The 122,529-nt window shown below is 42.4% G+C and overlaps 2 protein-coding genes across 8 annotated transcripts; one reads left to right on the top strand and one right to left on the bottom strand.

Moving 5' to 3' along the window:
- Positions 1-8,013: 8,013 nt before the first annotated feature.
- Positions 8,014-84,043, bottom strand: ANAPC10 (anaphase promoting complex subunit 10). 6 transcript variants are annotated; one of them, XM_074950940.1, is made up of 6 exons: positions 83,650-83,789; positions 77,020-77,140; positions 69,243-69,333; positions 67,917-68,037; positions 43,417-43,530; positions 9,437-9,575 (listed from the first exon to the last, which is right to left on the bottom strand). In XM_074950940.1, the coding sequence occupies exons 2-5, from the start codon at positions 77,132-77,134 to the stop codon at positions 43,453-43,455; spliced, it is 405 nt and encodes a 134-aa protein (XP_074807041.1). In that variant the 5' UTR covers positions 77,135-77,140; positions 83,650-83,789; the 3' UTR covers positions 9,437-9,575; positions 43,417-43,452. The 6 variants fall into 6 exon arrangements, with proteins under 6 accessions (XP_074807039.1, XP_074807038.1, XP_074807037.1 ...); XM_074950939.1 differs by lacking the exon at positions 43,417-43,530 and adding an exon at positions 11,433-11,590 and having other exon boundaries at positions 9,449-9,575; XM_074950938.1 differs by lacking the exons at positions 43,417-43,530; positions 83,650-83,789 and adding an exon at positions 83,903-84,043 and having other exon boundaries at positions 8,014-9,575.
- Positions 83,960-116,001, top strand: ABCE1 (ATP binding cassette subfamily E member 1). 2 transcript variants are annotated; one of them, XM_074950934.1, is made up of 18 exons: positions 83,960-84,070; positions 96,614-96,783; positions 97,138-97,223; positions 98,200-98,297; positions 99,270-99,387; positions 100,412-100,549; positions 100,722-100,791; positions 102,448-102,544; positions 104,865-104,954; positions 105,664-105,785; positions 107,924-108,145; positions 110,272-110,331; positions 110,417-110,475; positions 110,671-110,781; positions 110,874-111,016; positions 111,112-111,234; positions 115,114-115,225; positions 115,495-116,001. In XM_074950934.1, exons 2-18 carry the CDS (start codon positions 96,681-96,683, stop codon positions 115,540-115,542), a joined length of 1,800 nt encoding a protein of 599 aa, XP_074807035.1. In that variant the 5' UTR covers positions 83,960-84,070; positions 96,614-96,680; the 3' UTR covers positions 115,543-116,001. The 2 variants fall into 2 exon arrangements, with proteins under 2 accessions (XP_074807035.1, XP_074807034.1); XM_074950933.1 differs by lacking the exon at positions 83,960-84,070 and adding an exon at positions 84,111-84,258.
- The last annotated feature ends 6,528 nt before the right edge of the window (positions 116,002-122,529 follow it).

Consider the following 122,529-nt stretch of genomic DNA (forward strand, 5'->3'; position numbering starts at 1 on the left):
AGGTCAGGCTTGACAAAGCCCTGACTGGGATGATTTAGGTGGGGATTGGTCCTGCTCTGAGCAGGGAGTTGGACGAGATGACCTCCTGAGGTCCCTTCCAACCCTGATATTCTATGATGCTATGAAGTGCTAAATCAGGCATCCTCCTGTGAGAATTGACTGATGGTGAGTCTTTAGCTTATTTAGTCTCAAGTCCCACACCTCAGTGGCATGTGCACAAAAATGAGGTCACTTTTTAGTTAAATTAAAGGCTTTTTTTACTCTGTCCTGCTGGCAGGAAATGTTTTAACAAGAGCTGGTCAGAAAATGCTGATTTGTCAAACCCGAACTGTTTTGTGAAAACAGATTGCGGTTACCAATTTTTCATCGATTCACCTGCAAGGTTCCTGGAATCTTGTCTGACAGACATGTTTTTGTCAGAAACAAAACGTTCTTGTGAGTTACCTACTAACTCTCTGGCAGGCTTCTGGGAGCCCAGGCTTTCAGAGTCTATGGTGCATGGTGGGGCTGCTCCATCACTCCACGTCCAAGGTTTCCAGATCTGGTTTACCAGATTTGCAGTCCGGCTGGCTCTCTGGGCTACCCAACTACCGAGTGGGTAACCCTGGAAGCCTGCTGGATTGGAAGTCCTTGTGTCATAGTGCTGCCCTAGAGAAGTATACCCTGGGGGTCTGAGTAGCTGCTAAGTGAAATAAACATTCTTTTTCAGTTTCACACCTTCATCTGCATAACAGCGGTGAAACTGACAGGAATGTCAGTCAGCTGTTGCCATGGTCCTGGGGAACTGATTTCCATGTGTCTGTGTTTCCAAAACAATTTTTATTTTAAAAAATTTGGTTTAATTCCAAATTGGAATGAAAAAGCTTGAATTATTAAAATTCCCACCAACTGGAAATCACTAGTTTTGGCCAGCTCTAGTTTTAACTTCTGGGATATTTCACAACAGGCATTAAATTAATTAAGGGCTCCTTTTCATTTGAATTCAAGAGATTCTTAGGACTTCCGATAATGATTTCTTAGGACAGCTGAAGCTTAAGTCTTTCCTTCCAGTGTTACCTTAAATTTCCAATCTTACAATAGCACCCAAAATGTATTCACTTCTTTCCCGATACAATATCTATCCTGACCAATATAAATTTTGAGATGATGAAAGATAAGCGAAGGGTGAAGGAAAGGAGTAACAGATACAGGAACAGTGGTCAAGGTGATGACTGGCATATGTCTTGTTAGTTTAATTTATTAGAGTATATGTAAATTACCCCCTACTGCTCCCTATGGTTTTTCCTTTTGCTTTGTCAACTGCTATTATTTTTGTTATGACTTTGTTTTTATTTTTTAACTGTTGCCTGCTTTCAATAAGAAATAAAATACAAGACTCCAGCTAAAATTACAAAAAAGCCATATGTTGTTACACAGTTTAGTCTGAAGAATGGCATCATCAAAAAACATAACTCCCACCAACACTCCTTAGCAATTCTGTAAATTGCTTAGAATACCGTAACCTAACCTCAATTTCAGGATTTGTTTTTGATACCTTGCCTCAGATCAAAAATTTCCAGCCATAATGGAATCTCTGATCACTCTCTCATTGTACATGAAGACAGTGCACTAGCACAAAATAACACCTTTTTAAAAATCATTATTTCCTTAGATGTGGAGCATCAATCTAATTTTGTATGGTCAACATGAAATTTACAGCAGAACTATGAGGCCTACTTAATGTATCTAAAACTACATTTCCCAGCCAGGAATGCAACCATATTTGAAAACACAGACTTAAAGGTTATGGCAAAAAAATGAATGAAACACAAATAAAAATGAACGTTCACTCTATGAAGCTGAGAGGCCTGATCCAAAGCCCAATGAACCTAATGAGTTTTTCCATTGATTTCAGTGGGCTCTAATCAGGTCCACATGCAGCAAATTACTAGACAGTATTTTTTAAAAAGCAAAACAGGTTTATAGATAAGGTTTCATCTTGTTTGACGTCACCATTTTTTCTATATTGTTTCATTAACAAATCAACAAAATAAAGAGCAGTTTGTTCACCTTTTACAAATACAGTACAGATCCTTCCCTCCACTTTCTACTCATATATATTAATTGCTAGGGACAATAGAGTATCAGCTGCTCTGACTGGGCTGCAATAGATCACCATGCAACACAGGTGGCCCCCTGGCTCCACCTCCTGTCCCTGACAGTACTACTCTGGGCATCTACTTAAAATACGATTCTTTAAAATGTTATAACACTTGAAAAACAAACAGCTGGCTGCACTCCTTGCTTCAGTTTCTTGGACAGCATGCTGCTTGGTAAGTGATCAGATTTTGATACTGCTACAGTAATAACAGGAAATCATCTGTTAAAATGTTGGTTTCCAGTTGGAGAGGAGTGCCAGTGTACAGAGGATATCTGGCTTTATAGCAAAGGCCTGTAAAAACAGTTTGAGGTTATTTATGGGCCTACAGGGAAGGCTTTGTGATTGAAGCTAAATATAAGTAACCTAAATATGGAGGTACAATGCATTTGTGCAAACCCCTCACAATGACAGTTGTGAGACAGGCAGTCAGACTACTAAATGATCATCTGTGTAGAAAGAAATGTTTATTTAGACCAAGATGTCTGCTCCCTAATCAAAATTACTGAATATAGGAAAGCAACCAAAGCTTGAGATATGGGGATACACCTATAAAATATTGCTTGAAACATCTTTTAGAGAAAAGCATAAATTAGTCAAGAATGACAGTGTAGAATATTAGCCCATTATTGAACGTTAGCTGTAATATTTAGCACAATTCATTGTTAGACATCACTTTTATAAAGATGCTATCAATATTTGAGTAGTCTCACTTCGTAAAATTGGCTCTCTATAAACCTATAAAACAGTGGTCCCGAAACTGAGGGATGAGCCACCTTACCAGGGCACAGAGGAACGTTTGGGGGGACATGGATGGGCCTGGGCCAGCCACCACAAGAGGCAGGGATGGAGCACCACCCAGCCCCACTCCACCCCCAGCTGCATCCCCACTCCGCCTCCAGCTTCGGCCCTGTGGCTCCACGCCGAGCTTCAGACCTGCTCCCAGCCGCGCATTGCCTCAGCTCCAGCCCCAGGGCCCCATTCCCAGCAGTGGCTCCTGAGATAGGCGATGGGGGAGAAGGCACAGACAGGATGTGGGGGGCACAACTTGAAAAGTTTAGGGACCACTGCTATCCAACAATGCAGAGATTATATTCTAACAAATGTGAGTGTTCTGCACTGTTCTTTCTAGGATACGCATTTGTGAGTGTTTTGGTTTTTTCGGTCTTTTTATAACCCTCTCTCTATCTCCCATGTACCAAAGTTATTTAAGTCCAACAATCACTATATTTCATCATCTGAACTTTTGGGCATGCTGTTTGTTTTGGAGGTTTTTCAGATATAGTAAGCCAAATACTGATCTAACAATATTGTGGTTTACAGTGTAGTGTCCTTACTCCCAGAACGCATCACACTAAGTTCTGCAAATGTTTGTTACTTTAAAATGACCAAACAAACACCACACAGGAAGAGAAGCGGCTTATTGACCAGCCTGTTGGTGAAGTATGTTTGTCCACAAAATTAAAGAAGAAATAATATTTTGAGCTAGCAAATTATCTCCCATTATCAACTCTTCCAAATTTTCAATATCGCCTTGTAAAGGTAAACACAGCCAGTTATTGACTTTCTCCCTTTGTTGGTGGAATTCTGTATTTTTCTATGAAAGGTCACAGAAGACAACTAAGAGGCTTGATGGTTATGCCTAGGGCACAGATTAGTGTCTGGAGTAAAAAAGTGTTATCCCTGTTATTAGTTTTTACCCAGTTATACAAATTCAAATTCATTAGTAATCAACATAAAAAACTGTAGAAACAATTTCTAATATTGTTCAATACCTATTGTGTGCTCCTAACATCCTAATTAGGTTTGTCCTAGAACATGAAAATGTTGATGCCTTTTTGGATGGTTGGTTATGAAAAAAAAAAATTACACATATGGGCCCTATCAAACTTTGCCATTTTCATATCTGCAGAACAGAATGGTGGTTTGTGTTTATTTTAAAATAAATAAAGGGGCACCCGACAGGAAGGCATTTGGGTACCTAAGATAAATAAAACCAATCCAGTTCCAATCAACACACAATAACAGACCCCTCTGTTTAGAAGCCAGTTTCCTCAGAAGCCAATCTGCAGCAAGTCAGTACGCTTACATTAACTGTAATACGTTAAAGACTTTAAACCTGTACTGACCTTGTAAGAAGGGTTTAGAATGGTCATTTGCATTTGTTTGCTTTGATGCTGCATATCAAAGAGCAAGAAAAAAAATTTGTAATGTATAATCACAATATTCTTGCATCTATACAAGGGCTTTCAGCCTATAGATCCCAGATCACCTCAAACTTTTACTAAAGTATTGTATAAACTTTACACAAAGAATTATGTAAACCACCACCATGTAAACCACCATGCATGTAAGTGCAGCCACGGCAAGGAGTGAAATTTAACATTACTGTTTAGCACTGGTATAAAAGGTTATTACATCCATTTGGACCTGCAAAAGGTACAGAGGGTGGCAGGTAGGGTAGATCAATAAAAAAATCATTTTTTTTTAATTTAAATCGGGTTTTTTTGATAGGTTTTTTTCCCTCAAAAAGCATTTTATCTAAAGATAGTTTTAATTAAGATACATTATAGCTCAAAGCTATCTCATCATGGAATAGGGATTATAAATTCTAATTCTACAGTATGAGACAATATAGTCATGTAACGTTTAAGAAAAGTTTTGTAAATGAGTTCCAATGGTTCATGGATTAGGGACCCAATCTTATAGGGTTCCAGGGGGTTCTGTATAGATTATTTAGGTTAATCTATCTACCCAATGGGACTCAGTGCTCAGTCTAGAAGATACCATCAGAGACGCTTAGTTTTGTAGTTCTCAAACTATGGATTTGTGGCTCCAGAGATAACATGATTGTTAACAGCAAAAATGTTTAGAAAGAAAAAGAAAGAAAGAATAAAGGTGAGACATAACAGACCTCAACCCTACTGTCCCTCTGCAAATTTGTGTACACAGAGTCAATCCCTTACCTCTCTCTAAAAGTGCAAAGTTGCAAAAAGTTCAATGAATAGAAGATTGTTGGGAGTGGAATAGATCTGGATAAAGAAGGAATCTGGAGATCATAGACCCATAGAATATCAGGGTTGGAAGGGACCTCAGGAGGTCATCTAGTCCAACCCCCTGCTCAAACCAGGGCCAATCCCCAACTAAATCATGATAAATGTGAAAAGGGAGGGACAGACAGTAGAAACAAAAGTGAAACTGTTTGAGCAGCATATTCCAGAAGTCTTGAGGTCTTTCTAATTGTAGCCTTCATTGATTTGAGATCTACTTTACCATTCTCTCACTAGAAGAGAAAACCAATAATCGCAGCAGGCCATAAGAGAGACCCAGTTTGGGAATATTTTAATGAAGTTCCTCTACCTGGAGGTAAGACAGGCATGTGTGAAAAATGCAAACAGTGCAACAAATAAATGCAAGGCCTGATCGCCCAAATGAAACAACATCAGGAGAAGTGATCCTTCTCAGGAGGAAGCTACGTTGAAAAGATGATGAAAGGAACATGTCTGAACATGCAGGATCTTCAGGTTGGTAAACTTTTTTCTTTCATACGTCTTTCTTTTAGTTAAATAAAACAATTTAATGTCTGTCTGGTGATGTTCCCCTTCTAATACAGCATGGCAAGAAAATCCTCCAAATATTAAAGATTAATTTGTTGAATTGGAGATAGTTCACCTCCCAATGACTTCATAAATATCTGCTTCAATTACTTTGGTAAATGAAATAACTAACAATCATTTATTTTCTGATATAGCTGTAAAACTAATCTGAAAAGTTTTCAAAATAAATCACTGAAAAAATGTATAGCGTGTACCTTCTAAAAATGAAACCTACATCTATCTCTGAGTTGTGAAGAATATGTATTAAGGTTATAACAACCAACAAGAATGCACTTTTATGTAGAAATCCATGATTAAATCAAGTCTTCCTGACTAGTGATTTAAATCAAATCCACCCTGGTGGCAGCATACTCAACAAAGTTGGAATCTGGCTAAGACACCAAGGCTGATGCCCCATTCCACTGTTGCATGAATAAAAGTTTTCCGCTGTGGGGGCAAATCCTGCCACCTATGTGGCATGGAACCATGGCTAACCCTCTGCAGCTCCAAGGACAACGTCTGGCTGTGGCAATGCAAGAGCATATGGAACAGGACTGGGCTGTTAGATTTGATACTACAGAGTCTACTGGTCACTGCCCTCTGTTGAGCAGCAACACAAGCGTCTACAGCCTAAAGCCAGAAGGGTCTGATTTTCAAAAGTGTGCTAGTTAGGAGCACAAGTCCCATTGAGTTTCACTGGAACTTAGTTCATAGTTCACTTCGACACCTTTGAAAAATCTCACCCATATCTCATCCAGGCTCATCACAGTGTTCACTTGCAGCCACGAAGTTGCTCTACAATCCATGGGGATGATTTATACAGTCAGTGCTGATTTTCAGGATTTGTCCTTTTCGAATGGGAATTAAGAGTGGGGAAAGAGATATGTTAATGATGTACGTAATAAAACATAACTTGGTATGACTATAATACACTGCAGAATGCTGCAAAAGAAGTTTCCTGAACCTAAGGAACTGTAAGTGCTGCAGAATATGTGTTCATGATTACCTTTAAAGGAGCTGTGAGGCCAAGAAGGGTAGCTTTATAGCACATAGTAAGGATGCATTCTGCACTCTAATTTATTTTCCATAAATTTTTTTCAAGAGTTTATGAAATATTTTAAGGGCAGTGCATTTTTAATAAATATATACCTCTCTCTTGACAACTATTAATTAACTGTTCATAAAATAACTGGATAAGTTTGCCTAATCTGTGAGAGAAAAAGTAATCTGTAGAATAAGAAAATGGAAAGAAAAAAGTATGTTGCATCCCACGGTATGTTTGGCATCTTTGATATACTGAACTGAACAGGGGTGCAGAGCAAGTATTTGACACTAAATGTAATCTATGTCACTGGCTGAAACTTGGTGAATGACAATATTACCTCATTTACCTACCACTGAAATGAATGGGAGTTTTATCTTTGGCCAAATCCAGTTTTCTCCTGAAGTCAATAATAATAATTTTCTTTTCTTTGTCCATGGTTTGCATCCAATCTACTACTAAATAACTGACGGGACTTATGATTGTGAACAATAGGTGGGTTCTTTAGTAGGAATAGTAGCCTGAATTCAGGACTGGGGTAGGAACATGCCAATCTGGTGTTTCTAAATTACTGTCCATTTCATCCTTTGGGATATTAGATTCTTTTGGTTTTCAACAAGCATGCCTCTTGCCTATCATTATTTGTTGAGTAAAGAGCTATACATGTCACAGAAGAAGAAAGTATCCCTATGTAAGGGACTGCATATTTTAAAGTGGCCGTCTCCTGCAAACAAACACCTACTATGAAGCATGAAATCAAAAGGACTACCCCTAGCAGTTTGCACCAAAATCCATAGTACGTGTTTGCAGTAAGATAAAGCACATAAAAGCCCTGTTTTGAGTCCCACACTAACCTTTGGGAGTTATTGTTCTCAGAAAAGAAAATGTATTTTGTATAAGACAACGGCAAAAGGGAAAAACAGTTATCAACAAGAATACCGAGCTGCCCTCCATACAAAAGGCTATAATTTTGTCAAGATATTTTAGGAACATCAGAACCCACAAGTGGAATTATAGACCTTAGGTCTAATCCAAAACCCACTGAAATCAATGGGTATCTTTCCACTGATTTTAGTGGGCTTGGGATCAGGTCTGTAATGGGGAAAATTCATTCCTAATGTTACTGCACTAAAGGCAGCAGAGTTCAACCAGAGGTTAATTTGCACTTTTATGGTAGCACATTTAATGTAATATACAGTTACATAAAACTGATCTCAATGTTACATTTCTGATCCTCCTTTGTTTTACCTCCCTGTTCCCTTCACTCCTGTGCCTTCTTTCCTCTATTTTCTTAGTCTCATATTTTCACCCATATTTTCTTAGTCTCTTCTCCCTTGCCCATGCTTCCCAATTTAATTTTAATTTGCAGTGTGATTTTCAAATGTTTCCTAATTTTGCTCCCATTGCAATCAATAGGAATTTACCTGTGTGTTCTATTTTTTTTTTTTTTTTGGAGGGATGGATGGAGGTGGATAAATGATGACCGCTTTTAAAAATTCAACCCATATATATCGGATTTTAAAAGGAAGATTGTTAGTTTTCTGGTCTCCTTTTTTTTTAATCACAATGTAACCACCAAACAATAACAATGCAAAAAAAAATTAAAAAACAAGATTACATGCTTCTATTAGTTATAAGTAGGCCATGCACAAGTTTGTCGTTTGCCTTGTGGCGTTTTTTATTTCAAATGGCTTATCTTTTTTCTTCTAAGAAACTCCATAACTTAAGTATAACATTGCTCAGACTTATACAGATTTTTATTTGAATTCCTACTATTTTATGTGATCCATGGGACTTCAAAGGGTGCCAGGAAGCAATGCTAAGGAATGTTGCCTGTGCATTCCTGGCATGTCTATTGTTACATTAGAATGATGTAATGGTTATATCTGTAAAGACAGGACAATATAAAATACAGTTAGAAATATTTACTTTCCTTCTAGATTATCAATTCTTTTTCAGTTATACAGAAAAATGAAATCTACATCGAGACCTATTAGAATAAAAACTCAGTTAAATACATTTCTCACCAGAAACAAGACATGCACAATACCACAGTGAAGTCCTTTCAAAGACACAAAGAACCCTCTTAAAAGAATGTACATCCTGTACCCAGAGAAAAATACAGTAGTAATAATCCATTAAAAATACACCTAATTAAAAATACAGCTTTTTTGGACTGACCCAACCAAAATATGAAGTCATACAATGAAGTATTCTAACGCATTATCAACAAATGGAGAAACCACCTGGAAAAAAAGAATATACATGTTACGTGCACCATGATTATCCATTTCATAGCAAATGAAAGGAGAAAGTTCTTTAATACATCTTCTGAAAATCTAAAAACCTCCTACAGCCTTTGTAAATACAATTAACAGAAAATGTGACTATCGAAAGCAGATTAGAAATCAAAAAACAGTGCAACTCAAAACGGATTAAAGTTACACACAAAAAAGTTAAAGTATATATAAAGAATTCCACAAGAATAAGACCTGTCAATATAACCGGAAAAGATATTTGAAACAAAGCTGATGACAAAATCACTTTAATTGTTTCTTCATAAGATGATTCATCTTATAGAGCGATACATCATGAAATCAATTGTTGTACATCTAGGAAATTTACCAATAGAGCTTTCTTCCACTGGGGTGTACACTTTAATTTGTCTCATGTGAGTGTCTCTTCCATTCTGATGATTGGCTAAAACAGCAATCTGAATCATAAATGTTCGAATAGGCTTCTTATGAGAATCAGTTAAAGGAACATGAATCCAACCACTCGGTTCCACTAATTCAAGTTGCTACAAAAAAAACAAAAACAAAACACAAACCGTTTTAATCCACTTAACATGAATTACCACAAATATTTAAAAAATCTGCTCTATAGAACATGTCAGATTTATCTACATTTGAAGAAATGCAGTTTAAAAACCAATTTGAAGAAATGCAGTTTAATAGTTCAAGCTAAATTCCCTGCTGGTGTAAACAGGTGCAACTCTATTGATTTCACTGGATTTGTGTATGCATTCCCCAGCTGCAATTTGCCCTTTAGTTGATGCTTTGCTAACTTAAAAACAGAAAATATCAGTAAAAAGATGGATATAAAAAGTTAATATTAGTTAACTTAGTAAAAAATGTTAAATTAAAGCAACATGGTTCTAATTCTCACATGTAATACACGTATCGGAAAGAAATTGGGACAAAATGTCAATCTATAAAGCTTCTTTCAATTTGTTTTAAAATTTTGTTCCAGCCAATCTGAACTCTCAAAGGATGGAATGAATACCTTATTTGGATTTTTACATAAATCCACAAGAAGAAGTGAGGATTCCAAAATTCCACAGATTTTTGTGGGGAGGGAAGTATAGCAGAGACTGAGGATAGGTGGAGGATTTCATGACGACATGTAATGTGCTATCTGCCAAGTTCCATGACTGGTGTCTCGGCATTCCAGTGTAGCCAGTTAATCAGATCTTGGTATGACAACCTCCATTTTAACTTGGCATTGACAATAAATGGAGTAATGTGCAGTATAGTCGTTTTTCCTCTAATCCTACAAAAGCTGATGTCAAAATGCGCAAAGAGTTATCAGTCAAAGTCTAAACCATGTCATCTATGGTCAACATGTGGAAATGGGGCAAGATGCTATGTAAAAAGTTGGGGAACAACTTATCTTGTAGCTACCCATCCTCAACAAAGCACAACTCAAAGAACTATGGAAGAATGTTCAGTGCAAAGAAGTTCTGAAGTAATAAATACTCCAGAAGCAAGCAGAATTCACACTGCTAAGCAAATGGAGGTCTATATTACTAGCATGTTTCCACTGTGGATGATTTGTGTTTTCAGTAGCTCAAGAGTACTGGCATTCTCCTGAAAATGTTATGTGAATGTTAACCCCAATATGCATTAAAACTTATATTTTGTTCTGATAGGTTTTCCACAGACAACACATAAGAACTGTTTCACAGTAGCAGCCGTGTTAGTCTGTATTCGCAAAAAGAAAAGGAATACTTGTGGCACCTTAGAGACTAACACATTTATTTGAGCATAAGCTTTCGTGAGCTACAGCTCATAAGAGCTGCCACTTCAGAGGCACTGCTGAACAGTCTTGGGCAGGGGGAAGAACCCTAGACTGTCCTTGTAATGTTCAGAAACAACTGAACCAACATAAAAGCTTTTAGTCGTTATTTTATTTATCTAGATTTCAGATAAAACCCACTCCTGCTAATGGTTGTAGGTGCCCTAACAAAACCTTCACAATATGATAAACACAATGAAATCTTAATAGCCAGCCAGACACCTCCTTTTCACTACTGCATCTTAGTGGCAAGCATGTTTTCTGCCCTTTCTAAAAACTCTATAAAGCAAACATATTTTGCACATGTAACTTTGAATTCTTTGCACACACCAACTCAACAATATATTATTAGGACAATCCAGCATGGGGAAGCTGTTCGCGGCAACCTAGAAGTCAGTTGGGTCACACAAAGAATTCCTGCTGTCACCAGGCTGCACAACATATAAATGGTTAGTTGTTAGAAAAAAAATGAGTAAGTGTCATGTCCAGGAGGAACGCCACTCGGGCATGCTTGAGTGCCAGCTGGAAAATAAATAAATTCTCTCTGTCTTTTATGACAAAGATTTTGTTGTAAACTCACCGAGATTCCATCTCTGTGGAGTCTTTCAGAAACTGTCATTCCACTCCTGGAACTGTTTGGGGGAGCTTATCTGAGAGATCATCTCTGAAAAAGCTTGCTTTTGTGGTGATTCTCTGTTTGTGCACCCGCAGCCAAAGACTAAAGTATAAATGAAGGTGCTGAAGCCATGAAAGCAAAGATTTTAAATTTCATTTCATACTGGCCCAACACAGAGGAAAAATATATCACCGCCTGGTCTGTCTGCTGAATCCCCAATTTGAGATACATCCATTTAGTTCAGATATAATCTTCACTGTTGTGGAAGCTACCATTCTATACGCTCAGGGTCAAATCCTAATTCCACCTTCAGATCTACAAAAGGCCACAGTCAGCAGAACTGGAGAGTTTCTACAGTGCAGAGGAAGGGTGTGTGTGGGTGTACATATAAAACTGTGTAAGTGTGCACATATACTATATGCAAAACACTATGTTAGAGGAATATTATGGCTGCAAAGTCAAGCACTCATGTTAGGAAATGCCAGAATTAAGGTTGCCTGTGCAATCTTAATTCAGCCCCCTTGTGTGAATGCATTATGACAAGTCTTTGTAATTACATGATCACATACTATTTTTTCCCATAGGACCTGTGTCTCATGCAGTGCACACGAAAGACCTGCTCTAGAGATGAATCAGGGGTGTATAATGAAGATGACTGTTGTCTGTAGGATACTTACCTCATTTGTTCCAGAAGTTGGAAGGTGTGTAGGAACGAGGCAGGGGATTACAGGAACAAAATGGAGGGTCGCATGGATAAGGCAGTTGAATGCTGATTTGGGGAAGTGGATTCTGCTCCTGCCTCTGCCACAGAGATCCTGTGTGATGCCTGGCAAGTCATTTAATCCAAACTTTTCAGAGGTGGTCACTAATGATGAGTTCCTCAGTTTCTGGGTGCCAGACTTGAGATCCCGTGGTCTGATTTGCAGAAATCTGGGGCACTCACAACTGCATCTTAAATCAATGGAAGCTGGGCTTTGAACACATGAAGTGCTATATAATACGAAGTGCTTTGAAAAATAAGGTCCTAAGTATCTCAAATTGGGCCCCAAATTAGTGGTTACTTCTGACATAAATCCCTCTGTGCCTCAATTTCCAATCTGTAAAATGGATACAATAATGCCCACCCCTTCCCCCATCTCAGGGTTGTTGTTAGGATACATTGTTTATGAAACACTCTCATGCTACAGTGCTGAGCCCCATCAAAACCCATGAGGAAATCAGAAGAAAATAAAATATTGAACAGCTGTCATTAATTGAGCACAATCCATTCTGTGCACTGAACGAGACAGGAGTCCTGTGGAAAAAACAGTGCACGAGGGGGCCAAATTAAGGTTGCACAAAAAACCTTCATTCTGGCATTTCCTAACTTTTCAGTGCTTGACTTTGCAACCTTAACATTCTTTGAATGTAACTTTGTGTATAATGTTGTAAAGTTTTCTAAAACCAAAACTGACACTCAGAAATGTCAATTTCAATTCAACACTCAGAGCCAGGGAGCCTGCCAGCTCTGGGTAGCCCTGGCTGGAGCTGTGGCTCTCTAGGCTGCTAGACTCCTTGCTTGAACCCCACGGTCAGGGACTTCCATGGATTCCAGACTACTGTGCCTACAGGCTGCCCACTTGTGGGGTAGGGCCCAGACCTATGGGCCCTGGAAGCCAGTCCTAGGACTTCCAAGCTCCCAGCACTGCAGCAAGGACCCTGCAAGCCCTGAGAGCCATGGCTTGAGCTATCACTCAGAGCCCCAGGAGCCTCCCTGCTACAGACCAGAGAAACCAACAGCCTAGAGTCACAGCTCAAACCAATATGACCCAGGCTGCTTCTGTGGAGTGAGCAGATCTGACAGCCCCATGACTCCCTGCCACACAGCCTAGCAACACTGGGAGTTTCAGCTGCAGTGGAGGTTCCTAGGGCAGCTGCCACAGAGCAGGGAACCTGCCAGAATCATGGTACCTGAAACAGAGAGGTTCACCATGGAAACCTGCCTGGGTTTCAACTAAAGTTTTGTCAAATCTCTAATAGATTAGACTAAACATTTCGCTTCAGCAAACTGACATCTCATTAGTCTGAAAATTTCTCACCAACTCTACCCAGCCAGTCCCAATCTCCACTCCTCAGGCCTCTCATTCCAGTCTCAGTCTCCTTGCCCAGCAAGTCTTAGACTCCCCCTCTGGACTTCCCATCCCAATATCCTCACTGCTCCAAGTCCCAGTCTCCTTGCCTAACCATTCTCAGTTCCCACCTCACCAGCTCCTTGTCCAAATAGTCCCAGTCTAATCCCCCACCAGTTCCTAATCAGATCCATTTCCCCCCACCACTTTAGCCTCCAATCACCTTCCCTGTCCCCGACCTCTTTGTCTGTTCCCACTATGTCCCTATCTCCCTCCCCAGGCTCCCATTGAAAATCTCATTACCCCACCCCCTTGTCCCAGTCTCTTGGTCGAGCCAGTTCCAGGCTTCCCAAACACCCCAACTTCCAGTCCCAATTTCTCGCTTCCCCACCCATCAGTCTCCAGTTGCAGTCCCTTCCCTCCTCCCCCAGGGTCCTTGTCCCAGTCTCCTCTCCTCCTCCCCTTAGGTTCAGATCTTGTCCCCCCCTGCAGTCCAATTGGGCAGCTTTTTCTTCCATGCTGCCTGGGGCCCAACAGGCTCTCAGTTCAGGTGCCTGGACCCAAACTCAGCATGATGCACAGCAGCCCAGAGCTGTGATTGCAGGGAAATCCTTCTCAGTCCCACGCATGGAGCATGCCCAATGCAGACAGAATCTCCAGGGAATTTAGCTGCTAAAATCTAAGAAACCTCTACTGAATATGTGCTAACTACAATTTTTCACAGGCTCATAACTTTTCCAATTTTGGACAAATGTTCATGAGGACATGAGAAGGCTCAACCCTGCCACCAGTGCACCCTCCCTAACAAACTTCAAAGCCCTGCACCAAAGCTTGGAGGTGCTAGAACTTCTCAGTGAAGTGGCTGTAAAAATTTTGTTAACACAGGCAAAAAAAAAAAACAAACAAACAAAAAAAGCATTTCCCCCTAATCTTGTTCTTAAAAACAGTAACTATTTTAGCTGAAACTTTGTGGACAGAAAAAAAGTTCAGCCTGAGGCAAACACCTACCACAGACAACTTCAGGCCAAGCGGTTAAAGTTTGGCAAAAAAGCTATGAGAAACTGAAAACTGGCTCTTATAATGCTATATAATAAGTAATATAATGTAATAAAAAGAATAATAATATAAAAAGTGTCAGGAAACCTTAACTATAGGTGTCGCTAAAGCTCCGCCTATAATAAGAATTTATAGCTGTTAACCTGTCTCAAATGACTTCATTGTCAACTGTATTATATGTGAGCAATAAACACCTATTCATATGTTCTATTTCAAATCAATTGTGCCAAGATTATAATTCCCTGGGAACCACTGAGTCACCAGCAAAAGTCCATTGTAAATGGCATTGTTGTATATTAAGTGATTTCCTATAATTTTTTCCCCAGATGCAGGCCATTCACTAAATCAGATTTAAACAGCTTTTCATCACAAAATTAAATGCCTTTGGGCAATTTTAAAATGTCTGCCAGAATGACTAATTACATAACAGATTAAAAAGAACAAAAAAGTTAAATCTGATTTTAAATCTATTTAGGTGTGTCTCACTGAAATATAAAATGAAATAAAAACTGAAAAAAAAACAGCAGTTACAAATGTTGATTTTAAATATTTTTAATTCAGTGCATCTCCTCCATCTCTTTCTAACCTGTTCTACAGTGTACTGATTGAAAAGATATTTGAAATATTAAAATTTTTGAGATGGTTGGCAGTTGAGAAAGTATAAGAAACAAGAACTAAAATAAACACACAGTACAAGGATATAAAAATTAAATGGCAGGTCAACCTCACTGCTTTTGTCCTTTTGTATCCTGCTCTATACCCTGATCAGTCTGTCTCTTCTGTCATCTTTGCTTCCAAGCCATCTCTGATTTTTCCCATCCACCTGCTCACCTCTGCCTACACTTTAGAGACACATATGTAATAGCAAAAAATTAAATATATCAGAAGCAGGAAGCCTGCTAAACAACCAGTGGGCCACTGGACAATCGAGATGCTAAAGGAGCACTCGAGGACAATAAGGCCACTGCAGGGAAACTAAATGAATTATTTGCATCGGTCTTCATGGTTGAAGATGTGAGGGAGATTCCCAAACCAGAGCCATTCTTTTTAGGTGACAAATCTGAGGAACTGTTCCAGATTGAAATGTCATTAGAGGGTTTTGGAACAAATTGATAAACTAAACTGTAATAAGTCACCAGAACCAGATGGTATTCACCCAAGAGTTCTGGAGGAACTCAAATGTGAAATTGCAGGACTACTAACTGTAGTCTGTAAACTATCATTTAAATCAGCTTCTGAACCAAATGACTTAAGGATAGGTAATGTGACGTCAATTTTTAAAAAGAGCTCCAGAGTTGATTCTGGCAATTACAGGCTGGTAAGCCTAATTTCATGACTGGGCAAACTGGTTGAAATGCTAGTAAAGAACAAAATAGTCAGACACATAGATGAACATCATTTGTTGGGGAATAGTCAACACAGTTTTTGTAAAGGGAAATGATGCCTCACCAATCTACTAGAATTCTTTGAGGGGGTCAATAACCATGTGGACAAGGAGGACACAGTGGATATAGTGTATTTAGATTTTCAGAAAGCCTTCAACAAGGTTCCTCACCAAAGGCTATTAAGCAAAGTAAGTAGTCATGGGATAAGAGGGAAGGTCCTCTCATGGATTGGTAACTGGTTAAAACATAGGAAACAAAGGGTAGGAATAAATGGTCAATTTTCAGAATGGAGAGAAGTAAATAGTGGTGTCCCCCTGGGGTCTGTATTGGGCCCAGTCCTATTCAATATATTCATAAAAGATCTGGGAAAAGGGGTAAACAGTGAGGTGGCAAATTTGCAGATGATACAAAACTACTCAAGATAGTTAAGACACAGTCAGACTGCGAAAAGCTATAGAAGGATCTCTCAAAATTGAGTGACTGGGCAACAAATTCAATGTTGATAAATGCAAAGTAAGGCACACTGGAAAACATAATCCCATCTATACATATAAAATGATGGGGCCTAAATTAGCTGTTACCACTCAAGAAAGAGATCTTGAAGTCATTGTGGATAGTTCTCTAAAAACATCCACTCAGTGTGCAGCGGCAGTCAAAAAAGCAAACAGAACGTTGGTAATCATTAAGAAAGGGATAGATAATAAAACAGAAAATATCATACTGCCTCTAAATAAATCCATGGTATGCCCACATCTTGAATACTGCATGCAGATGTGGTTGCCCTATCTCAAAAAAGATGTATTGGAATTGGTTCAGAAAAGGTCAACAAAAATGATTAGAGATATGGAGCGTCTGCCATCTGAGGAGAGATTAATAAGACTGGAACTATTCAGTTTGGAAAAAGATAACTAAGGGTATGTCTACACTACGGAATAAGGTCGAATTTATAGAAGTCGGTTTTTTAGAAATCGGTTTTATATATTCGAGTGTGTGTGTCCCCACAGAAAATGCTCTAAGTGCATTAAGTGCATTAACTCGGCGGAGTGCTTCCACAGTACCGAGGCTAGAGTCGACTTCCAGAGCGTTGCACTGTGGGTAGCTATCCCACAGTTCCCGCAGTCTCCGCTGCCCATTGGAATTCTGGGTTGAGATCCCAATGCCTGATGGGGCTAAAACATTGTCGCGGGTGGTTCTGGGTACATATCATCAGTCCCCCCTTCCCTCCCTCCCTCCGTGAAAGCAAGGGCAGACAATCGTTTCGCGCCTTTTTTCCCCGAGTTACCTGTGCGGACGCCATACCACCGCAAGCATGGAGCCCGCTCAGGTAACCGTCACCGTATGTCTCCTGGGTGCTGGCAGACGCGGTACTGCATTGCTACACAGTAGCAGCAACCCATTGCCTTGTGGCAGCAGACGGTACAATACGACTGGTAGCCGTCATCGTCATGTCCGAGGTGCTCCTGGCCGCGTCGGCTGGGAACGCCTGGGCAGACATGGGCGCAGGGACTAAATTTGGAGTGACTTGACCAGGTCATTGTCTTTAGTCCTGCAGTCAGTCCTACTGAACCGTCTTATGGTGAGCAGGCAGGCAATATGGATTGCTAGCAGTCCTATTGTACCGTCTTCTGCCGAGCAGCCATGAGATGTGGATGGCATGCAGTCCTTCTGCACCGTCTGCTGCCAGCCAAAGATGTAAAAGATAGATGGAGTGGATCAAAACAAGAAATAGACCAGATTTGTTTTGTACTCATTTGCCTCCTCCCCCGTCTAGGGGACTCATTCCTCTAGGTCACACTGCAGTCACTCACAGAGAAGGTGCAGCGAGGTAAATCTAGCCATGTATCAATCAGAGGCCAGGCTAACCTCCTTGTTCCAATAAGAATAATAACTTAGGTGCACCATTTCTTATTGGAACCCTCCATGAAGTCCTGCCTGAAATACTCCTTGATGTAAAGCCACCCCCTTTGTTGATTTTAGCTCCCTGAAGCCAACCCTGTAAGCCGTGTCGTCAGTCGCCCCTCCCTCCGTCAGAGCAACGGCAGACAATCATTCCGCGCCTTTTTTCTGTGCGGACGCCACACCAAGGCAAGCATGGAGTCCGCTCAGCTCACTTTGGCAATTAGGAGCACATTAAACACCACACGCATTATCCAGCAGTATATGCAGCACCAGAACCTGGCAAAGCGATACCGGGCGAGGCGGCGACGTCAGCGCGGTCACGTGAGTGATCAGGACATGGACACAGATTTCTCTGAAAGCATGGGCCCTGCCAATGCATGCATTATGGTGCTAATGGGGCAGGTTCATGCTGTGGAATGCCGATTCTGGGCTCGGGAAACAAGCACAGACTGGTGGGACCGCATAGTGTTGCAGGTCTGGGACGATTCCCAGTGGCTGCGAAACTTTCGCATGCGTAAGGGCACTTTCATGGAACTTTGTGACTTGCTTTCCCTTGCCCTGAAGCGCATGAATACCAAGATGAGAGCAGCCCTCACAGTTGAGAGGCGAGTGGCGATAGCCCTGTGGAAGCCTGCAACGCCAGACAGCTACCGGTCAGTTGGGAATCAATTTGGAGTGGGCAAATCTACTGTTGGGGCTGCTGTGATGCAAGTAGCCCACGCAATCAAAGATCTGCTGATATCAAGGGTACTGACCCTGGGAAATGTGCAGGTCATAGTGGATGGCTTTGCTGCAATGGGATTCCCTAACTGTGGTGGGGCCATAGACGGAACCCATATCCCTATCTTGGCACCGGAGCACCAAGCCGCCGAGTACATAAACCGCAAGGGGTACTTTTCAATAGTGCTGCAAGCTCTGGTGGATCACAAGGGACGTTTCACCAACATCAACGTGGGATGGCCGGGAAAGGTACATGACGCTCGCATCTTCAGGAACTCTGGTCTGTTTCAAAAGCTGCAAGAAGGGACTTTATTCCCAGACCAGAAAATAACTGTTGGGGATGTTGAAATGCCTATATGAATCCTTGGGGACCCAGCCTACCCCTTAATGCCATGGCTCATGAAGCTGTACACAGGCAGCCTGGACAGTAGTCAGGAGCTGTTCAACTACAGGCTGAGCAAGTTCAGAATGGTGGTAGAATGTGCATTTGGACGTTTAAAGGCGCGCTGGCGCAGTTTACTGACTCGGTTAGACCTCAGCGAAACCAATATTCCCACTGTTATTACTGCTTGCTGTGTGCTCCACAATATCTGTGAGAGTAAGGGGGAGACGTTTATGGCGGGGTGGGAGGTTAAGGCAAATCGCCTGGCTGCTGGTTATGCGCAGCCAGACACCAGGGCGGTTAGAAGAGCACAGGAGGGCGCGGTACGCATCAGAGAAGCTTTGAAAACCAGTTTCATGACTAGCCAGGCTATGGTGTGAAAGTTCTGTTTGTTTCTCCTTGATGAAACCCCCCGCCCCTTGGTTCACTCTACTTCCCTGTAAGCTAAGCACCCTCCCCTCCTCCCTTCGATCACCGCTTGCAGAGGCAATAAAGTCATTGTTGCTTCACATTCTTCATTCATTCATCACACAAATAGGGGAATGACTACCAAGGTAGCCCAGGAGGGGTGGTGGAGGAGGGAAGGAAAATGCCACACAGCACTTTAAAAGTTTACAACTTTAAAATTTATTGAATGACAGCCTTCTTTTTTTTGGGCAATCCTCTGTGGCGGAGTGGCTGGTTGGCCGGTGGCCCCCCCCACCGCGTTCTTGGGCGTCTGGGTGTGGAGGCTATGGAACTTGGGGAGGAGGGCGGCTGATTACACAGGGGCTGTAGTGGCAGTCTGTGCTCCAGCTGCCTTTGCTGCAGCTCAACCATACACTGGAGCATACTGGTTTGATCCTCCAGCAGCCTCAGCATTGAATCCTGCCTCCTCTCATCACGCTGCCGCCACCTTTCAGCTTCAGCCCTCTCTTCAGCCCGCCACCTCTCCTCCCGGTCATTTTGTGCTTTCCTGCACTCTGACATTATTTGCCTCCACGCATTCGTCTGTGCTCTGTCAGTGTGGGAGGACAGCATGAGCTCGGAGAACATTTCATCTCGAGTGCGTTTTTTTTTCTTTCTAATCTTCACTAGCCTCTGGGAAGGAGAAGATCCTGTGATCATTGAAACACATGCAGCTGGTGGAGAAAAAAAAAGAGACAGCGGTATTTAAAAAAAGACATTTTATAAAACACTGGCTACACTCTTTCAGGGTAAACCTTGCTGTTAACATTACATACATAGCACATGTGCTTTTGTTACAAGGTCGCATTTTGCCTCCCCCCACCACGTGGCTACCCCCTCAACCCTTCCCCCTCCCTGTGGGTAACAGCGGGGAACATTTCTGTTCAGCCGCAGGCACACAGCCCAGCAGGAATGGGCTCCTCTGAGTGTCCCCTGAAGAAAAGCACCCTTTTCAACCAGGTGACCATGGATTATATCTCACTCTCCTGAGGATAACACAGAGAGATAAAGAACGGATGTTGTTTGAACGCCAGCAAACATACACTGCAATGCTTTGTTGTACAATGATTCCCGAGTACGTGTTACTGGCCTGGAGTGGTAAAGTGTCCTACCATGAAGGACGCAATAAGTCTGTCCTCCCCAGAAACCTTTTGCAAAGGCTTTGGGAGTATATCCAGGAGAGCTGCGAATGCCAGGGCAAATTAATCCTTTCACATGCTTGCTTTTAAACCATGTATAGTATTTTAAAAGGTACACTCACCGGAGGTCCCTTCTCCGCCTGCTGGGTCCAGGAGGCAGCCTTGGGTGGGTTCGGGGGGTACTGGCTCCAGGTCCAGGGTGAGAAACAGTTCCTGGCTGTCGGGAAAACCGGTTTCTCCGCTTGCTTGCTGTGAGCTGTCTACAACCTCCTCCTCCTCCTCCTCCTCTTCTTCATCCCCAAAACCTGCTTCCGTATTGCCTCCATCTCCATTGAAGGAGTCAAACAACACGGCTGGGGTAGTGGTGGCTGAACCCCCTAAAATGGCATGCAGCTCATCATAGAAGCGGCATGTTTGGGGCTCTGACCCGGAGCGGCCGTTCACCTCTCTGATTTTCTGGTAGGCTTGCCTCAGCTCCTTCAGTGTCACGCGGCACTGCTTTGGGTCCCTGTTATGGCCTCTGTCCTTCATGCCCTGGGAGATTTTGACAAAGGTTTTGGCATTTCGAAAACTGGAACGGAGTTCTGATAGCACGGATTCCTCTCCCCATACAGCAATCAGATCCCGTACCTCCCGTTCGGTCCATGCTGGAGCTCTTCTGCGATTCTGGGACTCCATCATGGTCACCTCTGCTGATGAGCTCTGCATGGTCACCTGCAGCTTGCCACGCTGGCCAAACAGGAAATGAGATTCAAAAGTTCGCGGTTCTTTTCCTGTCTACCTGGCCAGTGCATCTGAGTTGAGAGTGCTGTCCAGAGCGATCAAAATGGAGCACTCTGGGATAGCTCCCGGAGGCCAATACCGTCGAATTGTGTCCACAGTACCCCAAATTCGACCCGGCAAGGCCGATTTAAGCGCTAATCCACTTGTCAGGGGTGGAGTAAGGAAATCGATTTTAAGAGCCCTTTAAGTCGAAATAAAGGGCTTCATCGTGTGGACGGGTGCAGGTTTACATCGATTTAAAGCTGCTAAATTCGACCTAAAGTCCTAGTGTAGACCAGGGCTAAGGGGGGATATGATAGAGGGCTACACAATTATGACTGGTGTTGAGAAAAGAAATAAGGAGGTGTTATTTACTCCTCATGACAAGAACTGGGGTCACCAAATGAAATTAATAAGCAGCATGTTTAAAACAAACAAAAGGAAGTATTTTTTCACACAGTGCATAGTCAACCTGTGGAACTCCTAGCCAGACGATGTTGTGCAGGCCAAGACTATAACAGGGTTCAAAAAAGAACTAGATAAGTTCATGGACGATAGGTCCATCAATGGCTATTAGCCAGGGTGGGCAGGAATGATGTCCCTCGCCTCTGTTTGCCAGAAGCTGGGAATTGGTGACAGGGGATGGATCACTTGATGACTACCTGTTCTGTTCATTCCCTCCGGGCATTGGCCACTGTCGAACCACAGAATCCTGGGCTAGACGGACCTTTGGTCTGACCCAGTATGGCCGTTCTTATGTACTCTCACACTACACTAATGCATGTTATAATTTTATATTTGCAAATCAAAACAAACAATATAAAGGACAATGAAACTGTATTTTCCAAAACATAATTAACCTGATTCTTCACTGTCTTCCACATTTCATAGTTATTTACAATTGTATCAAGTGTTTCTGAAATGCTACCACTGTAATTTATTGCTGTTCTTCACCCACCTGGAACTGGTGTAAGTGACGATGAAAGGTGTGTAAGGCACTGCAGAATTAGGCCAAATATACTTTTAAAAGTTTTAGTTTAAAATCTACAAAGATGATGAGATGTAAGCCCAATATTCTAAGAGCAATGTGTTCTATATTGGCTTTGCTGACCTCATTCTGCGCTAAGAAATCCAGCCTATATTAATCTCTTTGATTTAAGAAGAGTATTACTACAATAATTTTCCCTCCAAAGACAACGCCACTTAATTAAACCTATTAACATTAACCTCTTAATTCCAAATTTACTTTGTATAATTGGGGAATGGAGTCAGAGAGAAAGGGGAGTCCTTAAGCAACTGGAAATTGAGGAAGAGCTGAGCAGGTGGAGTGTGAAATGGAGAGGAGATGACAGTGGAAGAGGAATTAGGGAAGGGCAAATGGAAGTTGTCAACAAGAAACAGCTTGCTAACTGGTAGGAACAAAGAGAGAGGAGTTACTCTCTGGTCAGATTTTTGGCCAAAAAAATTTCAAAGGACTGCTACAGATATTTCCATCTCAGCTGGTTCCAACACATGGGGTTAAGCTGTTTTACTGCTTTCTGTAGTGACTTATTTGATGTATTAGCTAGTTTCTGTGGGTGACAATTATCCAATTCCCAATTACTCTGATGCGTGTGACACACTAAATCAGGACAGGGGCTGAATGGAATCCTACTCCCATTCCAGTGAGAGACTTGTAGGCTACAACACAGCCCCTCCGTGGTCACTACTCCAGCACTGATACTGGAACAGCAGTCACCCCGGCAAGCACTAGTGCCACTAGATTTGCATAGTCATTGATCCCATACTTCCTTCCCACCTTGTTCCCAAACCTCCCTCCCTTTGGGTTGGCTTGTTAAAAACACTGCACAAGTCCCAACTCCATTTTCTGTAACAACTGCATCCTCGTCACAATCACAGTTCCGGGCTCAAGCAGTACAGAGCATACCTTATAACAGTAGTCTGTACCATGGGTTATTTTTATCCTATAGATCCCATCACACAGTCCTTTCTCAGGCAAAATGCCTATGAACTACAGGAGATCCTATGTAAAGTGAACCCCTTCTTTTGTTCTTGATCCCCCATTTAACTTAAACACTAGGAAAAGGGAAGAAAATTATCTCATTGCCATGCTTCATATATACTATCTATGATCACTTCAGAATGTTCCATCAATGAAATTGCTACATTTGCTTCCTCTTTTCTGGTGTACCATCTATTTGTTTACCTTATTTTGGGTAATTAATATCCTTGAACCACTGACCTATTCCTGTTCCCTCTTCCATTTTTATAAAGAGTATCAACAGCACATATAACAGCTATGGAAACCACACTTTTTAGGTACTGTGATACAGCACATCCAGAAGGCAGCAGGAGAGTGATATAGGAGAGATATGTAAGTCCCAGGATGAGGAGAAGCCTTATTCCCTGTAGAGGGAAGAAAGATTTCTATAGATTAATTAAACGCACCTGAAGCCAATTAAAGCACCTGAAGCTAGTCACCTGATAAAAAACCTCTGCTTCAATCAGCCAGGGAAGGAGTTGGAGCAGAGTACAGTTTGGAGAAGTGCCGTGGCTGGCTAGAAGACTAAGACCCTAGGTAAAGAGACACCTGGCTTGTACAGAGAGAGAGGGCAGGAAGCCCCACAAGCTGAAGAGCAGGAGAGGGAAGTAGCCCAAGGGAAGGAAGCACTAGCTCAAGTGGTTTACCACTATCCCTAGGGCCCCTGGGCTGGGACCTGGAGTAGAGGATGGGCCCGGGTCCCTCCCTCTCCACTACCCTTCTCTGGGTTACTAGTGGGACAGTAGATACCCTAGTTCAGGGGCAGGGAACTGCGCCCTAAACCCCCCCCGCCCCCCCCTCCCCCAAGAAGAGGAAGCACGAGATCCATCATAATAGTACTGGCAATTTGCCACAGTACTGAGACACAAATTGGATGCTATAAGCACACTTGAGAGTGATTTTATGCTATATCATAAAGTGACACAGACATGACACTGTGGGTACCTTAAAAACAACTTTGAAACTTTCTGAGAGACTTGATTTTGCTTTCAACAATCTGCTTCATAAAGCTGTCAAAATGGCAGCTTCCTAATTGATTCTTTATTATAGTTTGAAACTTGCACTATTTTACTGATTTACCAATCTTTAAAATTAGATGTAGCTGTTAGAGTGATCTATATTAATTGATCTTGCCTATCTATATGCTAATTATGACCAGGGAACTTTAAAAAAATCCAAGCTTTTCAAAGTAGCAGGCGTTCTCAATCAATAAAGCATTCTTCCAGAAAGAGGAAGATTAAAAATCAATCCCAGAGGGAATAAATCCTATTTTCGGAAATATAAAGGTATTTATCAACATACAGAATCTCTCAAATATGACAGTGATCAAATACGGAAAAAATTCCTTTTCTATTTAGCTGTGATTTCCTGTTACAGTGCATATAGCTCTCCATAATAGTGGCAGGAAAAAAGAAGGCCCAGTCCCAAAAAAAAAGGTGATTTCCCCCCTTCCCCCCATAACTGCCATGCACCACAATGTAGCTACCAGGATTTAGCTTCACCAGGCTTCTGCATAATTCCAGTACTGGAACTGTCAACACATGAAGTAGCAGATTCTGGGCTTCAGCCATCTCTTCACTTAGGAAGGAAGAGAACCAGTTAACAGCAATGATGCACCAGTTCCAGCAAACAGTGAAGCAGATCCAAGAGAAACTTCAGAAGTTCCAAGTGAGTCAAAGGAGGAACACCACAAGAGCAACTTAACAAGCAACACAGAATCATACTCAAAGAGCCCACTGTGAAAAGCAAGCTCCTTTTGCTCTAGTGAAGCAACGACCACCTAAGGAGGTGACTTTGTGGTCATCATCAGTCACCTCCCTTAAAATGATCAAGACATCTCACTTCAGTCCATTAGGTCAGAGGAGCTTTCTATTCACTCAGGCCGGAGTTCCTGAAGAGTTATGGGGAAGGCAGTCCTGTTCCAAAGAAGTTTCAGTAGTGGCTTTAGCAGTAATTAAAAAAGAACCTACATTAGCTGCACTAAAAACTGAAAACAAAAGTGCTAGATTTAAAAAAAAAAAAATCAAATTTGAACAACGTCAGAAGAGTAGAAGGAAAGAAGAGTTGAATAAAACAGAACATGCTGGAGAAGAAAGAGGGCTGAAAGAATGAAGAAAAAGCATGGCAGAATATTCTTGATAAAAATTTCTAATGACCGTCTCTTCCTTCAAACCACAGACTATTCAAATGCAGGTTAAAGCATAGCCAAAAAGCACCAGTGCCTATGTACCAAAAAGTTATGTCTAATTGGGATAAAAATAATGACAAAATATATAAACAGAATGACAAGTGATCAATGAAGTTGACTGATATAACATACTGTTACATATTTGGCACAAAAACAATGAACACAAGGCCAAAGAAGTATGAAGGTTAACTAGACCAAGGAGACTTTATCTTACAGTTTAAGTGGACTCAAAAATGTGCTTTATTATGGAGAAGATATTCAAAATGCCAAACAGCTTGTGCATACAGTTTCTGTAACTTTGGGCATACAAACCACATGCAGAGTTTTTGCCCCTATCACTTCCCCACACAAACAGTAATAGCTCAGAATCTCTTGCACTGCACTACATTTATTCATAGATATTAAGGTCAGAAGGGACCATTATGATCATCTAGTCTGACCTCCTGCACAACGCAGGCCACAGAATCTCACCCACCCACTCCTGCGAAAAACCAAACCTCCTTATTTAAAAGTACACAGTGTACCTGTACAGTGCATTTAAAAAAAACGCACGCACACTGACTCAGTGTCAATGTATAAGAAGTTTCTTAGCTCACCAAAACAAAGACTTCTACAACTTCTCACTCATCTCCGCTCCACGCAGAAAAAATCCCATGAAATAGACATTCCTTGTTACGTGCCCAAAAGATCAACATCTCTAGTTCAGTCAGAGCAGAGGACAAAGATCATTCCAGACTTGAGGCCTTTCACACTGAACCCTCAGCCAAGAGGCAGGCACATCTAAAGATTCTGAGCCAGATCCTCAACTGGTATAAAATGACAGTTTCCATTAAGTCAGTAATGATTTACTTCAGCTGAGGATCTGGTTCTTTAAACCACCCTCTGACTGGTTACAGGAGGACAGCAACAGTCTCTAAAGTAAACAGGACTCGAACCATACAGGGCTTTATGGATCAATATTTCATGAATGGTACAAAGAAATTGAATCAGGATAGTGTAGGCTCTGGAACAAAGATAATTATATAAGCTCCCTACAGAGGCATCACTAAGTAAGCTTCAAAGTGAATTTTGCACATGTAAGTCATACAATTTGTGTGCATAAGCTGTAATAGAGAGAAAACTGCATAAAGAACAGTTACTTACACGAAAGTAACTGTGGTTCGTGGAGATACCGTTAGGGTGGATTCCAGTATAGACATGCATGCACTTCATGCACATGAAATTGGATATTTTTGAATTGCAGTGTCTGTCAGGTTTGCACACAAGCCCTGTGGTTCCTCATGCTCTTGTCTAAGGGCATAAAAGGTGAAGCGGCTCCCTTGCTAGCTGGAGAGTCTGAAAAATAAGGATGAAGGCAGGTTGCGGGGTACATACTAACTCCCAACATCTGGGAGAATCATCTTCCTTCTTTGAGTATGTGTCATATGTACCAGTCACTGCAGTGGGGATTCACAGTACCCTTCTGAACGTGGGATGAGGAGTATCAGCTGCATCAGTCAAAGAGAGATTATAGTACTGCTCTCCCAGCTAGGGCAGATGCCAAATCCACTGTATAATGCAAATGTTAGTGGCACATTTCTGAAGCAGTCAGAGGATGTTGCTTGAGCTCTGGTACAGCAAGCCTTGATGTTCAGTGGGAGAGGTACACCAGCCAACTTGTAACAAGACACACATTGTGATGAGATGCTCTGATCTTCAGAACTCCCAGTTATAGTCAGAAATACTGGAGAGAACCTGAACAGTTTGGTTCTGTCAATAAGGTAAAGTAAGGCTCCGCAAACGTCCAGTGTACGTAACTTCTCTCCTAACATAGTGTGGGGCCTTGGGAAGACAACAGGCAGGTTAACTGATTGATTCAGATGGAACTGTGAGATCAGCTTGGGGATTAATTTAGGATGAGGTTTCAACACCCCCTTGTCCCTATGAAACATCACGTAGGGAGGGTCAACTATAAGTGCTTGGAACTCACCTCACACTCTCAGCCAAAGAGATAGCAACTAGGAAGACAGTGTTCAAAGTGAGGTGAAGTAAGGACTATTATGAAAAAGGCTCAAAGGGAGGCCACAGGATGTCCTCAAGAGGACAATGCTGAGGTCCCAGGCAGAAGCAGGTTCTCTGACTGCTGGGTAAGTATGTCAGAGACCCTTAAGGAACTTCAACACTATTAGGTGAGAGAAGATGGAGCACAACTGAACAGGTGGATGGCATACAGAGATTGCTGTGAGGTGGATCTTCATGGAGTTGAATGAAAGGCCAATGTATTTCAAATGCAGGAAGTAGTCAAGGATCTTAAATCTGCATAGGGTTCAGGTTATGCTGGACTGCCATGATAAGAACCTCTTCCATGTAGACAAATAAGTCTTTCTAGTGGATACCTTCCAGCTCTGTATCAGGATCTCCTGGACTTGTCTGGAACAGTCCCTGTCCGTGGTACTTAACCAACCAACATCCAGGCTGTCAGATGCAGAAACTTTGGATATGGAAGGAATAATCTGATTGTGGTGCTGTAAAATCAGGTTCAGGCAGTCTGGGAGCTGAGTAGGTATATGAATGGATATCTACGATAAGTGTGTCAGTCAAAATTGCCTTGGCCAATAAAGAGCTATGAGAATGATCATGGCTCTGTTTCATTTGATTTTGGATATCACCCTGGGGATCAGAAGAATTGGTTGAAATAAGAAAGGGGGTCTTGATTTCACTGCAAAAGGAAAGCGTCTGGTACCAATCCCACACTCCTGGCCCTTCTGGAACAAAAGTTCCGACATAAGGCATTGTCCTTGGTAATAAACAGGTCTATCACCCAAATCCCCCAACAATGAAATATCAACTCGATGATGAACCTCCAAAGGGACCACTCATGACTGGTCACAGATTGTCTGCTCAGGAAGTCCCTGCGGTTGTTGCTGACTCTCAGAAAATGAAGAGGCTTATCCTGTGCTGGTTACACCATGTCCAAATTTTGATGGCCTCCAGAGAGGAGAGCAATAAGCAGGTACCTCCTTGCTTGTTTATGTAGTGCATCACAGATGTTTTGTTCATCAGGGTCTGCACTGTAGAATTTCATACAGGACAGTCTGATGGCTCCGAGTTCTAGGACATTTATGTTAAATCCTGTGTCTTCCAGAGACCAGGTCCCTTGCATTTGTAGGTGGTCCCGACCCATCTCTGTGATTTAAGTTCTTGCAGGGGAAGGGCTGAGAATGGTATCTCCTTGGATGTTTTTGGGTTCTAATCACAATGTCAGTTCTGTGAGGACATGAAGTGGAACAGAGATCTTCCTGTCCTCTGGCAGCTCACCAGAGGGTAGACTGACCTGAGCCAGGGGAAGTGTTGCAAGTAACCTCATGTACGTGTATGCAGATATATGGCCTAATACTCCGAAGCAAATCTATACAGTCGTAGCCAGCTTTCATTTTAAATTGAGTAGAAGCTGTAGGTATGCTCTCTCCAACCTAGAATTTATTGTAGTTCCTATGAGCACTATTGTCTGTGATGGGATGCAAGACTATTTATGTAGTTCACTAGAGGCCCAGCTGGGTGAACAGAAAAAACATATTCCACCATCTTCTGATGGGAGCTGTATCTGATCAGTCAGTCATCCAGATAAGGATTAACTTTAGGGTCCTGTGTTCTCAGGTAAGCCACTAGCACACTGCATTTTCTGAAGACTCATTACCATAGAGAGTCTGAATGGCAGTATCTTGTACTGATAGTGAGTTGGCCCCACTGTGAATCTCAGACACTTCTTGTGGGCCATGTGGATGACTATATGGAAGTATGTATCCTGTAAGCTGAGAGCAGTGAACCAGTTTTAGGCCTGCAGAGATGGACTGATGGCAGCAAGCATTGCTGTCCTGAATCTGAGTGCTGAATGTATTTGTTCAGTTTCCTCAGGTCTAGAATCTGACACAGGGTCCCTTTCTCCTTTGGATAAGGAAGTATCGGGAGTAGAACCTCTTCTTCCCATGTACTCCGAAGGAGCCTTCTCTGTGGCTCCTGCAAAAAGCCACGAGGCCACTTTTTAAATAACAGGGTCTCATGGAAAAGGTTCCTCAAGAGGGATAGGGAAGTGGGTTGGTTAGGGGATAAGGTGTGCAAGTTCATAGGGTAAACATGGGTGATGATGTCCAACATCCATTTGTCCAGTGTGATAATGGAACAAGATCTTTGCCTCTCTGATGATGCTGGGTGAGCAATGAAGGCCAACAATGGGACTCTCTTGGGATACTGGGACCTTTTCCTTGGCAGGTACTCATGTTGTTGACCCTGATGGTAGGACAGTGTCCTCTGCGAGGACTAGTACTTACATTGCTTTCTGTAGGGCGCTGGTGCATACATCCCCAGCAACCGTAGCCTACGAATTTTTCAGGGAATGGAGCTTTTCACCCCTTCTTTTGCTAAATAGTGCTATCCCTTTGAAGGGAAGGTCCTTGATGGTGGCTTGCATTTCTTTTGGTATCCTGGGCACTAAAAGCTAAAGGGGCCCATCTCATGAGAGTCACGACCACCGACCTTGTCTTCGTGTTGGCTGCAACTATGGCTGGCTAAAATGTTATTCTAGTGACTCTCTGGCCCTTGTGACCCTTTTTGAGGAGATAAAGGCCCAGGACCTGGATTTCTCCTGCACTGCTGATACCACCAGGGACCCTGGATTTGTGTGTGTGTGTGTGTGTGTGCGCGAGCGCAGAAATGCTCAAAGCCCTGTGGGGGCACTTGATATCTTTTCCCCTATTCATTGAGATGTGGAAGAAACAGTGGTCAAAGTTTGCCAAAATTCCTTTGCCAGCTCCAATATGCCCTCACTGATGGGGGGAGCAATTCTGGCTGGACTCGTAGAACTTAGTATATAAAAAAGCTTGTGGGACATCTCCTGTATGGCTGTGGTTTCAACGTCCAGGGTCTCTACAACGTGGGACAGGAGTTCATAGAACACCCTGAAGTCATCAGCCACTGCAGATGGAGATGGTGTCACTTGCCTCATCAGACAATGAAGACTAGTCCTTCAGTGGAAACAGCAGTTGTTCCTCCACTATCTCCAGCATGTGGGAACTAATGTCAGGCTCTGGTGTTGATACCTGCCTAACAATGCCACTGGAGAGTGCGATTTCATCATCTTCCTGAATGCGCAAGAGGGACAGCTTCTCTGGGACCACCTGTGATGGTGGTCTCCAATAAGGCCAAAATGGCAAGCTGTAGGGGTACTGGTCTGGTTGAGGTAGGCTGTGCCATTTATGCCTCACTTGTTTTTAGTGAGAGCCCTCTTGTACCATTCTTGGGGTCATTCTCTGAAGCACCCCTAGTTGGTGCAGGTAAAAATGAGTAGCTTGGTAAGGGTGAAGAGGAGCAGATCTCTTCAAATAGTGGTGTAATTGAGTGACATGGCCTCTGTACTGGTTCTGGTGCTGGTTGCCACTTCAGTGAGGAGGATGTCCCCAAAGGGGACATTGATGACTCTGTGAGGACATCTCTCAGGTTCTCAATCAATTCTGCCATTTACAGCAGTACTGGTGCTGCAACTCCTTTCTCCTGTGCCAATCCCATTTTGGCAGAGGACTTGGAGGCTCTGTTTTTGGAGGAGTGATGTTTTATGTCCTTTTAGGATGATCCCGTGTGGTGTTAGGAACGATGTTTGTACTCAGTCTGGCTCTGGCTCTCAGCATCACGTTTCTGTGTCCAGAGCAGCTTCTTTGCTGCCTTCTTTTCACTGCATAATCCTAATGCACGCTGCCAGCGCAGGGGAGGCAAGGGCCAATGCTGACTCTTGTCTCTGCTTTGATGGTGATTGTTTCCTCTGAATCTGAAGTGACCTGCATGGATCAATCAAGGAGATGTAAACTGAGCCAAACATCCCTAAACATGCAGGTCCTTCAGAAAAACAACCAGCATACCAAGCACCTGTCTGGGTTCTGCTCTCTCCCAAGAGGAAGAGGCATCAGCTTTGTACATCAGTTAGAGGGATCAGCCCATCACAGGATTGGGAATGTTTGAGCCCACATGGTTTTCAGCTCACCATGAAGTGCGGTGGTTGGTGTGAAGTGCTTCACTCCATTGTAATGGAGTGCATTGGAGAGTCTTCCATTTTTTTTTTTTTTTGGTCGAACATAAAATTTGGGAAAGGAGGGGAAAAAAAGATGAACGTGAGATTTCTTCACTAAATTATCTGAAAAAAAATTAAAATAGTAGGCTGGACATTTGCTGGGTTCTCTCTCATAGCCACACGTTATAAGAGGGCACAGGAACATGAGGACACACAGGATGCAGGCATGGCCCCAATAGACATTACTATTCAAAAGACTATGATCTCACATGCATGAGGCACATGCACACCTATAGTAGGATCTAAGCAGAGACATACTCAAAGCAGAAGCAAGTGACATTCATGTGTACAAAGAGGCCATGTCAAAAGGTAATATGTAAGAGTACACTATCAAGCTATGGTTTATTTCATGTGCTACTAGCTTCTTTGGGGGCGGGGAAAAGAGAAAGGTAGGGGTAAGAACAAAAGTGCAACAAGATTTTATGCCTGTTCATCAAAGTATAACCTATAATAATAAAAAAAATGAAATATGCAATCTAACAAAATATATTTTGACAATTTTTAGAAAGACGACTAGCAAACTAAATTTACTATTATTACACCATTATACATGGTAACAAATGAAAAAAGTGACAGATTTTTGCAAAAAATTAAACAATTACTATAAAAACAGCATTGCATGCATTTTTTGGAGACAGCCTTTTGTAAAGGGGGTGGGGAGAACCCAAAAGTTGGCAGCCAAAACATATTTTGTATAACTTAAAATAGCATCGCAAGTCACCTCACTTTGGACTGTCTTTTAAAATTGTGAAATCATTATTGACAGCCATCTGAGAGACCTCACAAGCATCCGGGGAACAGTTAGTTACCAGACCTGAGCAACAAAAATCTGTCGTATTAGTGCCATAAAGTGACTGTGTGCCATAAATCAAGATTACAACAAGCTCTCTGAAGAGAGTGAATAAGCAGCAAAATTCTGACATCAACTCAGAGTGGAACTTTCTTGGGTGGCCATTCTGAAAACTTTAAATTTCAGTCCGTAAAACTTTCTAGCTTTGTGGTTCTCTCACCTGGAGAGTTCAGGAAACAACATTCATGACCTGCCAAGAGATGCTCACATATGGTCAGTGGATGTACAGGACTTCATCCCAACTTTAAGAGTTTATTTATCTAAAACGTAGGTGTGTAAACATGACAAATATGTTTTAAAGAAGTATTTCCTTGAGTATTCTCAAGTCACTTTTGCCTAATTAAGGAACAGAGATGTGGAGACAGATATAAAAATCTAATAAACTTCAATATTCTAATTTTCATAGTTCATTCCAATAAGCCACCCTCTTCTCTTCCCACACTTGAATGTTTTAATTATTACTTAACATTTCCTTAGTATACAGCATTAGAAGCCAGCACACCAATAGGTGTGTTCAGTAGGTGGATCAAGGTTTTTCAAAGCTTCGTGAGGGATTTGAACTCCAAATTCCTAATAAATTAATGAGATTAGGACATTAAAATCTCCTATGTGTCACTGAAAATCTCAGCTGCAGCGTCCTGCATTTTGCACAGGAAATTCAAATCCTCTTTACGTTATTTCTCGTGTTGGGTAGTAGCTCAGATTAGAAAAAAGACACCTGTCTGTATTGGAAAAGAAAACTGTTTTCATCACAAACCTTAGCTGCAAGTTCATACTGCACGACTCAGGTCCACTTTGGAGAAAAGGAGAAAATGTGTACTTAATTTCTGCCATCAGGTATCCATAACATATTGACACAAACTGCGTGTACACAAGCATGGTACACAGGTAGACTGTGGCCTACTACGGTATGTCTACAGAGCCTGTGGAAGTGAAATTCCCAGTCTGGGTCAACAGACTCGTGTTAGTGGAACCTGTGCTAGTGCTCTAAAAATAACTTTGCAGACAGTGCTTCGAAATTGCGGTTTGGGCTCTGAAGCCTAGGAAAGAGGGTGGGCTTCACAGGAGACTGTGAAGAGATATGGAGAAAGAATGGGACTGGAGTAGCTATCAGTCCTCCCTGGTTAATTATGAAGGACGACTGTATGGCATGCATCCTAGAAGATAGGGGAAGATAAGTGGAGTACCTGTGGGCAATAAATGGAGAAGCCTTTATTTTTATGTAGTTAGTGATTTTCAACAAAAAGTGATTTTTAAAAAAATCTCATTTTAAGACAGACAATCATGATTTTTTGGGAGGGGAAAGGAGTCTGACTTACCATTCTTGAACGTTTGGGATAGGTAGTTCCTTGCCTCAGGAACTAGGACTGACAGCAAAATCTCAAGCTTCAGGTTCTATTCTAGTTGGGAATCTAACTAGCAGTAGCAACAGTCACATCACATTTCCAAAGACTGCAAGGTAATAAGTTATTTCCCAGCAATATTTTCTGCAGAAAAGGTTTGCAAAATTGTTGAAAAAACTGCAATTTCCTATGTCTCCAATTTCCATTTGTTCTGTTTTTAACATACATAACGGAAACATTCTGTTTATGAAAGTGCAAAAAAGATCAGCCCATAATTTTCATTCAAAATTGTTTAGCCATACCCAGGAAATCTGTCTAGACATCGCTAAGGTTAAATTATACAAAGTGAACATTTGAAAAATTGAATATGCAAAATAAAAAATTCAACCATTTTTAGTGCATAAAAATCTAGCCACATTGAATTACAAAATACAAGTGGAGTGAACACAGAACCTTAATTTATATAGCACTTTTCATCTGAAAGGATCCCAAAGTGCTTCATAAATAATAAAACCCAGAATATCACTGAAATGCAGCCACTTCTGGGGTGGAAGGCAGCAACAAATTCAGCAGCCTTAGTAGGTAAGAGAAGGGGAAGATCTGAACTAGAACAGCAGAGCGAACCTCTGTTCTTACTAACTGTGCTTGAGATCCATATAGAGTAGAAAGCAGCTTGATATTTTTCTCTTCCAAATGTGCACACACAAACCACTTGGTACTCAGTTTTCTCTTCTGGAAGGATGAAGCTTTGGAATGATCTTGCTGGGATTCAGTCAGACTTTTGACCAGTTTAATTATAAGCATTTTGTGAAATGTCTTTAAATTAGAGTAAGTGACATCTGAATATTGCCAAGTCAACCAGCCTACTTGCGTAGAGGCAACATGCCATTCTGTTTTGCAAATACTTGATTCTGAAGCAAAGGATTCCTATTCCCTGGGCAAAACACAGAACTGACATTTCCTACAGGAGCTGCACTTGTTCTAAAGGGGGTTTGCTTGGGAGTTTTATCACTTTTCACAATTTCTCCTGTCAGATGAAAGCCCCCAAAATGACTACATAAAGAGCTTGAGCCACATTCATTATTGGCATAAGCAGGTGTATTTCCACAGAAGTTAGAATTGTTCTGGATTACATCAGTAGTAAAGTATCTATAGATGAAAGAGATGGAGTCAGCTGCTGGTGACAGAGATATGAAGATTCAGCTGGGATGGCTGGAAAAATCGATGAACTCTGCAACTACCCAAATTACTTGTAGGGAGAGAAGGTCTATGCCAACTCTGAATAAGCAGATTCAGAGAAGGGGAATTATAGGTGGGTCAGGGCAGTTGGCACTAAATCTGCGTTTACTTGAATCCAGTGTCCATGATCTCCTGCATAGAGAGGCTGTGCTCTGGTCACAGAGGTATTATGCTGCAGCCCCACCAACACAATTAAATTCCATTTGCTCAAACTCTATATACCTCTGCCAAATCACAATCTGTTACCTTTACTTTAGAACAAGCATAATTTCTCCTACTGCAGAGCATAGGTAATTTCCCCTAACAAAATAAACCTGATTCTTTGGATGTAAATTTCCATTTCTATTCTGGATGATCGAATTGTCTTGGGTCTGGGCCAAGTGGACCTTATTACTTAAACAAAGAAAAAAAAAATCTGTGCTTAGTTGAAAATGTCCTATTTTTCATTACACTAAGGTCCACAGATTCACTACAATTCAATATTCATAGCAGTGTGCTTTCCAGGTGGGAAGCTGGACTACCCTTTAAATATGGGCATCCAAAAGGAGACTGGTTCATTAACTGATGGAGCTCTTTTAAAAAAAAAAAAAAAAGATTCTCTCTATTCAGCAGTTGAGGGCATGGCCAACAGACAGTGGGATCTTGATCTCTGCCAACAGATGATAGAGTGAGATGTGAAGGTGGTAGTAGGAGTTATAGGGGAGTAGGCTGATGTGAACTCTTGTTCACCGAACTCTTGTGCTGCATACCCACAGGCTTCACTAAGCATTGAAACTTTGTTTCTGTGGCATCACTTGTTTTCAGTAACAATCATCTTTCTCCTTTGTTAACATTCTTCTGAGATGAGACCTTGTATCCAATATGATTCATCATCAGCTGTGGCCCATGATTGACTGTCTTGGCACCATATTTATCATAAATCCATGATACTCCAGAAACAATATCATTCTGTATTTGTTTTAGTTCTTTTGCTGTGTGTACAGCAGAATTTTCCAGAAAGAGACAAAAGTGAATTTCCTTATTCTGATCCTGAAATAGATCCTGGGAACACTTGTCAAATCAAATGGTAGCATTCCCCCCACTTCCCCAACTCCGATCATTACCATCCATATGCAAAGCAAGAAAATTGTCTGTGGAAATATAAATGGGAATCTAAAAAAAGCCTATTTTAGAGATCTATTCAGATGTTTCAGATGGAACTGTGCTCTGCTTGTTACTGCTTCTCTGATGCTAGAAATAGGACAGAGAGCAATCTTTGATGGGAAAGAGGGTAAATTGCTCTGATTTGAAGTAGATAATTCATATCCTCTTATTTCCATGAGCTGATTGGGACTGGGACAAAACTGTGCCTGTGATCCTTGCACAACTCCATATAGTATCTGTGATGGGTTTGATCACAGAAACCCCTTGGGGACTGTCACCTGATGTGCTGAGACTACCTCTGAGCCTGTTTTCCCTGCCAGCTTGGGACTTCAAAACCCTGCCTTGTTGAGCAAGTCACGCTAGCCTGCTGCAAACACAGATCCAGGTCTAAACCACATCCGCAAAGCTGAAGACTTAACTGAAAACAGCTTAAGAAGTGCTCCTGTTGGCAGCACCCAGATACCCAGTTCCCAGCTCTGTATAATGCTTATACAGGGTCAACTCAAATTGTCCGTCCTCTATTAACACTGATAGAGAGATATGTACAGCTGTTTCCTCCCCCAGGCATTAATTACTTAGTCTAGGTTAATTAATAAGCAAAAAGTGATTTTATTAAGTATAAAAAGTAGGATTTAAGTGGTTTCAAGTAATAACAGACAGAACAAAGTAAGTTATCAAGAAAAATAAAACAAAACACTCAAGTCTAAGCCTAATACGTTAAGAAACTGATTACAGATAAAATTTGACCATTAGAGATGTTCCAATAAGCTTCTTTCACAGACTGGACTCCTTCCTAGTCTGAGCCCAATCATTTCCCCTGGTACAGTTCAGCTCAGGTGGTAACTATGGGATTTCTCATGACTGGAACCTCCTTTGTTCTGTTCCACCGCCTTATACAGCTTTGGCACAAGGCGGGAATCTTTGTGTCTCTCTGGGTTCCCACCCCTCCTTCTAAATAGAAAAGCACCAAGTTTAAGATGGATTCCAGTACCAGGTGACATGGTCACGTGTCCTGGGAGACCCCAAGCCTTCATTCTTCTTGGCCTGACTCACAGGAAGGCTTGCAAGTAAACAGAGTCATTACAACCAATTGTTCTAGCTGATGGGAGCCATCAAGATTCCAAGCCACCATTAATTGCCTACACTTTGCATAATTACAATAGGACCTCAGAGTTATATTTCAAGAATCAGATACAAGAATCCTATACAAATAGGATTACCTCACTCAGTAGATTATAAACTTTGTAATAACTTACAAGAGGCCTTTTGCATGAAGCATATTCCAGTTACATTATATTCACACAAGGACTCGTCGTTGTTTTTACTCATTAGCATATATTCATAAAATCATCTGGAGTGCAACGTCACAGTATCCTCTCTGGATAATGTCCAGTGACTTCATTTTGACCAAATCTGTTGGTAGCCATTTGCTCCCAAACTGAAAGAGCACGACACCAACTGGGGGTGGGGGAGGGGAAAGAGAATCTAACTTCAGATAGGGTTGAGCTACTGACCTTGTCATGCCCTGGCTTTCATGCCCTGGCTGCTTGTGAAGGGCCTGTATAGTGAGGAAGTCACTCTTTCAGGTTAAAAAAGAACCCTCTCTCAACAGAAACCCTGAGTCCCTGACCACCAAGGAAGATAGACACGTTTACGTTTGGTAGCAACACTAGGCTGAATCTGGACTAATAGACATTGATGAACTTTATGTCCTTATAAAATGGAGGCCAAGGGAGCTAGAAAGAGGTAAATGGGGGGGCAGGGGGGGGGGTCAAGAGACCCCTTACTGTTTGCTTGTTCTGACACATTTGGGCTGTGTTGCCACTTCATGGCCAGATACTGCAGGGAGGAAGTGAAGTTGATGGTGAGGCTTGGCTACCTTAAGCAGCAGTTGGGAACAATAAACTGGACATAAGGGGATAGATACTTTCCTAGTCTGTTAGGTAAGGCAGGAAATCTCCACTCTTTTTATCTTCCCAGAGAAGGGATAAACCACTACAGCTTGTCTAGGACAGCCACTGACATCCTCAACATAGTTACACACTACTCTTCCTGAAAGTCTATCCTCTCTGTATCTGACACCCCCGCCCCTTAACTCCGATTTGGACAGCTGGCTTTCCTCCTTAAAAGGAGGAAGAATTCCTAGGTTGGGTGAGTAACGACGCCCAGAGGAATCAGCAACGGTCTTTAGTTTGGCTTTTTCTGTGTTAATGTGCCACGCTGCACTCTGAGAAAGTGAGCAGGGGAATTGGATACTGAGGATTAGCTGCCATGCGGAATTCACTGAAGCTGAGCAGGGGAACCCGTGCTGATTATATTTATATCCCCTTTGGGAGTTTGTCCCTATGAGCTTGCGTCAGGGGAAGGAGTGAAATGGGGCACAGACACTGCTCCAAAAATATTTCCAAGGGACTAGCAATCTCCTTGCCCTCAAAGAGAATGGTCTTATTACCTTCTCTTCCCAACAGGGGCTCACCTTATGGGTCTTTCAGAGAACATGCCAGGTTTCAAGAGTGGACTGCATGGGATCCACATAGACCAAATGGGTCTACATCTCAATCTGGGTAGAGAACTCCCTGGGGAGGGTCTGTTATAGAGATGACAGCAGGGGGAGGCAGCAGAGCATGACTGCCCATTATTACACTATCTGGCATTGTCAGTGTTGAGGTGGCTGAGCTCCACAGTCAGAGATGGCAGTTGCTGATGCTACAGGGATCAAAGTGAGATTTCCCATTTGGCATGCTTCCACTTGGCATCACTGCTCCAGTGCAGATGGGGAAGGAGCTGCTTGCCGCTGGAGACAGTTTTTCCAATTGCCTTCCTCTGTTGCCAGGAACTGACAGGTCTGGTTCTGCCCCCAACCTGCATGGTGTCTGAAGTACCCATTTTAATATATCTGTGGACCTTAGCACAGAAGAATAAGATGCATGTACATGTGTCAACACCATAACTAAAGAGGTTGTGAACATATAATAGTGTCAGTGTAGTCACTGAGTTGCATAACATCTACTCTTGCTGCCTTTCAAAAGCCGTCCCACAATGCCCCATACTGCCATTTCACTTGGTGCAAGAGCTCCTGGTGATGACATGCAAAAGCAATTTAAATACTAAGGTGGCTGTAACTTGTACATGTAACTTAAGTTGACTTTATTTTGTAGTGTAGACTTGCCCTAATATCCTGGGACCAACACAGCTACAACAACACTGCACAGAATCATTTGTCTGTGGCAGCTAAGCTACTAAAATGACAGCAGCAACATTTAGTCAGTCAGAAAAATGGATGACTATAATACCTTGAGCAGCAAGTTAAATCTGCTTTACCTAGCTTAGTGTTCTCCATTATTGGTGAGACAGTTTTTCTATTTGATATTTTATGAACCTGAGTAGAAATCCAGAATCTGCTAACACACTGGACTGAGTAGTTTGGCTGCCAATGTCTCTAACAATATGCTAAAGAGTAACATTAAAAATGAAAACAGGCACACACAAAAAGTAAAATGCTTCAATTTTAAAATAAAAACTTTTATTATAAGTGCCTTAGAAACTACAACTGGGTCAGATCTGACCAAATCTGGGGTTTATCTCATCCGAACAATATTATAGAAACCATTCTATTTGAGCCTGAATGCTAGAACCAAGTATCAGTTGCAATACCAGATGCATTCATGTTATTTTAAAATATCATCTACCAAGATACACTTTACCTAAAAAAATTTAAATGAGATTTGACATATTTAGTTGGTAAGAGTTAATACTTAAATGTCTCTTTTCCTGCCATGCCCACAGCCCACTCCCTCCACACACACACACACACTTCCATGTTCTCTTTTCAAGCAGAAAAGTGAGGGACATCTGGCCCTTTAATATATTTATTTATATCACAATTGATACAACTTTTATCTATATTACACAAAAAACTCTCTACTTGCTTCTTTACTTTTGAAGTGTTAATGATAATCTGTGGAAAGAATCTTGTGAGCCTACCCTAGTCAACTGTAAACGAGAAATCTCTTCAACTTTTAAGACACAGGGACTAACAAATATCCTATACCACTGCACTCTCCAAATACACAGAGCCTTTATTCCAAGAAGAACTTTCAGTAAAAAATGATGTGTGAACAGCAGACACTGATGTTCACACAAGCATACTGCATACAGCCCAGCAGGCGATTTTTCTGTTTTTTTTGGATTATACTCTGAAGGTGCTGGCACAATGGAATTTCAATACCATAACTGCTTATTTGTCTATGTGCCAGCCTCTGAAATAACAGGTAAAAACACCAAACAAAACCAAAAACCACAAAAACAAAAACAACACACACACACACACACAAAACAAAAACCCCTCTCTTTTGAAATTTATGGGAATCACAAAATGTTTTTAATTCTCCAGTTTAAATGATGTAATTTATAACCATGACACAAACAGAAAAGCAGCACAAAAGAAGGGAAAATACAGAAATAACATAATGTTCCCAAGGTTCAGTTTACAAGGACCTCACACAAAGTTTTTTTTTTTTTTTTTTTTTGCAACTCTTACTAGAAACAGTATTATTTGCTAAAAATGAAGTAGCTGCCAAAAGCTATGATCCATCTAAAGCAAACATGTTTAAGATGGAAATAGAGTGTTAATGCTGAAGAAAGGCAGAATTGAGTACACAAGATTTCTCTAAAAACTGTTGGAGACTGCACTACACTAAGTTTGTTTTTTCAGCTTTTTGATTGAAAATTGATTGCATTTACAGACAGAATTCTTAAATTATATAGCTACACTAAAACAATAACAGAAGTAATCAAATCTCAGACTTTCTAATTAAACCTTTTTTCCCGTCAGTAGGTTATTGGGAATTCAGCACTAGTCTTGGTTCACATGATAGAACAATGGGAAAATTTTCCGAATGGTTGAACGCTAACTCTGACAAGTGTGGAGAGCCAACTACAATACATTATATGGTAGCATAACCTGCCACCCACATTGCTGAGAGAACAGCTTTCAAACACATGCATTGAGCTGTAAAACCACAAAATCCCTTATTACATATTGTCTCTTACTTTAGGTAAAATATACCATCTTCTCCCCCCATTTGCAGATCTGTGGGGGTTTTTTAAAACTGTCATCTGTTAAGTTTATTCAATAGTTAGAACAGTCTTTTACAAACTCTTTCACAAATGCTATCTTGCCTGTTTTGTTTTTACACAGGCAAACAAATTATCACTGTCTTACAGTATACAATGAAGTCTGACGTCTTCCACAGTTTCCCACAGCTTATTTAGATATCTGGTGCTGTTTCTTTCCATGTGACATTAACCAACCTTCCGTAAAATGACAAAAGTCTAACACAGGTGGCATCTATATAAAACAGATTTAATTTTTGAAGTCTTATTTCTGGGATGAAATGCTTTTGTGCTTTCTGATATTTTAATGAAAAATACACGATCAACAGTAATAAAAACTCAAGATTATGTTCTTGATAGGAAATGTAGATGTACTGTATTTACTGTGATTATTTTCTATTTCTATCCAGTACAAATGATTCTTGGGGTTACACTGTCATAGGACGTATGGTTCTGGATATTGGTACACTCATGTAAATTGTCAGCACTGCAGAATGACAAACATACTCCACCCTCATTACAACACACCGTGATTCCCAGCCAAGAATTCTTGTCCTGTCAGAACAGGGTGCATTACAATAAAAAGCAATCCAACAAGACAAACAACACAAGAGGACTCGAGCCATAGCAATGTTAACTACAATTGTTAGGAAATATAGCTCTGACTGGGGAAAGTGAGCTATTTAATGATTTTATGAATGTACATGACTTCCTCGCTACAAGAAAGATCACTTAAATTTTTGCTGTGTACAAAGCCTGCTCAGTTAATGATTTTGCCCCATGTTCGCTGATTGAGTAACAGCATTCCAAGATAGTTAGATAATATACAGTTACTTCTGGGTTTTTCATTTGCAACTTTGTTGGCAGGGGGAATTTTATTTGCAAGTGTTTCTATTATACTGACAGGGTCAATTAGTACAATGAACTATTGGTCATTCTGTCTGATAGCTCAGTGGAGTATTCAAGCGGGCACTTTCATAACCCACAACTGAATGCAGCCAGTTACCCTGGTAAACATAACAGCACTGACTGTCCATGGGGATTTAACCATATTTATTTTGGTCACATACAAAGGTAATGTGATTTTTTCCCCCCACATTTTGACACAATACTAATTTAATTGGAGATAATTTTAAATGCTTTTTAAAACCATATTGATTGGCTCCTTTAGATTTAACAGAAAAAGTATGTGGATGCTTGGGTACAAAAGCATTTATTGGTCTTTCTTGGAGTGCCAGGAGATGGCCCACATTGTCAAGGAAAGCTAAAAACAGTGTCCTTGGTACATCTTAGTGATGAAATTAAAAAAGAGGCACTTTCAAGGACTCAAAAACATGTTGGATGTAGTAGAAAGGATTAAAAGCTACAGATAAAGCCCCTGAAGATGTATGCCTTAACTGAGTGGCAGATACACAAGAAGAAAATATAGAGAATAAGGGGAGGAAGGAGGAAGTAGTACAGAGAACAAAACAGGATGAACACAGAAATACATAACCAAAATAAAGGCATTTTAACTACATGGGGCAAATTCATCCCTGGTGTAAAGAAAGATAACCTACCTTCTGTAACTGGAGTTCTTCATGATGTGCAGTCCCTACCTGTATTCCACTGTGGGTATGCATGTACTCCATGCACTTGAGACCAGAACACTCTTGCTAATAGCATAGGCACAGACCAATGGACATGCTTTCCCTTCTCTGCTCCGAGAGTAGAAGGGGGGGGGGGGTGTGCAGGACTCTCCAGTTCCTTCACTATCATGAAGCAAGTGTCTTGATCCAAAGCAGAGGGGGAGGAGGACAGGTAATGGAATATAGATTGGGACTACACATCTTGAAGAACTCTAGTTACAAAAAGCTAACGGAGGCAGGTAACCTTTCTTTTTCTTCAAGTGATGGTCCACATGTGTGTTACACTGTGTTACTGACAAGCAGTATTCATAGAGGAGGGTGTGAGGATTTCTGCCATATTTATGACTGTAGAACAGCTGACACAAAGGATACATCAGCCGAGTACGCTTAAGCTAGGGCATAGTACCTTTTGATGGTCTGAACAGAACTCCACATCTCTGCTTTACAGATAACAAGGAGTGGTACCTCCCAAAGCAAAGCTACCAAAGCAGCCTTTGCTCTGGTGGAGTGGACCTTCACTCTGCAAGGTGAAAGCACATCAGGTAACTGGTAACAGAGCAAGACAGAGCCCAAAATCCACTTTAATAGTCTTTGTAAATAAAGATTATGATTACCCTTTCATACGTTCCAATAGGGCTACACAGAGCCCAGCCTAAAAAGGCATTGATCTTTGAAATAGAATGCCAATTCCCAATATATGTCCAGGGAATGGAGACTGAGCCTCACTGGTGGTATGAGGCTTAGGAATAAAACAGTCACAACCCGGGACATAGGTAGTCTGGCCTAGCAGTCAGAGCTGGAATCATGGGCAGTGCGACTCCTGCATTTGGGGAAGCTGGGTCTGAGTGCCTGAAGTGCCCTAGAAATGGGGGGGACCCCCACTAGCACCCAGACTGTGGCCCCATCCCGAGGCTTGCCCCCACTCGGCCTCCTCCCTCAAGAGGCCCATGCTCCACCCCCCCTCCACCCTAGGCCCCACTCCCACTCTTTCCCCTCCCCCGAGACTGCACCAAAGTATGCCCCAAAAGTAAAGTCGGACTTCTACATTAATCAGACTATATGCCTCGCTGTGTGTCAGGAACCAGGACCTGCAGCTGGGTCTGGGACTAGCTAGCTGCCTGTGACAGGGTATATCTACCACGCACTGACTGAGCTGGGATTAACCACCCACTGTGGAACGAAGAGGCCATGCTCCTTCGCCCCTGGAGACAGGATATAAAAGGAGTGTGGCTCAGCTCAATCTGAGCTGGCTCAGGAGGACAGCAGATGGATGCTGCAGCCAGGGAGTTGCTAGAGTTACAGGCTACAGAGGCCAAGCCAGTGGGATCAACGGCGGAACCCCAGCTGACCCTGGAGAATGAAAGTGAGCTGGACGGCAGTCACCCCCAGGAGAACTGACAGAGCAGGAACCAAGGGTAGGAAGTGCCTGTTAAAACAGGAAACAGAGCCGGAGCTGCGGACTACCACTTTCACAGGGCCCTGGGTTGGGACCTGGTGGAATAGGGTGGGCCTGATCCCCTACTCTGCCCCACACCTACCGCAGGGTGCAGGCACAGCCCCTAGGACTCTGGCCGCTAGGCCATGCTGCCCTGCTTTATAGGCTAGGACAGCAGTACATTACTCTAGTCACTTAAGCTGTAACCCCTTATTTGCCGCATGTGACCCAGCACCCGATGATAGGGTGTATCTACCCTGCGACAGTTGAACATCGATTGACCAAATCCCACAACTGACTGAAGCATGTCACCAGACCTGCTCTTAAACCTAGAAGCAGCATGTGGCTAGCAGCTGCTCAATGTTTATGCCCAGAGCTGTTCCTGTTCCTACCTTGCTCCTGTCCTGCTCCACTCCACTTCAGTCATGCTCCCCTGCTTGGTTCCAGATTCTAACTCCTGATTCTTGGCTCCTGACCTCTACTGCTCCAACCACTAGGCATGACCGCCTGACAGAAAGCTGCCAAGAAAGGCCAAGGTTTCCAACCCCCACCAGTTCTGATTACTCTGACCCACCAACCTGCTACGCCTTCCCCACAGCCTGAACCCATGCAGATTGAGCCGCCTCTCTGACTTGAGAAAAAAACATTTTAAGCATCAGGCCTATGCCTATACGGTGGGAACCTAGGACTGTTTGCATTGAGCTGACCTGCGAAGGCCCAGTATGCATCCCAGTCAGGAAACGTCAAGCCCCCAACCCCAATCATGGAAGTGGAGGACTGGAAAGGACCTCAAGAGGTCATCTAGTTCAGACCCCTGGACTCAAGGCAGGATTATGTAATAACGAGACCATTTGTGTTCCATCAGGATGTGTCTGCTGTATTGCGTATTCCTGGAAGGTGAACTGTTGATAGGGTAATCTGATGATGAATCCACCAATTCTAAAGGCGGACTGCCTCTACACAAAGGGGTATACTGTCCAACATAACCCGAATGTACTTGGAATGAATGAATGGTAAGAATCATTTGCAGGCCTCTCAGACTGCTCTCAGTTCCAGGAGACTTATGTACAGCCTGATAATATGAGGCATCACGTTCTCTGGGCTGTGTGTTTGTCCAGATATGTGCCTAGCCTACAAGGGATATATCCGTAATTAGCGTCCTCTACGGAGGTGGCAGAGTGAAAGAAATTCCTTGCACACCTGTTCTCAGTCCTGCTACCAAGCAAGAGACACCCATACCCTGGGAGGTAAGGTAACTAACTTATCAATACTGTGCCTACTGGGCACATGTATTGTTCAAAGCTCGGCTTGCAGACAGCGAAGTCAGAGCCTTGAGAATGGTGTCACAAACACCAAAACCCAGGAGAATAAGGCATGATCAAATTAACGTTTGTGGGCTCCAGAGCTGATTGATCAGGACGCTCATATACTGAAACTTGGGAGGCGAGTTCTGGATGAATCTAGTTATTCCAATGAAGTCTATGGTCTGTGTTGGACCTAAAATGGACTTTTCTACATTCAGATTCCTAAAGATGTTAGAAGACTGATGAGAGATTAGGTGGTGATTGTTACGCTCCAATAAGACCTTCCTATCAGAAGCCTATCATCGAGGTACGGAAAGACTATTGAATTGTCATGATGGAAGTGCCTTTGAAAATAACTGGGCACTTTTCCCAGTCCAAAGGGAAGCACCCTGCATGGACAGTGGTTTGCACCTATCTTGAACCTCACAAACCTCCTATGGGAGGGAAGGATGTCTATATGAAAAATATGTATCTTTCATGTTGAGTGCCATGAACCACTCATTTCTGTTTGAGGACGAGATGATCGATGCCATAGTGACAATCTGAAGACTAAGATTCAGGATGAAGACATTGACGTGCCAAAGGTCTAACACCGGTCTGCATTAGCCTTTCTTCTTGGAGATGAGGAATTATGATGAATAAAATTCTTTTCCTCAATGTTGAAGTAGTACTGACTCAATGGTGATTAGAAAGAGGAAGTCTACCTCCCGTAAGAGTTGCCTCACGTGACAATGGTCCCGGAAAAGGGACTGGGACTCTATGGTGTAACCAAAGTGGACAGTATCGAGAACCTATTTGTCCATTGTTATTCTCTCTTATACATGCAAAAATTGAGCACAGCAGCGACTAAAACAGACCTCAGAAGTGGGAGGACCTTGGGTAAATTCCCATCAAAAGTACTATTTGACAGGCAGTTGTAGCTGGAAAGAGGTGACGCACTGTCCTTGTTCTGCTACACCCTCTGACACTTACATGGGGATTCATACCCTATGGTGAAAGGAGGGCTGTGTGTTGGTCTAGGTTGAAAAGGTTGTCTTGTGTATTTTCTTTTGGGCGCCGAGGTGTACATCCTCAGAAAACAGGGGGCTGCCCTTGAATCATTTAATGACTACAATGACTCATCGGTCTGTTGATTTACCAAGCAGCCCCCTTGAAAAGGAAGGCTCCGCACTGGAATGTACTTCCCTGGGGAAACCTGAGGAATAAAATCAGGGCTCCCTGCATATAACATATGTTATATGCATATAACATTGGCACTTGCTATCAATCTAGAAGCTATATCTGCAGAGTATACTGCAGCTTGAAGAGGAGATGATCTGGCTATCAGACTACCCTTGTTAATAAGGACTTGGAATTGCACTCTGTCCTCCTGAGGGAGTGTGTCACTAAATTCCAAAGCCTTGAAGTAGTTGCTGAAATCATACTTTGCAACAGTACCTGATACTTGGCTATTCAGAATTGTAGGCTGTAGATGTAAATAACTTTTCTCCCTAGAAATTCCAAGCATTTGGCCTTCTTATCTGAGAGAATAAATCTTGTGTGTTATCATTTACTCTTTTCTGTAGTAACCTGAACAACCAGGGAGTTGGGGACACAATGTGTGAGAAAAAACTCTGCTCCCTTGGTAGGAACAAAGTACCTCTTTTCTGCTCTCTTACGAGTGGGTCTCTTGTTGCTGGGGTGTTCCCACACCACTTTGGCAGATTATAGTATAGCATTATTGATCAGGAATGCTATTGTAGTAGGTCCTTTACTGTGCAGAACGTCCAGGAATTTGTGGGATGACTCATTGACTTCCTTCAAGGGACTCCGAAGGGCTTCAGCACCTTTTCTTAACTGCTCCTGAAACTGTTTGTGATTGTCCAGCGAGGACAGTAATGCTGATGCAACCACCTCATCAGGAGAGGAAGACAATATGTCCGATTGTACCAGCGGTACTGCGAGATCCAGCTGTTGTTTTTTGTTCCCCCATGGGCTCTGGAAAGAGTTTAGGCTGGTCCCCTGATTTAGAGGGATGGTGAGAGTTTCGGTAGAAGGATCCAGCATGGGCTGAGGTAGACTTCAAGGTACAGGATACCATCCAACCTAGGGGAGCACATCTTATATCATCATATTGGACCACAGGAAATTCTGGAACCTCTATCAGAGCTGATGACTTTTGGAGGAAGCAATAGTGGTCCTTCCCCCACAACAGAACCGTGCAACTAAGAAAATGCGGGCTCCATTTCCAAAGGTAGCACTGTTGGAACCATCAGTGAAGAAATACCCTAACCAGTACAGGGAACAGGAGATCTATTTCTTTCATAATGTTCAAGGACAGATGCTGTCACAATCTCCCTTGTAAGAATCAGTTCTCATAGGATGGGAGATTCTGGGTCCAGCGGGACAGTCATGTCCTCCAAAGTGGTGTATTTGCTGCCATGAGGCATCTTCTCCCTGTGAACTTTCAGTGTCGGCTCAGAAATGTATGTCGGTGCCAATGGTGTATAGAATGGTAATCTGTCCTTCACTGGTACCGATAGTCATACTGGTCTAGGCTCATTCCCCTTTAGTAAACGGTCCAACAGCTGCCAACATTGCCAAAATGGAGGTACTCCTAGTTTTGGCAGCCTGCAGTTCGGTACCATGATCTCGATGGGTTTTTGAGCTTCCCTGCACCAGACATGAAGAGTCACCAGACCGTGAGGTTGTAGGGGAACCAGAACCTCCTCTTAGAAGTGGATTTAGAGGGAGATTTTTCCAACCCTCATGGTGAGATAGACACAAGGAGTCCATGGCTCTGCCTTTGCCTGTTCCTGTATCTGAAGTTGTAGTGCTAGGCAGCACTTTCCTGAATGCCTCTGCCCGCTGGGTGGGGGAGTCTGCCAAACCCAGATCCAACTTGGGCCTGATAGAGCACTCAATGAAATGTTTCCTAAGCCATAACTCCCACGCTTGATGGGTTCAGGGTGGGAAGAGGTGACAAGTACTGCACTTAGTGCAGATACGAGCTTCTCCAAGGCAGTAGAGACACCTCTTGTGGTCATCGCTGATCAGGAAGGAATGAGGGCAGGAGAAAGTTCTTGATGTCTGGAATTCTGGGCATAATTGGAATCCTACAACAGGAAGGGTATGCGTAGGGAGCAGATTTCTCCTGAAATCTAAGAATTTTTATATACAAGATTTACATTTTATAATATTTAGAGGTTGGCTATAGGGGGAAGACTGGAGGGGTGACTGTGGACACTGGAGGGTTCTCAGACCATGTGGAGGTAAGAAGGAAATTGAGAGAGAGTCAGTCTGCGCTGATCTTTATGCCCTCAGGTCAATGCACAAGAAGGGAAAAAGCACAGGCATGGACCAGTGGACATTACTAGCAAGAATCTTCTTGTCTCAGGTGCCTGGAAAACATGCATACCGCAGAGGAATACACACAGAGATCAGCACTTGAACTCTGGAGTTTCATTCCTACTGTATCTCACTGGCTATGTAGCAGTCTGCTACATAAACTGTAACAAAGATGGTCTCCCAAGTCCCTGCAGTCTCAAATATTAAACAAAGAAATTAGCCTCATTTGGTTCCACAGTTTATACATTTGATTACTTGATTTTCTTGGACCCAGCTCACTGACAGCAAAGGGGAATAAGCCACAGCCGCTGGTGCTGAAGTGTACAATACAGGTTGACAGAGTCCCAGATAAATTAGTATTATCTGCCAATATGCATTTGTTGTGTCCATTTTCACCATCTCCTGACTTGATACAAATAGACGATAGTCTGCTCTATAGTTTTACAATGCAGCTACCAGCCAGAGGACACAGGCTTCCCAAAGCATACTTTAGGGGTTGATTCCACCCTTACTTAGCTGGCTTCATGCCATGATAAAGTCATTGCCTTTGATTTACACCAATGTGAGAAAAAGAATTAGATCCTTTTTTCTTCTTGCTTTGTTTCCTTCAAGTTTCCCATTATACATGTCTGAAAATTAAGTGCTCCATTCTGCAAATTTCCAGAGAGGCCATCGGTATAGTGGAAGGTCCAAACTTCTTAACATGAAGGCTTAAGCCCTTTTGGGGAAATTCCCTCCTTCCCTCCCCACAAAAGCCTCAGCTGCAGAAGACTGTGGAGCAACATGAAGGGGAGGAGATCTCATGGACATAAGCTCCTAGAACAGTTGCCTATTCTGGATTTGAAGTCTCTCTCCTTGTGAAGCCATGTAGTCTGTAAAAGTTACTACAGCTCCCATGATGTCTTGAGAGGTGTGGGAGATGAAAGGAAAAAGACCAAGCTCTCAGTTCCAGACAATTTTTTATTAAAAGTATCTTACACCACATACAGGTCTCAGCTACCCAACTTATCTCTAGAAAGTGATAGCTGGAGATAATTCCTTGATCAATCACCACCTCACCAACCTCCTTTCTACCATTTGAGGGCTCTCTTCTTGGAAATGGGGAAGGAAAGAGGAACTTACTCTTCCTACCCATCAACTATTTCTGGGAAAACTTAGTCTATAAGCCCCTTGCCCCTCATTTTCTGAGCCATGATTGCAAGTCTAGGGGGCATTTAAAGCAGGTAAGCAAAGTAAATGCTGACTTGGTCCTGGGAATGTGGCAGTCTTCTGTAGCCGTATGTTGCCGGTTTGGGCATTATATAGTTGCTGTAAATATTGAGTACTTGTGGCACCTTAGAGACTAACAAATTTATTTGAGCATAAGCTTTTGTGAGCTACAGCCCAGTTCATCGGAGCTGTAGCTCACGAAAGCTTATACTCAAATAAATTTGTTAGTCTCTAAGGTGCCACAAGTACTCCTTTTCTTTTTGCGGATACAGACTAACACGGCTGCTACTCTGAAACCTATAAATATTGAATTACCCAACCATCCTCACTTGGATTCTGCAGCTGTATAGCTCAGGGAACAAGTGGGGTCAGCAGTCACAGAGGGAGCTTGGGCTAGATAAAGCCTTAAGTATAGTGAATAATGCAGAAGTGTAACAAGACTGCATTAAAACCATTGAATGTGAATAGAATTCATGGCCAGCTAAAGTACTATTGAAACCCAGCTGATTAGAAAATAAGAAATACTATGTCTTTTCAGACAAATAAGTTACGTATTGTCTACATGAGAAAGTTGAACTAGTATTTACACGGATACAATGAAACTTACACAAAAGGATGTGTAGATACTATTTTGATTTAGTTTAAGTTGATGAAGAACATGTTTAATCAAAATAAGCCACTTTTACATTGGAATAAGTGTGTCCACACAGCCTTTTACATCAGTATTATATTGGTTTAAAAGCTAACTCAATAAGGTGCAACTTTCTCACATAGCCAAACCCCTATAGAAAAAAAAAAAATCTATTAAAACCAAAGTGTCTAATAAAAAATGTCAAGACCTTACAAATAAACAGTCAATTTATAAAAACATTACTAATAAAGTCCAATTTAACAGTGATTACTCTACAATTAGTGGGATGTTGCATAGGAAAATCCCCCCAGTGGGGTTAAGGTATACAGATGAATCCAAGTGAGCATAGGTAAATACCAGCAACAATGAAATTAACTGGACTTATTTAGTCTAGCACTGAAACAACAAGGTAGCAGCTAATTTATAGTACAAAATAACTGTTTGGTGGTTTGCGGAATGAAATAATGTAATGCCTCCGTTACACCTGCAAATAAATTATTACATTTTAAACATGATTGATAGCAAGTTTCACCTTGCTTAGTTTTTAACAATCCTCAAATTAATAGCCTGCTTACTTTAGGAACACTTTGTCAGGCAATGGACAATTTTGGGTAGTAACCAATATCCAGATATCCATCTCCAAGAGGTGAAGATGGGAGGGTAGTGTCCCACTCCAGTATGAAAAGTATTTTCCCTACCAGCCCTGCTATAAGCACACTTAATTCTAGACAATTTCACTTGCAGCAGGTACACAAGGGAAAACATTTACATTTACAACTTGCAAAAGACACAAAAACTACCAGCAGAACAGTGCTACCTTTCATTTCCAGGTGCCAGCCTGAAAGGAGAAACAGTAGAAGGGGAGAAAGAAGGAAGAGAATATGAATGCAGTGTTGTCTAGGGATTGGAGCACGGGGCCTCATGTCTTGACTCAGTATGTGACCTTGAACAAGCGACTCAACCTATTTGCAAACAATTTAGCCCATCTTTAAAATGGTTACAATACACTCACTCTGCATAATTCAAAGGAGTATTGAGAGCTACTACAGTATATAGACTACCAAAATTTGCATTTGACTGCCCGTTGAGCTAACAAGCAACTGTTTGTTTGTTTTAGGAGATTACAAGTGTGTTTCATAAAGCTAATAGTGTTGATGTAATATACTTCTGTAAGGCATTTGGCATCACACCACATGATATATTGATTAAGAAAGCAGAACAATACAAAAATAATATGGCACAGATTAAACACTGGTTAACTGAGCAGTCTCAAAATGTAATTGCGAATGGGGAATTAGATCTCACGGAGATTAGAGAAGCTACAAAAAGAGAAAACCCAATAGTAATGGGGGATTTCAACTATCCCCACATTTACTGGGAACATGGCACCACAGGCGAGATGCGGAGATAAAATTTCTAGACACCATTAATGACTGCTTCTAGGAGCAGCTAGTCCTGGAACCCACAAGGGGAGATGCAATTCTTGATTTAGTCCTAAGTGGCTCACAGCATCTGGTCCAAGAGGTGAATATAGCTGACTCGCTTGTAATAGCAACCATAACATAAATAAATTTAACATCTTTGTAGTGGAGAAAATATCAAAGAAACCCACCACAGTAGCATTTAACTTCAAAATGGGGAACTACACAAATACGAGGAGACTAGTTAAACAGAAGTTAAAACGAACAGTCACAAGAATGAAATGCCTGCAACCAGCACAATATAGGCTTAAATTAAATGTATAACCCAAATTAAAAAAAGCAATAAGAGGACAAAAAACATGGCCACATGGCTAAACAGAGTAAAATATGGTTAGAGACAAGCTGACACCTTTTAAAAACTGGAAGACAAATCCTACTGAGTAAAATAGAAAGGGGCATAAATTCTGGCAAGTCTAATGTAGAAGTATAATTAGGCAGGTCAAAAAAGAATTTGAAGAGCGACTTGCAAAAGACACAAAAACTATCAGCAAATTGCTTTCTGTCAGAAACAGGAAGCCTTTCAAACAATTAAGTGGAGCCACTGAACAATCGAGGTTCTAAAGAAGCACTCAAGGAAGACAAGGCCATTGCAGAGAAGCTAACTTAATTTTTAAGTGACAAATCTGAGGAACTGTCTCAGACAGAGGTATTGATAGAGGTGGTTTTGGAACAAACTGATAGATTAAACAATAAGTCAGCAGGACCAGATGGGATTCACCCAAGTGTCCTGAAGGAACTTGTCAAGGTTCCTTCCCCACTCTGAACTCTAGGGTACAGATGTGGGGACCTGCATGAAAGACCCCCTAAGCTTATTCTTACCAGCTTAGGTTAAAAACTTCCCCAAGGTACAAACTTTGCCTTGTCCCTGAACAGTATGCTGCCACCACCAAGCGTTTTAAACAAAGAACAGGGAAAGAGCCCACTTGGAGACGTCTTCCCCCAAAATATCCCCCACAAGCCCTACACCCCCTTTCCTGGGGAAGGCTTGATAATAATCCTTACCAATTGGTACAGATGAACATAGACCCAAACCCTTGGATCTTAAGAACAATGAAAAATCAATCAGGTTCTTAAAAGAAAAATTTTAATTAAAGAAGAGGTAAAAGAATCACCTCTGTAAAATCAGGATGGTAAGTACCTTACAGGGTAATCAGATTCAAAACAGAGAATCCCTCTAGGCAAAACCTTAAAAGTTACAAAAAGACACAAAAACAGGAATACACTTTCCCTCCAGCACAGCTTATTTTACAAGCCATTAAACAAAAGAAAATCTAATGCATTTTCTAGCTAGATTACTTACTAACTTTACAGGAGTTGTAAGGCTTGCATTCCTGATCTGTTCCCAGCAAAACCATCACACAGACAGACAAAACCCTTTGTGTCCCCACCTCCAGATCTGAAAGTATCTTGTCCCCTCATTGGTCATTTTGGGTCAGGTGCCAGTGAGGTTACCTTAGCTTCTTAACCCTTTACAGGTGAAAGAGTTTTGCCTCTGGTCAGGAGGGATTTTATAGCACTGTATACAGAAAGATGGTTACCCCTCCCTTTATATTTATGACAGAACTCAAATATGAAATTGCAGAACTACTAACCTATCGCTTAAATCAGCCTCTGTACCAGATGCCTGGCAGATAGCTAATATGATGCTGATTTTTAAAGAAGGCTCTAGAGGTGATCCTGGGAATCACAGGCCAGTGAGCCTAACTTCAGTACCAGGCAAATCGGCTGAAACTATATAAAGAACAGAATTCTCACACACATACATGAACCTGATATGTTGAGTCAACACAGCTTTTGTAAAGGAAAATCATGCCTCACCAATTAGAATTCTTTGAGGGGGTCAACAAACATGTGGACAAAAGTGTTCCAGTTCAGCAAAACAGAATCCAACATGAAGCTGCAGAACTGGAATTAATTTGCAAACTGGATACCATCAGATTAGGCCTGAATAGAGACTGGGAGTGGTTGGGTCATTACAAAACCTAAACTTAATTTCCCCAATACTAATTTCTCCCTACTGTTACTCACGTCTTCTTGTCAACTGTCTGTAATGGGCCACTCTCTTCCCACTTCAAAAGTTATTTTCCTCCCTTGGTATCAGTAGCGTAGCTAGGGGGGAGCAGGGTAGCGGCCACAAGTGGCATCTTGTCAATGTCTTGGCACCTTTTAAAATTTTCCCCTGTTGAGGGAACAGGGGGAGTGATCAAAAAAAAAAAAAGGCACCACCTGCTGCAGCGCTTTTACTCACCCAGCGGTACTCCGGGTCTTCGGTGGCACCTCGGCGGCGGGACCTTCAGTGCTGCCGAAGACACCCGGAGCGAGTGAGGGCCTGCCGCCGGAGAGCCACCGAGTGAATAAAAGCGCCGCAGCAGGTGGTCTCTTATGCAGGAGGTCAGACTAGGTTATCACAATGCTCCCTTCTGGCCTTATACTTAGGGCTCTTTGTTTCCAGTTTTTATTTTATTTAACTTTTCCGGGGAATTTATTAGTGTTTATTACCACAAAAACAAACAGATTTTCATTTTCTTCCCATTTTAGTGTGTCAAATCTTTAAACTTATCTGCTAAAAGCTTGAAATGTGTACATGGTGGGTGTGAGATTCATTAGTACATTCAGATACGCACGCACTTCAGAGCTTGCGTGCGTGCCTGTTTGTTCATTTTGTGCAGCTTCTAGACTAATACATAGCCTTACTTCAACAGGCAGCTTCGCACATACACACACACTAATGTATTATTGTAAAACATGTACCTCGTGCAATGTATTGTATTTTCCTAATAAAACAAATTACTTCATATATATTTGAATGATACAAAAGTAGGGTAAAAAAAAAAATCAGAAAAAAATGAATACTACTTTTTGTAAAACCTGGGAAATTTTCAGTAAAAACTGGTTTAAACTGAAAACAAAGGGGTTTACTTCTAATACTCTATGAATCAATGTGTACAGCTCTACATTGCCATTATGAAAAAGTTAAGGAAAAAAATGTACTGTGTTCTTGCTCTTTATGGGCCCAGGCCTGTAGTACTTATACAGATAAAATTTTAATTAAAGTCAGTGGGCGTTATAGCTACACAAGGGCTGGAGGATTTGATCCCCTGGATGCTGCTACTCAGCCTAAAAAACCCAATATATTATCATGTTTCCATATTGACTTAAGAAAAACTTTGAGAAAACAAACCCAACTCTAAATTTAGGAACAGGGGTCCGATATCCTGTCTCCAGCAGTGGCCAGCAGCTGACGTTTCAGAGGAACAAAGAAATTTGTTCATAGTGCAGATACAGACAGGTATTGGAGTACCCATGTACTTCTGTAATCATTACGGATGGCTGGTCAGAGCTCAGGACAGAGTCATGAGACCTAGATTCTAATTCTGACTTCGACTAGCTCACTGGGTAACCTTCAACCATTCACTCCCCCACCTCCCATGCCTCAATTTCTTCATCAGTAAAAAGTGAGAATGTGTCCACAAAATGCTTTGAGATACATGGATGAAAAACTAATAAGTATTTGAGACTCCACTCCTAGCTGGATGTATCCAACATTTTTTGTGAAGACTAACATAGTAGGGATTGGAATTATGGCTATGGTGAGCTGGAGCAGGCTCACAGCAACCTTTGTTAAAATTCCTCCATCAAATTGAAGTGTTGGGGGGCTTTCCCTGGCTCTAATAAAGCATGTTCTTCATCTAGATATTGCTAATCATCCATGCCATCGATATCTTCATGAGACCCGGAGGAAGGGGGAAAAAAAAAAAAAAAAAAAAAAAAGATGTTTCTAAAAATCAAGCCTTTCTTCTATTTGGAAATGCACAAAACCGAACTAAGTATGATGTACCTTGATTCAGTTTCATTGTGGGGGAGGGGAAGATCATCTCAGGCTCTCATACAAAATCTTAATGCACATACTCCAACTGAAACCATGGAACTTGAGCACAGCTACTCTATCAGTATATCTGATCTATTTTACAGGAATAGAGTACCAGCATTTACAGCATGCATGCTTGAATGTGCAGAATCTGGTTGCCAAGTGGTATTGCCTTCGTTCTTGGTTAGGAGAAAGCATTTCTGTTGAAAATGGGAACATATTCATTCCCCAGTACCTCACCCCTCCTGGCACGTACACAGAGCCCTGGTAACAAGGATTTTATTGCAGATTAAAAGGAAACATTTTCATGGGAGCTGCTTGTTAAACATTGGCAGCATATCACTAAGTCAATATTGATATATCAGTGTTTAAATGCTTTATTGATGTTCACATTTGTAGATCTTTGCTAACTGTTCCCAAGGCAAATTCAGAATTCCCCATGACCTAAAAATTTCAATATATCTGTGGGATTTGACCCCAAGTAATAAGGACAAATTTGGAAGATGTTTCAACATGGCCTCTGTACATGCACATGCTTGAGTCACCAGTAGATGCAGTTTTTGAGCATTACTGCTAGTGTACAAAGCAGTGGAGTTTACATATGCAAATTCAAAACTTGTATACTCAAGTGGTCAAAAGTTGCATCCACACAAACAAGGGGCACAATTCAAAACCTAGACCATAATGACCATTACTTGAAATTGTTCACCAGCTTTCCAGAAGGTTTCTTATTTCTAAGATATTAAAGCTATAAAAGCAGCCCCACAAATAGCTATATGCAAAAAAGAGTCACGTCCAAAGTCACTTGCACAACTGCACCTTGAAAATGTATTCCCTATTACTTGGTATACTACCCATCTCCACTGAACCAATACAGAGAGTTACACTGACTATTCCTGCAGCCTTACAATTCAAGTTTGAACAGCTTTAAATTACCTGCTAGCACTTTTAGAACTATACAATATTTCTACTCATTCTTTTATTTATTTTTTTTTAATAGGAAGGCTGTGCTTCAAATTGATGTAGTAAATTAATATAGGATATGAGAAATTTAAATATAACTTTTATACAAATTGTGTAATGGCTTATTAACTCCATTTGTATTTAGCAGAGGACAAGATGTTTAGCTAAGTCTATAGTATCCAACAAGTGAACAAAGTGCATCTGTCTCATCCAAAAAGTAAATAACCATATAGCAAGTTACATATGCTGATTTGTTCACAAGATGAAAAATAAAGTGTCTGGATCTTATTTAAGGCTCCTGTTTGGTTTCAGGAAGACAGGCAGAATGACTGATGAAGTTCTGAAACCGCCTTGGGAATTAGCTTTAGGTGAGGCCATAGCATCACTGTGTGTCTGTTGAGGGCTCAGCCATAAATGCCTGAAGTTCACTCACATTTCCGGCCAATGCAACAACAACAACTAGACAGACCATATTCAGAGTGAAGTGATGTAAAGAGCATTCTGAGAGAGGTTCAAATGGAATCTCCATGAGTTTCATAAGGACTATACAGAAATCTCAGACAGGAGTAGGTTCTCTGACCTGTGGGAAGTGTGTATAGTCCTTTGAGAAACATCAATAAACATAGGATGAGAAAAGACAAAGTATGACTGTGCAGGCAGTCAGCAGGCTGAATTCACCGCAAGATAAAAAAGGGCAGTCTTTGTTCAACCCTATTAAAGTGCAATAAGTTGTCAAGGATCAGTGGTATCAAGGTCTAGACTGGGTACAGAACATTTTGGGCTGCCCGTATCAAGAACCTCTTCCATTTAAAAGACTAACTCCTTCTGGTAAATTTTTTTTGTTTGTTCTGTATCAGGATTTCCTGGACCCGTAGGGAGCAGTCTCTGTCCGTGGTACTCAGCTAACCAACAGCCATGCCATTAGCTTCAGCAACTTTGGTCTGGATGAATTATCTGTCCATAATGCTGTCAGATCAGAACTGGGTGGTCTGGAAGCTAGATCAGAGGCTGACTGGACATAAGGAGATCTGTCAGCCAAAACTGCCTTGGCCAGTACAGAGCTCCAAGAACTATCGTGGCTTTGTCCCTCTTGATCTTGGAAATTACCCTGGGAATCAGCAGAAAGGCATAAAGCAGGCCTCTGTTCCATTGCAGGAGGAAGGTGTCTAACAACAATCTTGAACTCAGGCTTCCTCTGAAACAATAATTCTGACATTTGGCGTCTGTACTGCACTCCACCAGCAGCGGTGTGTAATGTAGGTGTAGCGGCACACCACAGCAAAAATCAGGCTGCATCTATAGTGTGGTGCGTAGCTATACATGTTAGCGAAAGGCTCTGGCATAGGGGAGGCAGTGGGGAAAGGCTGACTTTCCCCACTGCCTCCCCCCTACTGGAGCCTTTTCCTGCTGCTTCCCCCCCGCCGGAGCCTTTTCTTATGGAGGGGGAAAGCTCCAGCAGCAGGAAGCTGGCAGAGCCTTTCCCCCCTGCTAGAGCCTTTCCCTGGGGTTGGGAAAGGTTCTGCGGCAGGGAAGACTAGACTGACCTGAGCCAGAGTTGAAAAGAGCACAGGTGAATTTTGGCGAGCAAGGCCAAATACCAACATGCTGACACGTGGCCTAACACTGCAAGACACGTCCATATCTTTGTAGCCCATTTTGAAACTAAATGGAGTAGGAATGCTTCTAACAACTGGAACCTGTCCTCAGGCAGACATGCTTTTTCTGATCTGGAGTGGAACACAGCTTTTATGAACTCTATTCTCCGTGATGGGGTGACGGATGATTTTTCATAGGTCACTGGGAGACTCAGCCCTGTAAATAGAAATGGGGCACATTCCAGGTTTGTTGCTGTCCTCCACTGGATTCTGCCTCCGATCAGCCAGTTGTAGGGGTGGACACGAATGCCTTGCCTTCTCAGGTATGCCACTATCGCAACTAGACATTTTGTAATAAATTCTCAGTGCTGCGGAGGATCTGAATGGCAGTACGTTGTAGTGGTAATGGTTTGGTCTCATGGTGAATCTCAGGTATTTCCTGTGGGACAGGTGGACAGCTATTTGGAAATGCACGCCCTGCAAATTGGAGAGTCATGAACCGATCTTTGGCCTGAAGAGATGGAATGATGGAGGCAAGTATTACCACCCTAAATCTGGGGTGAAGTCCAGCTTCTTGGGATCTTTGTCTTTAGTATGCCTTTTGTTGATTGACTTTTCCTGCACTGCTGCAATCACCAAGGCATATGTAAGGCAAGGAATAACCCTTTCCACATTTTAATAGGACATAGATTCATCGCATTAAGCAGATAAATTTGCTGGTCTTGTGCTGCCGAGACAAGAAAGCAGTTCTTGAGATATTTGTGATGGCAGCATACTCAGCCTCCTAGTGAGGAATTTCCTCACATTTCTCTCCAGCCATCTCCTCTGATCAATGGAGCACAAGTAGCATTGACAGGTTTCAGAAGCAGTCAAGTATAGCTTTCCTCCATTACAGAGAGGATTGCTATGTCTTGGAGTACATACAGAGCAGCTCTACTCCAAGAAGTGATTCTGTTAAAATGGTATTGCATATTTGTATCTGTGGTTTCCAGATCAAACTGTGCTGCAACTACTGTTAGAAGATGCTTTTCTAACTGCCAGTGCCACAGGCTTAACCTGGAATCTGAGAGACAAGCTACATAAAGGAGAAATCTGTCTGACTCTAGAGGGAGGGAGTGCTTTGTCATGTGTTACCACTGAAAATAAAGTCTAAAGGCCTAATTATGCCCTCAGTTACATCCATGCAACCCCACTGTTTTCAGCTCATTTGCACAGGTGTAACCAATTGGAGCTTAACAATACTGTTGATGTACAAGAAACAAAAGATTCCATCTTACTAACTCTTAGCTGGAATGGCTCTGCAGTGTTATCAGATGTAAAAGATTAAAATTAGTCACTAAAGGAAGCAGATAGGACTGACAAATTGGGGGAAGATCTTCTGAGGAAGTTGTAATTTTTACACACTCACCTTTCAAAGTAGAATCATACCTTTGAAAATCACTTGCAAATATTTTATGATTTAAAAGACTAAAGGTGGACTTGGAATGTGATAAACAGTTTAGAACATTTTTTCTATAAGTGTTTTACCCTTTTGGAGAGAAATGCAAAGTAGTGGTGACATAATCCTCAGAAGAAAGGAATGTGGGGGGGGGGGAAGGGGAGGAGGACATTTAATCTTTATGACTCTAAAATGGTGCACCTGGGTCTCAGAATATCCACCTAGGGCAGGGAAGTGCTTAGTTAATTAAAAAAAAAAAAAAAAAGAGGCAAACAATGTTTTATTCTTTTGAAAACTCTGACTGTTGTCAGTAGAAAGAAAAACACATGAAAGCATCATAGGATTTTCATTAAACTCCATGAACTGGGCAAGCATCCATGGAAAAATATAAAAAAATTTAGTTGGATTTTCCACACAGTTAATCAATCCTGAAACCAACGGAATCGTTGTATAATGAAGTGGCTTTGCTTTAAAGATCTTGTAATAGTTCACACTGCTTTAACCACTTGCCTCCGAGTCAGAGAAGCTGAAGATAACAAAAAACAAAACTCAGTTTCATCGCTGATGAAGAGTTTAAAAAAAAAAAGTAAAACCATTTTGAGAAAAAGTTATTACAGATCCCTTACAATTCCTAAAAACTTTAAATATCAAAAATAAAATTATAAACTGTAGTGCTTGATGACAATACTTCACATGCACAGCCCAAGAAATTAGCTATTCATCTTGTACAGCATAAAAGTATTGCACTTCATTAATTAGCAACCGGAAGGCTACATGTTCTTCCCAGATTTGCAGTAAAGAAATGTATGAACACCTGGCATGCATAAGAATTATAGGTCTCATGTGAGATAATATCTTTAATATTAGTGAATAGCTACTAAAACACCTCTTAATATAAAAAGGAAAGACAAAAGCTGTTTCGTGTGTAATTACTTTTTTCTCTACAACATTAAAAAAAGGAAAGTTTTTATATGAAAAATATACAAAGGGAAAGGTGGAAAAAATACTCCAGGCTAGCCTGAGAAACAGCTGATGACAACAATCCAGTACATAATTAACAGCACTTGTGTTTAAGACAGTAAAAATATGTGTCTCAAATTGTCTATGAAGTACTAATATACACACACACACAATAACCTCAAAAGTGGAGTTTACTGCTTTGCAGGAAAAAATTCATATTACTTAGGTTGTATGTAGAACATTATATTAAAACATACCATTATAAAAAGATAATTACTGGAAGAATGGATTTTGGGGTATGAATCCATGATAGTAATTACGGACAACAGTGACATCTAGTGGATGCTTTGGAAATTAAACTAAAATTACAAACACAAAAATTCAGCTCCCACTTTGATATATTTCCAGGTTTCAGAGTAGCAGCTGTCTTAGTCTGTATCTGCAAAAAGAAAAGGAGTACTTGTGGCACCTTAGAGACTAACCAATTTATTTGAGCATAAGGTTTTGTGAGCTACAGCTCACTTCATAGGATGCATGCAGTGGAAAATACAGTGGGGAGATTTTATATACACAGAGAACATGAAACAATGGGTGTTACCATACACACTGTAACGAGAGTGATCGGGTAAGGTCCTGCTGGTAATAGCGCAGAGAAAAAACAAAACAAAAACCTTCTGCAGTGATAATCAAGGTGGGCCATTTCCAACAGTTGACAAGAACGTGTGAGGAACCGGGGGGGGGGGGGGTGGTTTGAATAGTTTTACTTTGTGTAATGACATCCACTCCCCACATTTATTCAAGCCTAATGTAATGGTGTCCAGTTTGAAAATTAATTCCAATCCAGCAGTCTCTCGCTGGAGTCTGTTTTTGAAGTTTTTTTGTTGAAGAATTGCCACTTTTAGGTCTGTAATCGAGTGACCAGAGAGATTGAAGCAAGGACTCGCCTGTCTCCCAAGATCTGAGAGAGTGATGGGTCGAAAGCTTATGCTCAAATAAATTTGTGTTAGTCTCTAAGGTGCCACAAGTACTCCTTTTCACTTTGATATAGTATATAGCACTCAAGCTGCTGGGACACAAATGTATGAAAAAGATCCAAAAAGAGCGGCAGAGGAAGTAAACTTCAAAATTATGTGGGACTCATTTCTTTAAAAAAAAAAAAAAACAGGAGTAAAGTTTCTCTAACCTCACTTCAGGATTCAACATTCAGGATGGAAATATGGTACCTTAAGATTTATGTTAATAAACAGAGATAATCACATTGTTACATGGGATGGATGTAAATGTGGTGCCAGCATGACAGATGCACTACAGTTGAAAGCTATTCTGGAGCAACAAGTTTATCACTTATCTCCCCTCTCTGTTTCTGCACCCTAATTTTTGTGTGTTATTTCTTTTTAAACCATTTAGGATTTCCCACCCCACCGCAGCAGCTACCGCAATGCGGGACAGCTGAGGTCTCCCACTATATCAACTAGCAGCTGTGGATGAGGCATTTTAATTAGCAAGTTAAAGTGAAATCGAACAATTTAGGACACCTGCTCCTGAGTAGTCCAACTGCTTTATTTTCTTTTTGGTGTATAAGGTCAGCTTATTTTAGACCAAGCATGGTCTCAAATTTGCTTTTAGTATTTGCCAGAGACTAGTTTATATTCAAAATGCAAGCCATCACTTAGAAACCATTCAGACTTGTCACAGACTTCATGACAAACATTTTTATCACTAAATGCCAATATGGAATTAAAAAAGCAAGATTTGGGGGGTTAACAAAGCAAGCAACTTTAAAAAACATTCCATGCTCAATTTTGACTCTGGCTTTCTCAGGGCCTTAGGTATAAGCCTTTATTTTCATGGCATTAAATGGAAAATGAGTTTCTAGTTTTGAGAAGTCTTTTTGACAAATGAATATAAGATTCATCAACATACATTTGCATTACACCCATGTGTACTCCCAGCTGCTGCTGGCCAGTGCAACAGAAGTATAAAGGAAGAGGTCAGGAGCTCCATTTAAAAAATAAATAAAACAAAACAAAAAAAAATAAAAGTATGAAGACCCAAAAGCAAAGTAGTATTTACCAGCACACCTGTCTGTTTTTCAACATACTTCTACTGATAGTCTTCAACTGTAACCTAATCTAAGCATTTTTGTTATCTCACATAGTTCTGAAGTACTTCAAGTTTTGGAAGAGTTAGTACTGTCATTTTCCCCTCTGCAATGACTATTGATTACAGGGTAATCAGCTGTTGGTAACTATGAAATGCCCCTTTACGCTGCCAGAACAGTGCAAAGGGGCCTTAATGTAAATGAGATTTAGGCCTTATTTTTAGAATTTGACCTTAGCCACATAGCCTAACGTCCTAGAAGTAAGAAACATCTGATTGCAAAGAAGATTTATGTAGCACTGTATACCTATGCCACCCATCAAAATTCTTCCTCCTAAATTCTTAAACACTTATCTCTAGTTCGGTACCAGAATGTCTTAATTGCCCATTTGTTTCATAAAGAAATTAAGAAAGATGATTCATGGTTGATATTACCACCTCTGCTAGTTTTCAGTCTAAAGCTGCAAAAGCATTTAAAACCAGAGCCTCCACATCACAGTGTAAGTACACTTTTGGTGGTAAAACTACCATTGACTTCAATGGGAACTAAACCAATACTGAACACTTTTGAAAATCCCATCCCTTATAAGATCTACGTATTTAGGCCTTGTCTACACTGGCAACTTTCTGCACAGTAACTCCCGAGGTGTACACACTGCTAAGCCACTTAGTGCGCAGACAGTGTGCAGTTGCAGCACTGTTTAAAAAAAAAAACAAAACAAAAAACAAAACAAAAAAAAACCACACACCACCCGGTCAAGAGGCGTACAGCTTTCTGTGCTGGGGCTACAGCGCTGCGGTGCCAGTATAGACCGCCTGATCGATTACAGCGCTGCAACTGGCCTCCAAGAGGTATCCCACAGTGCCCGTTCTCACCTCTCTGGTCATTGTTTTGAACTCTACTGCCCTGCCCTCATGTGACCAACCGTGAGCCCCACCCTGAAAATTCCTTGGGAATCATGAAAGTCCCCTTCCTGTTTGCTTGGTGATGCGTGCAGTGGTCTCAGCGCATCTTTCAGGTGACCATGCCTGCTCCATGCACCAGGCGATTCTTCGCTTGGAGCAATGCCGAGCTGCTGGACCTCATCAGCATTTTGGGAGAGGAGGCTGTCCAGTCCCAGCTGCGCTCCAGCCATAGGAATTATGATACTGACGGACAGATTTCACGATGCACGACAGACCAGGACACCCTGCAGGGCGGGGTCAAAGTGAAACAGCTGCAGAAAGCCTACCACAAGCCGCGGGAGGCAAACCGCCACTCTGGTGCTGCATCCACGAGCTGCCGGTTCTACAAAGAGCTTGACGCGATACTCTGTGGCGACCCCACCTCCACTGCGAAGGCCCCTGTAGATATTTCAGTGGCCCACATGCCAGTCAAGAGTGGACCGAGCCAGGAAGAGGAAATCTTGGATGAGGATGAGACAGAGGATGACTTGGAGGTCAGAGATGCATGCAGCCAGGAGCTCTTCTCTACCCCAGAGGAGGCTAGCCAGTCACAGCTGCCAGAACTTGGCAAAGCGCAAACAGGAGGCGGCGGCCCCGGTAAGTGGCTCTGATTTTGGGAATCACTGAAATAAGTTGTTGGGGGCAGAAGGGTTGCAGAAAGCAGGCTTGTGTCTATATGATGCATGTACCACCACATGCTTAGTGTAGGCAGCGGAACAGGATGTTGATGGACTCCCTCTCTTCACAGGAATCTGCCAGAGAGATCTCCACAAAACTCATGTAGATACTGGGTAATCCGCTGCCACAGGTTCTTTGGCAGATCTGCTTTGTTTCTTGCCCCATTAAGGGTAACTTTCCCACACCACTCTGCCGTCATGAGTGGGGGAAGACACACACCATTGGTGCACACAGGTGAGCCGCATAAGGGCCTAGGTTTGAAAACAATATTTCATTAATTTAAAGCAAACAGAGCCCCGCAAAGCAACAGGCAATTTTCTTAAACCTTCACAGTGCATCGTCTGCACCACAATCACCCCCTAGCATTACAAGCACTGCACTCCCGAGCATAGCAACAAACATTAGTGGCTTTTAGTTTCAAATTGCTGCCTCAAGGCATCCCTGATCCTTATGGCCCCATGCTGCACCCCTCTAATAGCCCTGGTCTCTGCCTGTTCAAATTCAGCCTCCAAGCGCTGAGCCTCAGCGCTCCAGCCCTGAGTGAAGCTTTCACCCTTCTTGTCACAAATATTATAGAGCGTACAGCATGCGGCTATAAGCATAGCAATATTGTCTTCGGCCAGATCCAGCCTCCCATATAGGCAGCACCAGCAGGCCTTTAAATGCCAAAAGCACACTCAAAAGTCATTCTGCACTTGCTCAGCCTGTTGTTGAACTGCTCCTTGTTGCTGTCAAGATTCCCCATGTATGGCTTCATAAGCCATGTCATTAAGGGGTAGGCAGGGTCTCCCAGGATCACAGTGGGCATTTCAACTTCCCATACAGTGATCTTCTGAGCTAGGAAAAAAGTCCCTGCTTCCTGAAGAGGCCAGTGTTCCAAAAGATGTGTGCATCATGCACCTTCCTGGACCAGCCTACATTAATGTCTGTGAAACGCCCACGGTGATCCACAAGTGCCTGGAGAACCATTGAGAAATACCCCTTGTGATTAATGTACTCGGTGGCTAGGTGGTCTGGTGCCAGAATTGGAATATAACTGACATCGATCACCCCACCACAGTTAGTGAAGCTCATTTGTGCGACGCCATCAACAATGTCATGCACGTTGCCCAGAGTCATGGTCTTTCAGAGCAGGATGTGATTGATGGCCCTGCACACTTCCATCAACACGAGTCCAACGGTAAACTTTCCCACTCCAAACTGATTAGCGACTGATTGGTAGCAGTCTGGAGTAGCCAGCTTCCACAGTGCAATCACCACACGCTTCTCTAATGACGGGGCAGCTCTCATTCTCGTGTCCTTACGCTGCAGGGCTGGGGCGAGCTCATCACACAGTCTCATGAATGTGGCTTTCCTCATCCGAAAGTTCTGCAGCCACAGCCATGCATCACAATGTGATCCCACCAGTCCTCAGTGCTTGTTTCCCAAGCCCAAAAGTGGCATTCCACTGTGGTCAGCACCTCAATGAATGCCATAAGAAATCTTGTGTCGCAGCTACTACGCATGGTGAAATCAATGTCAAACTCCTCTTGCCTTTGTAGTTTAATGAATAACTCCACTGCCAATCATGACATGTTAGTGAGAACGAGTAGCATATTGGTCAACAGTGCTGGATCCATTCCTGCAGACCAAAGAGGCAGAGCACACAGTACACAAACCACTGAAAGATGGCATCAAATGTGGACGGAAGCACAGGGATTGCTGGAATGCGAAGAAATGCATCACAGGTCATTGGGACAGGACCCAGAATGCCCCACAACCCCATCCGCCTTCCCACAACTCTTAGCGGCAGAAGAGGAGGAGATGTTCTGTGGGATAGCTTCCCGGAATGCACCGCTCTGAATACCGATCTAAGCGTGAACAGGGTATTGCACAGGCAACTGACAGTGTGAACACACAACAGTGGTTTCCCTTCAGTACACTCTGAGCAGCAATATAGCTGCCAGCGATGTAACTCTGCCAGTGTAGACATACCCTTAGAGTTATAGGGCAGGGGTCTCAAAGTCCTAGCCCGCAGGCCATCTGCGGCCCAAGAACCTCCCCACTGTGGCCCGCGGAGGAGAGATGCATACAACCACGCTGCCAGCAATGTCTGCTGCGGGCGCCGCCCCCCTTCAGCTCCCATTGGCTGGGGGAGAGGGACAGAAATATCATCACTAATCACCGGGCAAAGTCAGCCATGGAGGCAGCATCATTTTTTTCCACAATGAATATAAACAAGTCAAAATACCGAACACAATTATCCAATGCACACCTCGCTGCAATCCTGAAGGTTTCAACTGCTCAGTCACGGAGGCCAAACATCAACAAACTGACAGAACTGAAGCGTTGCCAGGTGTCTGGCAAACACTAAAAACTCTCTGACAGGCGAAGAATTGAATAAAGTTGTATGACAGTTTTAAGAAATTCCAAATAAAAAATATAAACATTTTCTTTTCTGAACATCTTCAGTGACATTATTGGCCTGCTGGGAGGATTTGGGGACTGGCACAGGCCCTAAGGTAAATTGAGTTTGAGACCCCTGTTATAGAGTTTTGTTATGAGGAGAATGTAAATAATGGCATTGGATATTGGTGGGATCTAATTTAAGGAAATATTTACATATTTCAAGACTACAAGCAAATACCAAAATAAAAACCCACGTTCCCTGCAAAGGCAAAGCAAAGTTTCTGACACAACATATAATAATGGCCCACTTGGTGGTAATGCATTGTCCCACTATGTGAAAGACCTGGGTTTAAGAGCAAACCTGCAACTCCTTTCCCCAAAGCCAGTGATACACGGACATGTTATTGGTGAAACATACAATTCTGAAAATAAATAAGGGCATGAAAAAATTATATACAAGTTTGCATTTGACATCTCACATTTCTAATTTTCTCTCAAATTCTATTACTGCTCTAGAAATGGTGACAATGTCTTCTTTAAAAAAATATGAATCATAATTATCAGATGAAGAATAATTGATTTACCCGGATTTCCTGAAGGTTGTGGAAGTTATTTCCTACTCTGACAGAGATCTTGCTTGGGGTGTAGCTTTCATCAGATTTGTAGTCTGCATAAATACACAATGTCTTCACCGTTGTTTTTCTTCTGTAAACAAGCAGCAGCAAAGGCTAAGCAAGCATGCTAAGGAAAAATTATTTAAGGAAGATTTTCTTGAGATTTTTTCTAGAATGAGATTTAAATGTTGTAAAACTTGATACAAAATGTGACTATGCTGATTTTTAGGATCCCTAGTGCAGTAGCAGCTAGGAATTTACATATAATTTTTATAAAGTACATAAATAGAAAACAACTTACAATGGATAGAAAACTACACATGCCTACAGAAACGTTAGCAACCACATTGTCAACACATCAAATAAAAAAAGCCAACACAACACAAAAATTAAACACAAGCCAATGCAAATATATCTTTCATCATGCACTAAAGTTTGCCAGGCCTGGGCTATGGTGCCCTGCTAAGGAAAGGAGTTCTGTGAGGGAATCAACAGAGAACAGGACTCAATTGCCGAAGCCCTGACCTGTCTTGGGAGAATTCAACCACATTACTGGAGTGCAAGAGAGTCTTGTAGCAAGTTATATCTGCTACAATGGAATACAGCATGAAAGGTGTCCCAGCTTTAACCTGCAGTTAAATCGGGGTTCTAAATATCACCCATATCTTGAACTGCAGCCAAAAGCAAGCAGAAAACTAGTGCAGACATATCACCATATCTTAGAGGCTGTGATACTGTAGAGATTACCCAGCACAGCACTCACTTTGCAATTGCTTAATTGGTCATTTGCTACAATAAAACTAAGAGCATTTATAAAACAGATTTTGCAAATGAAGTAATCTAACTGGCTCCTAGCCATGTTACTAAGCCCTGGTCTACACTGGGCAGGTGGGGGGGGGGGGGGAGGTGTCAATCTAAGTTACACAACTTCAGCTACGTGAATAATGTAGCTGAAGTCGACATACCACGGTAAATTGATCTAAGTGTCTTCACCATGGTGAGTCAACTGCTGCCACTCCCCCGTCGACTCCGCCTGTACCTCCCCTGGAGCTGGAGTACCGGAGTCTACGGGAGAGCGCTCGGGGTTGATTTATCGCATCTAGACTAGACATGATAAATCGATCCCCACTGGATCAATCGCTGCCTGCCGATTCAACGGGTAGTGTAGACACACCCTATGAAAGGGCTCAATTCTGCATTCCTTGTCAATCAGAATTTTGAATGCATTTTCATGAGAGTTGTAATTACAATTTATTAGCTTTATCATATGCAACAAATCACACAAATATTTAGTACCTAAACTGGATGTTCACCAAATGAGGTTGTGACCCATCAGATTGCCAGTAAGTTTCTAGATTATCATCTCGTAACTGGTCCACGCCGAAGCCTAATGGAAAGAAAAAGGTTTACAGTCTCCTGTATTGTGTTCTGTTGCTGCTGGTATTACAAAAATCATTTCAGCAGGACCATGACCCTAGAAATGCAAGTTCACACATGTGAGAAGTACTTCTAGCCATTCAAGTTTTCAGATATCTTTATTAAGCAAAATGCATGCAGAGAGTTTATTCTTATAAATCCAATCCCAAATTGTGCTGAGCATCCTCAACTCCTATTGAAACCAATGGGAATCGAAAGAATTCAGCATATTCCTGAATTAAGTCCCAAATCTGCAGATTACTGTTCTACTTTTTCCAGCATCCAGAACTGTGCTAAACCTTTTACAGAACATAATAAAAGAGGAGGTCTGTCTGGCAAAGAATATAACCAATATTGTAAAGTTCTGTTTGCAAAACAGAACTTGGAACTCTTAGCCACAAGCTTCACTAAAACTCAGTGAGAGTTTTAAAAAAAATATATATATATGGTGTTAGTTGTCACTTCCACTCACATTTCCAAAGAAAGATGCCAGCATTCTGATAAACCGAGTAAGATCTGCAACAGAGATTAATGTAAAGCACTTGGCCCACTTTTGTTGTTAGAACTCTCCTTGTAAATTTCTGTTATGTTCCCAGCTGTGCTCTACAAGTATTTTGCAGACAGGCTCTTATATTCGGTAGTACTTTAAATTTTGAGAGGACGGGGAGCTAGTTTTAACATTATAATCAGTTAAAATATTTTAAAGGATCTCTCTATTTAGGGCCTTCTTTAAAGAACTTATTTGAAAAAGCATGAAACACTCTGTAAAAGCAATAACATTTTAATAGTGCAGTTATACTGGATACCTGTGCAGCTTGGGTGGTAGAAGGTGTGTGGCCAGACTGCACCCAAAGTATGCTAGTATGTGAAACACAACACATGATATGTTTTAACAAGTTGCAAGTGTCCTGGTTATTCGTGTTCTCTATTCCAAGGCTCCACCTAAGGAATAACCTCACTGGGGATATCCACTACAGTTCCTGTGGCTGTATTTGGGTTTAGAGTAAGACAGGAAGGTGCTATAGAAGAACACGTATGATTATTACAGTTATCCTTGGCCACTTTAACCTCCCTCCTTCAGATTTAATAATTTTATTCAGATGTTAAAATTAAAAAAATGGTACAGAGTTTAAGTGTAGTAGTTTCTGGTTATCAGGGAATAAGGTACAGATTATCAAGGGGTGCGAAGTTCGGTTTAGGATTGGATGGCATAAGAAATACATAATCTGCAATATCCCCGATTGGGGGTAAAAGGTTAACAGGTCAAAGTTCAGACATCAAGATATGGGGGTATGTTGTTCATATAATGGCTATGTTCAGGTGTGGAGTATAATGAGTGGATACGATGATGAGGATGGATTTACCCTCATTTGGTGAGATTTAACGTTCAGTGAGTTTATGGTTCCAGTTCATATGGTCCAATGGAAAAAGCCTCTCAGTCCTTTTTCTCATAGTTGATGCACAATGTCATTCCAGCTCACGCCTCCTGGTACTGTCGGTGGCTGGTGATGTGTTCAATGTAGATGTCCCCAGACCATTGGATGGTGTCCGAGACTATGAGGCACCGCATGAGCCGTGCGTAGCGTCGACCAATCCACAGGTCCGCAGCACACGCTCATTGCAGGGGTCCCAGGCGCTCAGGGCTCCAACGATCAGGGCATCCATCTGCACCTCATAGCCCTTCGCTCTCAGGGTGTCGCCCAGCTTACGAGCTTGGGCTTCACGGAAGGCCGGAGTCCTGTTCTCAAAGGAGACCGTGACATCGATGAGGATGATCTTTTTCTAGACCTTGATGGTGACTACCACGACAGGTCACAACTGGCTATCAGTACCACGGATGGCGCAGTTCACGGCGACCTTCCCCAGGCGTGGTGTGATGGCTTTCACCAGGCAGTTCTGGATGGCATTGTGTCGCAGCTGCCAGGCTCTGGAGTGGGGCTTGCAGCTGCACAGGACGTGGGACAGGGTCTCGTTGGAGTAGCCGCACTTCCTGCGATGCTTGTCTCTGTTCCCGTGGTAGACGGCTCCATTGAGTGGGATGCAGTTGAGCCGGGCACTGCAGATGAACCACCAGTTGGTGAAATGGGTGAAGCCACCCCCGGCGAGGAAGTGGTTGCTGGTGTCCACTTGATGGTCAGTTCAATGGCTTTATCCTGGTCTGGTTTATGCTTCAGGGTTTCCATATACAGTGAGTGGATGGCTGCCTTCAGGGTCCTCTCCAGCATGACCCTGGCGCTCGGGGTAACGATGGTATTGTCGTCGGACCTGATCTGTGACACCAGGACTCCCAGCTCCTGGCGCTCCTCGCACCACTCGCAATGGCAGCCAATGCGCTTCCCCAGGCAACACGTGGCATTGCAAGCGCGGGACCATAGTGAAGCAATGTCACGCCCGTCCCGTCCGAATTCGCCATCCAGGGAACTGCTCAGGAAGGTGGCGATGTCTTGGTTGGAAGGGACTCTGCCGAGCCACTTCTTTGTCGCGTCATGGAGGGCGTTTCCCGCGATGTTCCTTACCATGGCGTCAGGACACGTCAGCAGGTGGAAGGCGTGGGTGATCACTGCAATGTCACACAGGTCGCCCATGAGGGGGACGTTGGCACCACCATGACTGGGGCGATACAGACCAGCTCTTTGCTGGCTCTCTGGGGAAGGAACAGCCACTTCTTCACCAGTGGCTGGACGATCTTGTCTGCCTTGTTGAGGGGTACCTTCACCACGGCGGATCCCCTTAGGACGAACGAGACGTGGGACATCAGGAAGGTGTTCAGTGCGTTTTATCTTCTGCCACGGTGCTAGCAGGGAGGCGTCGAGCTTGGCGGCATCCTGCAAGGTCTCCTGGATGGTGTCCTTGGGTGTCTGCCGGACACAGAAACCCGTCAGCTCACCCTGGACCTGGACCCCCGTCGACTGCACCAAGTCCCTTTTGCTGCCATCGATGTGGAGAGTTGCGCACTTTTTGCATTGAAGCAGAGCCCCATCCAGTCGGCAGCTTGACTATTGGCATCTAGCATATGCTGGAGGCTCTCTGGGTCATCCACAGTCAGGACCAGGTCATCCGCGTAAGCCAGAACGCTCACCCTCTCACCGTGCAGGTTGAAGCCATCTGTGCCATTGGAGATCGCTCGCAGCAACGTCTCCATGGCGAGGTTAAAGAAGATGGGGCTGAGGAGACAGCCCTGCTTAACTCCGCTCCAGATCGGGATCTTGGCGGTCTCCCCTTTGACCAAGCGAATGGTGGTGCTGCATCCCTCGTACACCTCTCGGATCACACGAAGGAAGTTCTCTGGCATCCCAAACTCCTGGAGTGTGGCAAAGATGTGGTGGTGGGGCATGGACCCAAAGGAGTTAGCCAGGTCGAGCCACGGTACTGTGCACTGCCTCCGCACCCTTCTGGCCAAGTTGATGGTGGTTTGGAGGACGAAGTTGTGTTCACAGCAGCCCTATGGACATGAAGCCTTTCTGGATGGAGCCGATGGCTCCCCCGCTCACCGACCACTCTGTGATGCTCGATGTCAGGCAGCTGGCATAGAACTTGTACATCGTGGAGCAGAGGGAGATGGGCCTCCAGTTGCTGGGGTCATCCTGCTCGCCCTTCTTGTACACCAGTAAAGTCATGGCCTTCTTCCAGGAGCTGGGAGTCCAGCAGAATCGCTTGCACTGGTTGAAGAGTGTGGTGAGGACCAGGCAGCTGGGATCTCTCTTTTTCAGGAGGCTGTAGGGGATGCTGTCTTTCCCAGGAGCTGTGTTTTTTGTTTTTGAGAGTCTGGACATCACTTCCTTGGGCGTATAGTCAGTTTCCAGGACACCTGCTTCGTCGACACGGGGCAGGGGGTGGAGGCACTCTGGGCGCTGCACGGCTATGCGGTCAAATACATCCTTGAAGTAGCTGTAGAGACGCTCAGATGGAATCGTGCAGTAGGGCGAGGGCTCGTCTAGGATCTCCCCTCATGGCCTTGGAGCAGTTCGCCTGGTACAGCTTTTGGATCCTTGAAGCTGCTGCTGGATCGTAGCAGCGGCTGGCGTCTCTACTTCTGGCTCCCCTGGTGGTGGTGGTGTTGTGGTTCGGAGCTGGCGTTCTGTGGGCAGGCGGGGCATTCTCCTGGTTCAAACTTCTCCTGGGAGCGATTTCCGCAGACAGTTCTTGGGTGAGCCTGTTTACGAGGAGGTCGAAGTCATCAAAGGAAGCTGCTGCTTGTAGCTCCTCGGTCCAGGCAGTATGCCACAGAGTGGCACCCTCACCATCAGCTGCTGGCCCTCAGGGTTCTCGACCTCATCTGGTGCAGGCTTTGAGCCTGCTGCGTGGTCGGCCTGCCGTCTATCTTGTGGGTCAGGATTCCCTTCGGTTGGGTGCTGGGGCGGGATCTCTGGCAGGATGCTGGCGTTGCTAGTGGTCGGAGAGACGCGATCCGGCTTAGGGGTTGCTAGGTCACTGCCAGTCCGTCTATGAGTGGCTGCTGCCTGGGCAGTTGCTGCTAGAGCGTGAGATCTCCCGTAGACAGTGTCCCGCAGAATGGACTTGGGGGCCGTGCTGGGCCGTCTGGCTATGAAGGGCTGGTGCTTTGGTGTGGCTGCGGGGCTGGTTCCTCCAGTGACATCTGGAGCTCGCAGGACGGTCCGGGGTGTGGCGGTGCTGGCTCTTCTGGTGACAGGATCTCGAGCAGCTATGCACGGTAGGGTGCTGATCGTTCTGGGGACAGGGAGGTGGTGGACAGGTGACAAGGTAGCACTGAGTCGTCTCAGCATAGAGATCTGCTTGGTGACATGAAAGGGTGAGACGGGCCTCCTGCTGGCAAGGACCTGGGTGATGTTCCCCGAGGCAGCAGGTACCTGCTCGATTGCAGCATCCCGTTCCGCTGGCCTGGCAACGGGGGCAGGCTTCTTGATGGCAGCTTGCAAGGTCAGTTTTCTTTGCTGAGGCTCAGGAGCAGCGAGCCAGCGCGCAGCAGGAAGGCTGGGAGCCAGGGCAGGAGACTGTGTTGTTCCCTTGAGGCGTTTCCTGCAGGCGACTTGGTGCATCTTGCATTGCTTCTGTGTCTCGAAGGGCAGGCTGCAGAGGGCACAGCTGAAAGCGACCCGCTTGCTGTGGCATCTCTTCAGGTACCTGGTGATGCCACCAAAGAGGTGGAAGCTTCGGGGGGGGGGGGGGGGGGGAGTAGATGGGGCAGATGAGCACATCCGCAGCGAGGGGGTACTGCAGGTAGATGGTGTCATTATTACCTTGCAGCGGGGGGGTTCCAGGAGCATCAGCAGTATCACTGACTGGTTCTTCCTGGTGTGGGCGGGTGGGGTTGAGAGGTCCAGCTGGGCGGGCATCCGGTAAGGTCCTGGAGTCCCTCTGGGTGGTTTCAGAGGCTGGGCAGGCATCCGGTGAGGCGCTCATGACCCTCTGGAGATGTGCTGGTTCCGTCTATGGAGATTCCTCTCTTGATGGTGTGTAGAGCAGCGAGAGCACCACCAGCGTCAGGGACCTGGGCAGCTGTGGGGGTGGGAGGTGGTCGCCTCAGCTGTAGAGCCGGGGGGCTCTCCATTGGCAACTGGTGCTGCTGGAGAGCGGGGGGGCTCTCCGTCGGCAGCTGCTGGAAAGTGGGGGGGCTGTCCCACGGCAGCCGGTGCTGCTGGGGAGTGGGGGGGATGTTCCTTCTGGTTGTGATGTCCCGACAGGCCGGCCTCAGGATGCAGGATCTTACCGGAACAGCATCTCGGAGGGGGTCCTTCAAGGAACCCCTGTTCTTCACCTTCGTGCTGCTGGTCTGCAATGTCCTGGAGGCACCTAGGATCTTCTTCGTAGTCATTGTCCAAGAGCCCTTCGGTGGAGCAGCAGCAGTAGTGGTACACAGTGCAGCTGGGAATGTCTCAGGAGCAGAGAGAGGATTTTCTTCCAAAGTAGCAGCAGTGGAATACATCTTCAAAGTAGCATCAATTTTTTCAAAAATGGCAGCAGGAGAATCCATCTTCAGAGCAGGTGTTGCAAGTGTTCATCAAAAGAGATTAAACTGATAAGAACAGATACTACACTCTCCTCCTGGCCCCTGTATTTTGTTGTTTTATAAATAGTAGGTATTTGAGATAGTGGGCCAAAATTACTTAAAATTGTTGTTTATTATGGGTCTGATCCTACAAACCCTTACTCAGTGGAACAGTACCAATAAAGTCAAAGGGAGTACCCACGTAAATGAGTGAAGACTACATGCATGAATGCTTATAGGATTGAGTTCTATACATGTATAATACAGATAGCTTTACAATGGTTCCTTTATGTAATTGTAACATAAAACAGAATAGTTTGCCATGTTACTATACCTGATTTTTCAGGTCATTCATCTATTTTGTAATCAAAAGGCTGATCTTTACTTTATCATTACTTTAAGTCATGATAAAATACTTTATCATTATAATAAAATGCCAGACAAACAACTTTAATTCTTTATTTAAAAAAAATATTTTATATAATTACGTAACTTCACTCTTTTGGAAAAGCTGTCTACTGAATCACCAAAGTACACAATTGGGAGACCCCTCAAGTACACATTTCACTGGCAATACTTTTATTCACTAACATTATCTCGAATGAAGGAAGTCTAAATCTTATGATTTTTGTTTTATACCAATCATGATTTGTCCCTTACCATTGCCAATCCTTTGCTACTCTTTCCCTCTTTTACTGCCATTCAACCTATTAACTTCATCCCCTTTGCTACTTCCCCACATTAGCTGCTGTTCACAGTTAGTGTTCGTAGCTCCATCTGCAATAAATAGCGAATATTAATAATCCATATCTAAAGTACGTTGTGTAACCCAAAACAGAAGTATATATGTGGACATCAGATCAGGAATGTATTCAACCTGCGCACAATATCATAGCCTATAATGATCCCTGTTCCCACACCTGTTGCAACCTGATTTAATTATTTTCTAACAGATATCTATCTAGGAGAGACTTGAATATGTCCAACACACACAATATGGTCAAAGAGCTACTCTTGCTTGAGAGACACGTTCAAAACCACTGTATCTCCATTTAAGATTGTTTTATCTCGCTCACAGCGTTTAGAGTACCACAGTGTAATGGCAGGCCTACCCTTAAGTGTTGCCGCTATGTCGGTTGGGGGATAGTTTGGGGTTTTTTTTTAATTACATAGCTAAGTTGGCAAAAGCCCCAATGTCAACACAACAACACTGGCAAATATTATTTTTGACAGTAGAGTTTATTTCATTCTCTGAACAGGTATAAGCTATACTTGGGAAAGCACTTTTCTTCCAGAATAACTGTCTCTACACTAAAAACCACGAGGAGTACTTGTGGCACCTTAGAGACTAACAAATTTATTTTGGCATAAGCTTTCGTGCGCTAAAACCCACTTTTTTGGGTATAGCTATGGGACTAGCAAACTATGTCTACGTTAGACTAGACCCAAGTTATTTCTAATGGACTATAATACATTCTTTCTTCACTTGAAGATAAGAAACAGAGGAAATAACAGTGATCATTTGCTGATTTCTCTAGTTTATAAACTAACACTAGCTTATGTATGTGTAATTTCCTCATCATACAATTTTACTTAGCAAGGTCAAAAAGGTTTTATTTTTCTCAGAGCAAAAATACCCTCCCTGAATTTCACAATTATGAGCTTGTTTTGTTGTGTTTTACAATTTACCTGGCTTACAGGATGAAAGGGACCAAACAGCTTGAGAGCCTATTTCCCGAACAGTACCAGTCCTTTCCAACTGCTTGGGATCAGCACCCGGTGGTGTCTTGTTAGGTGTAGTCATTTCCCACTAATAAAAGAAGTAAAGATGGAGTGTAAGATTGTAAGGTTCTCTCTCGTGCTCATCTTGATGAGAAAAATAGATTTTGAGCAGCTCAGCTACGAGTTTTACACTATCAGTTCCTAGAAATACACATAAGAATAAGGTTTTACTTCTTTAACAACCTTCATGGAGCATATCTCCTCTTAGCTGTCTCTTTTCCAAGCTGAAAAATCCCGGTCTTATTAAGCTCTCCTCATACGGAAGCCATTCCATTCTAATAATTTTTGTTGCCCTTTTCTGAACCTTTTCCAATTCCAATACATCTTTTTTGAGATGGGGCGACCACATCTACACACAATATTCAAGATGTGGGTGTATATAGAGGCAACATGATATTTTCTGTCCTATTATCTATCCCTTTCTTAATTATTCCCAGCATTCTGTTCACTTTTTCGACTGCTGCTGTACATTGAGTGCATGTTTTCCAGAGAACTATCCACAATGACTCCAAGATCTCTTTCTTGAGGGGTAACAGCTATCGTAAATGATTTTATATGTATAGTTGGGATTGTGCTTTCCAATGTGCATTACTTTGCATTTATCAACATTAAACTTCATCTGCCATTTTGTTGCCCAGCCACCCAGTTCTGAGAAATACTTTTGTAGCTCTTTGCAGTCTGCCTGGGTTTTAACTATATTTAGTAATTTTGTATAATCTGCAAACTTTGCCACCTCACGATTTACCCCTTTTTCCAGATCATTTATGAACGTGTTGAATAGGACAGGTCCCAAAACAGACCCCTGGGGGACACCACTATTTACCTCTCTCCATTCTGAAAACTGACTACTTATACCTACCCTTTGTTTCCTATCTTTCAACCAGTTACCAATCCATGAGAGCACCTTCCCTCTTATCCCGTGGCAGCTTACTTCACATAAGAGCATTTGGTGAGGGACCCTGTCAAAGGCTTCCTGAAAATCTAAGTACACTATATCCACTGATATATGCAAGGCTGTGCATGGAATGGCACATTTGCAGCTGCCTTGTTATCGACGCATACTGAACAGGTACTTATTGGCCCCCCATCACTGTAGTATCTGAACAACTCACAATCTTTAATCTATTTATCCTCAACATCCCAGTGAGGTAGTGAATTGCTATTAACCCCAATTTACAGATAGAGAAGAACTGAGTCACAGAGACAGGAAGTGACCTACCCAAGATTACACAGCAAGTCTGCTGCAGAGGATGGAACTGAAGAAGCCAGGTCTCTCAAGTCTTAAGCTAGTGCCCTGAACACTGGGCCACCCACCCACTCACCCTGTATTGAGAGGGGTTGTTCTCTCTAGCAAACAGATGAAAAGGTTGAATTTTTGTTTCTTCGTTTATCTGGTTTGCTTTTTTTAAAAAAAAAAAAAAAAACAAGAAATTCCATATTTAAAAAAACTACATTAACTAACTTTGTAAAGTAAAATAATCAAAAGTCAGGACATTACATCATCAAGGTTGCCTGTACAACCTCAATTCTGCTGCCTTGTTTTGCATGCGTGATAAGCACACTGTGTTTTTTTCACCCCAACAGGATCCTGTATCTTGCAGTACACCGCAGAGAATGAGGTAGGGTGTATACTGAACTGGACTAATGCCAACAGAATCCATACCTTATTCTCTACAGAAGTTATATGATGCATCAAGAATGACACCAAAAATCTACTAAAGAGATTTTGCCCCGATCCAGCTGCACCACTGTAAGATCATTCATGTATCCGCTCTATACTGATGGGAAAGAGTTCTCCCGTCAACATAATAAAACCATCTTCCCGAGCAGCAGTAGCTATGTCAGCGGGAGAACATAGCGCTGTCCACAGCTTCTGTCGATGAAAATTATGTAGCTCCAGGGTGTTTTTTTCCATAGTAGATGAGATTTTAAATACACTTTGGAGATTCTCACATTTATACAGAGACCAACCTTGCCACTCTCTCCCACCTAGTCACAACTAATGTAACAGTTTGGGACATAATACATCTTCACCAAAGAAAATGATATCAGTTTACTCCAATTTTCAAGAGCTATTATCATGTTAGCTTTAAACATAGTCTCTAACAAAACCTCACATTCTTAACCTTTTTAATAATAATTTCCCTTCTTGAAGTAAAAGGAAACCCCATAGTTTCCACAGGCAAATCTCCACTTGTACAGATACCTTTGTTTTTCCTTCCAGTGGTCATGTTTCCTGTTTAAAAGTGGGCTATAAACCCTTTAAACAAGTAGAACAAATCACTTTGCAAATGGGGACTATTTCAAGGAGATGGATAAACATATTCTAGACACTCACTCATTCTAGAGACTTCCTGGCAGAATTGTAAAGTATTTTAAAATCACTTCTTCCTGAAATATTCCCAGAGTTTGTTGATGTTTGAAAATACATTACAATCTCAAAGCCACAACTCTGAAATTTCTCACAAGACTCAGACTACAGAAAACGCCAAAACAAGGTAACATTTAAAACTAAAAAAAGCAATTATTTGGCTATATTTTCATAAGAATTTTATGTTTCAACATGGAGCCTGATCAAATACTGAGGCTCTGACCTAGCAAAGACATACTTTACACATTGTGAGTAGTCCCATTGACTTTGATGCATAAGTCTTGGCAGGACTGGAGCATGAAAAGTCATACACAACTTCTGCATTCCCTCCTGCCTCCCCATCTCCTTCGCCCTCCAGATCTGCTACAGCCCTTTCCAACTCCTAACCCTACATATCTTGAAATCTTTATGAAGAGAAGACTGCAGAATATAAATTCCAAGTTGCTTAAAATATCATGCAAGAATATGCAGAAAGATAGGACCAAGAAAGCTTTACCATTTACTCAGACAAGAGGTATGGGTGAACTACTCAGGTGCAATTATCTTAAACTTCTGAGGCCTGGGTGTTCAGCACCCTAAGTGAGAAAAAAATTAACACCCAATACAGATCTAAAGCATATTGCAAAGAACTTTCGATCTTTCTGCAACCACAAGGATACTGAAGATCGGTTGTCTGAAAAACAATTGATGCCCAAGCCTCCCAATGACACTTGGCAGAATTCTCAAAAAAGACTCTCTCTACATTTTCAACCAATAAGTATGAAATTTGCAGTGACTATGAGGAAGATTTTGATCAAACATATTTTACACAAGGGGTTCTGAAGAGAGACATCAAATTTACAAAAGAAATTAAAGATTTCGAAGCGGGGTATCAAATGATAATGCAACAATATTGCCATTGTACTCTCAGTAAAGATCTGGCTTGATCTAATTAATAAAGAACTGAGCCACAAGAGTATAAAATAAAAAATAATAGTCATTCAGAGAAGCTATGGAACTTTTCCCAAAACTAAGCCCCAAGTTGACCCCAAATACAAAGGTTAGGGTCAGAAAATGAAGACGAGGCTAAAATGTGGCCATTGCAATATAAACCTGAATTACTTCCCTTCTAGCACAAAGAATTGTTGAAGACCCAAAGATGTCCACTCCAAATCTATGACTGCAAAAGAGATTGCCACAGTTCACTGCACTAAAATGGTGAGAAAAATATACAGGAAAATCATTGACAACAGAATGGCTGAATTCAGAATGTTGTCACTTTTTATGAGCTGCAGTCTGTCCAACCAGTTCAGCATCTATATAGCACATTTTTAATCACACTCTGATTGGTTTGTTTGGCGCTTCATAATAGGATAAGTGCCTGGAAAGTAATCAAGTGATAAGAGCACATTAGTGTGTAAAGGCAGATAACAAAAGAGTTGTAGGCCTGCAAAGTGAAAACTTGATTAATGGGTTCTTGTATTTTATTTAAAGAACAGCAAGTTATTCATTGTGGCCAATGTGCGTCTATTTCTGAATAATAAATATGCTTACCAAGTGATGTTTTCAGATCAAATGTTTTATGAAACCACCATAATTCTTTTGGGGTGAGAGAAAATAGCAAGGTAAGAGTAATTTCCACTTTTTTCCTCCCTGGGTTACGGAAAAAAATTACAATTAATCTGGCTGGAAGTCTCTTCTTCTCCTCTCCCTGCATGGCTCAGACCTTAGCAACAGGGAGGAGGGGAATGCTTACAGCTGAAGTTTCTAAGGATGCATCTCCTCCATCTAAGTGAACCCCTAATACCACCAGACCATCTGTAAGTTTCTAGTGATAGCATTATAACCTTGAAATTTAACAATTTCACTTCTAAATGACATTAAACTCTACATAAAAAGGTTTGTTTCTTATGACCACCACCCCCTCCACCTCTCAGTTCCTCCCTTTGTGCTATTCCACAGCAGCCTGATGCCAACACAATTCACCAAGGGAAAGAGACCTCGGTATACCCTTAGCCAAGACTAAGAAGGATATGTATTTTCCAGAAACTTGTAACCTCTAAGGAGAGGGCTGAAGGGTAAAGGAGTTCTCTTCTCTTTGGGATGTTTCTGTGAAGTTACCCAAACAGCAGTAATCTTAACAAATATGAGATTTATTAACAAAGAACATGGAATTAAAATAAAATTAATGGCTTGCTTAACATATCTAGACTTACATTTTTCATAAGAAAACTAGATAAGGCATTCTCAGCTTAGCTACAGAAGACAAAGGGGAAAAAAGGAAAGAGAATAGTTTGACCACTCTAGTCTGCCCATCAGACCATACTGCTGTCTAGAGACAGATGCATCTCCCTTGATACTCATTGTCAAGCCCCAATCAGATAAGGAATACTAACTGTTTTCCCAAATATTTTTTTCTTGTTACAACCCCATCCCAACCCACAGTTTTGAACTCACTGGTTTTTCCAAGAGTTTGTCTACACACTGCTTTTATACTACTTTAACTATATTAGTTTGAAACCTATATAGTTAAAGTGGTTCAACCATCTACTGTTAACACAGTTATATCTTTATGCAGCGCTTATACCACTATGGTTTATTCCCCTAAACCAGAGGTGGCCAACCTGCGGCTACGGAGCCACATGCGGCTCTCTGGAAGCTAATATGCAGCTCCTTGTATAGGCACTGACTCTGGGGCTGGAGCTACAGGCACCAACTTTACAATGTGCCAGGGCATGCTCACTGCTCAACCCCTGGCTCTGACACAGGCCCTGCCCCCACTCCACCCTTCCCACATCCTCCCTTGAGCCTGCCATGCCCTTGCTCCTCTGGAGCTTCCTGCATGCCACAAAACAGCTGATTGGGAGGTGTGGAGAGGGAAGGGGAGGTGCTGATCAGTGGGGCTGCTGCCTGGTGGGAGGCCCTGGGAGTGGGGTGGGGGAGCTGACGGGGGGCTGCTGACGTATTACTGTGGCTCTTTGGCAATGTACATTGGTAAATTCTGGCTCCTTCTCAGGCTCAGATTGGCCACCCCTACCCTAAACGTAAAGGAATAAGCTATATTGGTATAATTGCTTGCACATTAGGGGTTGTACCAAAATTTATTTTGGTTAAAATTAAATACATACACTCCTGACCAAAACTGTTAAAATCAGTACAAGAACTGCAAACTTATATGAGGCCTAAGAGACAGACCACTGAAAACAAAGAGGTCACCTACATCGCCCTGCAGTTTAGACTACCTTGATGTGAATAGCAGTGCATACCAAAGTGCCGCACTGTAACTCCCCTGTGTGGAGGCAAACTGAAAGGTTCCTAGTACAGTCCTCTTCAAAGAGGACTACGTTAATATGAACTAGGAGCCTTTTAGTTCATGCTGGCAGTATTCCACACAGGGAAGTTACACTTTGTTGCATACTGCTGTTCACTGTAGTTTCAACTGTGGGGCAGCAGAGACCTAGCAAAAATCCCATTAACAATACTGTAATTAACAACAGTCTTTCTAAAGGCTAGCACAGATCAGAGTGGTCTCTCACAGCTCTTGCCAGTCATACCTAGTTTTGGTCAGGCTTCTTTTACAACTCCACCAAGTTATTATTTATTTTAATAAAAAATATAATTATGGGCAGATCCCCAAGCCTTGCATCACATTCATGATAATGGGATTTGAAATTAAATAGTTTAGCCAACCTTCAAGTCGTATCAGGTTTGTGGAATCCTGAAAGCCCGACCATGTTTCTCTCCTAAACGCAATCTGGCAAAGTTACTAAGAGAAAAACTAAGTCACATTTTGGGAAGTGTAAAAATACTACCAATAGACAAAATAAACTCTGTAAGTCTAGTCAACGCAGCCAACTAATTCTATCCAAACTCAGCCCTGCAAAGGGAGCGGGGAGGGGCAGTTTGTGCAGGGGGTGTAACCAGAGTCACATACTTTTGGCTTAAGAGAGAGGACTGATACGTAGATACAGACTTCTGACCCTGACCCATGTCAGTGGTTTATGAAATACAAGGGTCCCCTCAGAGCAGAGTCTAACACGCCGAGTGGTGCACCTAGCAAAAAAAAAACTACTCTGGCAGTCCCGAGGAAGGCCTGAACGAGCCATGGAGAAGGGGCTTCGCTCTCACTCCGGGGAGTGGGGTCTCAGGCCGGCGGCCCCGTGCGGGGAAGCTGGCACTGCCCGTACCTGTGCAGTAGCCAGGAAGAGGCGCAGGCTGGGGCCCCTGAGAAACCACGAGCGATGAATTCACCTGCCAAACGCGCCAGAGCGCAGAGACTCTCCGGCCTCCGGGCACAAGCGGCCCACGCTTCCTGCTAGGCCGCGCCGGCCACGGCACATGGGCCCCGGCGCGGGGCCCGCCCCTTGCTACGGGGAGGGAGGGAGAATATGGGAGACAGTCCACCCGGAACCTCCTCACGGGAGGGGGGAGAGCACTTACGTTACAGCAGCCCCACCCACTCCGCAGCTCGCTCTCCACTCCAGCCCCCAGAGCCGTCACTCAGCCATGACGTCACGCAACAGACGCGTCCAGAAGCGTCTCCGAAACTCTCTTAGCTACGCCCTTGCCCTGGGCGTCGCGATCTTTTAGCGTTCCCCGTTCTCTATGGTGAGCGTCTTTTCCCCTCTCTCCTTACATCTCTATGGTTAGTGGTTCCAGCTCCTCTCGGGGGGTGGCGGCCATTTTGGCCGGGTGGCAGCAGGAGCACGTTGTGCGTCTGCCTGTGAGTAACGGGACCAGGCTAGTCCCCTACCCACATACTCGCCCCGGCTGGGTGGTTTCCTTCCCGTCCTCCGGTAAGTGGAGTCAATAGCGGGGCCGGGGAGAGCGACACGAGCCCCTGGGAGACCCGTGCCTTGGTCAGGGCCGGGCGGCACCGGCGAGTCGTTCCACCAGCTGGTACCGGCGAGAGGCGCCGTGTCTACGAAGGGGGAGGAACGACCCCCGAGCGGGGCCCGGCAGCCGCCCGGCTGTCCCCGGTGGGGCTCCTGTTTACGCCGGGTGCTGTTAGCAGAGCCCCTCCCTCAGCCCGGTAAGGGTGCGAGGCCCCGGCCCCCTCCCCCTCCTGCCTAGAGCTCCCCGCCCCCAGGCGCTGCGGTGTTGGGTCCCAGACCCGCCCCCCCCCGGTACTGAACGTGTACGGGGGCACCAAACACACAGCTCCACTGGGTTGTCCCAGACCACGGCCGCGACAGTGGGGGTGGGTGACAGACCCCCTCTCCCCCGCCACCTATTCTGCCAACGGGGGAAGGCCCCGATTCCCCAGTTTGCATCTGGTGGTGTCTTTGGCAAGGCGAGTCAATCTCTGTGTGCTCTAATTTCCCCATCTGTAGAATGGACACAGTAATAGTCACATTAGGGCGTTGTGGGGAGAACGTTACAAACATCAACTTCTTTCCTTGGATGGTAAGTGGACCCCAGTGAAGTGCAAAGGATTATTTGTCCTGTTGCAGGGCTATCATAAGGGCAATATTCACACAGGGAACCGGTTTGTCTTTTTCACATGCTGTATCATTTGTGCCAAATGTCTCTAGGGGAGGTTGTCCCTATAATTTAGTGAGGGCTCTAAAAATTTATTTGTAAATGTCTAGTAGGAAGCTTTCCTTGCTGGGATGGTGTTTACCTGCAGAGCTATCAGTTTCTGCAGAATGTGCATTTTTATTTTATTTTTAATTCTAGAACTTGTGGCTGTGAGAGATATTGTGCTGTCTGCCCACAGACCTGGCTCATCATAGTTTTGCCATGTAGCAACAAAAGCTGTTGCTGCTCTTGAAATCGGCCATACAGGTAGATTCTGCAGGAACACCATCTTAAAGGAGAGACTACCATATGTTATGTTTCCAGTAAAAGTCAGGAATCTCTAAAATAAGGAAAAGAGAGAGAAATTCTCTTTATGGGTGCATCCACTCAAGGAAGAAAGATGTATTAACTAACAGAAGGTAAGAACATAGCATAAAATCTTAGCGAAGAAAAGGCAATTGTAGTTTTCAGTGTTAATACTAGTGGGGAGATAAGTGTTTACCTCTACATGCTAAGGTGTGAATACTACAACTCCCTTTTTTTCCACTATAATTTTATGCTGTGGTGTCTTAACACAAGGTAAGAACACACCCTTTTCCCTAATGAAGACAAGTCCTTGCAGTAAGGGGGGGGGGGGGCGCTTCAAATTTATAAAATACCTAATAGCCAGAGATTGTTATGAAAGATGGAGATCTGCCAAGCATGGTCCAGCATCCTGAGTAAGGAAGAGAGCAGCAAGATGCTTACCAACAATAGGGAAAGGCTTTGCTCCAGGACCTTTTAAAAGTGCTGTCTTATGCATCTTTAACATATTTAGTCCCCTGATGCGTAGTTGTCTGAGAAGTCTTTTGATTCTGATATTACATTCATCACTCTTTTCCTTCAAACTCTTAGTGCAAAGGAGTTAAAATGTCTTTTTTCTCCCGACATGTATCTCTTTATAGCTTTCATGTGCTAGCAGATATCACAATATACAGTATTCACCTTCTCCTCTCCCATTCTAAGGAAATATTTGAGGATGAGGCTTCTTACATTGTATATTTTGTTGCTGTATGAATGAGTCACTATTCCTATTGTTCAACACTGTCAAATAACACATTGAAATAGAAATATGTATGGATATGTTTAATAATGTGATGCCACTTTCCAGTAATCAGAAAGTTAATCCTTAGCCTTGAGTTCTTTGCTTCCCTATGTAGAATGTGCCTTGTGAGCAGTCTAAGATTAAACTGAGGGCATGTCTACACTGGCAGAATTACAGCTCCAGGAGTTACAGCGCTGCTCAGAGAGTGCTGAAGGGAAACCTCTGTTGTGTGTTCACGCTGTCAGCTGCACGCACAATAGCGTGTTCACACTTCTGGCACTTGCAGCAGTATTCGGAGCAGTGCACTCTAAACAGCAATCCCACAGAACACCTCTTTCTCTTCTGCCGCTAAGACTTGTGGGAAGGTGGACGGGATTGTGAGGCATCCTGGGTCCTGTTCCAATGACCCGTGATGCATTGCTTTGCATCCCAGCAATCCCTGTGCTTCCATCTGCATTTGGCACTATCTTTCAACCGTTTGTGTACTGCACGTCCTGCCTCTTTGGGTTGCAGGAATGGGTCCCAAACTGTTGACCAATATGCTGCTTACTCTGACCAACACGTCACGAGTGGCAGTGGAGTTATTCTTTAAACTACAAAAGCAAGAGGAGTGTGACATTGATCTCATCATGTGTAGTAGCTATGACATGAGATTGCTTGTGGCATTCATGGAGGTGCTGACCACGGTGGAACGCCGTTTTGGGCTCGGGAAACAAGTACTGAGTGGTGGGATCACATCGTGATGCTCGTCTGGAATGACGAGCAGTGGCTGCTGAACTTTCGGATGAGGAAAGCCACATTCATGAGACACTGTGATGAGCTCACCACAGCCCTGCGGCTCAAGGACACAAGAATGAGAGCTGTCCTGCCATTGGAGAAGCACGTGGTGATTGCACTGTGGAAGCTGGCTACTCCAGACTGCTACCAATTGGTTGCTAATCAGTTTGGAGTGGGAAAGTTTACAGTTGGACTCGTGTTGATGGAAGTGTGCAGGGCCGTTAATCACATCCTGCTCTGAAAGAGCATGACTCTGGGCAACGTGCATGACATTGTTGATGGCTTCGCACAAATGGGCTTCCCTAACTGTGGTGGGACGATGGATGTCAGTCATATTCCAATTCTGGCACCAGACCACCTAGCCACCGAGTACATTAATCACAAGGGGTATTTCTCAATGGTTCTCCAGGCACTTGTGGATCACCGTGGGCGTTTCACAGACATTAATGTAGGCTGGTCCAGGAAGGTGCATGATGCACACATCTTTTGGAACGCTGGCCTCTTCAGGAAGCAGGGACTTTCTTCCCGGCCCAGAAGATCACTGTAGGGGAAATCGAAATGTCCATTGTCATCCTGGGAGACCCTGCCTACCTCTTAATGCTGTGGCTTTTGAAGCCATACACAGGGCAACTTGACAGCAACAAGGAGCTGAGCAAGTGTAGAATGACTGTTGTGTGTGCTTTTGGCCATTTAAAAGCCCGTTGGTGCTGCCTCTATGGGAAGCTGGACCTGGCCAATGACAATATTTCTATGCTTTTTGCTCATTTGTGCAAAGCCAATATTCCTATGCTGTATGCGCCATAATATTTGTGAAGGGAAGGGCAAAAGCTTCACTCAGGGCTGGACCGCAGAGGCTCAGCGCCTGGAGGCTGAGTTTGAACAGCCAGAGACCAGAGCTATTAGAGGGGCACAGCACGGAGTCATAAGGATCAGGGATGCCTTGAGGCAGCAATTTGAAGCTGAAAGCCACTAATATTTGTTGCTATGCTCGGGAGTGCAGTGCTTGAAATGCCAGGAAATTATTGGTGCACATGATACAATATCTGGGTTTAACCTAATTGTATGTTGCTTTGCAGTGCTCTTTTTGCTTTCAATTAATAGAATAAAGATTGCTTTTAAACTAACACAATTACTTTATTAAAAGATGACTACAACTGGAGGAGAGAGTCAAACAAAAAGCAGTAGTAGGGTGGGTAAGGGAAGGTCCTGGGAGAAGAGGTCCAGGGATGTAGTACAATGCAACGGGAACTGTACTTCAGCAGGGCCAAACTGCAGAGGGATGGGTGTGGGAGTCGGCAGTGCTGAACTGTGGCGGGGAGGAGTGGAATGCTGTGGGTACAGACTGGAGCCAGGAGGTTGATCAGAGTGTTTTGGCGGTGTCTGGGGGTGCATGGGAAAGAGTTTTTTTGCAACAGTGGCTGCAGGGGAGGGTGGGCGCTGAGCTGTTTGCTTTGAAGAGCTTGTATCTCCTGGAGCGTGTGTGCTTGGCACTCCATAACCTTTAAGAGCCGCTCCGTGGCTTCATCTGGCTTTTCTCACTGTCCCGCTACTCCTTCAATTCCTGTTTCTCGGCAGCAGAGTGCATCATAACATCACGCAGAAAGTCCTCCTTAGTTCTTCTTGGCCGCTTTCTAATTCTGCACAGCCATTCAGCCAGCGATAACAAAGGGGGAGGCTGGGTTCCCAAAGTCATCTCTGTGAAGTTTAAATGCAGCGTTTTACAGAAGCAGTATTGTTTGCAACACAGACAACATTGATTCAGTGCTTTAAAACACAGCCAGTACTCTCACACCTGTCACTAACTGGCTGACCCCAGGCAAGCACACGGGAGCCACAAGACCCCCAAAATGGTGAATAGCCGCGGGGGCAGGATAAATTGCTCTTCCCGGACCATGCTGTACACTGGGCACATGGCTCTTGGGGAGAGCCAGCACTGTAGGGTGGCCTGATGATCATTCCTGTCCCCACACTTTCCACAGGATGTGATCATTATGGAAGATACCCCTCTGCTGAGGGTGAGCAGGGAATCAAAGGAGGGTCTTCTCCAAGACTTCGGCTTCTGCCCTGACCTCTATGTGGCTTGCCTGTGTGCAGCAATGGTTCTTCTCCTCCCTCCCCCACCCTGCGATGGCACAGGGAAGTTACCCTTAATGGGGCAAGAAACAAAGCAGCTCTGCTGAAGAACCTCCAGTTGCCCAGTATCTCCACGAGAGTTTCCTGGAGATCTCTCAGGGAGATTCCCATGAAGTGAGGGAGTCAATCAACAGCCTGTTCTGCAGCTCAGACTAGGCATGTGGTGGGAGACAAGCCTTCTTTCTCTAATCCTCCTGCCCACAACAACTTGCTTCAGCAATTCCCAAAATCAGATCCACTTACCAGGGACCTCCCCTCCTGTTTGCACTTCACCGATCTCCGACAGCTGTGACTGGCTAGCCTCCTCCAGGGTAGAAAAGAGCTCCTGGCTACATGCATCTCTGACCTCCAAGTCCATTCTCTGCCTCATCCACATCCTCGTCAAAGATTTCCTGCTCCTGGCTCGGTCCACTCTCCACTGGCACGTGAGCCACCAAAGTATCCACAGTGGTCTTTGTAGTGGAGGTGGGGTTGCCGCTGAGTATCACATCAAGCTCTTTGTAGAACCAGCAGCTCGTGGGTGCAGCACTGGAGTAGCGGTTTGCCTTCTGTGCCTTGTGATAGGCATTCGGCAGCTCCTTTGCTTAGACCCTGCACCGCAGTGTGTCCCGATCATGGCCCCTTTCTGTCATACAGTGTGAAAGCTGTTCGTAGGTATAAACTCCTACGTCTGGAGTGCAGCTGGGACTGGACAGCCTCGTCTCCCCAAATGCTGATGAGATCCAGCAGCTTGGCATTGCCCCAAGCGGGAGATTGTCTGGAATAGGCATGACCACCTGGAAAGGTGTGCTGAGACCACTGCGCGCATCACCAAGCAAACAGGAAGGGGACTTTTGAAATTCCCAAGGAATTTAAGGGGTGGGGATGACGGTTGGTTACATGAGGGCGGGGCAGTAGAGTTTAAACCGATGACCAGAGAGGTGAGAACAGGCATTGTGGGACACCTCCCGGAGGCCAATTGCAGCACTGTAATCGACCAAGGTGTCTACACTGGCACCCCAGAACTGTAGCCCTGGTGCAGAAAGCTGTACGCCTCTTGTTGGGGTGGTTTTTTCGAAGTTCTACAACTGCGCAGTTTCTGCACACTAAGTGGCTTGTAACTCGGGAGTTACAGGGCAGAAAGCTGCTTTACTACGGAGAAACTTGCCAGTGTAGACAGGGCCTAAGAAACAGAACTTTGGGCTTGTCTAAACACGTTTTTTTATTGCTTTCACTGTAATAATGGTTTAGAAACCAATATAGTTAAAGCAGTACAAAAACTGTACATAGACCAGCCCTTAGTATTTGTCCTTTTTTACACACTCGGACTTTTAGCACATACCGATACTTCCGGCTTTTGTAAATTGACAACTGGTTCTATATGTATTTTACTATTTTATAAATTACTTTTGTCAGGTATTCTAACTTTAAAATTGTCTTGATGGTCTTATCAATATATGTGGGGTTGTCAGGTTTGGTTCATTAGTTCTATAGTTGAGATGTTTCTTGAAGATTTCAGAGTAACAGCCGTGTTAGTCTGTATTCGTAAAAAGAAAAAAGAAAAGGAGTACTTGTGGCACTTTAGAGACTAACCAGTTTATTTGAGCATGAGCTTTCGTGAGCTACAGCTCACTTCATCGGATGCATAGCATATCGTGGAAACTGCAGAAGACATTATATACACACAGAGACCATGAAACAAAACTTCCTCCCACCCCACTGTCCTGCTGGTAACAGCTTATCTAAAGTGATCATCAAGGAGGGCCATTTCCAGCACAAATCCAGGTTTTCTCACCCTTCCCCCCCCCCCCCCCCCCACAGACACACATACAAACTCACTCTCCTGCTGGAAGATTATTTGTTTTCTTCTAAAAGTAAATACTACTTATTCTCAGTCTTTTTACTAGTTAGTGCTTTTAAAATATGATTTGTTGAACACTTCCATCTGCTTTTTGCAAAGTAAATGTTTTTAATACAATGTGGTCAGTTCTGAATACAGATTTTTTTTACTTTTTTGATATAATTGCATTGTCCTGTCATTCAGTTTTCTGTCTTAACAGTTGCTTATTCCTCTCTATATTTATAGTAAGTTGCACTTTACATAGTAATTCAGCATGCTGTTGCACGTTTTTTCCTCTTTGCAGTTGATTGTATTAAGTCTTTTATGGTAATGTACTCGTATCTCGATCCAGCAAATGTAAAAATTATGGATGATCCAAATTCTAGTAAACTAAGTTTTTGCTTTTTAAGTATTACAGTATAATGATGGAGTTATTGTTGTCTTCCATAAATTCTTGTGGGAGAAAGTGTTTTGTTTATGGTTTTTGAGAAGAAAATGCTTTTTGGGGGGGGGGGGGAATCAAAGATTCAAGGAGGCGTTTGAGCTAAGAGCCATGTGAGTGTTGCTCAAATATGTCTAGATATGCACTTTGTTACGGCTAGCATTTTGTATGCTTTACAATTTTTAGATGCACATTTTAGAAATCATGTTACGGTAGTAAGACAATTTTGACTTGAAATGAATATGGTTTGCCGAAATCTTAAATACTTTGTCAGCCTTAGTCATTTTCTCTTTAGGTTCAGTTTGATTCAGCTCTCCTCATCGTAATCTTCTGGTAAACATTCTTGAGGTTGCCTTTCAAATGGAATTTACTAATCCAAATTTATTCTGTGGTTAGTAAAAATTGAATAGGTAGAGTACTTTTCTATTTTCTGAGCCACCTAAACAAATTGAAAGAAGCAATATTGACTATAAATTAGATGCTTCTAAATGCTTGTTGTTTCCACAATATTTATTAATTATACTTAACATTTTCATGTAACACATTATGCTGTTGAGTAGGCTTGAGAGCTCCAAAATTTCAGCCTTGAGCCCAAACAATCTTTCTCAAGATGTGTAGAACTTTGCAGTTAAATCCAACCAAAATAAGTGTATTTAGTAATTGTATATAAACATTATCTTGGCTCAGTTTTTTGTATGAAGATGTTGACACTTAGGGTGTCCAGAACTGTGAATCACAAGTAAAAGTTGAATGTGACTTCTCAGTCCTCATGGCTGATGTCATCATGGCTGAGAGGAGTGGGGGATGCTACTGCGAATCAACAGGTTTCAGAGTAGCAGCCGTGTTAGTCTGTATTCGCAAAAAGAAAAGGAGTACTTGTGGCACCTTAGAGACTAACCAGTTTATTTGAGCATAAGCTTTCGTGAGCTACAGCTCACTTCATCGGCTGCATTCAGTGGAAAATACAGTGGGGAGATTCATATACATAGAGAACATGAAACAATGGGTGTTACCATATACACTGTAACCAGAGTGATCACTTAAGGTGAGCAATTACCAGCAGGAGAGTGGGGGGGTGGGGGGGGAACCTTTTGTAGTGATAACCAAGGTGGGCCATTTCCAGCAGTTGACAAGAACGTCTGAGGAACAGTGGGGTGTGGGGGGAACAAACATGGGGAAATAGTTTTACTTTGTGTAATGACCCATCCACTCCCAGTCTCTATTCAAGCCTAAGTTAATTGTATCCAGTTTGCAAATTAATTCCAATTCAGCAGTCTCTCATTGGAGTCTGTTTTTGAAGTTTTTTTGTTGAAGTATTGCCACTTTTAGGTCTAATCGAGTGACCAGAGAGATTGAAGTGTTCTCCAACTGGTTTTTGAATGTTATAATTCTTGATGTCTGATTTGTGTCCATTTATTCTTTTATGTAGAGACTGTCCAGTTTGACCAATGTACATGGCAGAGGGGCATTGCTGGCACATGATGGCATATATCACATTGATAGATGTCCAGGTTAACGAGCCTCTGATGGTTTGGCTGATGTGATTAGGCCCTATGATGATGTCCCCTGAATAGATATGTGGACACAGTTGGCAACGGGCTTTGTTGCAAAGATAGGTTCCTGGGTTAGTGGTTCTGTTGTGTGGTGTTCCCTTGTTGCCAAGAAGGCTAACAGCATTTTGGGCTGTATAAGTAGGAGAATTGCCAGCAGATTGAGGGACGTGATCATTCTCCTCTATTCAGCATTGGTGAGGCCACATCTGGAGTACTGTGTCCAGTTTTGGGCTCCATACTACAAGAAGGATGTGAAAAAATTGGAATGCGGAGGGCAACAAAAATGATTAGGAGACTAGAGCACATGATTTATGAGGAGAGGCTGAGGGAACTCGGATTGTTTAGTCTGCTGAAGAGAAGAACGAGGGGAGATTTGATAGCTGCTTTCAGCTACCTGAAAGGGGGTTCCAAAGAGGATGGATCTAGACTGTTCTCAGTGGTAGCAAATGACAGAACCAGGAGTAATGGTCTCAAGTTGCAGTGGGGGAGGTTTAGGTTGGATATTAGGAAAAACTTGCAGGGGTTGTGAACCACTGGAATGGGTTAGCTAGAGAGGTGGCGGAATCTCCTTCCTTAGAAGTTTTTAATGTCAGGCTTGACAAAGCCCTGGCTGGGATGATTTAGTTGGGGATTGGTGCTGCTTTGAGCAGGAGGTTGGACTAGATGACCTACTGAGGTCCCTTCCAACCCTGATATTCTATGATTCAAATTTACAGGTTTGAGATAATGAGCTTCTACTCAGCTGAGTGTTTAAGCTCTACAGGTACTAAGCTTCTGAGGAGTGTCTCTTATGTTCTCTAGGCCTGACATTCATTATTGTGTATTGGGATCCCCAGGCAGGACACCTTCTACCCTGGTCCTGTAACTGGACCCCTGGGGGGTGGACCCCTGCCTTCAGGCAGAAAACCCCTAATATCAGTGGGCTCTGTGCTGGCACAGGGGGTTTGCCTGGATAGATCCAATTGCAGACTTGGGCCCATAGTCTGTAAATCTACTGATTTATTTTTTAAATGATTGTAACACCTGTATTATATGTAAATACACAAGATTTTCCTTCAAAAATTTCTGACAACTTACTCAAGAAAACTAATATTTTAAAATTATATTGGGAAGCGAGAGAAATAAAAGTTCAGAATTGTCTGGGTTGTGGGGTTTTTTTTTAAGTATAAAATTCCCTCATAGATTTCCCTAAAAGAGGGAGCAGCTGTAAATACCTATTAGAATTTTTTTTAAATTAATGTTTATGGTTAAATACATTTGGAAATTGAGAAATAGTATGTTTTTAAAAAAAAAAAAAAGCCTGAAATATCAGAAAGTCTAGAAATACTCAGTTCACACTTCCAGCACTAAGCTTATTTTTGCCCTTACCACCAGTTAAAGGCTGAAGGCTAGTCCCTTCCCCACCTTCAGTGTATGGGGCACAAACAAAAGTATTGCATATAATATCCTTCATGATTGATCCACACAAGACCCTGTCCCTTCCCTACGTGCTTATGAATTAGATATGCACCACACCTATTATTCTTCCATGTTTCAGTAGATCGGATATTTTCCTTTTCTGCGTATAAAGAGCAATCTGTAAACTCCTGAAAGATGTTGTTTGAGAACTCCCTATACTTAGCATAGGTTAGACGAGAAAGTTTAACATATCTTCAAATAACATTTCATATATACAATAGGAAAGACTTTATTTGTTTAATGTGAACTAGTGGAATTCTTCCATCAGCGAGCAGACTGTTTAGATTTTGGAACTTTGAGTATTTCAAGACCTGATATTTATGGTTTGAACCACATTAGTACATTACAACTTCTCTGTTCATAACGTCAAATTTTATGTCCAAGTTTTATCTTGGAATATAAATATTGGCATGCTGGGTACTACAATACACTTGCTTTAAATTGGTAACTTCTCTGCATGGTCCCAACTGTTAGTACCCAGCAATGTTAAACTGTAACTGAAAATGCTTTGTTCCTTCAGTTGCCGGAAGAGAGGCTAGCCACAATGTAGGCCCAATATTTTACTTACCTTTAAATTATTTAAGGTGACGAGTCTTTCAGCAGTAACCAAGGTTTAAACCCTTTCTCAAGAACTGATCACCACCTAGAAGAGTTGTATTCATGCCATTGAACCCCAGCAAGCAGTCATGACCAGAGGCTTCAAGAGGTGGTATACAGCAGTGAGGATTCCTAAGCCTTGTCATTATACTCTTCAGTCTGTCTCCAAACAGTAACATCTTGTGAAATGCTGATGACTTCATAACTCAACCTTACTCTATTTTAGATTGGAGTGAATAAGGGATGTCCATAAAGGTGAACTGAAGTGCTTTTTAAAAAGAGAAGATCAATGTCTATTTTAAATATCCCATTATCAGAATATTGTGGACAAAAAATTATAAACATTCTTTAAAATAAAATGTTTAAAATCCATTACCTGTCAAGACCTAAACTTAGCATTCTGTTTCCTCTGCTATGGTTGATGACCTGGTAAACACCTAATACAATATAATGTTTGCACCTCTTGCCCTGCTTTAGCTATTTGTGAGGCTAACAACTACTGTAGGGAGAAACAGAACTCTACACTTAAGCTGTGTCTTTTTATTTCACCTCTTAACATATATTTATTTGTAACTTCAAGGATATTTAATCCAAGATCTTAGAATTTTAAAAATATTTTTAAAAATTATTTGATTAACCTCCAATTGTTTTCCTTTATTTGGTTTCTTGAAATCTTTAAGCCCTTATCATAGGGGCACTAATTGCCTGGGAAATACAATATGTCAGTGTAGTTGCTATAACTCGTGTATAACTTAAACTAGCAAAATCAAATCAGTTTGGCCTCTGTGTGTATCTGTCTATCACACACACACACACACACTCTGTTTATTACACATCTATGTATTTATGCATATAGACACACACACACAATTTCATATTCTCATAGCAATGGTCACAACTATTTATGGTTTTTACTTTAAATAGCAAGCATGCAGCTCTCACAAATTCACCTCCTAGCAGGTGGCATAAATGTGTGAATGAATCACCATGTGGAACTGAAATTTACTCTGTCAGCAATACATATGCCCACTCACTGCCTTAATACTTTCTAATATGATGTAATTTTCTTGTAAATAGAGTTGCATTAAAAGAGTATGCATTGACTTATGAGGAGAGGCTGGGGGAACTGGGCTTATTTAGTCTGCAGAAGGGAAGAGTGAGGGGATTTGATAGCATCCTTCAACTATCTGAAGGTGGGTTCCGAAGAGAATGTAGCTAGGGTGTTCTCGGTGGTGGCAGATGATAGAACAAGGAGCAATGGTCTCAAGTTGCAGTGTGGGAGGTCTAGGTTGGATGTTAGGAAAAACTATTCCACTAGGAGAGTGGTGAAGCACTGGAATGGGTTACATAGGGAAGTGGTGGAATCTCCATCCTTAGAGGTTTTTAAGGCCCAGCTTGACAAAGCCCTGGCTGGGATGATTTAGTTAGGGTTGGCCCTGCTTTGAGCAGGGGGTTGGACTAGGTACCTTCAGAGGTCTCTTCCAACCCTAATCTTCTATGATTTGCAGTTGTCATGTTGGCTTCATTTTATAGTGGGGAAAATAGTAATGAAATTGAAAGTTTGTGCTAAAGTCATTCTGCAATTATTACCATATTAAAACTGCCAACATTTAATTGTCTTTCTGAATTTGTTCAATCGGCTGTAAGAACAACACACATTTTATTTGGGTACATGAACTTCTATTAGTAATTTCAACTAGATACAGCTTTGCCGCGTTATTGGTGGTGATTGTGATCCAGTTCTTTTTTGTATGTTTTTGTTTTTTAGACCCTGAAGTGTTCACTTCCATCTTGGAATCTCTAATTGGTGTATATATAAACCTAAATTGCACAATATGGCCGACAAGTTAACGAGAATTGCTATTGTCAGCAATGACAAATGTAAGCCAAAGAAATGCCGTCAGGAGTGCAAAAAGAGCTGTCCTGTGGTTCGAATGGGTGAGAAATGCAGTGAAACATAATTAAACAATGCAAGAGACTTTAAACAATGTGCCTAGTTGTTTGCTGTCCACCTTAATAGAATTTACTAGTAGAAACGCTTAGAGAGCTTTCTGGATCATACTATGAATACATTTGTGTAATATATATGATTAAAACGGTCTGAAAATTGTGCACCGCAATAATGCTAAGAAATATTAACTGCTCAGTTTCAGGGCTTCTTTTGAGTCCTTTTTTGCTGGGGAATTTTAAGGCAACTACAGGATTTCTGTGCGGCATTTACTGATCATGCTGATAACAAATCTGATTCATCAGCATTGTGTCTTGTGTTTAACATACATTCTTTTTCACCAGGAAAACTATGCATAGAAGTCGTACCACAGAGCAAAATAGCATGGATTTCTGAAACACTCTGTATTGGTTGCGGTATTTGCATTAAGGTAAAAGATACTTATATAAACTTTTTAAAAATGCAATTTCAATTTCTTTGAAAGTATGTACTTCTCATAAGAAAAAATGTATCTTCAGAATTCGAGAAAAAATATGTAATATAACTTCAAACAGTTTATCTCCTGTGCACCTTTTTATATTTCAGCTTGACAGAATTTTATTTTTTGTATTTAGTTTTGACAGATACTTAAAAATAATCCATATCTTTTATTTTTATTTGAATTTTCACAATTGTGGGAAATTATAGAAGGGTCAGACAATTATTTAATGAGAGTAGACATTGAGATTCAAAAAGTTGTTTTATAACCTTTAAAACAGAAATTGCTACCATCATGTCAAAATGTACATAGTAATCTTATATCAAATTAAGTTCCCAAGCAGCATTTTTTCTTACTTTGTCTATCTGTATATTTTGCTTATTATCAATGGAAATATTTTTTCATGGGGGGGGGGGGGGTGCAGTGAAATTGATGTTTAGAGACATTTACCAGTAAAAGTCTAATCCTTCCAATTCTATTTCTATTCTAGAGTCAGTACTTTAAATTGCCATATTTAGCTTTGAAAAAGTGAGCATAGGATTCACTTTGAAAATGTTGTCTTTCTCTGTTAAGCGCAGAAAGTGATGTAATTTTACCCATCAATGTTATCTGTAGGACAGCTTAGTCTAACAACAACCAGAACATTGATCGCTTCTCTCTGTAGTTTCTGTGGTCAAAAATCTAAGCAAATTAGTTAGCAGTTGGAGGAATTTTTTAAACATATTAACAAATCAATAAATTCAAGAATATGTATAAATATTTAGTACTGACCTGCTTAAAGGTAAGAAGTGTGGCACTCACAATTGTAAACAACACGCTCGGAGTGAAGTACTAAACATAGAAGAATTTCACTACAGAGTAATTTGTTCTGCATTAACTTGTTTCACTGTGCATTAGTAAGTAGTAAATTTGTTTGTTTAAATTATAGAAATGTCCTTTTGGAGCCTTGTCAATTGTTAACTTACCTAGCAACCTGGAGAAAGAAACAACACACAGATATTGTGCCAATGCCTTCAAACTTCACAGGTATCTTTTATTTTTCCTCAAGCCAACTTTATTTTACCCTATCCAATTTTAAATTAATGTTAAATGTATATAATATTCTGGACTCCTAATTTCCAACGTTGTTGGAGATGTGCCACAGGATGAATCTATGTTTTTTTTAATGTACATAGTCTTTTGGGTTATCAAATATTAGTTTCAGATAATTTTTTGGCTTAGTTTAACAATCTCCTTGAACTTCTGTTATAATAAACTGAATCAAAAACCTGTAATTTAAAATTCTTGAGATATTGTCATTTTGACACTATTTTAAATCTGAATCTAGCTTTCCTGGTGATAAATGATTATTGGTCTGTCATCTCAAAGGGCAGGAGGAATGACATAAAAACATAAATAAAACAGGTCTGGCACTGATAAAGCAGTCTCTAGAATTGGAGCATTTTATTTGTTTATGCAGTTCTATGGTATTCCTCACTTGAGTGTGTCAGCTTCTTGCAGACAATTAATTTATCTTCACAGCACCTGAATTTTATAGATCGTGAAACTAAGGTAAAATGTTGGATTACTAGCTCAAAGTCGCACAAGAAGTCTGTGGCAGACCCTAGATCTGTGTTCCAAGTCCTGTGCCTTTACCTCAAGAACTTTCTCTCCCAAAATGTTTTCTTGCTCTCTCTGTGTTAACAAGCATTATAAAGAAGTTGGCATATAAGTGTGTCACATCAAAGTGATTCTCTTTGAAAGAAAATGGAGAGAGATAAACCTGGCATTAGTGGTGTCTGGTTGTGGTCTTAAATGTTTTAAATGTTTTTCCCTTAATTTTTGGCTTTTTTATCTATATAAGTTCAAGCAATATTGAGGTAGAGACACTGTGAAATGGGTTGAATCGCTCGGCAAATTTTTTTTTTTTTTTTTTTTTTTTTTTTAAAGTGCACTAGTATTTTGCTTTTAATTGTGGTGGGAATTTTGGATTACACTGAATAATGACTTTATATACAGGTTGCCTATTCCACGTCCAGGGGAAGTACTGGGATTGGTTGGAACCAACGGTATTGGAAAATCAACTGCCTTGAAAATCCTAGCTGGAAAGCAGAAGCCAAACCTTGGAAAATATGATGTATGTATAAAAAGAGCTTGGGAAATAGGTGATTATGGTTTGTTGATGATAAATGCTCAGTCTGTCCTTGTAACTTTTTTCCTGCAACTGTCACATTGATATCAGTGCTTCACGTGGCTTGAACTTTGGGGAAGTGTTGCTGAGCTAGACACTGGTGTAGGTGCAGTGAAGTGGTGTTAAAGGTCTCTGCGCTGTTCTTCTAGTCTACTTCAACTATGATTTGTTTGCCTTTTCCAGCTCTGGTTCTCCTGGAGAATGCTTAGCATTATTCCCAAAATGAAACCAATCTCTTGACCTCCATCTCCACTCTAGTCTACCACAAGGGCCCGATCAGACTTCCCAAGATAACCAGGAGTTGCAGTTCCCTTTTAACAAGTTTTTTGCCCACATTAAATTTGCTCTGTTTCATCCTCTCTTACTGTCATCTCTTGCGAATGTCTGCTGGGAAGTAGGAAACACATTTTTCTTGAACCTTTTTCTGAAAGTGAAACTTTATCAGGCTAACCTTTTCCATTTAGCCCAGGCAACCATAAGACTACATATATTTCAGTTTTGTGAAAGAATTGAGTAATAGAGTGACCCATATCCTTCGCTCTATATGAAATGGTTTGACTTCTGACACTGGCTTATTAAAACAAATTCACAGTACACTCCTTTTTAACTTTTGTTTCTTGAAGATATCACGTATTTCTGCTGCCAAGACCTATTTAGGGTGCTTTTTCTTTCAAGAGTAAGTGACATCGCACACGTGAAAGAGTACAAGGACCTGCACTCCTTATACAGCTTCAGGTGTTTCATGTCATTAACTATTTTAAGTGGAAGCCTATTTAAGTGGAAGTGAAGTAGTGACTGACCTTTTGGGGGCTGCTCTGTTTTTATTGCATGTATCTTTGATGTCTACTCATTTGTGTTTGGAATCTTTAAAATTAAAACATTTCAGTTTACTTTTAGATCTACTAATAGTTTAAATGAATTTGAATATTTAAAATGCTTATATAAGTCCTAGTACCTAATTTCTCTGTAGGATCCACCTGATTGGCAAGAAATCTTGACTTACTTTCGGGGATCTGAGTTGCAAAACTACTTCACCAAGATCCTGGAAGATGACCTCAAGGCTATTATCAAACCTCAGTATGTGGACCAGATCCCTAAAGCTGCAAAGGTAAGAGATGTTACCAGTTGGAGAGAACCCAATATGAGCCTTTAAAGACAAAATACACTATGTAAAAATATTATGCTTTTCGTGCATTAATGGAGAGAAATTTCTCATGTTTGCAATATCTGAAAGCTTAAATATTAGAAAAGGGTTGATTTTTTTCTTTTTATAATGGCAGGGGACAGTGGGGTCTATTTTGGACAGAAAGGATGAAACTGACACACAGACTATTGTATGTAAGCAGCTTGGTAAGCAATGTTCCCTCCAATTTTTTTTATTTGTTTGTTTGTTTTTTTTTTATTTAACCGACCAGGCTACAGCACTGCATTTTTGTCCTTGTTTTATACCATGGAAATGTGGACAAGATTTCACGTTTTTTTTTAAAGTGAGGAGTGTATACAGGAGGGGTTGTGTGTGCATATGGGGGCTGCCCTAGGGTGTCTCTTGCCCAGTATCACACATTAGTCCCCTTCCCACCATTCACGGGGTCCCAAAGGGAAGCAATTAACTCTGCTGCAGCAGCCTTAGGAGCCCAGCCAGGAGTCTGTTCAGGGCTGTGTGACAGGTTGCACCTCCCCCAGGCTGGGGGTTTCAGGACCCCGCCCTGCCCGGTGCTCCCAAGAAGGGGCCTTGATCCTTACTTCCCTCCACCGCCACCTCTTGGCAGCAGCAACCATAGAAACCAACTTCTGGGGGGTAGGGGTACTTTGGCCTTGTCAGGCTGCAGCTCTGGAGCCTCCGCTGACCTGGGCTGGTGCCCCTGAACCCAGCTGGGTCCCTCACCGGATCTCGTGCGCAAGGTGTATCCCAGCCAACCAGGCCTGAGCATGTTCGTAAGATGGAGAGATGCTTCCACTTCCCCTGCAGTGAGGAGGTGAGATCATGTGCACCCTGGGGGGCACACCCTGCTGGGACTGCACAGAGGAGATATGAGAGGCATGGTTTTTGACCTATGCCATACATACAAGGTGTCTCCACTTCTACACAGTTTACAGGGAACCTTGTTGGTAAGTGACTTTGTTAAATAAATAAATTTTTTTTTTTTTGTAAGACCACAGTTCATAAAGTCACTTCAAAGAGTTTTGAGTAATTCACATTAATTAAAAATTAAAATGATCACTGTCTAACATAATGGAAAACTTTAAATTATGTCTAGTTCAAGGATTGAAATTTACATTGGTCTGAACTTGACCAGGACTTGGTATATTCATTTCTGGACCAATGCCAAAAAATAACTGCTAGTGGCACTCTTGATGTCTAGTATCTTGCAAATCTGGATTAGAAACTAATAAATCACATCATTGTGGAACTGAGGTTCTTAGCTTTCCATGGTATAAAACATTTATTTTTAAAGCTTGGAAAATTTTGGATTAATTTTGATCAATTTTGACAAGATTTTAGCATCTTGTCTCTTGAGAACCATTGAAGCTAGAAAATGCTACCCCAAAGATGAAGAATCCTCGGCTTTCAAACTAGACTTAATGCTTTGTAGAATTTTAGCGGTTTTTGACATATTGGTTGGTAATTGGAATATTATGATTTTTAAGGTCTACTGTCTTGGTTTTGCCTGTATTAGGAACTTTTTAAAATAGTACTGTTGATTTTTAGGGCCAATAAACTTCTTCAAGCACAAGTCCAAGAACAGCAACCAAAACCAGAAATTTGATCCCTATCCATGAAGGAAAGCAGCAGTACAAATTTGCCACTTAATGTTGCTGACAGTTTTATGTCTTGCTGTGGTTTTTGCAAGCATTATTGTGATCCCTGTATACTGGATACATCTATGAGCAGGCTTTAAAATACCTTCTTTAGCATAAACTTTGTCTAATTTGTTTCAAAGTAGGATATTTATCATCTTATTTAATTTACATAGGCTGGACATAACAAATAATCTTTATCACCAGATTTAACTCATCTGAGAGAACGAAACATTGAAGACCTTTCGGGAGGAGAACTTCAGAGATTTGCTTGTGCTGTCGTTTGCATTCAAAGGGCCGATATGTATGTTCCATATACTTCTATTGCACCTTCAATCCCAAAAGGCTGTTTCAGGATTTGTTCTTAAATTTGGTGCTTAATATTAGAGTGCAGTAATTTTTATTTCTAGGGAGTGGATGGCAGCATATAGAGGTGATCTTCTTTGGATGAAATTTAAATGCAGAAATTTTCAACAATATAGTTTACCAGTTCCCCACAACTGGTGTCTGGGATCCTTTCATAGGAATTCTTATCGTTCCTTGCTCTTTCATCCACTCTCACATGTAGCAGAGACCTCTGGGGTTTAGGGTCTATCCAAGCCAAGGTTTAGTATTGTTGCTTGATAATAATCCTAGTTGAAAGGAGTAGGTAGGGAAGAGATCCTGTTTGACCATGCACATCCCTTACCCTCCTTGAATCAGAAAAGGACAAGAAGGTGCCTACCCCCTTGGGAATGTTGTCCGTCTTGCAACCAGGAAATTACTGTTCTGTCCAATAGCGCCAAACAAGCTACTGCTGCCTCTCCTAATCTATCACAACTAAGATCCCCTTCACTCACTTAGTCCCTTCCGAGTGGTTCCTGACTTCAGCTGGTCTTGAGAGCAGGAAAGCAAGATCAGAAGACTGGTGGTTTTCTGATTTGGAAAAATCTTATTCCACTCTCCTAAAATTGGTATTTTTGTACTTTGCAGTGCATGTCACAAGGCTGCTTAAATTTAAACTGAATTAGAAGTCATAGGATTGCTAAAATAGTTAGTTAGAAAGTTAACACTATATAGTTTGGTCAGAATTTTTGGCAAAGGAATAGCTAATTTGGACTGTTTAACAACTTTACATGGCAGTTGGCAGAAGAATCAGGGAAGGTGTTGAAGCACGCTAGAAAAATGATTTTTTTTTTTTATTTTTATTACTATAGACCAGGGGTCGGCAACCTTTTTAGAAGTGGTGTGCCGAGTCTTCATTTATTCACTTTAATTTAAGGTTTCGCGTGCCAATAATACATTTTAACGTTTTTTAGAAGGTCTCTCTCTATAAGTCTATATTATATAACTAAACTATTGTCGTATGTAAACAAGGTTTTCAAAATGTTTAAGAAGCTTCATTTAAAATTAAATTAAAATGCTGATCTTATGCCACTGGCCCGCTCAGCCCGTTGCCAGCCTGGGGTTTGGTTCACCTAGGCCGGCGGCGGACTGAGCAGGGCCTGCGGCTGGGACCCCAGCTGGCAAGGGGCAGGCAGCCAGAACCCCAGACCAGCAGTGGGCTGAGCGGGGCTGGTGTCCAGGACCCCAGACTGGTAGCGGGCTGAGCTGCTCAGCCTGCTGCCGGTCTGGGTTTCCGTCCGCCGGCTCCTGCCAGCCAGGGTCCAGGCTGCCAGTCCCACTCAGCCCGCTGCCAGTTTGGGGTCCCAGCCGTGTCCACATAGAGTAGGTACCTACCTTTTCCCTGGTTCTCGCCATTCTCTTACCCTCTCTGCACTGAGATGAGGGTGGGAGTGTGCTGAGAACAGGGCTGGGGGTGAAGGAGCAGGCTGGGGGTTGGGGTGCATGGTCTGGCCAGGAGCTAAATGAGGAAGGGGGCTCAGGGTTGGGGCAGGAGGTTTGGGTGTGGAGCACTTACCAGGGCAACTCCCATTTGGTGCAAGGGGTGCAGGTGGGAATGTGGGGGGGGGTGCAGGGGCTCCTGTTTGGTGCGAGGGATGGGAGTGGGGATGTGGGGGGTGCAGGAGTCAGGGCATGGGGTGTGGGGGTGCTGGGTATGTGTGTAGGAGGGGTGCAGGAGTCAGGGCAGGGGGCTGGGGGTGTGTGAGGAGGGTGCAGGGGTAAGGGCTGCGGGTGTGGGGGTGCTCTCAGCCCCCTGCTCGGCAGGGGGCTGGAGGGGATATGCCTGGATTCCACCCCTCTTCCCCAAGGTCCCCGGAGCAGGCTCCGCTTTTACCTCTCCTGCTTGTAGCAAGGACCATCAGCTGATTGGCCGCAGGGAGGGAGAGAAGGAGGGGCAGGAACCCAGCACGCTGGGGGAAGAGGCGGGAGGAAGGGGGAAGCTTGCCTGCCCTGCAAGGAGAGAGCGGTGGGCGCGGGGGCAGAGAAGAGCGGGCCGGGCAGGATTTTTAGTGGCACACTGCAGTCTGTCCGGGTCCAGCAGACAGCAGCGTGCCATTAAAAATTGGCTCGCGTGCCGTGTTTGGCACGCGTGCCATAGGTTGCCGACCCCCTGCTATAGACATTTTAAAATATCACTTGGAGGGTAAATTTAGGTGGTTTACAGGTTAGATTTTAAAATGTTATAGAAATGAAAATTAAAAATATACATTCATTGATATTTTCCCCTCTCTTTGGGATAGCTTTATGTTTGATGAACCTTCTAGCTACCTAGATGTTAAGCAGCGTCTGAAGGCTGCCATTACTATTCGATCTCTAATAAATCCAGACAGGTAAGTACAAATTTTACATTTTGTTAGATTTTAGTGACACTAGATTGTAGTTCATTGACTGACTGGGTGATTCTTCAATCTCCTTGCTAATGCAGATTGTTTCTTATAGTATATTTTCTAATGTGTTTTGTGTAGTCTACTTTTGAAGACAGTTCAACAGATCACATTGTCAGGATTATTTTTCCTTTTAGTCATCCTAAATTTTCCTTTTCTTAATTTCTCTCCAACACTATTTATAATTCTACACCCCTCTCCCTCTCTTCCCCCCTCCTCTCCCCCCCCCCCAGGGATTTACATCCTTCAAATATTTGTGGTTTTATTTTCCCCGTGACCAAACTCTCTTTTCCACTACTTTATGTAAAAAAAAAAAAAAAGTTGTCAGCTCAAATGGAGAGTAAACTTCCAGAGTTGTTGCTCCCAGTATCCATTTATTGAGCATTTAGCAAAACATTTGTACTGAGAAGTTTGAATTTTATCCATATTAGCTTAAAACTAAGAATCCATACCAAAAGCAGCATTGTATTGTTAATTTAAACAAAATATTGATAATTTCTTGGTATGTGAGACTAGTGGCAAAATCTCAAATGTACTTATTTCATTTTTATATCAAACTATTTTTTCCATTGACAGAAACAAAAACAAACGTACACAGATCTCATTCTTTTTTTTATGTAGAAGTTTAACAAATAATTTTGGTTTTATTTTTCAGATATATCATTGTTGTAGAGCATGATCTTAGTGTGTTAGATTATCTCTCTGACTTTATCTGCTGCCTGTATGGTGTGCCAAGTGCTTATGGTGTCGTCACTATGCCTTTCAGTGTAAGAGAAGGTAACTCTTGACCCCTGGCTCTCTCCAACCCCCATTCCTCTTGCCCTCACAAATGAGAAAGCATGCACAGTGTGATCGGCATGGTCGTTTTAAGCAAATATATCTTTTAAAATGCAGAATTTGAAAGCCTCTTTTTTTCTAAATGTACTATGCTATGTATGTCAACATTAACTATTTATTTATTCCATCCATACATAAGGTTATTGTAGGGGGGTTGCGGTACTGCTGCCCGCCCTTCTAGGCTGCTGCTGGCGGCGGCGCTGCCTTCAGAGCTGGGCAGCTGGAGAGCGACAGCTGCAGGCCTGGATCCCAGCTCTGAAGGCAGAGCTGCCACCAGCAGCAGTGCAGAAGGATGGCATGGTTTGGTATTGTCACCCTTGCTTCTGTGCTGCTGCTGGTGGGGCACTGCCTTCAGAGCTGGGTGCCCAAACAGTAGCCGCTGCTCTCTGAAGTCAGCGCAATACCATGGCACCTTCCCCACCCCCACTCCCCAAATAACCTTATGACACTCCACCCCCGCAACTCCCTTTTGGGTCAGCACCCCCAATTTGAGAAACACTGGTCTCCCCCATGAAATCTATGTAGTATAGTGTAAAAACACACAAGACCAGATTTCACGGGAGGAGACCAGATTTCGTGGCCGTGACGCATTTTTTGTGGCCGTGAATTTGGTAGGCCCTAGCTATGGAGCTCTAAAATTGCAGTGTAGATGTTGGGGCCCAAGCATCTACACCACAGTTTTATAGCCCATAATCCTGAGTCAGCTGATTTGGGCCAGCCACAGATGTTTCATTGCAGTGTAAACATACCCTCAAAGGCCCCTTTGAGCGGGAGAAACAAGGAGGTGGTCCTAAGGTGAGCATATCTTCCTTTGAGGTATGCTGAATGTAGTAATAAGGTAATTATTAACTGAAAGTTGAATTATGACAAAGGTCATACTCTAACATTGCTTTCTGTGCACATCTTTCATTGACATCAGTGGGGGAGTTCTAGTATGTAGCAAGGGTTGTATATAGTCCTAAACTTGTACTCCAACCCACAAGCCATAATTAAAAATGCAGTTTGGCTTTCTCTCCATAGAATGAGTTTGATACCATGAATTATTTGTAAGCTAGGGATTTAAACAAAGAAGGTGGGGGGGAACAGTAGACAAGACACAGGTCGAGAGATGAGTTCAGTTGAGTTTCCATGCTCTGAAAACATTCAGTTTTGCATCTAGAGTCAAAGAAAAGTGACATGTTTTATGACTATAACAGATGTAACTCCATTGACTACTACAGTCAGAAAGCTATGGAACAGTTGTCAGACCATACTGACTTAGTCATTGTTGACCTGGGCTGAATTCAAGGCAATGAAGAATTGGAAACAACTAAAGGAAGATCTTTAGAGATTCAGGGCACTAAAGATGAAAGTAACTTTGTCCACTGAATTATTACTCAGAATAGGGGAAGAAGGGCCATCTTGGGGAGTACTGTCTGGAGGATCAAGGAACAAACTTGCTTAGGAGCATAGCATCGTTCCTGCAGTGCTTAGGAAGAGCAGTACAATAGGGGAAGGCACAAACTCTGTGGAGCACCATTCTTGTCATTTCACCACTACTATTGGGGGGGAAAGAGGGAAGGGAAGGCAGTGAAACTGACAAGAATTATGTCAGTTTCAGTCAGCAGCTGCTGTGGGTATGGAAAGCATATTTTGTTTTGGAAATGCCCTGTGATGGGGTTTCCAGACCCTTTTTTTATTTCTGGTTCATGTGAAACTTCAAAAAACAGAAAGATGGTTTTCTTCTGAGGCAGAACACAACCAGTTTTCGAAATGTTGAAATTCCTTGAAATTCTGAGTTTTGTCTAGTTCTTGAGTCTTGCTGCTGTGCAAATAAAATGCATTGTTTATACATTTGATATTTTATAGTTATTTTAATAGAGGTTGCAGACAGATTCATTTAACCTTGCTGTATAATTTCCAATCTCTTGCTATAAGAGTCCTTGTTGAATTAGTCTAACATGTCACATAGGACACAGGACTTTGGTCATTATCAGTCCTGGTCCATCTGATACTTACAATCAAACACTAAGTGTCCATGCAGTTTTAGGGGTTTTTTACACATGATTTTACTAATGTAGCTTACTTTTCTCTTATAGGCATAAACATTTTCTTGGATGGTTACGTTCCAACAGAAAATTTAAGATTTCGAGATGCATCTCTGGTTTTTAAAGTGGCTGAGACAGCTAATGAAGAAGAAGTTAAGAAGATGTGTATGTATAAATATCCAGGAATGAAAAAAAAGATGGGAGAATTCGAACTAGCCATAGTAGCCGGAGAATTCACTGACTCTGAAATCATGGTAATGCTAGGGGAAAATGGTGAGTGTTCTCCTATGTAGAAATTAGTGTGTCTAATGTGGTGTGCTAAACACTATTAAAAACAATTGTGTGGTATTGAGGTCTGGATCACGGAAAATAAAAGAACAGTATCTTATTAAAAACTGTGCCTTTGAACAGCTCTGACATTGTGCACGCAACCTAAGAGCAGATCTTCCTTACTAAATATGATGTTTCTAGTTGCAAACATATCCTATTTAAACACATTAATGGGAGTACTTCTGTCAGTCTGTAATAGTACCTCACTCTTATCTAGCACTTTTCATAAGTAGGTCTCAAAGTGCTTTACAAAGGAGGTAAGCCTCATTATACCTATTTTTACAGATAAGGAAACTGAGACACCGAGCAGTGAATTGACTAGCCCAAGGTTGCCGACCAGAGAATACAACGCAGGTCTCCTGAGTCCTAGTCCAGTGCTATCCACTGTCAGTGGTTTTCAAACTGTGGGTCGCAGAATGGAAGGCACTGGGTCATGGGAGCTCTGGTCAGCACCACTGACCGGGCCGTTAAAAGTCCTGTCAGCAGTGCTGCTGGGCTAAGGCAGGCTAGTTCCTACCTATTCCGACACCGTGCCCCACCCCAGAAGTGGCCAGCAGCAGGTCCGGCTCCTAAGCGGGGGATCACAGGGCTTCGCATGCTGTCCCGGCCCCGAGCACCAGCTCCGCACTCCCATGGGCTGATTCCCAGCCAATTGGAGCTGGGGGGGAAGGAGGGTGCCTGCAGGCAAAAGCCATGTGGAGCTACTTGCACGCCTCTGTCTAGGAACTGGGCTGGCGTGCTTCCAGGGCGCAGCACGGTCCACGGTGCCAGGACAGGTGGGAAGCCTGCCTCTGCATCCCAGCTGCGCCACTGACAGGGAGCTGCAAGAGGTAAACCTGCACCCCAATCCCCAGCCCTGAGCCCTGCCTCAAACCCGGAGCCACCTCCTGCATCCTAAACCCCTCATCCCTTACCCCTCCCCAGAGCCTGCACCCCCTCCCCAGAGCCCTGAGCCCCCCCCAAACCTGGTGCCCTCTCCTGCACTCCAGAGCCTGTACCTCCAGCCCAGAGCCCCCTCCCACACCCTGAACCCCTCATTCCCGGCCCCACCCCACAGTCCTCACCCCCACTCCCCAGCCCAAAGGCCCCTCCCACATCCTGAACCCCTCATTCCCGGCCCCACACTGCAGTCCGCACTCCTGCACCCCAAACCTCTGCCCCAGCCCAAAGGCCCCTCCCACACCCCACTCATCCCCAGTTCCATTGGGTCACGAGTATTTACAATTTTCTTCAACTAGGTCACCAGAAAAAAAGTTTGAAAACCACTACATTAGGTCACTCCCTGTAATACAGGCAGTAAGTGTATACACTGCTTCTCAACTCCAACACAAGCAAATACACTGTCTCTAATACAGACCTGTTAGCCAGTCATACAAGAAAAGTTGAACTTTTAAAAATTCAGTTTTTTATTGAGTTATTACCACCACATAACTGTGTACAGGAAAAATAGCACTTTTTGGGCTAAGCGTTATCACTCTGAGTTCCTTCTAAAATGTTTATTACTAGATTATTTCCATGTGGTGGACCATATGTAATACAGTGATTGTCCTATGGACCAACTCCCCTGTTTATGATCCTGTGCTATCCCTATATCCGTAAGAACTACATCAATGTGGGAAAGTATGGGAAAGTAACATTAAGAAAAAATTGTATTTTTAGATGATTTTGTGATGCAGTTTAAGAACTAGAAATAATGACACCCCCCTTTCCCCCCAGCATTATGTGACTGGCCAGCTCTTTACAGATCTGCTGCAGGTATTCACTGAACAGAGTACAGACTGCTTTGAGAATTCCCATTTTTGTGTGTGTATATGTATATATGTGTGTGTGTGTGTGTGTGTATATATATATATATATATATATATATATATATATATATATATATATATATATAGTGTGTGTGTGTGTATATATATATATATATATATATATATATATGTATATATGTTGCTCTTATTTAAACATGATGTTATTGAAGGTATTAAAGAAAGCTCCAGAGATTAGTAAAGTTGCTGCAATGACAGTCTAAAGTAACTTCCTATATATAACATGAAACTTTTGTTTGTTAGGAACTGGCAAAACTACATTTATCAGAATGCTTGCAGGAAGACTTGCACCTGATGAAGGAGGTATTGTTTAATGTATCAATTTGAAGCATATTTTGACAATTTTATTTTGGTGGCCATTGTTTTGACTACATACCTATATTTATAGGTGAGGTACCAGTTCTAAATGTCAGTTACAAGCCACAGAAGATCAGTCCTAAGTCCACAGTAAGTTTAGGTTCTTTATGTCACTACACTTTTATGTTGTATACATCCAATGTATTTCCAATATAAAACACGTTATAGAGGTGCAGAGAGAATCCTGTCTGCTTTGAGTTTAAACACTATTTAAATATTTTAATTTCTTTTTACCGTTCCATGGTGCAGTGAAGCAAACTAAGTAGTCACTTTGTCTTTGAATAGGGAAGTGTCCGTCAGCTGCTCCATGAGAAGATCCGAGATGCCTATACACATCCACAGTTTGTGACTGATGTAATGAAGCCTCTTCAGATAGAAAACATCATTGATCAAGAGGTATTAACCCACTGAGATGTTTTAACATCTTATTTTTTACGATTCTCTAATGCATCCAGCTAAATATTGTTAAATGTTGTTATTCCTAACAGGTGCAGACATTGTCTGGTGGTGAGTTGCAGCGTGTTGCACTAGCTCTCTGTCTTGGTAAGCCTGCTGATGTCTACCTAATTGATGAACCTTCAGCATATTTGGACTCTGAACAGCGTCTGATGGCTGCTAGAGTTGTCAAACGGTAATGTGTGCACATAGAAGGACAGGGAAAGCTTTCATTAACTTTTATTTTTAAAGGTTTATTTCTAAATATCTCACAAATTTGTTCTATTTCAGTTTCATTCTCCATGCTAAAAAAACAGCCTTTGTGGTAGAGCATGACTTTATCATGGCGACCTATCTAGCAGATCGTGTCATTGTCTTTGATGGTATTCCATCCAAGAACACTCTTGCAAACAGGTAACAGGCTCATGTTAACTTGGTTATCTCAGGGAAGATCAAAGGACAATGTATAAACTAAATTAATGGTAAAAATATTAACAATTTGTATAGTACCCCCCCAAGCAACTAGGTTCACTGCACAGCAATCAAAATAAATTGCTATCTAGAAAACTGCAGTATACAAAACTCTGAACACATAAATAGCATCAGTGTGGTGGTGGTGTTTTTTTTTAAACTGTAAGAAGGTTCTATAGAGAGGCTAACATACCTCCTGGAAGAATTATTTTCAGATTTTTTTTACAGGTAGGAAGGAATGAGCTGAGGGATCTTTTTCTAGGCAGGTGAGCAATAAGGTGTGTGAAATACAAGCCAAATTATATACTGTATACCTAGTCAAGCTTCTAAAGTGTAATACTGTAATTGGAAAGCTCTTAAAATGTGGCATGCTGATAAAGTTGTTACTTAGTTCCTGTAAATAACTTCTGGTGCATTTTGATATCAACAATATGCTTTGAATTAGGACTGTCGATTAATGGCAGTTAACTCGCACGATTAACTCAAATTAATCGCAGTTTTAAATGCACTTTTAAACAATAGAATAACAACTGAAATTTATTAAATATTTTGATTTTCTACATTTTCAAAAATATTAATTAAAAACACAGAATATAAAGTGTACAGTGCTCACTTTATATTTGCAATTACAAATACTTGCACTGTAAAAATAGGATATTTTTTCAGTTCACCTCATACAAGTACTGTAGTGTAATCTCTTTATTCATAGAATATCAGGGTTGGAAGGGACCTCAGGAGGTCATCTAGTCCAACCCCCTGCTCAAAGCAGGACCAATCCCCAATTAAATCATCCCAGCCAGGGCTTTGTGAAAGTGCAAGTTACAAATATAGATTTGTTTGCTTTGTTACATACGTGCACTCAAAACCAAAACAAAGTGAAACTTCAGCGCCTTTGAGTCCACTCAATCTTTCTTCCTGTTCAGCCAATCGCTACGATAAACAAGTTTGCTTACATTTGCAGGAGATAGTGATAACTGCTTCTTATTTACAATGTCACCTGAAAGTGAGAACAGGCGTTCGCATGGCACTTTTGCAGCTGGCATCGTAAAGTATTTACGTGCCAGATATGCTAAACATTCATATGCCCCTTCATGCTTTGGCCACTATTTCCAAGGACATGCTTCCTTGACACTTGTGGGGGTTGTTTTTGTGTTTTTAAAAAGCTGATTAAATTTGTGACTGAACTCCTTGGGGGAGAATTGTACGTCTCCTGCTCTGTTTTACCTGCATTCTGCCATATATTTCATGTTATAGCAGTCTCGGATGATGACGACCCAGCACACGATGTTAGTTTTTACAAACACTTTCACTGCAGCTTTGACAAAATGCAAAGAAGGTACCAATGTGAAATTTCTAAAGATAGCTACAGCACTCAACCCAAGCTTTAAGAATCTGAAGTGCCTTCCAAAATCTGAGAGGGATGGATTATGGAGCATGCTTTCAGAAGTCTTAAAAGAGCAACACTCTAATGCAGAAACTACAGAACCCGAACCACCAAAAAAGAAAATCAACCTTCTGCCAGTGGCATCGGACTCAAATGATGAAAATGAACATGCGTCAGTCTGCTCTGATTTGCATAGTTATTGAGCAGAACCTGTCATCAGCATGGACGCACGTCCTCTGGAATGGTGGCTGAAGCAAGAAGGGACATGTGAATCTTTAGTGCATCTGGCACAAAAATATCTTGTGACGTCAGCTGTAACCGTACCATGTGAACCCCTGTTCTCGCTTTCAGGTGACTCTAAACAAGAAGCGGGCAGCATTATCTCCTGCAAATGTAAACAAACTTGTTTGTCTGAGCGATTGGTTGAACAAGAAATAAGACTGAGTGTACGCCTACATTTTTTACATTGTTTTATTTTTGAATGCAGTTTTTTTTGTACATAATTCTACATGGTAAGATCAACTTTCATGATAAAAAGATTGCACTATAGCAGTGGTCAACCAACCCGTAGATCATGATCGACTGGTCGATCCTGGATACTCTCCCAGTCAATCGCAATCTCCAGCCGCTGAAAGTCTGGCGATGTAGCAGGGCTGCCACTAAGGCAGGCACCCTGCCTGCCTTGGCCCCATGTCGCTCCAAGAAGCAGCCAGTGTGCCCTTGCGGCCCCGGGGGAGGGGGCTCTGTAGGCACCACCCCCGCAGCTCCCATTGGCCGCAGTTCCCTATTCCCAGCCAATGGGAGTTGCAGGGGTGGTGCCTGCAAAGAGGGGCAGTGTGTGGAGCCACATGCCGCTGCTGCCACCACGGCATGCTGGCCGCTTCCTCGGGGAGCGGCGTGGAGCTGGGGTAGGCAGGGAGCCTGTCTTAGCCCCACTGTGCTGCTGACTGGGAGCTACCTGAGGTAAGTGCTGCCTGGTGAGAGCCTGAGCCCCCCTTCTGGAGCTAGCACCCCATACCTCCTTCTGCACCCCAACACTCTGCCCCAGCCTGGAGCCCCCTCCTACACCCAAACTCCCTCCCAGAGCTTGCACCCCTCACCCCCTCCTTCACCCTCTGTCCCAGGCTCAGCCCAGAGCCCCATCTCACACTCCAAACCCCTCGGACCCAGGCCTAGAGCCAGCATCCCTTCCCGAATCCCAACCCCCTGCCCCAGCCTTGTGAAAGTGAGTGGGGAACGGCCTCAGGGGCAGAGTAGATCCTGGGTTGCACTTGAATTCAAAAAGTGATCTTGTGCATAAAAAGGTTGGAGACCACTACAGTACTTGTATGAGGTGAATTGAAAAATGCTATTTCTTGTTTTTTTGCAGTGCAAATATTTGTAATAAATATAAAGTGGGCACTGTACACTTTGTATTCTGTGGTTTTTAATCTCAATCAATATATTTGAAAATGTAGGAAACATCCAAAAATAGTTTAAATGGTATTCTGTTTAACAATATGATTGATCGCGATTAATTTTTTTAATCGCTTGACAGCTCTACTTTGAAGACAGTGAATTTATTCAGAGAAGGTATTTGGAGCAGCCATACTGAAAATCTACCTTTTTAAACCAGCCCAATTACATATAGTATTTAAAACGTATAATATTGAGCCAAAACGATCAGTGGTGCCACTAGACTATGAAGATCCTAATGGAGCACTCAAGGATGATAGTATGCTGGGACATTCAGCACATAATTAAAAGTGACTGGACTTCGTTTTCAATTTTTTCTGGTTATATTTAAACATAGCTTTTGCTCTGTGGGCAGTAAATATACTCTCACACTTTACCCTGGTGGGGTGTCTCTCTTGAAATTATTTTTAGTTAACTTGATATAAAAGATGAGTGAGTGGTATGTTCCTGTGTTCAAGGGTTTATAACAGAGCTGGAATCCCACTGAAAATTCCATCTATTGTTAGGATTGTCTTACTTACAAAACAAGATAATTTGTCCATCTCTGTGCCACACAGTTAATGTAAAAAAGTATCAATCTTGACTGCGTTAGCAAGTATAGTAGGACGTGTGGACTGTTGACAATAATTGAAGTCTTTATCCTTGTATTAATTTCCTTAAGACTAAGATGACAAAAACTACAGTTTTCAAATTTAAGAACCTTAATGGTGGGTTTGTAAAACCAGAGTTAGAATTCCAAGTGGCCTGACTTTCAGAGATGCTGAACACTGTAGTTCTTATTAAATTTCTAATAAGAATTGCAGGTGCTTGGAGCCTCTGTAAACCAGGCAGTTTATTTAGCTGCCTAACCTCTAAAAAGATTGGTTGAAGATTTAACTTGAACCCTGAGTAGACATAATCATGAGAGGTTATTAACTCATATTTGTGCACCACTTAATTCCATTCTCTCTCTCTCTTGTGTGTTGTTTTTTTTTTTTGAATAGTCCTCAGACTCTTTTGGCTGGTATGAATAAGTTTTTGTCTCAGCTTGAAATTACTTTCAGAAGAGACCCCAACAATTTCAGACCAAGAATAAACAAACTCAATTCAATCAAGGTAAGAAACTGCCTTAAAGCCGGTTAAACAGTTCTATCTAATGAAAGTAAGAGCCTGAAATATAAGTAATGAAGTGAAAAATACCTTCTTTGTACTTTGCTGCATAGCGGGCAAAATAGAATTGAGAGGCAAAGCCAGGGTTGCTGGTCTTAATTATTTTTACCCCCTAATTGTAGTACTTGAATTTATTTCAGCACATCAAATTTTGTTTGTTGGTGAGTTTTATAAATGGGGAAAGTGTCCTGACTTTTTTTTTGTTGTTTTTAAAGGATGTGGAACAAAAGAAGAGTGGAAACTACTTTTTCTTGGATGACTAGGAATCTCCATAATCACTTTATAAAAATGCAAATTGAAATCTGAACACTTTGTTATATAAAAACACTTAATCAGGTTTTAGAACACCCCTCATTCTGGAGCTTGAAATGTTATTGCCATGTGTAACAGAAGCCAGAAGAAGTCTAAATTTTAGTCTGAGCAACAGAAACTGCCACTCTTTCTGTATTTTGGTGATAATCATATTTTCCATGCAACTTTCCAAACCAGATACCTCTCTAATTGTTATATGAATAAACCTCCAGATGTTTCAAAATTTAGGGTAGGTTTTCAATCTAAATGTAACTTATTCAAGTAACAAATGCTGCCCAGTGTTTTTCAATTTTAAAAACCTTTGAAAGCTGTTTTCTGTACAAGATGAAGGTTTCAAAGAATGTCAAGATATAGACACTGCTCTGATTTTAAAAAGCAAGTTTGACACACTGGCTGAGGGTTTCATAAATAAATATCCATCTAAAATATGGTTCTTGTCTTTGATCACCCAGGGGTACAATACTTGATTGTCTTTGGATCGTTATTTTCTAAGTAATATACATATCCTTTCCTGTTTTATAGAAAAAATTACTTGTAAAACAACTATGCAGTGAGTTTTCAAATACTTTCAGTACTGGTATATATTTCAAGAGATCATCTTATCTGAAATGTTTATTGATCAGTCTTAATGGAGTCAAACAAGTCTTACTCCCCTCTAAACAATCTGTAACTGACATACAACATCTTAAATACAGATAGAGCATTTAGCTGATGAGTCACTGCTTTGATTTCTGGTTCCAGCTGCTTGTGGTACAAGCAGGTTTTAAAGTATAGGAGGTAGGGTTATGTTACTCAATAAGACTCCATCTACTTCATGAAAGGAATGAGACCTGGTCCTCAGTGCCATCTTATCTAAAGATGATTGGAGAAGCATAAACTTGTAAAAGATGAGGTGTGTTTGCTCCTACAGCAGATTTAAGAATAGAAGTACCAAACTGCATATATTGTATTGTCCAAGGAAGTTTAAATCCCCTATGTTGAAGGACTCTGTAATTTTTCAAACGTGCTAGCCATGTGTATGGCTCTTTAGCAGCGTAGCTTTTCTGAAGTAAGCTGTAGTTAGGTTCAAGTATATTTATTACAGAAAATGGTGGGATCTGTCCAGGAGGCACCGCTGACTGAACTGTTGGCTTCTACTTTTTGCAAGCTTTACTGCATGGTTCTATTTTATTTTTTTAAAGAATGCCGTATTGAAGGGGTGTCTTGTCTCGTTCTGCAACTGCAAGGGCAAGATTTTGACTTGTGGAGGGCATTCCAGAGTTTGAGCTTAGTGTTATGCTGCCACAAATGTGTTTCCTGTCTGTCATAGGCCTGGTCTGCACTTAAAATTTAGGTTGACACAGATACAGCCTTCCAGGCTGTGAAAAACACATCCTTGCCCACTGTAGCTATGCTGCCCTAACAACCCTACCCCCTTCATGGTATACATGCTGGTAGGTTGACAGAATACTTTCCTGAACCTGGCTGCCTTTGCTCAGGTAGATAGTGCTCCTACAGCGATGGAAAAAATCCTTCTAGCACTGTAGGCTTTGTCTACGCTATGGGCTTGTGCTGACATAGTTATGCCACTATGGTCCCCATAGTATACAGCAGGCAAGCCTAACTGCCTTGAGAGGTTCTAGGGGAGAGAAAGTAGGCCTTTCCCCCTTAAGGCCAGTGTTAATCAGAACCAAACCCTTGAAATGGACTTGGGAAAGTAAAGGTGGTGGAGTAAGATTATATAGTCTACCTTATTAAGATACAGAAATTGGAACTATTTGGGAAAGAATGGTAACAGAGGCTCCACTTGCCTAGTGCTTGGGTTCTGCTATAGACCACCATGTCTGAATTGGATATGGATAAAGACCTAATTTTTAATTAATAGTACTGGGAACTGTGATTAGGGGAGACTGTAATTTCCCCTATATTAATAAGAGGGCCTAGATATTCCTGGATATACAAAAGTTGATGTTTCTTCACTAAACCAACAAAAAGGTGATTTAGTATTGGTAAGCAGCAAGAATTTCACAGAATTGACTGTAAGAGATAACCTTGGCTTAAGTGATGATGATAATTCAATTTAAACTAAATGGAAGGTGTGCCAAAGCTCCTCCTCTACCTTGGTGGGTCTTGCTCTTATTGGTGGATTTGCTTGCCTTGGAGCTTCATGGCAGCCCTCAGTTTGACCATTTTTGTGAACCCAGTGTCCAGGTCAATTCCTCTTGTGTCTGACCAGGAGTTGGGAGGTTTGGGGGGGAACCCAGGCCTGCCCTCTACTCTGGGTTCCAACCCAGGGCCCTGTGGAATGCAGCTGTCTAGAGTGCTTCCTGGAACAGCTGTGCGACAGCTACAATTCCCTGGGCTATTTCCCCATGGCCTCCTCCCAACACCTTCTTTATCCTCGCCACAGGATCTTCCTCCTGGTGTCTGATAATGCTTGTACTCCTCAGTCCTCCAACAGTACACCTTCTCACTCTCAACTCCTAGTGCCTCTTGCTCCCAGCTCCTCACATGCACACCACAAACTGAAGTGAGCTCCTTTTTAAACTCAGGTGCCCTGATTAGCCTGCCTTAATTGATTCTAGCAGCTTCTTGATTGGCTGCAGATGTTCTAATCAGTCTGTCTTGTCTCCAGAAGGTTCCTGATTGTTCTGGAACCTTCTGTTACCTTACCCAGGGAAAAGGAACCTACTTAACCTGGGGCTAATATATCTGCCTTCTGTTACTCTCCTCTAGCCAACTGGCCTGACCCTGTCACAAAGGATAAACAAACATAGAACTGCAGCAAGGGTCCTTGATTTCAAAAGGGCAAATGTAATTTGTTTAAGGGAACTTGTTAGGGAAGTGGACTGGACTGAAGAACTCAAGGATCTGAGTGTGGAGAAGTCTTGGAATTACTTTAAAGTCAAAGTTGTGGAAACTAGCTGGAGCCTGCATCCCAAACAAGGAGGTGGGGGGGGATTATTGGAAAGGGTTGCAGACCAAAACTGGATGAACAGGCATCTCAAAACAGTTTGAGAAAGCAGAAAGCCTACAGTGAATGGAAGATGGGATGGATGACCAAGGAAAGCTACCTCTTTCAGGTGAGAACTGCCCAAAGCAAAGCTGGATCTTACAAAGGAAATTAAAACCAGTAATAGATTTAACCATATAAAATAAGAAAACACAGAATGAAGTGGACTGCTAAACAGTGAGGACAGGTGGACATTAAAGATTAATATAGGCATAACCTAACACAGCCTATTTTGCCTCAGTTTGTAATAAGAGTAATGAGCAGGAGGCAGCCAGGTGGCTAATGTGAATGCAGATTAGGAAGTAGATATTACCCACATCTGAGGTGGTAGCTTAACTTAAACAGCTTAAGGGGACCAAACTGGGCTCCTAGATAATCTTCATCCAAGGATATTAAAGGAACTAGCACATGAAATTGCAAGCCTCATTCATTAAAAATCCTTGCTATCTGTCATACCCTCTGACTGGAGAATTGCAAATATGCTACCTTTATTTAAAGGGAAGGGGGGGGGATCCAGGAAATTACTGGCTTGTTAGTTTGAGCTCAGTTGTATGTAAGGTCTTTAAACAACTTTTTGAAAGAGTAATTAAAGACAGAGGGTAAATAGTAATAAGATGGTTTTACAAAAGGTATATCATGCCAGACCAATCTCATTTTCCTGTTGAGAAAATAATTTAGACAAAATGAAGTAGTTTTAACCTACCTAGATTACATAGAGCACTTGATACAGTTCCCATCTTCTCCAGTTCAAAGATTTCCCATATGGGATTCATAGAAGAATCAAAAGATGGGTAAGGAAATTATTAAAAGGGAGACTACAACCCATCATGCTGAAAGGTGAATTGTCAGGCTTGAGGGAGGTTACTAGAGGAGTTACTCAAGGATCAGTCTTAGACCAATATTATTTAACATTTTCTTTAATGAGCTTGGCACAAAGAATGCTAGTAAAAATTTACACAAAGGTGGGAAGCACTGCCAACACAGGAGAGGACCAGAAGATCATACAAGATTTGGACAACCTTGAAAACTGAAGTAGTAGAAATGGGATGAAATTTAATAGTGCAAAGTCATGAACTTAAGGACCCACACCAAGAAGTTTTCCTAGAAGCTGAAGACCTAGTCAGAAACAGGAGGAGAAAGTTTATTGTATTATATGATCACTGGTGTGGCCATGAAAAATGCTAATATGATCCTAGCATGCATCTGGTGGAATATTTCCAATAGACATAGGGATGTTATTATTACTGTCACCAGTGTCTTATTATACCTGCCGTTTTGGTCTACTGTCTTTAAGAACAATGAATTCACACTGGAACAAGTACAGAGAAGGGCTTTGAGGATTATCAGAGGAATGGAGCACCTTCCTTTTAAGGAGACATAAGGGACTTGGCTTGTTTAGCCTAACAAAACGCAGGCTCAGGACAGAGAGGCTTGCTCTCTGTAAATACATCAGAGGGATAAACACCAGTGAGGAAGAGGAGTTAAAGTTAAGAGCCACAGTAGACACAAGAACAAATAGCTATAAAATGGACACCAACAGCTGTAGGTAAACAGGTTTCTACCCAACAGCCTTCTAAGGGATGTGGCAGGGGGAACCTAACCCGTGTCAAGACTGGTCTTGAAAAATTCATGAATGGGGGGGTAGGATGATATTGCCTACAGTGGCATATGGCCCAGCTGCAACTGCTGTTAGGAAGGAATTTTTCCCCAATCAGATTGGCAGAGAGCTTTTGGGGGGGTGGGAGGGTTCCATAGTCCTCCACAACTTGAACCCTGGGTCTCGTGTTAGTTTGAACTAGAGTAAATGGTCAATTCTCTGTAACTTGAAGTCTTTAAAAGAAGACTAAAGACTTCAGAAACTCAGCCAGAGGTTATGGGCCTATTACAGGAGCGAGTGAATGAGGTGCTGAAGCCTCTGCAGGAGTCAGACTACAGCCAATCATACTGGTTCCTTCTGGCCTGAAAATTACACTGATTAAAACAAACCAACCAACTTCCCTCGACTTATGAAAAGCTGTACAGCACTGAGAATCTGTAGAGAAAGGACTAAAACTAAATGGGGGGGAGAGAGGGAATGCTACCCCTACTGACAGAGCAGGTTGCAGTCAGTCAGCTCAGTAGTTTCATGGAGACATACGGTATAGGTAAAAGGAGAGGCCCTCTGCAGTTCAGTTGGAATATTCAGCCTCACGCTTGAGCAGAGATTCCATTTCCTGAGTCACAGATCTCTTGCAACAGGATGAGTGGTGTAAACTTCAGTACTGGGATGGACTGTGCCCACCTAGACCCTGATGCCTTACCATTTCCAGCATCTTATTGATTATAAATGTTTAACTTGTATAGCACTGCCAGAGCTCCCCACATTGGTTCACCTGCTGTTAGCAATGTTAGCAACAGTAGAAATTCTTTGTTAAAAAAATTCTCTGTAGACAAAGCTGTCAAAACAGTTGTTAAACTAACACATGCCTAACAGCAGTTTCAGTAACCGGTACCATTTAAAAAAAAAATAATCACATTAGCCACCCGTGGTTCAGAGATTTTAGCCTACTGAATCCACCAGCAATAATTGTAGGCATTGTTAGCAACAAGAGATTAATCAGATATGGCAGAAACAGCAGCATATTGGCAGGAAAGTATTCAGGGATTTAGCATTGTACCATAGCTGTGAAACTTTAGTAAACAAAGACAAGCCCTGACACTAACAGTTTATGCTGCAGTTTTTAAAGGAATCTGCATGCAGAGCTTAAAGATAATGAAACAGTCAGTAGTTATAAGAGAAGGAAAGGAAAGGAAAGAAAGCAAAGTGCAAACATCACCCAACAAAAATTAAAGATCTTTGCCTAGACGTGGACTCCTATTGCTTGGTCAACATGAAACACAACACATAAGAACATTATTGCATTTATTTAATCCTTGTACTTAAGGTTTCTCTGTAAGTCTCCAGTTACATTTACAAAGGGTTTCTATTCTCTTATCCATATTATGTCAAGATTCCAATGACACAAACCACTTCCTTCGGGGGGGGGGGGGGGGGAACCTTCTGTACTTTCATCCACGGATCTCAAAGTGATTTACAAAGGAGCATCCTATTTCCATTTTATAGAGTAAGAAACTGAGGCTAAATTAATCAATCACTCACCCAACACTTAATAGCAGAGCACAGAATCACACTGGTCTAACTCCTAGAGCAGATGCAGATATCTGTGGGTCTAACTTCCACTTCCCTGCCCTACCCCTTAAATCAGACTGCCTCCCCATTCCAAAGAGTAAAATCTATAAAAATAAAAGAGCATCTGAGTTTCAGTGTACTATAAAAAAAGCATTTGGACCATTACTGATAAACAATTAAAATGAGCTGGGGGGCATCCACACACACACACACACACACACACACACACACTCCATATAAACTGGCTTTTTAAACCAAGGTCCTTGACTGAAAAGGAACCAATACATTTCTAAAAGAAAAGGAGTACTAGTGGCACCTTAGAGACTAACCAATTTAATCGAGCATAAGCTTTCGTGAGCTTATGCTCGAATAAATTGGTTAGTCTCTAAGGTACCACTAGTACTCCTTTTCTTTTTGCGAATACAGACTAACACAGCTGCTACTCTGAAACAATACACTTCTAAAGTGAAAATTTCAACTTGAAAATGTAAGTTAAAATTAAACCAAGTTTGAGTTCTCCCCTGGCTGCAGGAAGCTCCATGGCTGCGCTGCCTTCAGAGCCCAGCTTCCTGCAGCCAGGGGAGGCTCCTGGAGATGGGTCTGACCCAGCACCAGAATCAACTCCTGCAGGGAAAGAGGAAGTCCCATCCCTTCCCAGCCCAATCAGAACTGGCAGCTGGAACCTGTTGCATAGTTGGGGCCAATGGCTGGGGCACCCCCAGCCACGGCAACCCAGCCCTGCCCCTCCCCTGCTCTGTGCTCAGGAGGCTAAAGGGC

The sequence above is a fragment of the Natator depressus genome, chromosome 4 (assembly GCF_965152275.1).
Source record: "Natator depressus isolate rNatDep1 chromosome 4, rNatDep2.hap1, whole genome shotgun sequence".
NCBI lineage: Eukaryota > Metazoa > Chordata > Testudines > Cheloniidae > Natator > Natator depressus.

What these genes read in the sequence shown, in the direction of transcription:
- ANAPC10 (XM_074950938.1), bottom strand. Translation starts at nt 77,134, where the DNA reads ATGACTACACCTAACAAGACACCACCGGGTGCTGATCCCAAGCAGTTG. An exon ending in CCTTTCATCCTGTAAGCCAG is followed by an intron (nt 69,334 to 77,019) that starts GTAAATTGTAAA and finishes TCTTTCCATTAG; the next exon opens with GCTTCGGCGTGGACCAGTTA. An exon ending in ACAACCTTCAGGAAATCCGG is followed by an intron (nt 9,576 to 67,916) that starts GTAAATCAATTA and finishes TTTTTTTTGTAG; the next exon opens with CAACTTGAATTAGTGGAACC.
- ABCE1 (XM_074950934.1), top strand. Translation starts at nt 96,681, where the DNA reads ATGGCCGACAAGTTAACGAGAATTGCTATTGTCAGCAATGACAAATGT. An exon ending in AGATCAGTCCTAAGTCCACA is followed by an intron (nt 110,476 to 110,670) that starts GTAAGTTTAGGT and finishes GTCTTTGAATAG; the next exon opens with GGAAGTGTCCGTCAGCTGCT. An exon ending in GCTGCTAGAGTTGTCAAACG is followed by an intron (nt 111,017 to 111,111) that starts GTAATGTGTGCA and finishes GTTCTATTTCAG; the next exon opens with TTTCATTCTCCATGCTAAAA.